The 132,977-nt window shown below is 47.8% G+C and overlaps 3 protein-coding genes across 10 annotated transcripts; 1 reads left to right on the top strand and 2 right to left on the bottom strand.

The window, feature by feature from the left end:
- Positions 1–38,856: 38,856 nt before the first annotated feature.
- Positions 38,857–46,489, bottom strand: ISLR2 (immunoglobulin superfamily containing leucine rich repeat 2; the record flags this gene model as incomplete). The annotated part of the gene is made up of 5 exons (XM_079767688.1): positions 38,857–41,325; positions 43,300–43,389; positions 44,763–44,836; positions 45,621–45,771; positions 46,381–46,489. The coding sequence occupies 5 exons, from the start codon at positions 46,487–46,489 to the stop codon at positions 39,068–39,070; spliced, it is 2,682 nt and encodes an 893-aa protein (XP_079623814.1). The 3' UTR covers positions 38,857–39,067.
- Positions 46,490–56,559: 10,070 nt separating this feature from the next.
- PML (PML nuclear body scaffold) lies at positions 56,560–114,496 on the bottom strand. 8 transcript variants are annotated; one of them, XM_079768853.1, is made up of 9 exons: positions 114,247–114,496; positions 112,137–112,606; positions 86,684–87,264; positions 85,165–85,235; positions 80,210–80,347; positions 79,592–79,853; positions 78,397–78,449; positions 68,148–68,298; positions 56,560–66,934 (listed from the first exon to the last, which is right to left on the bottom strand). In XM_079768853.1, the coding sequence occupies exons 1-9, from the start codon at positions 114,379–114,381 to the stop codon at positions 66,156–66,158; spliced, it is 2,640 nt and encodes an 879-aa protein (XP_079624979.1). In that variant the 5' UTR covers positions 114,382–114,496; the 3' UTR covers positions 56,560–66,155. The 8 variants fall into 8 exon arrangements, 7 of the variants coding, with proteins under 7 accessions (XP_079624979.1, XP_079624983.1, XP_079624982.1 ...); XM_079768856.1 differs by having other exon boundaries at positions 66,789–66,929; XR_013813418.1 differs by having other exon boundaries at positions 66,801–66,934; positions 67,143–68,298.
- A 3,636-nt stretch (positions 114,497–118,132) lies between these two features.
- On the top strand, positions 118,133–130,023 carry STOML1 (stomatin like 1; the record flags this gene model as incomplete). The annotated part of the gene is given in 6 exon segments (XM_079767687.1): positions 118,133–118,258; positions 128,773–128,864; positions 128,866–128,954; positions 129,391–129,519; positions 129,522–129,587; positions 130,010–130,023. Coding segments are annotated over 6 exon segments (507 nt in total). The 5' UTR covers positions 118,133–118,141.
- Positions 130,024–132,977: the final 2,954 nt, after the last annotated feature.

Raw genomic sequence — 132,977 nt, 5'->3', positions numbered from 1 at the left:
TGGGGAATGCAAGTCCTCCTTCACTTGCTGTGTTCCTATTTTGCACTTGGCCTTTCCGAGAGACCTCTCTCCCAAGGAGGAAGGCCAACCAGAGGGCAGTTGGGGGGGAACATCTTGACTGACCAGCTTCTCTTTAGGTGTGTGAGCCATTGGGTACCCCAAATGCCAGGGTGAGGGGACTTAGAGATAGCAGCACCCACACCTGAACCCTATCTCTCCCAGGCAGTTTCTTTGATGCTTTTAGGGAAGAATCCTCTAGGTTTTGGCTAGGAGGAGATCAGAAAAAGTTATTTAATTATACCCGTTTTTAACCTTTCTCTCTTACTCAAGCCAGGAATTACCAAAAATCATATCTACCATTATTTAAATACATACTATGTGCCAGATCCTTTATTCATACCATCTCCTTACAACTACACAAAAGGCAGTTGTTTGTATTGTCCATTCTAGAGAAGGGAACATTGAATGAGGTTCAGGTTAAAAATTTTGTCAATGTCCCCTTGGTTAAGAAATAAGGAGACTGGAGTTCAAAACCAGTCAGTCTGATTCTCAGGAGACCTTACTGGCTGGATAGATGTGGCTTCAATAAGAAAGGATAGGATAAAAGACATGAAGGTGGAATTTAACCCAAACCTCAAGTTCCACGTGGGCCAGAGGGAAGTGAGTTGTAGGAAGGGAGCCAGGGCTGGACTGCCTGTTGGCTTTTCTCTTGTGGGCACCTAGGAGCCAGAGCAGATGCTTGGGTGTGAGCGATGTAGGATAAGAGCTGCGGTCATGAATTCAGCATCCTCTAATCTAAAGATAGATTAGAAAGGGAGAACTGTTACTAGGCTGTGTCAGTCACCAGAGGAGGAGCAGTGGGGTAGAGGTCGTAAAGAGACATGACCACAGAGGGCCACCGATTGGACTGGGCTGAGCAAAGAGGACTGCCCCCCCACCCCCAGGCTGGCAGAGTGCAGTCACTGTTTCTAGGTGATGTTCATAAAGGGATGGGGAGAGGGAGCAACTTAGACTAGAGGCACTCATTCATTCATTCCACAGTAACCGCTGGGCTCCTTTATGAGACAGGCAGTGAGCCTGGTTCTGGGATAGAGCAGGGGACAAGATTGACAGCAGCTGCCACCCTCTGAGAGGGACCTTTCTGATCAAGAGTTCTTGCCACCACTTCTTTCCGCTGGAGAAATTTTAGGGCGCTGGGTGGGAACTTCTGGGGGAGGGGAGAGCCTGGTAGATGTCCCCTCCTACTCATCTGCCAAAAGCTGAATTTTTACTCAGAATATGCTCAAAGTCACACATTTCCTGGGAGCTTTCCACATCTGTCCCATCCTTCAGATTCACAAAAGGAGTTTTCTTTACTCATGTTTTCTTTTTGTCTCAGTTCCATCAAAATGGCTGCCATGAAAGCTATATATATAAAAGCCCAGCGACCCGAACAGTGGAATGACCAGAACAACCAGTGGCTATGATGCGCACGGTGGCAGCCAACCAGCCTGATCCGGGCCCTGATTACCCGTCCCCTCCCCACAGCAGCCTGACCCCCAATCGGCCCACACACCTCGATAGGGGGCAGGGCTGGCCGGCCAACCACCCGTGGCCCCTCTCCCACGCCAGCCTGGCCTGATGGGCCCCCATCGGGGTGAGCTGGCCGGACCCCACCTGTGAACGAATTCATGCACGAGGCCTTTAGTGTTACAATAATGAAATACCACCATACATCTATCAGAGTGACTGAAAAAGTAAGTCTTTTTAAAACTGAAATTATCGAAGATCCAGAGGAACTCATACATTGCTGGGGGGATGCAACATGGTACAGCTGCATTGGAAAACAAGTAGGGAGTTTCACAAAGTGAAACATTCATTTATCATGCAACCTATTAATTTCATTCTTGGGTAGTTACTGAAGAAAATAAAATGTGTTCATACAAAAACCTATATCTACACATTTATAATATCACTAGAGGCCCAGTGCACAAATTCGTGCACGGGTGGGGTCCCTCAGGGTGGCCTGCGGAGATCAGGACCCAGCCTCACAGCCACAGCTCATGCCCCCAGCCTTGCAGCCCTGGAGCCCCACCTGGCACCCCTCCTTGGCCTGGTGCCGCCCCCTCACCTGCTCCACTATCCCGTCTGCAGGGTGATTGATCAGGGCTGGGCCCCCCGCCACTGGTTGCTGTCTGTGGGGCAATCGGTGGGGCTGTGGGGCCCCCGCTCACACCCACCTTGGCCTGGTGCCACCCGCTCACCTGCTCCACCGTCCTGCTCTCCTTGGGTCCCATTGGGGCTGGCAGCGCCTCCACTGCTGCCTGCTGCCAGCACCGCGTTACTGACACCTGCCATGTTCTGTGTCGCCCCCTGGTGGTCAGTGCACATCATAGCGAGCAGTCGAACTCCCAGTCTCCTGGTCAAATGACAGCCCATGGGGACAATTTGCATATTAGGCTTTTATTATATAGGATATAGGATTATTCACAATCACCCAAAACTAGAAACAGCATAAATGTCAATCCAGCTAGTGAGTGAATGGATTTAAAAAAAACAAACAGTGTTACATTCATACTGTGGAATACTACTTGGCAAAAAAAAGAGCTGAACTACTGAGACACACAACATGGATGAATCTCAGAAGCATTATGCTTAGTGACAAGTAAGGTAACCTACTTTTTAGAAAGATAACCTAAAATAGTCATGCCATGCCAGGCCCCCTAAATCCACACTAATATAAAATAAGTAATTATACCCATACATGCTATTACTTTTAAATATATATATATATATATATATATATATATATATTTTACTGATTTCAGAGATGAAGGGAGAGGGAGAGAGAGATAGAAACATCAATGATGAGAAGGAATCATCAATTGGCTGCCTCCTGCATGCTCCCTACTGGGGATTGAACTAGAAACCTGGGTATATGCTCTGACTGGGAATCAAACCATAACCTCCTAGTTCATGGGTCGGCACTCAATCACTGAGCCACACCAGCAGGGCCACGCTATTACTTTTTAAATATTATTGCACAAATATGAAAAATAAGTGTTTATATGAAATTGTATATTATTCTGTAGTGTTTACTTTCTGTTACATAAATTCCATTATTTAAACTAAACATTTAACAGTGGAAATTAGTACTAATGGTAGGACTAATTAAATATATAATATGAATAAGAAAAATATAACAATTTTTAATACTCTTTCTATTTCTTCAATATGTCAATTTATTTTAATTTTTAAGCTCTATTGGATATTTAAATCCCATAGATTAATTATTGTATACTCTCAAGATACATATATGTAAGACTTCTAAAACATGAAAAATGTAAAGATAATAGTATTAATTGAACAGATATAACCTATATTTAACAAAAAAGATGGCATGTTTCCTTCTGTCCCTTGCTGCAGTAGAATATATATACTCTTCCAGCTTCCTTTCCCAAAAGTACTTCTCCTGATTGCCTGCAGCCTTTAGAACATCCTTCTTTTCTTTGCTGGTAAAACTGAGTAGAGACCAATGTAAAATTCAGTTTGACTTTCAGCTCTGCTCTTTTCAGCCCCCATTACACGGTTCCTAGAGTCAGATCAATGTGATGGCAGCACGCTAAATATCCTCTCAGAAAAAGTGTCTGAGCATGGAACACTTTGGATTTCACTTACTAACATCACAGATTTTTAGACTTATGGAAATTAATTTCCACCTCTCCAAAATGTCCATCCTCTGTGTCCAAAGGCTTGTTTGGTAGACCAGCTGTTTGTCAGCCAGGTTCTTTGCATCCGTAAATTCATCACAGAAGCTCTCCATGTCTAAATGTCCGTAAGTTAAAAACATTTCAAAGTGCATCAAAGGTCATCATACATTAAACTTCTTTTCTCAGGAAAAATGATTTTAAAGCACAGAGGTCATCTGAACTTGTGAAATTAAAGTTGGAGTTCAAATAAGTTTCCGTTTTAGTAATAAAATTCAGAAAGTCCTTTTAACTTGACTGTGTTTAACTGGGAATAACTTTTTGTTTCCAAAGAAGTCTTATTTCCAAGGAATTAGTCATTTTTCCACTGGATGAGTTTTTGCACAGCCCGTATACCTAAATGGAACTAGTCCAGTGCACAGAGTTTACCTTTTTCTATGGTCTCTTCAAAGATCATTAAAAAGTTTTGGGGAAACAGTATAAAATTTTCCATTTTATAGTAACCCCTGTTAGAGAGTGGGAATTTTTGAGCACTACTGAGGCCATGGACTATGCCCCAGATGGAGGTGTCAGTGCTGACACCAGGCCAGGCCTTGAGATACGGTCTCATGGCCCCTTCCCAGCACGTAGCCTTCTTTCACAGAACACTGTCAGCTTTCTGAAGAACAGGATGACCCTGTGAATAACATGGTTGTCATTGGCATGATCCTGACGTTGCTTGGGAAAAACTGTTTTGTCTTGGGTTACTTGTTCTGCAAAAATCGGATGTGGTTAATGTGCTTAAAAGCGGTCCTACACAAAGGGTCGCTGCTGCTCTCTGGTCTCCCTGCGTGGAGAATGGCAGAGCAGTCGCCGGGTCGTCCAGCCGCCCGGCCAATAAAGGCTCCCTAAATTTTAATTTGGTCTGGGCTCCAGTGGTCATTCACTCGCATCTGCTCCACAACACCCCTTTCTCCCTTCCATTCCCAATATACTTCCAAATTCAGAAAGTTTTCACACTTTGAAAATATCATTTTACAACAGGCCAATGCATTTACATGTTTTCTACAAGGCATGTGTAGACATGTGTCTAACAAGGCTATCTCCTTCCACACCTATAAATAAATAAAAAACTCATTAACTGCTTCTTCATGCTTTGAGAAAATGGAAAAGTGACCCAAAATGTCATTATGAACGTTTCAATAGCACTGGTAAATCTCACCTCTTTTTAATAGTGTTATGTAAAAGGTGTACAGGACAGTTAGCAGGTAAGACTTACAATTTTTTTTCTTTGATAAGAAGTTCATAGACTGAGTGGAATTTTCCAAAATTTACATTTTCACCATTTGCCAAATATGCAGATAGATGAGCAAAGTCTAGTTTGCATTTGGACAAGATATCAACAATCTTTTGCTTTATATGTTCTTCAATTTCATGGAGATCTTCATAGGAATGAGCACAGCAATTTGCAACTCCATCTTTCAAATCAAAATACTTGAGTTAGGGAGAACAGCTTTTCATTGCCGTGTTCAACACTGCTTGATGCATTGCAGAATTTATGCCTGGTGGAATAGCGTCCAGGTTCACTCTGCACTGTATAGGACCCCACATCTGCTAGCAAAATTTCCCCCATTTCTTTCTCAGCAGAACATTTTATGGCAGTTGCAACCTCTGAACCAGGACACATAACTTTACTTAGTTTCATAAAGCAATCAAAGAAACAATGTAATAACAAGTGTGCTTGTGTGATATGCCCAGGCTAATTCAGTGGCTGCTATTTTCAACTCATCATTAGTTTCTTTTTGGAGGATAAAAAACTCTGATCTGTGAGATTTAGCCTCCATATGTGATAACAGATCCCTTCTTCCCCAGCGAGATTGCTGCTCACAGCCCAGCATGCTCCCCCACACTGAGAACAACTGAAGCACATCTCTTAGAACAAAGTAAGAGTGTGTCACCTCCCCAAACTAGAGATGGTTTTCAGGGTGACTTTTCTGACTGATGCACAACTTATCGTCTGTGTAGATGCTATAATCATCATTGCTGCTTCTCAGCCTTACACACGACTGAGAGGAGTGGGGGCATGTTTGGCCATGTGAGTGATGGGAGGATTTCATTAATAAAATATCCTCAATTCTCTGTGTTGAAGGGGGCAGGAATATGAGCAGATTCGGCTCCTGGGGTGCAGCCTGCATTCCCGGATCAGGGAGCAAGTTGGGTGCTCAGATAGAATATGACTCTGCTCCATTCAGCCCCTGGGAGCAGAAGGTGCTCTGTTAGATTGGGATGTACTAAGGAGAGGTCAGCTGGTTGGAAAGATTCCTGAGAAACACAGAGGGCTAGGCCACCTGACCACAGGTTAGCTACAGACGCGGCCAGTGGGAGGAGAAAAGTGAGCCTCCCCACAGCTGAGCACCAGAAAACACCACCAACTGGGGGGAAATGTCTCTTACTGTTGGATGATTACATTTTTCTAGCTTGTGGCTATTCCAGATAGCCCAGAGAAGGAGTAACGATCTAAAAATAATTTTTAAAGTAAAAGGAATAAAGATGAAAACCTATCAATATTAAAATCAAACCATAAAAATGCTTAATGATGAATAAGTGTTTACAAAACTCTCCATGGGAAAACCAGTGATTGGGATGTTCAGTGACTAGGAACATTCATGTGTGCTCAAATTGCTTTTGACGAGTCAATTTTTTGCCACAGTGGGATGCTAATTCTGTTGGACAATGTCGTTTTCTATGCCTCCAGGAAGTCATAGACTCCAGGAAGCTGGCAGAAATGTGGGGACAGATATAGGATCCAGAAATAGTCCAGAACCAGTCAAGAGTGATGAAAAGGTAAATGAGCCCAGCCAAGCCTCAGGGGGTGGGATTTGCCTCAGCAGCAGCTTGGGGAAGGTGAACAGATTTTAATTGACCTGCTTTGTCAAGAGCAGCTGACTGACAGACCTACTTCCTCCCTCAGTCACAGGGAGGCCAGGCCGCCGTGGAGACACAGGTACACATCCAGCTGCAAGAAGTTGGAGAAGGTGAACATGAAGAAAGCAAGGCAAGGGCTGGCAGGGAACCAAAATAACCTGGCAATAATTTTTGCATTTCCAACCAGCTGTTTTAACTTCATGCGAGACTGTACTAACCATGTCAGGTCCATTATTGTTGCCCAGTCACTGACTCCACCGGGAGTGAGGACATTCAGAGATCTGCTTCCACGTGGTATAGCTCTCTCTCTCCGAAAAGTCACATTAAGCCCTGGCTGGATAGCTCAGTTGGTTAGAGCACCGTCCTGATACACCAAGCTGCACCAAGGCTGGGTGTTCAATCCCGTCAGGGCACATACAAGAAGCAACCAATGAATGCACACATAAGTGGAACAACACATTCTCTTTCACTCCGTAAATCAATAAACTAATATTTAAAAAAAGAAAAGTTACTTAAAGTTTCCCACTCTGTTACTACACATATTTATAAGGATGAAGGATGTATTTCTAGAATTCCTGGTAGCTACAGCTGTGAGCAGGGAAAACCTCACTTCTAAATCAGGTTTCCTTCTCTGTCTCCTGAGTTGAGCAACTGTTACTTCATTCATTCATCTACCCATCCATCCATCCATCCATCCATCCATCCATCCATTATCTAACCATCCAGAAAACACACATTCAGTAGCACCTGTGCTTCAATTGAAGTCTAAGCACTAGGAAAGAGCAGTGAGTCAAGTACTACTCCTCCTGCTGCAGGAGTACATTTTCAGGTTGCTGATGTTATCCAATTTTTTTTATTCCCAGCAAACAATGTTTGTAACTTATCAAACAAACACAAATCCAGACTCAGTGAGAGACTTTAATTAGGAAGAAAGACTATTGCAATAGGGAGAACACAACCACTTCAGAGATCTGTGAGTGTGTTAATGTCAAATAGAAAATGTTCTTCTGTCTGGCCAGTGTGGCTCAGTGATTGAGCCTCGACATATGAACCAGGAGGTCACAGTTGGATTCCAGCTCAGTGCACATGCCCAGGTTGCAGGCTCGATCCCCAGTGTGGGCATGCAGGAGGCAGCCGATCAATGATTCTCATCATTGATGTTTCTATCTCTCTCTCCTTCTCCCTTCCTCACTGATATCAATAAAATAAATTTTTTTTTTTTAAAGAAAAGGCTCTTTTTCATAAGGTAGAGGAAAGGAGAGCAGCAGACATAGGCAGTCTCTTTGGAGAGGAAGCTGAACAAGTAAGGCAAAATACCAGTGAAATATGATAGGAAGGTGTCATTATGGTCAGCTAGTTCCCAGGAGAGGCTGATAAGGGGGACATGTGCCACCTTTTTGTGCTTGCTCAAACTTGGGAGAAAGCTGAGCTCAGGGACCTGTAGGAGAGGGCTACTCCTGATTAAGTGTGGTCAAGGCAAAACAGAGGGTTAGCCATGGGCAACTGTGGACACTTGGCCTGTCTCCAGGGACTGGTGCTCATGATAAGTGTCAAATACAAGACCACTGTGATAAATTTCACTCCCCAGTCATTTGCCAATAACCATCCACTCACATACAAACAGACCCATGGGGCTCCTGTCCTGTGCTGATTTTGATTGCTTTACTTTATACAGTATTTTATATTTCTTTCTGGGCCACAAACAATATCTTCCCCTCTGCTGGGTAAAATTTAATCTAATTATACCTAGAGCACATCCTATAGCCAAAGAAAAGAAAGGAAATGTTTCATATATATTCCTTTGTTTACTGAATAGAAAAGCCAGAAAATGGACATGGAATTTGTAACTTTCAGACCTTGAGAGGAAAAAATACAGTAAATAAAACTTTAATTTTATAAGAAATTATGAACTACATTTATAATTTTTTTTCCAATTACAGTTGACATTTGTAACAACACTTGTATAAAGCTACCAATATTAATCTTTTTTCTTTTAATTTAAATGCTTTATTGTTTAACTAGGGGCCCAGTGCATGAATTCGTGCACCTTGAAAGGAACTGTGGGCCGCGAGGGTGCGAGAGGCACAGGGGCGGGTCTCGGCCCATCCTCCACGCCCCCGTCAGTCCCCTCCTGCCGCAGTCCCCTGTCTCACAGTGGCCCCGCTCCTGCCGCAGTGGTCCCACGCACTGACGGCACAGCACTGCTCACACCCACTGAAGGTGTGGAGTGATTGGAGCTGTGCCAGCAATGGGTGCGAGCGGGGCCAGCACAGTCTGTAGGAAGCGGTTATAGGGTTAAGCCTCTGACTGACCTGTGGCAGGGTCACAAACAAGTTCGTTTGGAGGACAGACCCCTCCCAGCATAATTAAGCCTAATCCTGTAACTGATCCCTAGATCCTTCCTGGGTAGCTAGTGGGCTGTGGGAGGGGCAGCAAGTGCTGCCAAAACAAGTGAAACTTACAAGAACATTGTTAATTGCCTTGTTTGTCCCTGATTATAAATAAAGCCTCAGCTTTGCAGTCTGGATCTGTTCTGTGGCCTCAGCCAGGCACAGAAAGATACACCCAGCTCCCAGCTTCATGAATCTACTTCTGCGTCTTGTTTTCTTTATTTCTAATATTTCTCAATCCCTGGCCGCCTCCACTTAGAACCGGTTCGTTCATCTCTCTTTCTGCGCGGGACGCAGAAAAGGGAGATCCCCGCCATGTCTGGCCCCCGCCGCATCAGGCCCCCACAGCAGTCAGCAGGTGTGAGTGGCGGCTGCTGCCCCAATCACCCCTCAGGAGCAGGGGGAGGTGGAGAAGCCTCAGGGGTGATCAGGGCCAGCAGCCGCCACTCACACCTGCTGATGGCACTGAGCGGTTGGGACCAGCGCCAGGCACCAGCAGCGGCTGCGAGCGGTGGCTCGGGCACTGGCAGCAGGTGTGAGCAGGGCTGTTGCTGGCAGTGGGTGCAAGTTGTGGTTGCCAGCCCCGATCTCCCCTCAGGAGGAGGGGGAGATGAAGAAGTCCTGAGGGGTGATCAGGGCCGGCAGATGCCACTCGCACCCGCTGATGGCACCGAGAGATCAGGGCTGGCATTGGGTGTGAACAGCTGCTCCAGCGCCAGCAGCGGGTGCGAGCGGGACCGGTGCCAGCAGCAGGTGCAAGTGCCAGGCAGGACCATGGTGCGCAGGAGCAAAGAATTTTCAGTAACCACCAGAGGCTTGCCCCAATGACAGTGACCGGCACCCTGCCTTGGTCTGGAGCTCCCGCTCACCTGCTCCACCATCCCACTGGGGCTGACGCCTGCCATGTTCTGCATGCGCCCCCTGGTGGTCAGCACATGTCATAGCGACTGGTTGTTTGGTTGTTCCATCGTTTGGTCTATTTATATATTAGCGTTTTATTATATAGGGCTAGTGGCCTGGTGCACAAAATTCATGCATGTGGTGGGGGAGGTTCCCTCAGCCCAGCCTGCACCCTCTCCAATCAGGGGCATCCCTCTTGCAATCTGGGACTGCTGGCTCCTAACTGCTCATCTGCCTGCCTGCCTGATCACCCCTAACTGTCTCTGCATGCCTGCCTGATCAGCCCTAACTGCCCTCCCCTGCCCGCCTGATCGCCCCTAATGTCCTCTACCTTGGACCCCACCACCATGGCTTTGTCTGGAAGGAAGTTGGACGTCCAGAAGATGGCCAGTCGGCCCGGTCTAATTAGCATATTACCCTTTTAGTAGTATAGATAGATTATATAGGATAGGATTGCTTAAATTGGGGCGGGGGGGAGCCTTTTTCATGAGGAGGAGATGCTCTTGGCAGACAAAAATACATAATCCCTATATCTGGACTGATAGCCAGCCATATGCACTACACTGCCAAACCGGTCATTAAAAAATTGAACTGCTTTCTTACACCTTACACCAAACAGCTGTTGCCCTTAAAACCCTTCCTCAGCCCCCACCTTAGGTTCTGCCTTCACAGTTCACCCTGATTAAGTTCTGATTGGTCGGTTTCTATGCCAGTCAGCGTCTCTGGGCATATCAATGGGCCTGATCAGAGAGGCGCAGCTGCTGGCCAGGCCTGGAGCAAAAGAGAGAGGCAAGTGCTGATCAACAGCTGCCATGGAGGCTACAGATCAGACCCTGCTTCTCTCTCCAGGCATCACTTTGGGCCTGATCTGCAGCCCCCTCAGCAGTCAGTGCTGGGTTGGTGCTCCTGCAGTGGTGGCAATCAGTGCTGGGTCATCACAGCAACCCAGCATTGACTTCTGGTCAGTCGAGCCTTCAGTCGTTTTGGATGTTACAGACCCTGGGTTTTCATATATTAGGATGTATTACATAAGTCTCCTTTCTCCTCCCCCCTGCCATTGACCTCTTCCTGGCTGCCCCCAACCCCCAGCACATGCCCTCACCCCATCCCCCCAAGTTGTGTCCATTGGTTATGCTCCTATGCATGCATACAAGTCCTTTGGTTGATCTCTTACCCCCTCCCCTGCCTTCCCTCTTAGGTTGGACAGTCTGTTCGATGCTTCTATGACTGGTTCTATTTTTGTTCATCAGTTTATGTTGTTCATTATATTCCACAAATGAGTGAGATCTTGGGATATTTATCTTTCTCTGACTGGCTTATTTCGCTTAGCATAATGCTCTCCAGTTCCATCTATGCTGTTGCAAATGGTAAGAGTTCCTTCTCTTTTTACAGCAGTGTAATATTTCATTGTGTAGATGTACCACAGTTTTCTAATACACTCATCTGCTGATGGGCACTTAGGCTGTTTCCAAATCTTAGCTACTGTTTGTGCTGCCATGAACATAGGGGTACCTATATCCTTTCTGATTGGTGTTTCTGATTTCTTGGGATATATTCCTAGGAGTGGGATTACCCACATTAACCTTAGTAAATGTTAAACTTAGCCTATTACTCTAACCTGATATTGTTCTCTTGAAGCTAGAGCTTGCATGTTAAAAGTTTTTTGGTTGATTTTTTTTGTATAATTTACAATTCAGGAGTTTCCGTTCCTTTGTGGACCTAAGGAGCAGCCTGTCCTTCCAGGCCGTGGCTAACACTGACCTCCCAGACATAGGATTTCAACCGGATGGCCGACTCAAGGATGCTGACCATGAGCATCCGTATCGGGGCGAGCAAGGGCACTGCCTGCACATCCACAGTGACTCCTGGTCTTCTCTCCTCTTCATCCTTACAAAAACCTCTGCCTGCATTGAGCTCTTAAGATGGGCTTTTCTGAGGATATGAGTCCCCCATCTTCTCAAATTGCAGGCAATTTTAATAAACATCTTTTTTTTTTTTTTACCAGCACCTGCCTCATGGATTTGGCTTTTGTTACAGCAGGTAGCCAAACTGGATTTGGTAACAGTTTCAAGTGTACAACATAGTGGTTAGACATTTATATAATTTGTGATATCTTCCCCCAATATAAGTACCCACCTAATACCATACATAGGTATTACAATATTATTGACCATATTTTCTATGCTATACTTTACATTTCTGTGACAATTTTGAAACTCCTGATTCTTTCTTTCTTTCTTTCTTTCTCTTTCTTTCTTTCTTTCTTTCTTTCTTTCTTTCTTTCTTTCTTTCTTTCTTTCTTTCTTTCTTCTTTCTTTCTTTCTTTCTTTCTTTCTTTCTTTCTTTCTTTCTTTCTTTCTCTCTCTCTCTCTCTCTCTCTCTCTCTTTCCCCTTCCTTCCTTCCTTCCTTCCTTCCTTCCTTCCTTCCTTCCTTCCTTCCTTCCTTCTTTCTTTCTTTCTTTCATTATTGTTTAAGTATTACAAATAGTAGTACATATGTCTCCTTTTTTCCCCCATTGACCTTCCCCCAGCCTCTCTTACCCCCCTGCACATGCCCTCACCTCCCCCCGCCCCTCCCGACACACACCAGTGTCTTGCAACCATTGGTTATGCTTATATGCATGCATACAAGTGCTTCGGTTGATCTCTTATCTCCTCCCACCCCAACCCTCCCCAGCCTTCCCACTATGATTTGACAATCTGTTTGATGCTTCTCTGCCTCTGTATCTATCTTTTAGTTCATCAGGTTATAATGTTCTTTATTATCCATAAATGAGTGAGATCATGTGGTATTTTTCTTTCACTGACTGGCTTATTTCACTTAGCATAATGATCTCCAGTTCCATCCATGCTGTTGCAAATGGTAAGAATTCCTTCTTTTTTATAGCAGCGTAGTATTCCATTGTGTAGATGTACCATAGTTTTCTAATCCACTCATCTGCTAATGGGCATTTAGGCTGTTTCCAAATCTTAGCTATGGTAAATTGTGCTGCTATGAACATAGGGGTGCATATATCCTTTATGATTGGTGTTCCCAGTTTCTTAGGATATATTCCTACAAGTGGTATTACTGGGTCAAATGGGAGTTCCATTTTTAGTTTTTTGAGGAAACTCCATACTGTTCTCCACAATGGCTGCACCAGTCTGCATTCCCACCAGCAGTGAAGGAGGGTTCATATTTCTCTGCATCCTCGCCAACACTTGTCATTTGTTGATTTGTTGATGATAGCCATTCTGACAGGTGGGAGGTGGTATCTCATTGTTGTTTTGATTTGCATCTCTGGGCTGATTAGTGACTTGGAGCATGTTTTCATATGTCTCTTGGATTTCTGAATGTCCTCTTTCGAAAAGTGTCTATTTAGGTCCTTTGCCCATTTTTTGATTGGATTGTTTGTCTTCCTTTTGTTAAGTTGTATAAGTTCTCTGTAAATGTTGGATATTAAACCCTTATCAGAGATAACATTGGCAAATATGTTCTCCCATGCAGTAGGCTTTCTTGTTGTTTTGTTGATGGTTTCTCTTGCTGTGCAGAAGCTTTTTATTTTGATATATCCCATTTGTTTATTTTCTCCTTAGTCTCTCTTGCCCTAGGATCTGTGTCTGTAAAGATACTGCTATGACATATGTCTGCAATTTTGCTGCCTATGGAGTCTTGTAGGATTTTTATGGTTTCCCATCTTACATTCAAGTCCTTTAGCCACTTTGAGTTTGTTTTTGTGTATGCTGTAAGTCGGTGATCTAGTTTCATTTCTTTGCATGTATCTGACCAAATTTTCCAGCACCATTTATTAAAGAGACCGTTTTGACTCCATTGTATGCTCTTGCCTCCTTTGTCAAATATTAATTGAGTATAATGGCTTGAGTCAATTTCTGGGTTCTCTATTCTGTTCGATTGGTCTATATGTCTGTTCTTGTGCCAGTACCAGGCAGTTTTGAGAACAGTGGCTTTGTAATATAGCTTGATGTCTGGTATTGTGATCCCTCCAACTTTGGTCTTCTTTCTCAGGATTGCTGTGGCTATTCAGGTTTTGTTTTTTTTTATTCCAGATGAATTTTTGGAGAGCTTGTTCTAGATCTTTGAAATATGCCATTGGTATTTTAATAGGTATTGCATTGAATCTATAGATTGCTTTAGGTAGTATTTTAATGATGTTGATTCTACCAATCCATGAACATAGTATGTTCTTCCATTTGTTTATGTTTTCCTCCATCTCTTTTTTTCAATGTCCTGCAGTTTTCCAAGTACAGGTCTTTTACATCCTTAGTTAAGTTTATTCCTAGATATCTTAAATTTTTTTTTTGTGCAATGGTAAATGGGATTGTTTTTTTCATTTCTCTTTCTGTGCATTCATTATTGGTGTATAAAAAAGCCATACATTTCTGGGTGTTAATTTTGTATCCTACTACATTGCCAAATTAATTTATCAGGTCTAGTAGTTTTTGAAGGAGTCTTTGGGGTTTTCTATGTATCATGTCATCTGTGAATAATGACAATTTTACTTCTTTTCCAATTTGGATGCCTTTTATTTCTTCTTCTTGTCTGATCGCTATGGCTAGTACTTCTAGTACTATGTCAAACAGGAGTGGTGAAAGTGGACATCCTTTTCTTGTTCCTGTTCTTAGGGGAAATAGGTTTAGTTTTTGCCCATTGAATATGATGTTGCCTATAGGTTTGTCATATAGGGCTTTTATTATGTTGAGGTATGATCCCTCTATCCCCATTTTGCTGAGGGTTTTTATCAAGAAAGGGTGTTGGATTTTGTGAAATGCTTTTTCTGCATCAATTGATATGATTATGTGATTTTTGTCTCTCAGTTTGTTTATGTGATGTATCATATTTATTGATTTGCAGTACCATCCTTGCATCCCCTGAATAAATCCCACTTGGTCATGGTGTATGATCTTTCTGATGTATTGCTGAATCAATTTGCTAGAATTTTGTTGAGGATTTTAGCATCTATGTTCGTCAAGGATATTGACCTGTCCTTCTCTTTTTTATGTGTGTGGTATCTTTATCTGGTTTTGAGATTAGGGATATGCTGGCTTCATAGAAAGAGCTCAGGAGTGTGCCTTCCTCTTGAATTTTTTGGAATAGTCTGAAGAGGATAGGTTTTAATTCTTCTTTGAATGTTTGGTAGAACTCCCCTGTAAAGCTGTCCTGACCAGGGCTTTTGTTTGTTGGAAGATTTTTGATCGCTGTTTCAATTTTTTCAGTATTTATCATTCTATTCAGGTTTTTTGATTGTTCTCGGTTGAGTTTTGGGAGCTTGTATTTTTCTACAAATATGTCCATTTCACCTAGGTTGTCCATTTTGTTGGAATAAAGTTGTTCATAGTATTTTTTTCATAATTGTTTGTATTTCTGTGGGATCGGTTGTTACTTCACTTCTGATTTCATTTCTGATTTTGTTTATTTGGGTCTTCTCTCTTTGTTTCTTGGTGAGCCAGGCTAGAGGTTCATCAATCTTGTTTATCCTTTCAAAGAACCAGCTCTTGGTTTTGTTGATCTTTTGTACTGTTGTTTTTTTGTTTTTTTTGTCTCTATGTCATTTATTTCCACTCTGATCTTTATTATTTCCTTCCTTCTGCTTACTGCTGGGATTTTGTTGTTGCTCTTTTTCTAACTCTTTGAGTTGTAGGGTTAGATAATTTATTACCATTGTTTCTTGTTTTTTGAGGTAGGTCTATAGAGCTATGAACTTCCCTCTCAAGACTACTTTCACTGTATCCCAAAGATTTTGGATTGTTGTGTTTTCATTGGTGTTGGTTGCCATGATGCCTTTATTTCTTCTTTGATCTCTTTGGTAACCCAGTCATTGTTTAATAGCACACTATTTAGCCTCCAGGTGTTTGATTTTTTAAAATTGTTTTTATTGTAGTTAATTTTTAATTTTATGCCATTGTGATCTGAGAAGATGCTTGATATGATTTCTATCTTCTTGAATTTGAAGAGACTTTTCCTGTGTCCCAGTATATGGTCTTATCTTTGAAAATGACCCATGTGCACTTGAGATGAATGTATATTCCATAGTTTTGGGGTGAAATGTTCTGAAGATGTCAATTAATTTCATCTGATCTAGTGTGTCATTTAGGATTGATGTTTCTTTGCTGATTTTTGTTTAGAGGAGTTGTCCAGTGGTGTTATTGGGGTATTAAAGTTCCCCTGTATTGCTGTCAGTCTCTCCCTTGATATCCTCCAGAAGGTTATTAATGTATTTGGGTGCTCCTGTATTGGGTGCATATATGTTTACCAGAGTTATATCTTCTTTTTTTTAATTTAATAAATCTTTATTGTTCAGATTATTACAGTTGTTCCTCTTCCCCCCCCCCCCCATAGCTCCCCTCCACCTGGTTCCCATCCCACCCTCTTCCCTTTATCGCCCCCCCACTGTCCTCATCCATAGGTGTATGATTTTTGTCCAGTCTCTTCCCGCATCCCCACACCCCTTTCCCCCCAAGAATTGTCAGTCCACTCCCTTTCTATGCCCCTGATTCTATTATATTATATTCACCAGTTTATTCTGTACATCAGATTTTTTATTCACTTGATTTTTAGATTCACTTGATAGATATGTATTTGTTGTTCATAATTTTTATCTTTACCTTTTTCTTCTTCTTCCTCTTCTTAGAGAATACCTTTCAGCATTTCATATAATACTGGTTTGGTGTTGATGAACTCCTTTAGCTTTTTCTTATCTGTGAAGCTCTTTACCTGACCTTCAATTCTAAATGTCAGCTTGGCTGGGTAGAGTACCCTTGGTTGTAGGTTCTTGCTATTCATCACTTTGACTATTTCTTGCCACTCCCGTCTGGCCTGCATAGTTTCTGTTGATAAATCAGCTGACAATTGTATGGGTACTCCCTTGTAGGTAACTAACTGTTTTTCTCTTGCTGCATTTAATATTCTCTCTTTGTCTTTTGCTCTTGGCATTTTTATTATGATGTGTCTTGGTGTGGTCTTCTTTGGATTCCTTTTGTTTAGGGTTCTGTGCGCTTCCTGGACTTGTAAGTCTATTTCTTTCACCAGGTGGGGGAAGTTTTCTGTCATTATTTCTTCAAATAGGTTTTCAGTATCTTGCTCTCTCTCTTCTTCTGACACACCCATAATTTGGATGTTGGTACGCTTGAAATTGTCCCAGAGGCTTCTTACACTATCTTCAAATTTTTGGATTCTTTTTTCTGTTAGCTTTTCCAGTTGAGTGATTTTTGCTTCTTTGTATTTCAAATCTTTGACTTGATTCTTGCGTTCCTCTAGTTTGCTGTTGGGTGTCTGTATAATATTTTTTATTTCAGTCAGTGTATGTTCAATTTCTAGTTGGTCCTTTTCCATATCCTTGAGGGTCTCTCTCATATCCTCGAGGGTCTCACTAAATTTATCGGCCTTTTCTAGGAAATTCTTCAAAAACCTTATAACGGTGGTTTTGAACTCTATCTCCAGTCATTTGTTTTCCTCCATTTCTTTGTTTTTTTTCCTCCAGGTCAATTGGCTGTGAGGATCAGCTGTGTCTACAATGGGAGAACTTCTGTGCTGGAGACACCCTTATGGGGCAAGATTTGCTTCAGTGGGGCTTTGGTGCTCACTGAGTCTGCCCCCTGAGTGTGTCCATTATGGATCTGAGGAGTTGTAACCTGGGTGGTCCCACTCTGAACACTGGGTACACTGGCTCTTGGATCTCTAAGTAGGTGCTAATTTAGCCTCTGCCCGAGGCCACCCAGCAGAGAAATCTGTAGATTCCTCTTCTTTGTTTGGGGTTTGGAGGTGCCCAGATAAGACCTAGCTGTGAAGCAATGCAAGCTGCTGTGGGGCCTTGGGCCTTCTTTTGGATGTTCTGGGGCTCTCTGACCCAGCTGAAGTTTGTTAGGTAATTTTAGAATGCAAAGGGCCAGGCCATTCATATGCAAAGGTCTCTGTGCTCAGCTTGTGTGGGGTGGTGTCTCAGGAAATTAACAGGGTGGAGCAAATAACAATGGCTGACCTTCAGTCCTGTCCTAAGAGGCCTGAGTCTCACTGTCCCTCGGTAATCGCAGCAAGTACCTCTGAGAGAAAGCCACCCTCAAGTTCCAGCGAATGCCAGACAGTCCAGTTCTCTCCGTATGAGTCTGGGTCCCCAGAGTCTTGCCTGGAACTGGAGTTCAGAGCAGTAGGGAGCTTGTGTCTCCCTCCTGATTGAAAAAGACAGCTGCATTCTCAGTGGCCAGGCCTTTGCGTGCACCTCCATACCTCTGCACTTTACTTCTGCACCTCCTCTGAGTCTCAGTGTGCTTTTCTCTTCCCTTCTAGTTGTAGAATTTCCACTCAGCCAGCCTTCCTGTAGTTCTGGATGATGTCCATTTTGTCTTTTAGTTGTAGTTTTGATGTGGTTGTGCGAGGCAGCAATTTCAGGTGTTTACCTATGCCGCCATCTTGTGAGAGGGATGTCCGACTGCCAGTTTAGTCCTGATCTACCCTATGTCTTTTGATTGGGGCATTTAATCCATTTACATTTAATTTATTATTTATAGGTACTTGTTTGTCACCATTTTATTCTTTATGCTTGCATTTCTTCTTCCCTTCCTATTTCTTATTTTTACAGCAGACCCTTTAGCATTTCTTGCATTGCTGGTTTGGTGGTAATAAACTCCCTTAGTCCTTTTTTTCTGTGAAGCTCCTGATTTCACCCTCAATTTTGATTGATAGCCTTGCTGGGTACAGTATTCTTGGATTCAGACCCTTCCTTTGCATGACTTTGTATATTTCATTCCATTTACTTCTGGCCTGATATGTTTCTGTTAAGAAATCAGTCGCTAGTCTGTGGGGGATCCTTTGTAAGTAACTTGCTGTCTCTCTCTGGCCACTTTTAAGATTCTTACTTTGTTGTTGGTGTTTGCCAATCCTATATAATAAAGAGGTGATATGCAAATTGACAGTCATGCACTCACAAGATGGCTGCCTATGACCAGGCCGCCAGGGGGGGTTAGTGAGGGATGACCAAATGACTGAACAAGCAGGCTGTGAGGGGCGACCAGGCCAGCAGGGGAGGGCAGTTGGGGGCGACCAGGCCAGCTGGGGGGAGTGCAGTTGGGGGTGATTAGGCTGGCAGGGGGGAAGTGAGGGATGACTAGGCTGGTGGGGGGGCGGTTGGGGGTGACTAGGCCAGTGGGGGGGGCAGTAAGGGGTGACCAGGTTAGCAGGGTGACAGTTAGGAGCAACCAGGCTGGCAGGGAGAGGGCATTGGGGCGACCTGACTGGCAATGAGGGGAAGTTAGGGGTGACCAGGCCAGCAGGAGGAGCAGTTAGGGGCAATCAGGCAGGCAGTCAGGTGAGCGATTAAGAGCCAGCAGTCCAGGATTGTGAGAGGGATGTCCGACTGCCAGTTTAGTCCTGATCCCGAGGGGTCCCGGATTGGAGAGGGTGCAGGCTGGGCTGAGGGTAACCCCCCCATGCACGAATTTTGTGCACCAGGCCTCTAGTTTAATTATAATGTGCCTTGGTGTCAGTCTTTTGGGGTTCATTTTGTTTGGGACTCTATGAGCTTCTTGGACTTGTGTGAGTTTTTTCTTGCCTATACCAGGGAAGTTTTCTGTCATTATTTCTTCAAACAAGTTTTCTATTTCTTGCTCAGTTTCCTCTCCTTCTGGCACTCCTATTATGCAGATGTTGTTTCATTTCATGTTGTCCCAAAGTTCCCTTAGGCTCTCCTCTTGTTTTTTAAGTTTTTGTTTCTAGATGCTGCATTTGCTTGGGTATTTCTTCCTGTCTTGTCTTCTAGCTCACTGATGTGGTCCTCCGCTTCTTCTAGTCTACTGTTGATGCTTTCTATTGAGTTCTTTATTGCAGTGATGTCATTTTTCATTTCTTCTTGGTTCTTACACATATTGTTGAATTTGTCTTCCAACCTTTTCAGCAACCTTATGACCATTTATCTGAATTCTTTCTCTGACATATTGCTTGCCTCCATTTAATTTACTTCCTTTTCTGGTGATGCCTCCTTTTCTTTTGTATGCAGGCTATTTCTTTGTCTCCTTTTCTTTTGTATACAGGCTATTTCTTTGTCTCCCCATGTTTGCTCCTCTCAGGGTGTCTGGTTAACTAGCTCTCTCTCTCCTGCATTGACTTTCTCTGGGAAAAATCTGACTTTTCCATGAGAAGGTGCAGAGTTCATCCAAGTCCATGTATTCACGCTCCTTCAGACCCGGTGTTTGTGGGTTCACAGCTGGTCCCTGGGTGTTGTGGTTGTAGGGTCCTGGTAGGTAACCAATTCTTCCCGATTGAAGGTAAGGCTAGGCTTCTGATCACAGCTACTCTCCCCTTCAAGATGGCGTGGTCTCTGTCACAGAGCCGGTCGCTCCGGGAGAGATTTCAGCAGCAGTGGAGGCTGCCCGCTCAGGGGAGCCGGTCCGGCAGTCCCCAACAGTCCCTTGGAAAATAGCTGTCCCTCACTCACAAATAGACACTCCCCGCACGTCCACACACTCTCCTTTCACTCTCACTCACACACTATCTTGCAGCCTGCCTTCCTATTGGCAGCTATCTTTGATTCCCTCCCAATTTTTATTTCTTAATACCTTCATCTTTTTACCCAGTTCCCCTATCCCCTTACCATCTGGCAACCATCAATTTGTTCTCTGTATGTATAAGTAGGTTTCTGTTTTGTTTATTCATTTATTTTGTTCCTTAGGTTCCACAGGTAAGTGAAATCGTATGGAATTTGTCTTTCTTTGTCTGACTCAGTTCACTTAGCATAATATCCTCTAGGTCCATCCATGTTGTGGCAAATGATAAGATTTTATTCCTTTTATGGCCGAGTAATATTCCATAGTATATCTGTACCACATGTTCTTTTTTATTTATTTTTTAATTCTCACCTGAGAATATGTTTTTCATTGATTCTAGAGAGAGAGTAAGGGTAAAGGAGAGAGGGGGGGGGGGAACATCAATGTGACATAGAAACATTGAATGGTTAACTCCCCTATGCGCCCTGACCAGGGATCAAACCCTCAACCTGAGTATATGCCCTGACCAGGAATCGAACTCACGATTCTTTGGTGCCTGGGACAATACTCAAACCAACAGAGCCACGTTGGCCAGGGCAATACCATGTGTTCTTTATCCAATCATTTATCTATAAACACTTGAGTTGCTCCCGTATTTTGGCTATTGTAAATAACACTGCAATGAACATAGGGATTCATATATCTTTTTTAATTAGCGTTTTAGATTTCTTCAGATAAATACCCAGAAGTAGGATTGCTGGCTCATAATGTAGTTCTCATTTACAATTTTTGAGGACCCTCTATACTGTTTTCCATAGTGGCTGCACCAATTTGCAATCCCAACAATAGTGCACAAGGGTTCCCTTTCTTCCACATTCTTGCCAACATTTGTTGTTTGTAAATTTATTGATGTTAGGCATTCTGACAGGTATGAGGCAATATCTCATTGTGATTTTAATTTGCATCTCTCTGATGATTAGGGACATTAAATATCTTTTCATATGTCTGTTGGTCATCTGTATGTCCTTTGGAGAAATATCTATTTAAGTCATCTGCCCATTTTTTAATCAAATTGACTTGTTTTTGGTGTGTGTGAGTTGGCGGATATCTTGTCTTATTCAGTAGGCTGTCTTTAAGTTTTGTTGATGGTTTCCTTTGCAGTACAAAAAGTATTTAGTTTGACATGATCCCATTTGTTTATTTTTTCTTTTGTTTCCCTTGTCTGAGGAGACAACCCCCAAAAAATAACACTAAAAGCTATGTCAAAGAATTTACTGCCCATATTTTTTTTCTGGAAGTTTTATGGTTTCAGGTCTTACATTTAAGTCTTTAATCCATTTTGAATTTATTCTTATATATGGTGTAAGAAGGTGGTCCAATTTTAATATTTGAACATATCTGTCCAGTTCCCAATACCATTTAAAAATATTTTTATTTATTTCAGACAAGAAGGGAGAGGGAGAAAGAGTTACAAACATCAATGATGAGAGAGAACCATGCCCCCTACTGGGGATCAAGCCCAAACCTTCTGCTTTATAGGTCAATGCACAATCATTGAGCCACACCAGATGGGCCCAACACCATTTATTGAACAGACTGTCTTTATCTCATTGCATATTTTTGCCTCCTTTGTTATAGATTAAAGTTGACCATATAGGTGGGCTAATTTGGGGGCTCTCTGTTCTGTTCCATTGATCTATGTCTATTTTTATGCCAATACCATGCTGTTTTGATTACTTATGATAGCCTTGTAGTATAGTTTGATATCAGGTAGGATGATACCTCTAACGTTCTTCTTTCCCAAGATTGCTGTGGCTATTCAGGGTCTTTTGTGATTCCATATAAATTTTAGGATTATTTGTTTTAGTTCTGTGAAAAATGCAATTGGTATTTTGAGCAGTATTTTATTAATTCTCTAGGTCAGTGGTCAGCAAACTCATTAGTCAACAGAGCCAAATATCAACAGTACAATGATTGAAATTTCTTTTGAGAGCCAAATTTTTTAAACTTAAACTATATAGGTAGGTACATTGTTATTAACTTAATTAGGGTCCTCCTAAGCTGGCTTAAGAGCCACACTCAAGGGGACAAAGAGCCGCAGTTTGCCAAACATGGCTCTAGGTTGCTTGTACATTTTATTTATTTATTTATTTATTTATTTATTTATTTATTTGTTTGTTTTCACACCTGAGGATCTGTTTATTTTAAAAAAATTTTATTTGTTAATCCTCACCCGAGGATATTTTTCCATTGATTTTTAGGGAGAGTGGAAGAGAGAGGGAAAGACAGAGAGAAATATCGATGTGAGAGAAACATCGATTGGTTGCCTCCTGCACGAGCCCTGACCATCGCCCGGGCTGGGGAGGAGCCTGCAACCAAAGTATGTGCCCTTGACTGGAATTGAACCCGGGACCCTTTGGCCCACAGGCCAATGCTCTATCCACTGAACCAAACCACCTAGGGCCCGAGGAATTGTTTATTGATTTGAGAGAGAGAGAAACATTGATGTGAGAAACATCAATTGGTTCCCTCCTGTACATGCCCTGACCAAGGATCGAGCCTGCAACCTAGGTATGTGCCCTGACTGGGAATCAAACCTACAACCTATTGATGAATGGGATGATATTCCTATCAACTGAGCCACCTGGCCAGGGTGGATAGTATGGACATTTTAACAATGTTAATTCCTTCTATTCATGAGCATAGCATATCCTTTCATATTTTTTGCATCTTCTTCAATGTTTTATAATTTTCCAAATAGGACTTCACCTCCTCAGTTACATTTATTCCTAGGAATTTTTTTTTATGCAGTTGCAAATGGGATTGTTTCCTTAATCTCTCTTTCTGATACTTCATTAATGGTGTATAAAAATGCAACCAATTTCTGAATATTAATTTTGTATCTGGCTACTTTACTGAATTCATTTATTAGTTCTAATATTTTTTTGTAGAATCTTTAGGATTCTTTTTATATAATATCATGTCATGTACAAATAATGACAATTTTACTTCTTCCTTTCCATTATGAATGCCTTTTATTTCTTTTTCTTATCTATTTTCTGTGGCTAGGACTTCCAATACTATTTTGAATAAAAGTGGTGAAAGTGGATATCTTTGTCTTGTTCCTGATCTTAAAGAAAAGGATTTTAACTTTTCACTGTGGGATCAAGCCTAAACCAGCAGTCAGACATCCCTCTCACAATCCAGGACCGCTGGCTCCTAACTGCTCACCTGCCTGCCGGCCTGATCACCCCTAACCTCCTCTGCCTGCCAGTCTGATCACCCCTAACTGCCCCCTGCCATCCTTGTCACCCCTCACTGCCCCCTTGCCAGCCTGGTAACCCCCAACTGCCCCCCCTGCTGGCCTGGTTGCCCTCACTTGCCCCCCTGCCGGCCTAGCCACCCTAACTGCCCCCCTGCCAGCCTGGTTGCTCCCAACTGCCCCCCTGCTGGCCTTGTCACCCCCAACTGCTTCCACCTGCTGGCCTGATTGCCCCCAACTACCCCCCTTGCCAGCCTGATCACCCCACGCATCCTGCTGTTCAGTTGTTTGGTCTCCCTCACTAAACCCCCTGCCAGCCTGGTCGCCCCATGCAGCCTGCTGTTGAGTCATTTGGTTGTCCTTCAAAAGGTAAACTTTGAAGAGCGTATTAGTCTGAGTCAGAGGGAACCTGTACCATGCATTCTGCAGTGCTACTCAAGAGAAAAAATTATTATGTTGGTACCAATAGGATTCTGGGTAGCCTCACAAAAGAGTTCCTTTCTCCAATGTGGCATTAAAGCAGCAAAAAACCTTTGTGGGAGGCACCAGTAGGAGCTGAGTCATATCTGCAGACCTTCCAGAATTCACCCGAGGCTGGCCCTAGGCCACAGGCTAGCTCTCCACATAGTCAGTATGGGATAAATATTCCACTTGACTTACAGTCAACACCTGCTCTGGGAACACCTGATAAGAGTAGCACTTGTCAGTTCCGCACTGTGAGTCTGTGCTTTGTCTGCTCATCTGACTTGTCTCCTGTGACCTTTTGTTCTTACAATATCCCAGGACCATAGTAGCTTGAGATGAGGCGGAGCAGAGCCCGAGACTCATGGTGGGATGTGGATGGTGAGATGATACCCTCCACATGCCCTTGAGGGGAGTGAACCGGACCAGATGGAAGCTCCTTGAACTGGGTTGGTGTTAATAGCATCACTTTATATTTCCATACAGATACATGCATGTTTATAAGTGCATGCAAAAATAATCTGAAAAGATATATGATGTCCTGGTAAGAGTGATCACCACGGGGGAGAGCTCTGGTATTGCAGAGGGGAGTTTCAGTTTATCAATATTTAATTCCTTTAGGGTAAGAATGCATTCATATGTTACTCATGATTTAATTTAAAAAATTATTTAAAAGAGACTGCAAGAATATAAAATGTTTACTATAGCCCTGGCCAGGTGGTTTAGTTGGGTGGAGTGTCATCCCATACACCAAAAGGTTACAGGTGTGATTCCTGGTCTGGGCGCATATGGGAGGCAACTGGTCAATGTTTCTCTCTTACATTGATGTTTCTCTCTCTTTCTCTCCCCTCCTTTCTCTATAAAATCAATAAAAAATTCTTTGTTAAGGATTGTTTAAAAAATGTTAACTATGGTTTTCATTGGGTGGGCGTATTATAAGTAAGAGGTTACTTTTATACACTGCTGTATTTTTCAATGTTCTATAACAGCACTACATTTGAGCTTTCTGTGATGATAGAAATGCTCTATTCTTCTGCTGTCCAATATATAGTAGCCACTCACAGAGTGTGGCTATTCAGCACTTGAAATGTGGCTGGTGTGGTTGAGAAACTGAATTTTTAAAAAAGTCTTCATTGTTGAAAGTATTGGATATGTCGCCTGACAAAATGAATTTTTATTTTGACTTAATTTTAATTAATTAAAATTTAAACATAAATATTCACATGTGGTTAGGGACTACTGTAAAGAATAGTGCATTTCTATAATAAGTACATATTTGCTTTTTTCCTTATTTACAAGGGTTACTTTTGAAGTTTTAAAAATTGAGGTATAGATTTTCCATCAAGTTGTTGGCATAGATAAACACAATACTCAGAACCTCCCATAACCACATCAAAATTACAACTAAACTACAAATAATCATTATTCAGAACCACCTGAAATCTAGTTGAACAAAAGTCTAATAACTAAGGATATAAAGAAGAAGCCACATTGAGCTGGGTAGTATGGTAGGCAGTTAGACAAACACGAGCAGAGCCAGGATGACAGGTCAGGTACGGAAGATCACCAGGGTGGAAAGCCCTGGGTCCCTAGCAACAGGCAAAACTGGGAAAACAAGAATCTCGCCCCAAGGTAACTTTTCCTCCCCTAGCCTATAGCTAGTCATGCAGGTTAGACCCACTTAGAGAAGGAACAGGAACACTGTAGAATAACCCTTAAGCATTAAGTCCCAGGACAAGGAGATTCTGACCCCCATCAAATACATCTAGGCCTCAGTTGTGTTTCAGCCCCAGGCCAGAAAAGCAACAAAACCAGAAAAATGACACCATGGCTGACTTCAAGGCCAGCTGCATTAACTAATGACCCCCTGCCCTGGTGTTGACCAATCAGTGCAGACCATGACCCTGAAAGGCCATATCTGGAAAGCTGATGAATATTCTATTAGGATCCTCCCCTGGGACCTTCCCTAAAATCCTGGCCCTTAAAGGCTCTTAGGAGGGAAGACCCAGCCCCCTTCCTCCTGAGGGCACATTCATGCCTTTCCCCTTCCCCTCTCCCTTTTCTTTCTGCCAGGCACAGTTTCCTTACGTCTTGTTTTCTCCTAAGCTCCAAGGGCCCTTCTTTTTCCTCTGTAACTTGTTTCCTGAGCCCATTTCTTTAACCACTCACTTCTCCTACCTCTGTGACTTTCTAAATAAATGTTCTCTTATAATTTGCATCTTGGCTCTGAATTATTTCCTAACCAGAACTCAAGTACCCAGGATGCTGAGCCAAGGTACAGTCTGACCCACCAGTCTAATACCTGGTGCTGTTTCAACCACCATGAACATTAAGAGGGGCATAGACAGGAACGGGCTGATCTCATACCCACCTGTGGCTGTTAAAAATCAGGATGGATATCTTACCTGTGGAGGTCTGCCCTGAGAAGCCAGGGGACTCAGCCTCATATCAAATGCCTCAGTCCTGGGTTCTAGTGCCAGGATGAGAAGTCCCCATAACGTCTGGCTTTAAAAATCAATTAACATGCTGAGCCCTCCCCCACAGAGCCAGCAGAGCACCATATAGAGTCTCCATCAACCTAACACTATTCTCTCAGCCCTGGTGATTCTCTGAGACCCTACCCCACCCAACTTTCAGGCCCACCCAAGCCCTTTCCAGTGGCGTTTCCATATATATAGCCTATCTTGGCTCACACTGCTGACTTTCCTAAAATTCCTCAAACAAGTAGGATCTGGCCTCTGCATACCCTATACCTCTTGCTAAGTGGCCCTAGGCTCAGCACTATCTGCAGCTGGCCTTGGTTCACAGTGTGGCCTCTACCAGGCACCTCCAAGCCCAGCATGAGTAGCAGCCATCTGCAGATTGCTTTGTAGCTCAAGCTTGGTGGCCCTGGGCAAGGCACAGATGGAAACTGATCTTGGCCTGCAACTCACAGGAAGCCTCAGAGCCAATGCACCCAGTGGACAGCTTCAGACCACACTGAACAACCACCTAACCACCTCCACAAGTGACACACTCAAGGGGTGAATTTGGCAGGTACCTGAGCCCCACTGAATGAGTCCTGCTCCATAGGTCAGTACCTGCACAACAGATCCTCCACATTTGTTGTGGCCAGTCCTTGCAGCTGATTGGCCTGGGGGTAAATCCCTCCCATTGATATGCCAATAGCAATCAAGGCTCAACTAACGCCCCATGTTGGGCGCCATTTAACATCAGTGGTCTTGATCCGACATCTAGAAGGGTTCAGGAAACCTGGAGAAGGGGCTGTGCGTAAATCAATAAGAGTCCAGAGATGAAACATAATTTTGAAAGGCATGGGGTGGGGGGAGAGGAGCCTGGCTAAAGAAACCAAGTTCTCCTTTTCTCAGGACCCCTTGCTTTTTATTAACACAAATTGTCCTAAGGCAAGGTGGAGATATACACTTCAAAGGGTAGGGTTTCGTACAGAATTCATTGTCAGATTGGGGAATTGCCTTCAGCTGTTCGGGTGTTTGGCCAACAGGAGGCAATAACATGTAGATTAAGATGCCCTGAGATGTCTGGCAGCAAGTAATCAATTTATGCATCCCTTTCAGGTTTGGGGAAACGCCTTTAGCCATTCCAGCAGGCAATAACATATGTGACTCAGCCCTTGTTGAGTCCCCAAGTTCCATCAACTTTTTGATGAAACTCTTGCAATTATGACATGCTGGAATTGGCTTCCGGCACTCAACTACAATAGTAGGGTGCACACAGCCCACACCAGTGGTGCACCTGAAGCACTTAGCTTGGGTGACTGGGGAGGCTGTGCCACTGAGCCTTAAAGGACACTTACTACATAAAGCCTCTCTACCAACATCAGGAGACATAGCTCTACTTAATACAATAGAAACAAACACAGAGAGTCAGCCAAAATGAGGAGAAAAATAACATGTTCTAAATGAAAGAACAGAATAAAAATCAATCTACCAGATGCAGAGTTCAAATAACTGGTTATAATGAACAACCCCCCCCCCCCCAAAAAAAAAAAAAAAGACTCATAGATACAGAGAACAGACTGATGGTTGCCAGAGGTGAGGGGAATTGGGAGATTGGGTGAAAAAAATGAAGTGATTGAGAAGTACAAATTAGTAGTTACAAAATAGTAAAGGAGATGTAAAGTATAGCAATATACTTTACATAGCCAATAATATTGTATTAACTATGTATGGTGCCAGTTGGGTACTGGAAATATCAGGGGAACACTTTGTGAAGTATATGATTGTCTAACCACTATACTGTACGTCTAAAATAATATAAAATAATATTGCATGTAACCTGTAACTGGAAAAAAATAATAAAAAAATAAAACCACCAAAAATAAAACAAACAAACAACAGCAACAACATCAAAAAACAACAACAGTGGTCATAAGGATGCTCAATGAACTTAGGGAAAGAGTAGAGGAACTTAGTGAGAACTTCAACAAAGAGACAGGAAACAAAAATGGAAATAGAAAACATAAAAAAAGAACTAGTTAGAAATGAAGAATACACTAACTGATATGAAGAATACATTATAGGGAATCAACAGTAGGGTAGATGAAGCAGAAGATCAAATAAACAATTTGAAAAATAAGGAAGTAGAAAAGCCCCAATCAGAATAGCAAAAAGAAAAAACTTCCCAAAAAATGAGGATAGCATAAGGAGTTACTGAGACTACTTTAAGTGTAACAACATTCATATCATATGGGTGCCAGAAGGAAAAGAGAGAGGGCAAGAAATTGAAAATCTATTTGAAAAAATAATTATGGAAAACTTCCCTAACCTGGTGAAGGAAATAGACACATAAGTCCAGAAAGTGAAGAGTCTCAAAGAAGATGAACCCAAGGAGATACACACCAAGACACATCATAATTATAATGGTAAAGGTTAAAGACAAAGAGAGAATCTTAAAAGCAGCAAGAGAAAAGCAGTTAGTTACCTGCAAGGAAACTCCCAGAGGACTATCAGCTGATTTTTCAACAGAAACTTTGAAGGCCAGAAGAGATTGGCATGAAATATTCAAAGTGGTGAAAAGCAAGGACCTACAACTAAAATTATTCTACCCAGCAAAGCTATCATTTAGAATCAAAGGACAGATAAAGAGTTCCCCAGACAAGAAAAATCTAAATGATTAATAAAATGCTTATAAATTCCATATGCCTGGAATATGTTGAGTTCAATAAATATTAGCTACTGTCAATATTGTCAATATTTATACTAATATATGGTGACCATTAGCAATTTTAGCCAGTCTAAATTTTTATTTTATTATATTTTAAAAATAATAATGTAATTTTATTAAATAAAAGCCATTTTTATTAAAGAGCATTGATAATTAATTCCCAATTCCCCATTCTTTCCCCATTTCAACACTGATCAATTATTTCTTTTTTGTTAATCCTCATCTAAGGGTTTTTTTTTTTTCCCATTGCTTCTTCAGAGAAAGCTGAAGGGTGGGAGGGAGAGAGAGAGAGAAACATCAATGTGAGAGAGCCATTTCGACTGGTTGCCTCTCATACGCACCCTGACTAGGGGCAGGGAGCTGTACGTGCCATTGGAGGAGAATTGAACCCACAACCCTTCAGTGTGCAGGACCCAGGCTTGTCAGGGCCAGCCTGACAGTTGAACCGGGCTGAGGTAGGGAGGTGGGATTTGAGAAAAGAAAGAATAAGAGAAACAAAAGCAAGAGAAACAACAGCGGGATCAGGAGGTCCAAGAACTCTCAAGAAGTTCTGGTGACTTTTATTAGTAATATAGTGCTTTTTATACATAAGACACTAAGTAGGGAATCAATCAAAAGGAAAACATTCTTTGTTCCTCTAAAATCACTACTGGAGGGATAAGTTGAAGGACAGGTTTCTTGTTACAATAAATCTCACTAGTTGGATACATATTTCTTGGTAAGCCATGAAAGTAGCTCTTATCCTACTGATAGCAGTCATATAAACAAACCCTGGGAAAGCTCTGTAGGCAGGGGCTGCTCTCGTTATACTGATTAGTTGCCACCCAAACAGGCCTGGGAAATCTGTGTGGGTAGGGTGCCAGCCTTGCTAGCCCCTACAGGTGCAAGGACCGTGTCATCTTACATCCCGCTCCCCACACAGGCTCTAACCACTGAGCACACAGACCAAGGTAACACTGATCAATTCTTATGAAGTTCCTCTGATCTCCAAGATTGTGCAATTTTCCTCTCAAATGAAATGGCTTTTAGACTCAATTTAAGGACCAGTTTGCTAGAGTATTGCTAAAAGAAAATGCATCTAATTTGCCAAAACCAAATTAACTCCTAATACACAAGGGGACATATTGCAAAACGTTGGGGGAAAAAAAAAAAAAAATATATATATATATATATACACACACACACACACACACACACACACACACACACACACACTAGGGGCCTGGTGCATGAAATTCGTGCACTGTGTGTGGGGGGGTCCCTCAGCCCAGCCTGCCCCCTCTCACAGACTGGGAGCCCTCAGGGGATGTCCTATTGACAGCTTAAGCCTGCTCCTATGCTGCAGTCTGGCCTCCCTCTGCGGGAGGCGACTGGGCTGATCAGGGGAAGGCACCAGCCCCATCACCCCGCTGCTGCAGCCACTGCCAGCTACCGCAGCTGCCAAGGTGTTTTCATCAACATGGACTCCAGTCCCTTCACCATGAAAAAAATGACAACTTTCTTTAGGCATTTTCAAGATGTGTCTCTCATAGGATATGACATTTCTTTCTTTCTTTTTTTTAATCCTCACTTGAGGATATGTTTCCATTGATTTTTAGAGAGTGTGGAAGAAAGAGGGAAAGACAGAGAGAAACATCAATGTGAGAGGGACACATTGATTGGTTGCCTCCTGCATGAGCCCTGACCTGGGCCCCGGCCAGGGAGGAGCCTGCAACCGAGGTACATGCCCTTGATCAGAATTGAACCTGGACCCTGTGGTCGGCAGGCCGAGGCATTATCCACTGAGTCAAACCGCCTAGGGCAGGATATGACATTTCTTAGCCCTCCAGCAGCGGACCTTCGTTTTTTTCTCCAGAAGTGTGGTGGAAAAACCCTAGATCACCTTCTTGGATTCTTATACCCAAGTTACCAAGAACATTACCAGTGGCATACAGGAAGCTTATCCAATGAGCGGTCAGAAAAGGTATTTCCTCTGCAGCCCTCAGCTCTGCTCCGGCTCCGATCAAGCCTCCGCCGCGGCTTGGGCAGGGCCTCCCCAGCTCCACTCTGGCCTTGCTCAAGCCTCTGCCGCCCCACCCCCGGCCGCTCAGCGCCAAGGCCCGTAGGCCAGGAGTGGCCAGGGTGTTCTGGGACATCGGCAGCTCAGGGCTATGTGTGGGTCTATAGGCTCGGAGAAGCCTGGATCCCAAGCATGTTCCTGGGACCCAGGCCACTGGCGCCTGCGTATGCAAATTAACCCACCATCTTTGCCAGGTTAATTTGCATACTCACTCCTAATTGGCTGGTGGGTGTCGTGGAGGTATGGTCAATTTGCATCTTTCTCTTTTATTCTCCTTAATCCATGTGGACTTAAACTTAATTATTACGCTTACATTCACATGTCCAAAGCACACACAATTAGCACAATTCAACCAAAGGGTGACACAAAGCCTTTCCAACTAATTTAACCCAACAAAGTTGGTTTTATTTTCTACCTATCATGGGTGTTTGGATGACTTAAAAAAAAAAATCCATATCAAGTCTCATTAGTATTACTGCCATATTTTGAACTAAACACAAGACATTCAATCTTTTTTATATGCCAATCACAGAAGATCTTTCATTTTCAATATAATGTTATTTCTATTAAGTCCTATTGCAAAATCTTGTCATTGAACATGTGTGTGGATGGGTGTGTTGCAAATGCAATCAATTAATTGGCATAAAACTACTGAAATGGCTCTGCTTGCTCCATCCTTAATTTTCCCTCAGAATTGCTCTTATCAATATCTTTATGCTGGAGATTTACAAGGTAAAGATACTATTTGTTAGGTCAGACTTGGCAACTTATGGCCTCTACATGAGGCCTAGATCCCTGTACCTGGGCTTGGCTTTTTCAGTGAAGAACACACCTCATTTCTGAAAGGATAAGGCCCTCCAGTTTCGCTTGCTCAGTGTTCATGCAGTTGTGGTTCCTTCTCTGCTGATGGTGCCTCTGGTTGTGCAGACTGCAGGTCCCCCTTCCCCTGTGGAATGCCTCATAACTGAGGCTCTGATGTTAAGTCTGAGGTGAGGCAATCATAGCAACATGCCACCTCCTTTCCTTTACCTGCCAAAATGCATGGCCCTCAGACTGAGGTTACCATCACCATGAGGGAGTAACAATCCAAACACTTACTCATTCAAGTAATATTAGAGAGGCTAGCTTTAGCTGTGCTTGTTATTTGGAGGTCATGGGGGGGAGAGTTGCATTCCAGGCACCAGATTAGGAAGCAGAGACCCCACACAGCTGCTTCTTCTCAGGGAAGCAATACCTTCCTTTGCCCTTTTATCTTAATGGGCGTGCTCAAGTGATCTTCGATGGTCTTCATTCCTGCTGATCTTCTAGGAGACACTGGAGTCGGGGGCACTCCTTTCAAGTCACCTTTCTGCCAACAGGTTTCCGATATGGTTCAAGGCCACTTCCTGGACAGGGCATCTGGTTTCTGCAGCTCAGAGAGTGATTGCCCCTGATAAATTGCTCTGAGTACCAAGGCTACTGCTGTCTTATTGCATTCTCTATTTTCCGATTACCCCCTCCCCCCTACATACACACACACACTCTTCAACCCATTAGATTCCATTCCCATGTTGCATCGAAATCAGTTTTCTAACAAAACACACTGGAGAGAGCTAAGCCAGCACAGCACCTGATGCACTAGATGCTCAAAAAATGGCTGTGAATGAAAAGCTTTGGAGCTCTGGAATGAGCTGCAGGTTCTCACAGGGCACATGGCCAGTGACAGAGTCAGGCTTAGGGGTTACATGAGGGAGAGACACATGTTACACTGCTCAACAATTGGTTCCTTGAGGGGAGGGCGTGAATGGTGAGCTCCCAACTCTGTGAGTACAACCGCCTAATGGGGATAATGTAGAAAAAGAATGAACCTTAAGTGGGTAAATAGATTAGCAAGTCTTCAGGGTCCCTTTCTGTTACAGAATTTACCACACGACTGGAAAATACACACGCAGGAGTACTTGGGGATACAGGAAAAACCCATTTATTTCCAGATGTACTAGACTCAGGTTGAAGCATCCATCTTGTATGAAAACTGCTGTTTGAAATTTTAACCCTGCTATTTGGCTTCTGTAAATTCTTGCTTGCTAAGACTACTCCCACCTCAGAGAGGCCATTAAACCTTCCCCAGACAAGATTATCAGTGCTGGCACCAGGCTAGGCCTTTGGCTGAGGTCTCAAGGCCCCAGCACATAGGGCAGTGATGGGCAACCTTATGGGCTTGGTGTGTCAAACTTTGCCAAAAAACTGAGCATAACTCGGGTAGTGTGTCACTTTGAGGAAAAAACATTATTTCGCAAATGTTTCATCCTCAGGAGCAGCAAATGTTTCATCCTCGGCATGTGGCCGCCTCAGCAGCCGCGTGTCATCAGAAATGGCCACGCGTGTCAGTGCTGACACACGTGTCATAGGTTCGCCATCACTGACATAGGGGCTTTTTAAGAACTTGGAAAAGGGGTCGGAAACACCCCATATTTGGGAGACAAAGAAGGTAAAAACATATAAATAGGGAAAATTCCTGCATGTTGGGGCCCAGAATTTGAGAGACATTTTCTTCTGGACCTGCGCGTAATAAATGTAACTCAATCTAAGTATTGCTTTGTTCTTCTTCGGTTTTCTGTAACAAGGGGAGCCTGTTTCCAAATCCTGAGCAAACCAATATGGAGGAAGCCTTCTCTTTATACCCTTTGACCTCTTTGTCCCCCAAATAAGGATCAGACTTCTGGACCTTTCGCGGGCTTTGCAAAAAGCCCAGTGTGTTGGGATGGGGGCTGTGAGACCACACCTAAAGGCCTGGCCTGGTGCCAGCGCTGATAACCCCCTCCGGGGGTTGTGTATGGTTCATGATTTGTGGCCTCTGTAAAATGTGAGTATTTCGGTAAACAGGTCTTGCAAGATCAGATAACTAAGGAAGGGGCATTGACTGGACCATAGGCTGACCAGATGTGCACTAGGGACACTGATGAACTAGGTATAGAGTCAGGCTGCTAGCCCCCCCTAAAAAAATGTCTTATTTTCCTCAGCATTTCAACCCTTGGATTTTATGAAATTCTTGAGGGAGGAAAAAAAAGGCGAGGCAGAAAGAAAAAGAGACCAAAGAGAAGAGAGGGGAAGGAAATGAAAGAATACAGTTTAAAAGGAGACAAGAAGGAGGCCAGAGGCTGGGGACTGTTTAGTGCATGTGCCAAACATTCAGACAGAAACGGGAGACTTCTGAGAGGACTGGTATCTCATGGGCAGTCAGTGGAGTGTCATGGCACGCTGTCTTTCACCTCCAGCACCCACCCATTCCTGTCTTGTGGGCAAAGCCTTGGGCCTGACCTTGCTCAGGGAGCATGAAGCCTAGATGAGCAGTGTGTGCTCATCCTTAGGAAGCTTGGCCCAAAACAAAGAAGTGACAGAAGGCTCGGCATCTCTGCACATTTCCTGGGGGGTCCTCAGAATCCTAGGGGGGCAGGAAGGATCCCTTCTTCCCTTCCCCCCATTCCCTTGGACAGAGAATTGGGTGGAACCAAAATAATAAGCACCTGGGGGCACAGCCACGCTTGTGCCCAAATAAAATCGTGTGGGTGTATTCCTAAACCAATCATATGAACTGGGCCAGTCCCTGCCCCTGCTCAAAGGCACCATTTTCAGATGGAATAAAGCAGTCCTTTCCTAAAAGATTATATTCCTGAGTTGTGTCCCTGATGGGGCGGGGTGCGGGGGAGGGGGGTACGGGGGGGGGGGGGGGGGTAGGCTCCAGTGGCAGGGTTTGGGCTGTGGCTCTCAGAAGGGAATTTTCCCCGAAGAAAGCTTTGCTGGTCTGCGCAGGGGACCTGGGCCCAGTCCTGGGGAGTGTCAGTCACCACCTCTGCCTGGACACAGGCGTGGATAGCTGCTGGGTGTCTGGACCCGGGCCTGGTCCCCAGCCTGGACTGGTCCAATTAGGAAGAACTAGCACCCACAGAGGGAGTAGAATGGAACCTTCATTTGCTCCTCTCATTTCTATTCTTTTCCTCTTCCACCTCTGTTCCTGGCCACTCCCTGTCCTACAGGGAGATTCAGAGAAACACACAGCCAGTCAAACCACAGCACTTTAGGCTGATCCTGACCCAGAGCACAGCACCCGCTGTGGGCCCCTCTGTCGCGCCTGGTCCCCACCCAAGAAGCCCCATTTCTGAGTCTATTAAACAGTGTGCTTTCAACCTGATTCCACCTTAGCCCATCTGGCAGCCTCACACGCCCTTACAGTTGTCCATGAACCGTTCACTGAGCAATCCCCCACCCCCGCAACCCTCCTGCACAGGCACTAGGCTCCTGGCTAAAGGTCCCAACTTGTTCCTGGATCAACTTGCCAGGTTGCGCCTTCTCTGCTCTCTATCACGCGCCTGCCCTGTAGTTAGTTATTTGTGAGCTCTTTTGTGTAAGCCACAGGACTCTTCCCTGTGAATCTTCCTTCCACTGGCTTCTCAGGGGCTTTTAAGAGGCTAGTGTTGAGACAGAAACTAGGCAGTCCTCTCTCTCTCTGTCTCTGTCTCTCTCTCTCTCTGTCTCTCTCTCTCTCTCTCTCTCTCTCTCACACACACACACACACACACACACACAGCCACACCCCATGACAGCGACAGGGTCAACCCAAGGAGAATTGTGCAGACACACAACACATCTACGCACACACTCCAGAGTTTCTTAGGTTCAATCTGCAGAGACACCCCCTCCCCTCCTCCTTGCGAGCCCCTCGCACTCACTACCCGCCTTCCCCCAGTTCCTCCGCCCCCACACACGTGTGGCTTCGCCCCTCACCCTGAGCTGGAGGCGCCGGGAGCAGGCGCCGGCTGTGAACACCTGACAAGATCCCGGGGCAGCCAAACAAACCGATCCCACAGAGGACCCCACGGCAGGGGCCTCCGGGCGCCTCCCCCGGCTTCCCCTGCAGCCCGCTGACAAAGAGCCGCCGAGCCCAGGTCCATCGATTGCTTTATTGGCTGTGGACACACAGACACCGTCAGGACAGGCCGCACTTGTGCTGCAGTTCGGGACCCGCCTGGTCCGGACGCCCGAACCGCCCCCCACCCCCACCCCGACGCTTCTCTTCAAGAACTAAAAACGGAGTCCGGCCAGAGTCCCGCAGCGCTTCTGCCCTCTTCCCTCCTCCCCCTCCCCCCTCCCTCCTCCTCCCCCTCCCCCCCCGCCCCCCGCACTCCCCGTCACACGTCACAGACACAGACTTCTCCTACGGAGCGCGCCCTGCGGGGACCGCGCCGGCTACGCTACAGTCCTGGGAGGAGGGGCGGGGGACCGGGGGCCCGCTGCCGGCCACCCGCGGGCTTGTGGGCCAGGCCCGGGGCCGCGGTTACTTCCCGGGACCGGCGCTGCTGGAGCTGAGTGTGGGCCCCGGTGTCCAGCGCGCCCATCTCTGGAAAGGCCACTCCCACGGGGAACCCGGCCCGGACCCAGCGCGACCCTCGGGGAGAGGGAGGGCGCGGGGCGGGAGAAACGGTGCCCGCCGCACCGCACACTCACACAGACACACAGACACACACACACTCACACACATACACACACAGAGACACACACACTCACTCACACACACAGACACACACACACACACTCACACACACTCACACACACACACACACAGACACACACACTCACACACACACAGACACACACACACAGACACACTCACACACACACAGACACACACACACACACACTCACACAGACACACAGAGACACACACACACTCACACAGACACACAGAGACACACACACACTCACACACACACACACAGACACACAGACACAGACACACACACACACAGACACACACACACACACTCACACACACTCACACACACACACACACAGACACACACACTCACACACACACAGACACACACACACAGACACACTCACACACACACAGACACACACACACACACACTCACACAGACACACAGAGACACACACACACACTCACACAGACACACAGAGACACACACACACTCACACACACACACACAGACACACAGACACAGACACACACACACACAGACACACACACATACAGACACATACAGACACACACACATACAGACACATACAGACACACACATACAGACACACACACACAGACACACACACTCACACACACACACACACAGACACACACACACAGACACACACACACAGACACACACAGACACACACACAGACACACACACACTCACACACACACACAGAGACACACACAGACACACACACGCACACTCACACACACACTCACACACAGAGACACACACAGACACACACACACACTCACACACACACAGACACACACACATACAGACACATACAGACACACACATACAGACACACACAGAGAGACACACAGACACACACACTCACACAGACACACACACAGACACACACACACAGACACACACATACACACACACACAGACACACACACAGACACAGAGACACACACACACTCACATACACACACACAGACACACACACACAGAGACACATACACAGACACACACACACTCACACACACTCACACACACTCACATACACACACACAGACACACACACGCAGACACACAGACACACACACACACGCATGCACAGACACACAGAGACACACAGACACACACACGCACAGACACACACACACACATGCACAGACACACAGAGACACACACAGACACAGACACACACAGAGACACACACATACACACACACAGACACACACACACTCACACACACATACACACACACTCACACACACAGACACACACACTCACACACACTCACACACACACACAGACACACACACTCACACACACACACTCACACACACATACACACACACTCACACACAGACACACACACTCACACACACACACAGACACACACACAGACACACACACTCACACACACACACACTCACACACACACATACACACACTCACACACACAGACACACACACTCACACACACACAGAGACACACACACACTCACACACACACACTCACACTCACACACTCACACTCACACACACACACTCACACACACACACACACACACACACACACACACACACCGTTTCCCCAGAGGCTGGGAAAGTGTTAGCACCGGACCGCGGGTCGCCGTCTTTGAAAACAACGAGAACGTGAAAATCCGAACGCGAAGCCGACAGGCGCCCCAGGCGCCAGGCTCGGCCAGGGGTCAGACGCAGCGGTGAGGGGGGGGGGGCGGGAGGCAGAGGGTTCGGCTCCCAGTCGCCAGGGGCTTTGAAACTAAACCCTGGGAGCGGTCCCCGAGCCCGGGCTTTGGGGTGTGCGCCCCGGAAAGGGCGGGGCGGGGTTGAGGGGACCGGGCGCTCCGCACTGGGGACGTCGGGGTACCAGGCCGGCCCGCGCTCCGGTGTTCCCCGGCAGCGGTGACAGCGTCCCACCCTTCACTCCGGCTGCGCCCCCACGGTGCGGGGCTGCGGGCCGTGTCCAGGACAGCTGCGCAGGGAGGGAGAGGCCAACGATGGTGCCTCACACGAGGGGAGAGAGCTGTGCTCGCCAGAGGGAATCCAGCCGCAAGGTCAATGCCGGTGGTGGGCGCGGCGGGGACTAGCGACGCGGTTCCGCTGCCCACGAGAAGTCGCCAGGGTAAGGTTGGGGGGTGGTGAAAGGGCGGGGGGGGGGGGGGGAGACAAATCCTGCCCGCCCTAGGCTTCCGCTCCCAGGCGCCCAGGGGGGAGACTGGGGGACAGGCGGCCGCCGTTCAGCCCGCCGCCTGCCTGTAGTTGCCGTTAATCTCCGGGGCAATGTTGACCGCCTCGGCGCCCAGGGGCAGCCGGTCGCTGTACTCGGAGCCCACCTCGAACTCCTCTTGGTTGGCCTTGGACTGGGACTCGGCCAGCGAGCAGGCGGCCAGGCTCTCCTCCCTCTGCAAGTCCCCACCCGAGTCCCCCTCCCCCGCCTCTTCACCCGGGCCCTCCCGGGGAGCCGCCCCGGGCTCCTCGCAGCCGGCTGCGCCGCCGGGCGGGTAGCTTTTCTCCGACTCCAGGTAGGAGGCGCGCGGGTCGAAGTCGGCGGCGATGCGCTTCTCCATGGGGTCGGGCACCTGGGGCCGCAGGATCAGCCGATAGGGCTTCCCCGGGTGTTTGGCCAGCAGGTGGCAGCAGGCGGCGCCCAGCAGGGGCACCGTGGCCAGCGCCAGCAGGAACACACTCACCACCACGATCACCAGCAGCGAGGGCAACTCCTTTTTGGTAGCGAATACCACCTGCACGTGGCAGGCCTCGCCCGCCTGCGCCAGGCACACGGAGTAGTTGGTGCCGGGCCGCAGGCCGCGGAACCAGTAGGCGTTGACCCCCTCCTCCACGCGGGACCACTGAACGGCGGCACCGCCGCCCGCGGGGCACAGGTAGAGCCGGCGCAGGGGTGGCTGCCCGCGCCGCCCCGCTCCCGCCGCGCCCCCGCCCCCGGGCACAGGGCCCCAGCGCGCCGCCAGCGGCGTCAGCTGCACCCGCGCCTCGCGCTCCGCCACGTCCAGCGCGATGACGCCCAGCTCGAAGACGTGCGGCTTAAGGGCGGCGCTCTGGTTGAAGGCGTGATTGGACACGTACCGTGAGGGGTCCCCGTGGCCACAGCGCTGCTCCACCACGGGGTCCGCAGAGACCCGGCCTTCCACCTCCTCTCCCTCCCTGGCCTCCTCCTCCGGCCCCGCCTCGGTCTCCCCAAGGATGCTACCCCGGCCTGGGCCTTGGCCTTTGATTTTGCCCTCGGGCTTGGAGGGTAGGACGCTGTTGCCCCGGCCTTTAGCTGTGGACTTGCGCTCAGAGGTTGGGGCCTGCACATCCGGGTCCCCACCGGCGCTAGGCGTGTGCTTTGGGGGCCCAGCGGCCGACACCACCACGCGTACCGACGTGGAGTTGGCGCCCAGCTCGTTGTGGGCCCGGCACGTGTAGATGCCCGCCTCCTTGGCACTCAGGAGGGGCACCAACAGGGAGCCGTTTGTGAGTGCCAGGAAGCGCGGGGTTGCCGGAGGCGCGGGCCACGCGGGTGCCGGAGCCGGAGTTGGAGCCTCCGTCTGCGTGGGCCCCGCCCCATCTCCTCCCGCCTCCCCGTCTTCTACCGCGTCCCCGACCCCGTAGTCCTCCCAGCTCGAGACCGGCGGCTCTAAGACTACGGTGCCGCCCGGGATCTGAAGTTGCCATTGCAGGCGGGGCGTGGGGTGTCCTTCGGCGATGCAGTGTAGCGTGAGCGCCATGCCGGCGCGCAGGGGGCTGCCGGACACCTCGCTGGGCTGCTCGGCACTCAGACGCACACTGGGCGGGGCGCAGGACAGGGCAGGCAATCGGTGCACCGGAACGCCCTGCAGCGCGGTCGGCGTGGCGCACGCAATGGAATCCCTCTCGGGTAGCGAGACTCGAGTGCTCTCGGCCCAGGCCTGCAGCCACACAAGGCTGCAGCCGCAGTGGAAAGGGTTGTGATAGAGCTGCAGATGTGACAGCGCACTCAGCGCGTCGAAGGTGCCGGGAGCCAGAGTGCGCAGCCGGTTGTTGTTGATGCGCAGGGAGCGCAAGTCGGGCAGCGCACCGAGCGCGTCCCGAGGGAGCGAGCCCAGGCGGTTGTGGTTCATTTTGAGCAGCTGCAGGGCGCTCAGGTTACGCAGGTCGTTCCAGGGGAAGCTGGACATCAGGTTGTGGCTCAGGTCGAGGTTCTTGAGCTGGCTCAGCACGGCCAGCGCGCCCGGCTCCACGGTGCGCACCTCATTGTGCGCCAGCCACAGCGACGTGACCTGCGTGACGTTGGCAAAGGCCCCGCGCCGAAGCACGGAGATCTTGTTGGCCGACAGGCTAAGCGTGGTCACGTTGGCCGGCAATCCTTCCGGCACCTCGTGAAGCTCCTTGTAGGCGCAGTCAGCGAACTGGTGCGAGTATTTGTCCACGCAAGCGCACGGCTCGGGGCACGCTCCCGCCGCGCCCAGCAGCGCCCACACTAGCCATACCGCTCCACAGGGCACCGCTGCGGGTCCTGCAGGTGGAAGCGGGGGAAGAGGGGAGAAGGTGACTCACTGAGCCCCAGCTTCCTTCTCCTATTAAGCTCTGCCTCCCAGAAGCAGCCCAGAGTAGGCCTCCGGTAACCTCCTTCATGCCCGCGGGCGTTTCTTGGGCACGGGCGGAGCTCGGTAAAAGCCTCTGGATGAAATGGTTGCTCCCTCTCGGAGCCCCGACTTCCTTTTCCAGCGGCCTTCTACCTGGCTCTGTTTTCTCTGTCCACCCCTCACCCTAGTTAGTCCCTCTGCACAGGCTGGGCTGGTGGCCTTGGGCTCCGCACTGAATTTCGAAGCCTTTGTTTAATCCCCTGAAAGGGCTACACAGAAAGGGTTTTTTTCTCCGTGACCGGTGTCCTCCCTCGTACTCTTTGTCCCAGGTACAGACTTGCACACACGCCCATACAAGCGAACCACAATGCAAACACGCTGGGGCACTGCCATCAAACCAGCAACTTCTGCAGGGAGTCATAGGTACACACCACGTTTGTAGACACACAAAGAGGCACCCAGACGTTAACACAATGTACATGGAGACCGCATTGTTCTTTCAGCCCACCCTAGCGTTTGAATGGCGTTCTCCACATCGGTGCAAATGCTTTCCTATTCATCGCAGGAAGGGAATAGGACACAAGGACACAAGCCCTCGTGCAGACCCACCCCCACCCCCACACGGGACACAAGGGCGCACTGGCTGGCACACGCCCTCCGCTGAGACCGGAACCCCAGCGGGTCAGCGATGCAGAGAACTGGCAAGATCCCTGGGAGGCAAGGACGCCTGCTGGCAGGCCCCTCGGCTGCTGCGACCTGAGCTGCCTGCTCTGGGTTGCGGCTCCGTCGGGGGAGAAGTGGGGGTGCTCAGTCAGCCTCCCATCTGAGGAAGGAGGTCCTGTATGCCTGGACCAGGAACATTGTGGGGACACTGCTAACCCTCCTGCGCCCCTACGGCAGAGCCCAGGCAGCTCCCAAGGGAGCAGAGGGGTCCCCAGCCCATGGGTGCTGGGGACTGCCACTAGCTAAGTCGGAGAGGGTTCATTTCTGCTCCTTTTCTGAAGGTCTAGGATGCCCCAAAGCCCCCTCTCCGATAAAGCCTTCTGATCCTCGGCCACACAAATGCACGTACACACCCACTGCCCTTCCCGCCTAGGGCTCAGGCAGCTGCTGCGGGGACACCCTGTCTTTGGGAGCCCTTGCCCCTCGCTCCACCTTTGCTCCCGGGGGAAAGCTCCTCCCCCTCCCTCCCTTGTCTCACTGGGTACAGCGAGTTAGGCCGGGTCTACCCCACCTGGATGGAGGTTATGGGCAGTCCGAAGCTTACCCGCCATTTGTTGTCTCCCCAAGCACTGCCTGGGGCTTCAACCCCTTCTCCAGACTTGACTTCTCAGAGACGATGGCAGCCCAAGGGCGCTTCCCACATCTGTTGCTGCGACTGTGGGGAAGACGGGAAAGGGACGGGTAAGTTTGGGGTCTCCCTGGCCCTGCAGCCCCACTTCAGTTTTTCCTTTCGTGTCCGTTCCTCCACCTCTCCCAGGCTGCAGATTGAAGAGTCCTTCCGCGCGCTCCCGGCTTGGCAGGGACGCGCACAGCCTCTCCCACCTCCAGCATTCTCCACGTTTGTTAACGCCATGGAGGCTCTGCCCTGGGGAGACACTTTTGGCCCCCATACCCACCGCCCCCGGCTGGGCTCACTGCAGTCCACCGCACCCCATAACCCATGTCCCCCCGTATTTACACATCTGCAGACATTATCGCTAGTTCTTATCACATCGCCCCCCCCCCCACACACACACATTAGCACAGACCCTCATTCCCTCGTGTTACAATTATCTATCATGTAATAATCGCGTCGATGTGTTGAGCTCTCACTACGGTCACACACATTTTCACAGGCACACACCTGCACCCAGGACACACCATTTCCCCATCTCGCACGCACACACATTCATGGTACTCACCCGAACCTCGGGTCCGCCGGGGCCCCTGAGCTTCGCTGCTAATTGAATCCGAGCCGCTGACAAACCCCACAATACGTGAGACGAACCATCCTGAAAGAATTGGGGGGAAGGCAAGGAGCACAACTAAAGGGGTCGTGTTTTGCATTTAAACTCTTTTTGCAAATGTAGGTAAGGAGGCAGACAGACCTCGAGTGGGATGGGCCGGTCTTGCGTGTACCCTTCCTTCCCATACCCCCTCCTCCACCCCCACCCGGCTAGCCGCCTCCTCCCCGAAGCCACATTCAACACGATGCATAATTGATGGTGTTAGCAGAGCATCTCACCCTCCCTACCATTTTTGCCAGGATCTCGGCGATACAAGCCTGGGTCTCTCTCTCCCCCCTCCCCTGCCCCGCCCCACCCCGGCCCCGCCCGTCCAACCTGGCAACTCGAACGTCTGGCCCTGCAGTGCGTACTGGGGAAGCAAAGCCTCCAGCTCTCCCCTCCCCAACCCGCCCCCCCCCCCCCCCCGCCCACCACACACATACACACACACACAGCCCACCGCCTACCCTGCCCAGTCTTTTAAGCGACTCTGCGTTTGGTCTTTTGTGGCTTCACTAGCGCTGAAGCCCACCGCCCAGCTCTCAGGCTTGTGCGCGCCGCTGAGAGGGGCCAGACGGGGCGCGAGGGTGTCCGACTCCGCTCCCAGGAAGCTGCCTGAGCGCACCGAACGCCTCGGGTCTTGGCAGATAGAGGCGAAGGAAGCGCGGGGCAAACGCGCCGAGGACGGCTACAGAACGCCTCTCTTCTCGAGCACATGGGCCGGGAGCACCGGGATCGGTATCTGCTTCACAGCCTCACCAGCAAACACACCGCCAGCCCCACAGGCTCTCCACGTCTACCCCCTCCACGTCCCGGTGTCCACACAACAGCCACCCTCGACATACAATACTCGCTGTTTCCGACTCTCACGCGTCTCTGGCTAAACCCCGACATTCATTTTAGCGACCAGGAAGCAGCGGCGCGGAGATATGAGGAATTTGGCCAAAAGTTGATTCCTGCCCCCCGGCACTACCCACTGCAACCCCGGAGACAGCGTTGCTGGTCCGAATTAGAAAATGGGTACAGGTCCCGGCCACACACAAAGCTCTCGAGTTCCCCAGTCCCTTCGTGGGCACTGAGCTTTCGGGTCGTCCTAGGCCCCCAGCCCTCACCCCGGGCGGGGGGGCGGGCGGTCTCTGGCGGCGGGTCGTGGGACGCGGGTTAGGGCGCTCTGAGAAGCTCAGTCTCCAGATTTAAACGTGGGGCGTGTTAATGAGCTAGAGGGGTGGGGGGTGGGGTGGGGGAGAGCCGAGCGGCGAGTGCAGCATCTGAAGAGGTCGCCGGATCCGGGAACCCAGGGTCCTTTGTAAATTAAATGCGGACCGACCGGCGCACCCACACCCGCGTTCCCCCCTTTCTCCGCCTCCTACAGCCGCTACCGGAGGCCGAGCGGGCTGGGACCAGCGCGTCCGCCCGGCCCAGAATCCGAGCCAGAACTTCATCCCTCCTCCTCCTGTAGCCCCCACAGCTGGCCCCCGGGGGGAGGGGGTGAGAGCGCCGCGACCCCGTGGTGGGTGGGGAAGGGTCACAGTTGGGAAGTGAGTCCCTGCGGTTTGGGCTGGCTGGGTGGGGGCGTGGCGCCGCCGGGGACCCGGGCAAAGTCTCTTTGTCTGCGGAGCTAGGGGGTCTTCCCAGGAGTGTTGCCTGCGTCCTGGGAGCCCGGGGAGGCGATTCAAAAAGCCCTGACCCGAGAAGAGGGGTCTGGGGGAGGCAGAGCCCAGCTCCGAAAATGGGGAGTCAGGTCCGGAGGGCGGGCTCTGGGGCCTCTCCTGGGTGGGGCGGAGGTGGGGTCCAGGCTCCCGGGTGTAGGCGCACGGTTTGTGGACCCCCCCCCCCCCGTTTCCTCCTCTCTCCGGGTTCTCTTTGCAGGAGGTGAGCGCAGGGGCGCGAGAGCCGGGGCACCTCGGAGGGTGGGGGGCGTACGGCAGCTGGGAGGGGAAGGGAGGTGGCTGCGCCTGCTCTCCGCGGAGTGTTTCCGGGACCGCAGGGACTCGTCCCGCCAGCGACCCGGGACCCTTCGGGACCCGCGGGCCAAGAGGGAACCTTTTTCTTGCTTTCTGGCCGGGGCTGCAGAAGCCGAGCGAATTCAGCGGGAGGCCGGGCTCCAGGCGCCGGGGCGGCGGCTAAGGGCGCGGTGGCCACCCGGCGAGGGCGCGGCCCACGGGCTCCGGCGGTCCCGCCTGCTCCCCGGGGAGCGCTTTTGTTCCCGGGCGCGCCCTCGGGAGAGGCACCCTTACCCAGCCGGCGGCGGAGAGCCCGGCGCCTGCCCGCAGCTGAAGCCGAGTTGCTGCAGGCCAGGTCCGCCAGTGACGGACTCCGGCTCGGCCTCGGAGCGCGGCGGGAAGACCGAGCGCCAGTCCGGCGCCGCCCGGCGCGCAGCGGCGTCCGCTGGTTGTAACGGTGCCGGCACCGTTCCCGGGGCTGGGGGAGCGGGACCGAGATACCACCCGCCGCCGCCCCCGGCCCCGATCGTTAAAGGAGCAGGCCCCTTAGCAGGTGGTGGGCGCAGGTGTGAGGAGAGGAAAGAGGGAAGGTTTCAAGGACTCGGCGCGGGGTCCCCACATTCAGTCTGTAGAATTTTGGCGAAGTTGGGGTATGGGCCCCAGACAGACCCAGAGGCCGAGAGCTGGAGCTCCGGGCAGCTCTTTGCAGAACTCTCTCTAACTTCGACGTTGCGGACCCTGACGGTCCTAAGGGTGGGGTGGGTCGAAATCCAGTAGATCCCGGCATTGTCTTCCCTGGCTCGGTTCGCTTAGGGTGTCTGGCCCAGGCCTAGTTCGCGCCCGCCCCCTGCTGGACACTGACTGCGGGTGCCGAGGCCGGGGACCGGCCAGAGGGCTTCTGCTGAAACTCCCGCGCCAAGGCCTACGGGACGCTCCCCCACCCCCACCCCGAGGGGCAATGCTCCGAAGTGGGGACTCTTAACTAAGGCACCAAAGCTTTCTTTCTCACGTCCACCCAGCAAAAGTTAGTTCCAGGAATCTGCAACCTCCTTACCTAACAGTACAATGTAGGCACCGTCTGAATACTCCCTGAACGGATAGTCCCTGGCACAAACCAGCGAGCTTAGTCCTCCTGGGACAGAACCTTCCTGTGCCTTCCCCATCCTCCCCCTTGCGTGAGCTCGTTCTCTTTGAGCCCTGTTTGAAGCCCTAGAAGACTGTCCTTACGTCTCATGACTTAGTCGGGGCCCTATAAAATGTCTGAGATCTGAAAAATAAAGTCTTTAGGCTCTAAGAGAGGAAAAGAAAACTGCAGTTGGAAGTAATGGATATTTGATTAAGGTTCAGTTGCAACCCTTGCACGCCGAGTTGTACATGCCTTGCGGCATATGGGTGATTTAATGGATGTGAGAGGGCCTCTAAAAGTAAAAGCCAGGAGGGCATCAAATATATGCCCAGCATGGCAGCCTGCTCAGGAGACCCTCCCCACAGCTGCCCTACAACCAGAATCTCCTAAACACTCAGTGCTTCCCACCTTTCAGCTTCTGTAGTCCTGTCTCCCCCCCCTCACCCCCCGCCCGCCCCTGCCTCTCCCCCCCACACACATTCACAGTGTTCCCTTTCAAAAGCTGCTTTCTTTTTCTAACTTCCAGCAGGAAGCCCACCCCTTTGGGAAGCCAGCCTCTGTTTATAACCTCCCTCCTACCTTCCATTTCATCTTTCCTTATATACACTTTACATACTGGTTAGGAGGAAAAGTTCTACTATCAGACTCCACCATGTACTAGCTGTGTGACCTTGACCAAGTTACTTAACCTCTCTGTGCCTTAGGAAAAAAAGGGTGTACATAAGAATAACAATGTTATTGGGTTGCTATGGAGAATACATGAGTCAATGCATGCAAAGCTCCTAGTACCTAGCACTCAGATAGTGCTCAGAAATGAGCTATTATTTTTTTCCTTTTTCATTTTTTAAATATATTTTTATTGATTTCAGAGAGGAAGGGAGGGGGAGAGAGAGATAGAAACATTAATGATGAGAGAGAATCATTTATCAGCTGCCTTCTGCACACTCCACACTGGAGATTGAGCCCCCAACCCAGGCATGTGCCCTGACCAGGAATAGAACCATGACCTCCTGGTTCATAAGTCGATGCTCAACCACTGAGCCACACCGGCTGGGCTGAGCTATTATTTTTTCAACGATAGCTATCATTAGCCATCATCATTGCCTTGCAGAGTTGGGTCCAGCTAGGATGAGATGTTCTGTGCACATGCCTTCACATGCTTCTGTCCTGACTCCCCCCCCCCCCCCCCCCCCCCGCCCAGGGGAAGGACCTTGGCCCTGCCCTCAAAGGTCTCTCTTCACTCGCCATCCCCTCCCCCCCACCGCGGTATAGATAGCAATCAGAAATTACTGTTAGGACTTAGGAAGGCTTCTGGTCTGAGGTACTTCAGCCTAGATCCTGATGCTGTGGCTGTCTCCAGTGCCCCAAGTGACGAGAGGCTTGTAGCTACAGCCTTGGTGGAAGGTTTTTAATTAAAACCACAATCTGTTTAAGTATTTATTGGGTTCTGTGATTTTAATTATTTTCTAGGGGGGCGGGGAACCCACATCTGCATACGGGAAGACTGTTGATTCTGAGGAAAGTAACAACCTGTGGCAGTTTGCTGGAGGCAACTGGGAGGATTTCCTGAATTGTTCAAATGAAGCCTGACGTTATTAATAATCTGGGATCCGGTCTGTGACCTTCCTCCTGGAGCTTCCACGAAATTAGCTTAACACGCTGGCAAGGCCCATTATTGCCATCACAATCAATGGCAGCCCTTCCAGTGGCATCTCCTGTAAGTGTAATTATCTCACTAGAGACAGGAACCCCTGCCTGGGAAAGGCAGCACTCCCGCCTGTGAGGGGCAACAGGCTTAGCTGTCTACCCCGTGCAGGCACCCACTGGCTCTCTCTCCAGAGGGGAGTCCTGTGCAGCCAGCCCCCTCCAAAAAAGGGTGAAGGGAAGGGAGGACAGGGAATCATTTCAAGATGCTTTATCTGCAGCAAACAAAATTCCCACCTTAAAGGGTTTTAAATGATTAAGTGAGCGGGAAGCAGGGCTGGTAGACTGGATGATGTTGGCGGGCCCAGGTTCTCTCTCTGTCTCTCCTCTGCCACCCTTAACAGACTGTGTTCTTTGGTGCCATTGAAGGGCTCAGCGGCAACTGATGCTTATTGGTAACAGACTGGTGGATAGAGACTGGATTCGTTCCAGAAGCCACAGCCTCTTCTTAGGTCTCATCAACACATTGACTTAGGGCTCCCCATCTCTGAGCCAGTCACTGGCAGAAGGGGTGAATTTATTGATTTAGAGTAATGATCATCTAGTCCTGAAATGGATGTTGAGTAGTCAATCTTAATAGTCACTATAAGCAAGAAATCCCCTTTAAAAAGAAGTGTTGGGAAATTGCATGATCAAAGTAATCTAATATTGTGTCAAAATGAATTTAAATGAGACAGGCCATAATTATAATGAACCATTTTAGACACCTTCTTATCTGGAGATAGACCAGTCTATATCCACAGTGTGTGAACAGGATCAGTACTCAGAGTGTGAGCAGAAGTAGGGCTCAGTGTATAACCAGGGTTGGGGTTCAGTGTGTGAGCAGGATCAGAGGGCTCTCTTGGATAGACACACATACAAACTAGAGGATTCTCTGCTTTCACAGAATTCTTGAAAGGATAAAAATGTGTTCTTGGAAATGCCCATGCTGGGATCCAAAGCTATATTCAGAGCAATAAAAGCTTCAGTCTTTAGTTGAGTATTTATGAACAGGAGACATTTATGAACTCAAAGATGTCCGTTCCTACCCGACTTCACATCCTGAAGATGTCACCTGGTCCCATGGCCGAGAAGAGAAGCACTTTCCTGTCCAGACGGAAAACAGAAGGGAGAACTCTGCCCTGGTCTTTCACAAGTGTAGGCAGCACAAGGCTCCAGCTCCACATACTCGCTGTGTGACCTGCGGCAACCCCTAAGAACGGGTTGGATGTGCTCTGAGGCCCGTTCAGGGCTGCTGTTCCCTGACACCCTGGTCCTTGGGTGCTGCGGCTTCAGGAGAAGCAATCTGAGGGTGAGTTGGGGCTTCTAGAGGCCTCCACCTGGGCTTCCTGCAGGAGGATGTCTTTATGCCCCTGGGCAGTTTCCTTGTTTTCCATCCCATCACACCTCATCTGCCTCATCTAGTGAGCTCATCAGCACACCTGGGCCCAGGAGCTAACCCTCCCCCTAAAACTATGGGGGGGGGGGGGTCCTCCTGCTACAAATCACTTCCTGAAGGCCCTTCACATAGCAGGACTTTGGGAGGGGGGAGGTAGAAAGGGGACATCATTAGAGATAAAATCTGATTACTGAATAGGTGTGTGGGCCCAGGAAGAAAGGTCCAGTCTGCCAGGAGCTCCCAATGCAGAAGGAAGACAGGACTCTTGCAATTCTGGCCACTGCTTTCTGCTCTGTGACCCTCAGTTCTCTGTTGCCTGGTGCCATCGGGGGACACAATAAACACAGATTCCGAGACTCATCCGAGGCAACGTACAAGTTCAGGAACTCGCTGCCTGTCCTGTCCCAGGATGCTCTGTGGGGAAATCACACCTCCAAGTTTGTCCTGATGTAGGCAGGGTAGTGGCTTCAATGAACTCACAGCAACCAGACACTGGCCAGGGAGTGCCCTGGGGACGGAAACTTCCAGGCATTTCCCTCTCTGTGCCTGTAAGCAATCAGCTCCAGTAGCCCAAGGGCAGGCCTGGAAAGAAAGTTGCAGGTGGGAGCTGTCAGAAGCAAAGCACACAGAAGCCAAGCGATGGGCATGCAGAAATGGGTCAGCCACGTCATTCGTTTCACAAGTAGTGATTGAGTCTCCCCATGTTGCCAGGCATGGGTACAACTGTGAACCAGGCAGACGGCCTCTCTGCTCTAAGAGACATTCCAGGCTCCTGCACCTCTCAGCATGTTCAGGCCTCCTTTGTGTGAACCTTGGGGCTTCTGGAAGGCTAGCATCCCCAGGACAGGCTCCATCTGCTTCAATAGGTGACCTACCTGGAAAGACAGCCTGCACCCACTGTAACGAACAGGGAGCTGTCCAGAGTCACAGAGCATCAGAGCTTGGAGCCTGGAGGTTCTCTATCCCTACTCCTTCACTTTATTGGAGAAACTGAAGCCAAGATGGAGGTCACAGAGTAGGTAGGACTGTGAAATGTCCCCAGTGTGCAGCTTCTCTGGTCCAAGACAGGCCAATCTTGGTGGCCATCACTGACCTTGGTTTGAAGGCCCTTGAGACTCTCCGATGAGGCCTCTCTGATGAGACAGGTGGTCCAGTTCAGGTCTGTATTAGCCCCTGTACTCCCCAAGAGACTGAGGCTGTGCCTCAATTGCAGCAGCTCTAGTAATAGCATGCTGGCCACCAGCCGGGCCCCACAGAGAGTACCTCCAGCCAGGCAGCTGGTTGGGGCAGAGATCTGGAGGAAGGAGAATGCTTCCTGAGGTGGCATGCTGCAGAGGTGCCTCTGATGCTACACTCAGGCAAGGCCAGTTCTAATGGTCACATCTTGGGGACAACCAGGTACAATTCAGTGTAAGGGAGTCTGGAGCAGGAGATCAGGGTCAGGAGGTTGTACCTGCTTTTCCACTGACTTTTTGTGAGACTCTGGAAAGGTCTCTCTTTTCCTGTCCTGTCTCTCCTCCTGTGCTGTGGGGCTAAATGTCCCTCCCCACCCACCTAGGACAGTAGCTTGGATTTCTCATATTTTCACCCCTCAGACCTGTCCTTACCCATTCCAAAATGCAGAAGGTTCTCTCCAAGCAGTGACCTCCCAGGAGGTACAGCCCCCAGGCTTAGCTCTCCGCGACCTATCGGAAGGCCCCGAATAGGTTTTCCTGGGAAAGCCAGTGGAGGGGCCAGGAGGGTGAGTGCCTCAGCCTCCTCGCTCTGAGCCCTTATCTCCAGACCCAGCTGGAAACTTGATGTATTTATTTGCTTCTGCCAGGACCGCCTCTGTCCAGCCCCGTCTCTGCCTCTTTGCCGGCACTGAAAGAAAGTGACCTTCCTGCAGATGCTGTGTCTGGTGAGCCAGGTGGGGGCTGCGGGAGGGCATGCTGTAAATCCTTCCAGCCTGCAGGGTGACCTCATCAGGGTAGAGGAGACAGTCCAGGAGGCTTAGAAAGCTGGGAACAGAGGTACCAGGAGAAGTAGTTGGGAACAGAGTCACCTGGATCCTAAATGAACCAGAACCAAGAGAAAGAGGAGAGGCAGAGAAGGGAAGAAGGAAGAGGGAGAGGCGGGGAGTGGAGGGGAGGGCGGGGGAGCAGAGGGGACAGGGAGGGGGTGGGAGAGAAGGAGAAGGGGAGAATCAACACAATGCATTCTCCTCTAGGGTGTTGGATGTATAGTTATGTTTCACTGAGCATTGCCAATTCACAAAGTTTAGTGCTTTATGTATGTTTTCTCATTTAATCCTCACAATTTCCTTCTTTAAATTAAATCTTTATTGTTGAAAGTATTACATATGTCCCCTCCCCCCCCCCCCATTGACCCCTTCTAGCCCGCTGCCACTGCCTGCCTCACCCTTCATCACCTTATTGACTGTGTCCATGTGTTATGCATATATGCACTTAAGTTCTTTGATCTCTTCCCACCCACTTACCCTCCCCTGTCCCCCGCCTTCTCACGGAGGTTCCGAAGCCTGTTCTATGCTTCTATGTCTCTGAACCTATTTTGTTCATCAGTTTATTTTGTTGATTAGATTCCACATATGAGTGAGATCATGTGATACTTGTCTTTCTCTGACTGGCTTATTTCACTTAGCATGATACTCTCCAGGTCCATCCATGATGTCTCCAAGGGTAAGAGAGCCTTCTTTTTTACTGCTGCCTAGTATTCCATGGTGTACATGCACCACAGCTTTTTCATCCACTCGTCTTCTGATGGGCACATAGGCTGTTTCCAGACCTTAGAGCCTCACAGTTCCTGAAGTGTGTGTCATCAGCCCCAGTTTGCATATGAGGCCACGGAGGCTAAGCAGTCTATCCCAGGCCACACGGCAGGGCTGGCGCTGGAACTGCCACATGGCACCCTTTCCCGCTCCCAGGCAGACGTGAAAAAGGGCACCACCTTGGACACCTCCTCCTGGGTTGGTCAGGTATACTTAGGGTTGTGGTCCCCCCTGGTGTCAGCCAAAGCTTATGGCTGTAGAACTCCAGGAGAGTCAGCCCTTGGGTAAATTCTGCCCCCGGACACCCTGCACTCAGTCTGGGCAACAAACACAGTTTTAGACAATCAGACGAGTGACACTGAACTTCACAATAACTCCTATCACACTTGTTTAGCTGGCTAGCTCTGAGGAAAATATCTGTGGTTAGCTTTTGCAATCCGCTTGGCTATCAAATTTGGGATATTTATATTTATAAACTGACTTTAGCATAGTTCAGTCTTCAAAGAATTCCTCTGGGCTGAGTTTAAGGAAGTTCCTTGAGCCAAGAATGAAGGAATTTCCCCCTCACTTGTTAGCAAATGCATTTTGTAAGGGAGGGTAGAGACTTCCAAATTTTCCGGTTTGTTTTTTTTAGGCAGGGAGTCAGTTAAAATTCTAAGCCCTTCTCTCAATAGAGTCACCACAGGCATCTCTTTACTCAAGCCCAAAGAGTCTGGAGCTCACACCTGGATTCGGACACAAAAGTAAATGATGGTGCTATCCCCCTCCCTCCCTCTCTCCCTTCCCCAGCCTCATGTTCCACCACCTGCCACCCACCTCAGTCTAGGGCAGTGATGGGCAACCTTTTGAGCTTGGTGTGTCAAACTTTGCCAAAAAACTGAGCATAACTCTGGTAGTGTGTCACTTTGATGAAAAAACATTATTTCGCAAATGTTTCATCCTCGGCATGTGGCCGCCTCAGCGGCCGCGTGTCATCAGAAATGGCTACGCGTGTCAGTGCTGACACGCGTGTCATAGGTTCGCCATCACTGGTCTAGGGAGAACTTTGCCCATGTTCCCTCCCACCTCCCTGCAGCCTGCCTCCCCGCTTCTATGAGCTGAGCCAAATGGAGGGGTTGGTACCAGCAGACACTCCTGACTTGCATGGTGACTGGGGATATGGCCTTCCCTGAAATCATGCATTCTCAACAGGAGCAAGGTTATGCCACAGAGAATAAAAACTGATTCAAGGGGGCCACTAACGATCTTAGATATTCCGGTGGTTTCTGACCCTCCAAAGGACCAGAGTACATGAACAGATATACAGTACATCTGTGTAAGGGAGAAGTCAAATGTTCTTTATTTGCAGGTGACGTGATCTTGCATATAGAAAATCCTAAAAGAATCTATAGTATGTAGTATATTTATGGTATTAAATTAAAATTTTTTTCTATACTTTATTTTTTAAAACCTTGATCTTGATTGCTGAGAGTCCCCCCCCCCCCCCCCCCCCGCCCCATTGCCTCCCTCCTCTCGGTTCCTGTCCTGCCCCAGGCCTTCACCACCCTATTGTCTGTGTCCATAGGTGCATATAAGATCTTTGGTTAATTTCTTCCCACACCCACCTCCCCCCTTCCCTCGGAGATTCATCAGTTTGTTCCATGTTTCCATGCTTCTGATTCTATTTTATTCATCAGTTTATTTTGTTCATTTGGTATTAAAATTTCATTGCAAGGAGTCATGACTAGAAAAAAAAGGTTAAAAAAGTCAACTTATGGGAGCAAAAATGGAGAAAAAAGATTTGAGAAGCACTAGTCTAAAAGAAAAAATAGATTTAAGGTAAGTTTAAGTGCTGGTACTGGCAGGATGGGGGGTGAGCTTTCTGGGGCCTGGATTTTGCATCTGATGAGACCAGCAGACCAGGAGGGCACAGGAAGGAGAGAGCAGAAAACTGACCCCCAACACACAGCGATGCACCCGGCAGCGTGGGCCCCAGATGGCTCGTCTAGACACAGGCTCCCTGGGGGGCAAATCCCAACTCTGGCACATACAAGCTTAATGACCTTGAACAAGGTGCACAACCTTCCACCCTGTGTTCATCTGTAATGTGAGGATGAGAATGTGAGCGCATAGGGATTGGGGGAAACTAAATGAGGTCACCTGTGCTAAATGAGAAAACACCTCGTGTCTGGCGCATAATTATCTTTCAGTCATGTTATCTGGGAGCATTAGTCACCTGGTTTTTCCAGAGGCTCTCACTGGACGTTTGCACCCCATCCTCACCCTCGGCAGTGAGTCAGGCAGAATCCCTGCTGGGTGCTTCTAGAAGAGGCTGCTGGGCCAGGGCACTGCCCTTGGGGTGGCTATTAGGGGTCTTCCCCAGAAGCTCCCGCCCTTGTAGGCCTACAGCTGCTAAAGTGACAAGTACCTGTGGCCCCAAAAGTGACTCTCACTCCATTCCTAATTAAATTCCTAACTTCATTTCTAGCCTTAATCACCAAATATGACCCTAAATTTATTATAACCCCAAATCCTAACTTTAGGCCTCACTCTAACGCCTAACCCACCCCATCCTTACCCCAATTCTAACCTGGGCCTTCACCTTTGCCATAATCCTCATTCTTTTTTGGGGGGAGGGATAATCTTTGGAACAACCCCCTACCTACTCCCCCCCCCACACACACACAATCTTTCCAGGCCCAGGCCTCATTTCTGCCTGGCCCCTAGCCCTCTTCTGAGCCCGCAGACTCCCCGCCTCTTTACTCCCCACCCCTCCAAACCATAATCCTCATTCTAATTCCAATGGTAACCCAGGATTTCCAAAATTAAGTCACTCACTCCCACAGTCACAAGTTTTACTATACCTTTGTTCCTTCTGATCTTATAGCTACTTAATGTGTGTCCTTAAATTAGACCTTCAGAGAATCTCACTGTAGAATCATTCTGAGCAAGTATATTCCAGGAATGATTAACATTTTAAAAATGTTCCTCCAAGCACCATTTACCTAACGACATCTTCTGTGCCACCAGAAGCCCATGCACCACTAGTTCCCACCCAGGAGAGCGGGGCCTCCACACCAGGCCCGGTGGGGCTGCTGCTCCCTCTGCTGGTGGAGTTTGGGAGAAGCTCTAGCTCAGTTCCACTTCCCTCTGGGTGGGGTCCACAGTGTACTCTTTGATTTGGTGTTACTAGTTGTGGGGTTCCCTTAATTGTGAGTTAAGAAAGGTGAGAGAGCCGAAACCGGTTTGGCTCAGTGGATAGAGCGTCGGCCTGCGGACTGAAGGGTCCCAGGTTCGATTCCGGTCAAGGGCATGTACAATGGTTGCGGGCACATCCCCGGTGGGGGGTGTGCAGGAGGCAGCTAGTCGATGTTTCTCTCTCATCGATATTTCTAGCTCTCTATCCCTCTCCCTTCCTCTCTGTAAAAAATCAATAAAATATATTAAAAAAAAGAAAAAAGAAAAAAGAAAGGTGAGAGAGCCGAAACCGGTTTGGCTCAATGGATAGAGCATCGGCCTGTGGACTGAAGGGTCCCGGATTCGATTCTGGTCAAGGGCATGTACCTTGGTTGTGGGCACATCCCCAGTAGGGAGTGTGCAGGAGGCAGCTGATCGATGTTTCTCTCTCATTGATGTTTCTAACTCTCTATCCCTCTCCCTTCCTCTCTGTAAAAAATCAATAAAATATATTTAAATAAAAAAATAAAAAAAGAAAGGTGAGAGAGAGGAGAGCATGGCGGCCAAATAGGCAGACCTTTCTTTCACCTGGCCCAGACTGGTGTGGACGAAAGGGGCCACATGCTAACCTGACAAGCTCAGGGGAGGCCTGCATGGCAGCCTTGCAGACTCAGAGACCTAAAGTAACCACAAAGGATGGTCTGAAATTAAACTTTAACTAAAAGCAGTTATGGTGGGTAGTCACCTCCTAGGCCGGTATCTTCACTGACAAGGTCAACCTTTACCTTAACTGAGTCTATCTGTCTTTTTGCATCTATGATAACATACCCTTTGAAATCTCTGGGTAACTTGTAACTTCCCTTTTTCTGGACCCCTTGGGGTGCAACCTAATGTGCTGGGCGCCAGGACAAATACCACAAATTCCTTCATTATTATGTTAATTGTTCCTGCACCCACCTAAGTACGTGTCCATCATTTTACTTTTTATCCAATCCCAGGGGCCCCTCCCCCCCACCGCCACTTTGCTTTATCCCACCTCCTTAATCTACCACCAATGGATTTCATGTAACCCACCTGCGTCCCTTTCCTTTGATTGCAATGTATAAATACAGATGTAACCCGCCAATCTCTGGAGCATTATCTCAGTTCGTTGAGGTCCTGCTTCCTGGCACATGTCGATAGTTTGGCTCAAATAAACTTATAAAAATTCTTTACAGGTTTCAATGGTTTTTATGTTAACACTGAAAATAAAACTAAAGCGAGGAACATATACCCGGAATTACCAGCTGAGGTTCAACTGAGGAGGAGACTTATACCAAGGAAGGACAGAAAACACCTGGAGACTGGAAGGAAGGATGAGGTTGCCAGAGGAGCTGAGCCACCTCCAGGGGCGGCAGACTGAGAGTGAGGAGGGAGCTCTCGGCTATAGGAGGGTCTGTTCCTTCAGAAGACAGAGGCCCAGAGCCCAGGCTCAGAACCACAGCCTGGAGCACCAGAGCTGAGACCGGCAGCCAGTGAAACATCCAGCGTGAAAGGCAGCAGCGCTGCTGGCCGCCAGTCTGGAGCTGGCAGACTGGAGCTGGCGGGAGAGAAAGCCTGTTTCGTTTTCTTTCTTTTTTTTAAACCCAGAGCACAGGAGTTTTCATTTGCAGCTACTCACCTGAGGCTTTGGATAATAGTAATTCGACCTTAAATGCCATCTAAGGTTATGGTCTTGCCCCATGCCCAGTGGTCCACCCTGTTCAGCAAGACATGCTGACACTGAGACATCCTAGGAATGAGCCATCCCAGGGAGGGCAGTGTGGACTTGAAGTGCCTACGGAGAGGCTGGGGTGGGAAGTATTGCAGGGAGATGTGGAAAAGCAGCAGCCAGAAATCCTGCATGTGGTCATACACCCCCAAACCTAAACGGTCATTTTTCCTGAGAGGAACTAGCTGCTCCCAGTAGCCAGCAGGGCAGGAAAAGAAAAACCCTCCCTACCTGCTACCGCCTGCCCCACCTTCAGGAGCCCTGCCTGCCACACCCTGTACTTTTTACCTTTTCGGAGGAAACAGAAGCAGAGGCCACGCCTGAGGGTTGAGCAGTCTCAGGGAGCACCTGTGATCGGACTGAGGGAGGGGCTGTACACCCCACTATTCCAGAATCCTGGAGAGCTGATAGAAACTCCAGGTTTCCAGCTGATCCCACCGGACGGCATACGAGGATCTCCACCCAGCCCAGGGCAAACTAATATTTTGGGCCACTTGCAGAGGAGTAGCTCTGGGACAGGGACACACACACACCACATTCCCTGAAATCTGACCAGTGCCTCCCTCTCACAGGAGACCCAGACGTCTAGACTCCCAATTCCACCCAAAGCCCTTTCAGAAACAGACTTTTGAGTGATTAAGATTGACAGCTGGCTAGCAGGCAAAGGTGGGCAGAGGTGGATCCCGGAGAACCTGGGGAAGTTCGCTGATCCAGCCCTGGGCCCCATGCTGCTAACAAACCTGCTTTAGAGGGCAGGTTGGCCTCTCCTGTGTGCAGCCAAGTCCTATGGAGACAGACACGAACTGAAGATCGCTGGAAGCTTCAAGCAGGTTGCTGAAAGCCAAATGATGACAGTTTCTCATAGTGGTTAACACCCACGCACCTCACGGGAAGCCCAGAATTGGCAGACGGAGCAGTCAGCCAGTCATCAGAAGAGCAGGATGCAAAGGGAGCTTCCATGGGGCACTAAACTCTGCTGAAAGGAACGCCACTTCACTTTCTTTTTCTCCCCCTCTTCTCTTTTCTTTCTCTTTTTTACTTTTTAAAAAATTTATCTTCTTTACCGATCTTCTATATTGACTTGTTATTATTCTAGACTCTATTGTTCTGTTCATATATGTAACTTCCCTCTTCCCTTTTCCTACTCAAAATGTTTTATTTCTTTTCTTTTTCACCTGGTTTCTCATCTTTTTTCCTTTTCTTATGTTGGGTTTATTTGCTTTCTCCTCTATTTTCCTTTTCTTTTCTTTCTCCTTTGCTTTAAACTATTTTCCTCCCCCTATTCCCCTAACCCAGTAGTCTTATGTTATTTCAGCTCTGCAACTACTTATTCCTTTTTTCTTCCCTCCCCCCCTTTTTGTGTTTTTTTGTTTGTTTTGTTTTCTCATATTTTTTCTTCCTTTCTTCTGTCATTCCTGCTCTCCTTTTTCTTTTCTAATTCTCTCTTCTCTGGTGGTTGCTTTTGTTGGTGCTGTAGGGATCTTGTGCATATTTTTGTTTTGTTTCTTTTGTTTTGTGTTTTGCTATTGTATTTTGTTCTGTTTAGTCAGCACCTCCACAACAGCTTGCATGATGTGGTCAGTTCCAGGGTGAGCCACATGGTCCACCAGCCTGAGAGGAGATTCCATACGTGAACAGGACAATAACATTCAAGACCCAACTACAACAGGAGGACACAAATAACTCAAGCAAGGGGCTCTCCTAGAGCACCCAGCTCAGACCTAAGAGACTGCACCACTGGGTCCCACAAAACACCTACTACATAAGACCAACCCACAAAGTCTGGGAGGCAGAGCAGTTTGATCTAATACATAGAAACAAATACAAAGGGACAGCAAAAATGGGGAGACTAAAAAACAACCCCCAAATGAAAAAGGATGAATTGCTAGAAAAGGAAATAAATGAAATGGAGGCAAGCAATTTGTCAGATAAAGAATTCAAAAATAATGGTAATAAAGGTGCTCAAAAAAAACTCAGTGAAAACTACAAGCAATTTAATGAGCAATCTAAGGGACTAATATAATGAGAGCTACACCAACATGAAAAGAGAGCTGAAAAAACAAATAAGAATCAATTGGAAATGAGAACTGACATAGCTGAAACAAAGAACACCCTGGAAGGATTCAACAGTAGACTAGAAGAAGATGAGGACTGAATCAGCAAATTAGAAGAGAAGATAGAAAAGACACCCATTCAGAGCAGCAAATGTAAAAAAAAAAATAAATAAATAAATAGCAGGAGGAGAGTCTAAGGGAGCTTTGGGACAACATGAAATATAATAACATTCACATCATACAGGCAGCAGAAGGAGAATATGAGAAAGAAATAGAGAACTTGTTTGAAGAAATAATGGCAGAAAATTTTCCTCACCTGGTGAAGGAAAAGGCACTCAAGTTCGGAAACACAGAGAGTCCCAATTAAGATGAACCCAAGACCCACACCTAGGCACATAATAATTAAATTGTCAAGCATTAAAGATAAAGAAAGAATCTGAAAGGCTGCAAGAGAGAGACAGAAAGTTACCTACAAGGGAGTTCCCATTAGACTGTCAGCTGATTTCTCAGTAGAAACACTTCAGGCCAGAAGAGAGTGGCATGAAGTATACAAAGTAATGAAAACCAAGGAACTGGACCCAAGAATACTCTATCCAGCAAGGCTATCATTCAAAATGGAAGGTGAAATAAAGAGCTTCACAGACAAAAAAAAACAAAAACAAAAAAAACCCAAAAAACCAAAAAACCCACACGCAACAAAAAACCCAGCACTGCAAGAAATGCTAAAAGGACTACTGTAAGAAGAAGAAATAGAAAGAAAGAGAAGAACACAGGCATAAAGAAAAAGAATGGCAACAAGTAAGTACCTATCAATAATAACCTTAAATGTAAATGGCTTAAATGCGCCAATCTAAAGATATAGGGTAGCTGAATTAATAAGAAAACATGATCCATATATATGCTGTCTACAAGATACACACCTCAGAACTTTCACTATCACTCACACAGAATGATAGTGAAAGTACCGCAAAAAAATTTCTAGGCAAATGGAAATGAAAAAAAAAAAAAAAAGTTGGGGTGGCAGTACTCATATCTGACAAAATAGACTTAAAAGTGAAGGCCATAACAGGAGACAATGGAGGTCACTTCATAATACTAAAGGGATTGATACGACCAAAGGATATAACTCTGGTAAGCATATATGTACCCAATACAGGAGCATCCAAATATATAATAATAATAATAATAATAATAATAATAATAATAAAACTTCTGGAGGATTTTAAGGGAGAGATCCACAGCAATACAATCACATTAAGGGACTTGCATACCCCACTGACATCACTGGAGAGATTTTCTAGACAAAAACTCAGCAAGGAAACAGTGACCTTAAACAACAAAATGGATTAGATGTAATTAGTTGACAGCTACAGATATACATTCTCCTCAATTCCACATGGGACATTTTCAAAGTTAGATCACATGTTAGGATACAAACTAACTCTCTACAAGTTCAAGAAGATTGAAATCATATCAAGCATCTTCTCAGATCACAGTGGAATGAAATTAGAAATCAACTACAGTAAAAATACTCAAAAACATTTAAACACATGGAGGTTAAATAGCATGCTATTAAACAATGAATGGGTTACCAAAGAGATCAAGGAATAAATAAAAAACTTCCTGTAAACAAAGGAAAATGAACACACAACAATCCCTTTTACCACTGCAACAAAAATTTTAAGATGCTTAGGTATAAACTTAACCAAGGAGGTAAAAGACCTGTACTTGGAAAACTATAGGACGTTGATAAAAGAGATAAAGGAAGATATAAACAAGTGGAAGACTATACCATGTTCATGCATTAGAAGAATAAACATCATTAAAACGTCCATACTATTCAAAGCAATCTACAGATTCAATGCTATTCCTACAAAAATACCAAAGGCATATTTCATGGATCTAGAATAAACACTCCAAAAATTTATATGGAACCAAAAAAGATCCAAAATAGCTTCAGCAATCTTGATAAAAAAGAGACAAAGTTGGAGGAATCACAATACCAGATATCAAGTTATACTACAAAACCACTGTACTCAAAACAACCTAGTACTGGCACAAGAACAGGCATATAGATCAATGGAATTGTAAAGATAACCAAGAAATTGACCCAAGCCATTACACTCAATTAATATTTGAAAAATGGGGCAAGAGCATACAATGGAGTAAAGACAGTCTCTTCAATAAGTGGTGCTGGGAAAATTGGACAGGTACATAAAAAAAAAGAAAAGAAACTAGACCACTAACTTACACCATACAAAAGAATAAAGTAAAAATGGATAAAAGACTTAAATCTAAGTTGTGAAACCATAAAAACCTTAGAAGAAACCATAGGGTACAATATCACAGACATCTAATATGCATTTAAAAAAAAAAAAATCACAGACATCTGCCCAGCTGGTGTGGCTCAGTGCTTGAGCATTAACCTATGAACCAGGAGTTCAATTCCTGGTCAGGGCACATGCCCGGGTTGCAGGCTTAACCCCCAGGAGGTGTGCAGGAGGCAGCCAATCAATGATTATCTCTCATCATTGATGTTCTATCTCTCTTTCTCTCCCTTCCTTTCTGAAATAATTGAAAATATATTAAAAAAAAAGAAATCTCAGACACCTCTCATAGCAATGTTTACTGGTACATCTCCTAAGGCAAAGAAAACTAGAGCGGAAATAAATGGACTGCATCAAAATAAAAAGGTTTTGTGCAGCAAAAGAAACCATCAACAAAATAAAAAGAGCCCACTGCATGAGAACATATTTGCCAATGATACATCTGATAAGGGGTTAATTTTCAAAATATATAAGGACCTCATGTAACGTAACAAAAGGAAGACAAAAAATCCAATTTAAGAATGGGCAAAGGACCTAAATAGACACTTCTCCAAAGTGGACATATAGAAGGACAAGAGACATATGAAAAATGCTCAGAGTCACTGATCATCTGAGGGATGCAAATTAAAAGGACAATGAGGTATCATTTCACACCTGTCAGAATGGTTATCATCAACAATCAACAAACAAGTGTTGGCGAGGATGTGGAGAAAAGGGAACCCTTGTGCACTGCTGGTGGGAATGCAGACTGGTGCAGCCATTGTGAAAATAGTATGGAGTTTCCTCAAAAAATTAAAAATGGAACTCCCATTTCACCCAGTGATCCCACTTCTAGGACTAAATCCCAAGAAACTAGAAACACCAATCAGAAAGGAGATATCCACCTCTATGTTCATAGCAGCACAATTTACAATAGCTAAGATCTGATAATAGCCCAAGTGCCCATTAGAAGATGAGTGGATAAAAAAGCTATGGTACGTTTACACTATGGAATATTATGCAGCTGTAAAAAAGGATCTTTTACCCTTTGAGACAGCATGGAGGGACCGGGAGAGTATCATGCTAAGTGAAATAAGCCAATCAGAGAAACAGGTATCACATGATTTCACTCATATGTGTATTCTAATGAACAAAATAAACTGATGAACAAAATAGATCCAGAGACATAGAACAATGGAACAGACTGATGAATCTCAGAGATGAGGAGGCGGGTGGGGAGATATTAACCAGGGAAGTTATGATACACAGACAATAGTGTGGTAAAGGCCTGGGAGAGGTATGTGTGGGGTGAAGGGGGTCAATGGGGAAAAAGGTGGGGACATCTATAATACTTTCAACAATAATGGTAAATTAAAAAAAAAAAGGATCCTCTTAATCTAGGTGTAGGGGCTGGGGCACTTGGGGTGGGGTAGAAATAAGTCTGAAGTCAGAGAAGGAGGCAGGAGCAGGGCAGGGGCTGGGCCTGCTGGGAGGTTTAGAGTGCAGGATACCTCTGAGGTATGGAGTATTGTCAGGGTTGGGACTAGGGGTCAGAGTGAGTCTAGGGTAGGAGTAAGAATGGGAGTGAGGCAGGCCAGTGCTGGATGAGGGGAGGGGTAGGGCAGGAGCACCACAGGGCCCGGAATCAGGTAGCAGCTAGGTGTTAAGCAGGTAGGAGAGCAAGGCTGGAGTTAAAGCAAATTTTTAAGCGAACTTTCTTGGATGTGAGCGAGCCCTCGGGCCTCAGGAGGAGGCACTGGAGCAGTGCTGAGCTGTCACAGGAAGTCTGCTTTCAGCTCCAGGTCTGTGTGGCTGAGTTCTCCCATCTGGGTGTACTGGGGACACAGAGACAGCTACTGCTTAGCGACTTCAAGGTGGACTTCCCTGCTCTCCTTCACAGCTCCCTCAGACCCAGGGTCTGACAGATAACTGTCCCAGATCTTATTCTTCATCCCTCTGAAGACACGCCCATGTACTTTTTCTTGCTGAGCTCTAATATCTGTTTATTTTTCTAACTTATAAAGTAGTAACACTGTCATCTAAGTTGTCTGTAAAATAAGATCTTACATTTGGTGATTCTCCACATATTAAAGAGCTTTTTTCACTAACATTTTCTCATTGATTCACATAACATCCTATTAGGTAAAAATGACCTCTACCCCATTTTACAGAGTCAGCGCCTGACGTACCAGACCAGTCATAGGCTACTAGGATTGAAACTCGGTGTTCTAACCTCAAGCCCCGCAGTCTCATGGCTAGCTGACATAGATAAACCAGACATAGAATTCAAACCTGAGGCACAGGTGACATGTTTGTGCTTGCTCTTAGAGACTACTAACGTCAGGGCTGGAATCTGGGTACCCGGGACAGGGAGATGGGGTTAAGGGCGGTGACAGGGACCAAAGCTCATTACTTGGCTGCTCACCCAGGCCAGGGGAGGGCTCCCACTTAGCTGCCTGTGCCGCGGGAATCCCTGCAGGCACTGATCGGACACCCAAGACAGCAGCGCATTAGTCACACATCGCTAACATCCTAGGTCTCCCCTACCTGCCAAGCGTTTTACACCTGTGGCTCCGGCACAGACAGGGGACAAGATTACCCAGCAGGGGATAGAGGTGAAGTGCCAACAGACCTTGGTGTCTGGCTCCTGACTCCCTCTAGGGGTAATCCTTGAAGCTGGCGCTTCATTCCCCCCACATGGCTCTCCCTTTGGAGATAATCCTGGGCAGGTCCATGCTCATTTCCCCACTTGGAATAGGGGGTTCACATCTGTGAGGCCCTTAGCAGTGAGCCACGTGGGGCTTTCTGCTCTGCTAAGTCCTGACAGGTCCCTACGAAGAACAGTTCCCTGAGGCCTGGAAGCACCCCCTTCACCAGACAGGATGCTGCACAGTGACTTTAGGGTGGGCAGCACGAGGCTTTGAAGATTCAAGTCTTTATTAAAGGCTATGGAAGTGGAGAGGGCAGACCAGACTTTATGATAAAAGCTGTGACAAAACGCATCTGAAGGTAGCAGGCATTGTGGGGCTGGGCTTGTGCTAGTTGAGCACTGCCCAGTCCAGGCCCAGGCTGCCTTGTGGCTGCCAAGATGATGGCATCACAGCCCGCCCAGGGCCCCAGGCCCCTCCTCCCTCTTCCCCTCAGTCTGTTCCTGCCAAGCTTCAGAGGCAGCACCTACTGTAAATGCATCAGAGTTCACTGTTAGATCCAGTGCTCTCGCTGCTGCAGCAAGATTCTGTGTAATCCCTTAATGGGTGTTCAGAGCACCCACAAGATGGGGGCTGAGGTGTGTGCACACAGACTTCACCTTTGTGAAAGCTGAGCCTGTAGAAGCTGGGGGTCTGGGCTGCATCCCAGTAGCAAAAATCGAGGAACAGGGATGGGAAGGGGAGGGGACACTGGTTCTGCCCGTCAGAAGGGATGGATGGCTGACCTGCTAGTGTGCTGCTACTGAGCCCTGCTGTGCCCTCAGGCTGGGAACCTTAGCTTAGGGTCGGGGGCTAGGGTTCAAGAGTGAAACCATCTGTCCACTGCCTAGTGGCATGCTGCCCGTTCTTAAAATCCCAGGATGGCAGGGTTGAATGGGACTCAGACCATCCAGGCCAAGCAGCCGTTTTACAGGTGGGGACAAGGGGACTCAGGAAGGGGCCTTATCCTGGGTCAGGCCTTGCTCTGCTGCTCCACACTGCTTCTCCTTCGGGTGCAGTCTACACAGCAATGGTGCTGGACTCAGTCGGCATCAGCAACACCTGGACAGCCTGCTAAACTATACAGCTTGCTGGGTGCCACCTCAGAGTCCAGTCCAATTCCAGAGGTCTGGGGCAGAGGCTATCAGGGGAAACCAGGTGTGGGCCTCTGGACTACACAGAGAGCAGCACCGGGTCAGAGGACATTCCTTGGCCAGGCTGAGGCAGGCAGTGCAGACATGGCCAAGGGCCATGCTGAGAGGGGTCAGTAGCCTGAGGACCAAGTGGGCAAAGCCTGGCCTAAGGAGAGTGTTTGTGTGGCCAAGAGGAAGGAAGCAAGTGTGGAGGGGAGTGGGGACAGGCATGGCACAGCAGCTTCTGTCTGCAGATATGAGGGAAGAGGACAGAGGGCCGGCCTGCAGGCAGGCAGAGGCTGGGAGAACCCAAGCTCATGAGGGGCAGTTTAGTTTGAAAGGCACTTTGAGTACCTGTGTGGCCACTGGTGTTGCAGGTGGTGTCCATGGGGGCTGTTGGCAGGTCCTCTGGGCAGTGGCTGGGAGTCAGGGTGGAGCTACAGGGACAGAAAGTGGCAAGGCCATGTTTCTTCACCCAGGACCTCCCTGGTTCTGGCTCCTGCAAGGGAGGGGCCAACGGCCTGGTGAGTTAACTCACTGGTGCATCAGGGATCTGGTAGCTCCAGGGGGTGGCTGCTTGGCCTTGAAACCTTCTCTGTGGGATTTTTAGAGAAGGGAAATTTGGTCCCAGAGAACAAGACCTAATTCTGGACCAAATGTCAGCTGAGTATTAGGGACCAGGTTCTGGGAATGCTGTGATGGGCAGGGCCTGGCTGAAGGACAACATCCCTCTGTCCCCAGAGATTCCAAGTCAGTCATCCCCTCATCTCAGCTGTTCTGGGACGCCCTTTGGGCCAACCTGTGGCTGGCAAGCGGGGTAGAGATGCCTTCTCCCTCGGCCAAGGCTGGCCCTTCCACCAGGCTTCTGAAGTAGGCACTCATAGCTTGCAAGTTGAGAGCAGGCTGTGCAGGGGGCGATGCGGTGGCCTGTAGATACCGACTGTACTTCTTCAAGCCCCCCTGTGGGTCTTGGCAGTGTGCAGTCAGCAGCTCCGTGAAGCTCACGTTGTGGAGGGCCAGGAGGCGGGCCTCGGCCCGGGGCAGGACGGCTGCCTGCACCAGGGGCTGCAGGGATCCGAAGCACTGCAGGCTGCTGAAGGAGTAGAAATGCGGGGCCAGCTGGGGGCCCGGGGAGACCTCAAGGAGGCGGCACAGGTCACGCATGGTCAGCACAGCGGCCAGCGCACTGTGTTCACTCATGTTTCTTGCCAGGTAGGTCTTGGCCAAACTCTTGAGTTTGAAGCTGCTGGCCTGGGGCACCCGCTCCTGGATGAGGGGCAGAGTGGCCAGGAAGCCGGAGATGGCCTCCTGGAACTCCCACAGCTTGTTCATGTCTTCCAGGGCCCGGAAGAAGTCGGGGAGGCCGGGCCCCCACAGCCTGTAGCAGGCCAGGACGGGCCGGCACATGGAGCGCAGGAAGCGGAGGAAGTGCTGCAGCCCCACCTCCAGGGAGACGGCCTTGGAGCAGACGCTGAAGGCCGCTGGCTGGATGAGCACCCGGAATCTGCTCTCCTGGTTCACGGCTGCCAGCTGCCTAATCTTCTGGGCTGGGCAGGAGAGAAGGGCAGGATGAGGTCCTAGGGACATGGGAGGCACTGGGAGGGATTGGGGGACCTCCAGGGCTGCTGACCCACTATCCAGACACCCCACCTTGGGGTCTGCTGTCAGGAACCAAACATCAGCCTCCAAACATTTGCAATTCTGCCCCCGGCTCTGAAGATTCAAGTCTTCTCTAATGGTCACTAGAGAACCCACTTTCATTGTCAATCTTGAGGTCAGATTGAGGCAGGCAGAGGCTGGGAGAACCCAAGGGGAAGCTGCTGACTACACATTGCAGATCTGAGGGAAGTGGACAGAGAGCGGCCTGCAGGCAGGCAGAGGCTGGGAGGTCTGCTGCCCTCAAATGCCTTGCTCACTGGCTGCGAGTCCAGCTTCCCCCTCCCCTGCCACCTGCCTCGGAGTTCACCAAACCCTTTAGATCCAGGTCCCTCCTGTCTCTCTTCTGTCAGCCTCACCCCACTACCCTTGAGACCCCTCACAGTTTATACCTAGCCCTCTACTTCCTACCTTTGGCCTCCAGTCCCATCAATCCCTTAGCTAAGGCTCCCAGCCAGTTGGAACCCTGAGACATACAACACACCTGCCCAATCTACCGCACTCAGAGTGTGGCCAGAGCCATTGGTGACGCCTCTGAGTGCCTTCCCTGTCCTGTGGGCACACCTGCTGCTTCTGGCTGGCTGGGCCAGCCCCAGGCCGAGACTGTGCCATAAGGCAGGGCCTCAGCAAATTCTACAGGAGTTGAGGGGCTTCTGGGAGAGAGGTCATATCTCTCTATGACCTCAGCTCTGTTGGCCTCCCCATGCAGCCCCCTGTGGAATGGGTCTTATACCTAGAAATGTGCAATCACACAGCCCAAGGCCTGGCTTGAATTGCTGGTCTCTAGCAGTGATTATTTTACAAACACTGGGTTTCTGTTTACAGGTGCCGTCCCAAGGCCCTCTATGGAAGAGAAGCACTCCTCAGAGTTGTGAACTCCTGGCGGCGCTTGCCTCACACTGTCAGGCGCTGGTCAAACCACGGAACGGGACGCCCGGGAGTCCCAGGGGAGATGCAGTGCGCACTTGCTCCCCACTCTCTGGCTGTGGCCATTGGCCAGAGCTCAGGGCTCTCCTGGCCCCTGCAGATGGTTCTGCCTGTACTTATCTTGGGGACCTAGAGACTAAGTTAGAAAGGGGTGGGAATGGTCATTAGAGAACCCACTTTCATTGTCAATCTTGAGGTCAAAGAAAACCAGGGGCCTGACTTCTGATTGGAGGTCTGTGAGGCTCTCATCCAGGACCCTGAGGGAGTTGGGGCCCTCCAGCTGAAGGTCACTGGACTCGCTGCTGCTGTCATCCAGCTCTCGGAAAGACTGCAACACAGAAAAACCAACAGGTCAGGGGTCCGGAGGGTGAGAGGAAGCATATTGGTCGTGGGAGCATGTGCTGGTAAGCAGGTGTGTGTAGTCACATGTGTGTGAACATGAGCAAGTTGGCACGGCCTGGACATCTGCATGCACATGACCAAGGGCATGTTATTGGGGAAGGGAAGGTGTATGTCTAGGTGAGTACACATGCATGGGAATGTGTGTGCATGATAGGACACAGATACACATGTGCACTTGTGCAGGCTGTGTTTTAGCCAGTGCACATGCATTAATGAGGAGGGGTCAGAGGATGAGATCATGTGGGCAAGTGTGTGTATGTATACCTGGGTATGCATGGGGCGGTGTGAATTTGTGAACCTGTATTAACACAAGTGTGTGTGGGGTGTGGAGGCTTGGGAGCGGGGCCAGTGCTCTGTGGGTACAGCGCGAGGTGCCTGTTCCTCACTTGATCTCTGAGCAGACTCAGAAGAAACACAAACTGGGGACAGGAGGAGAGTCTCATCTTGAACCTTAGATGTTTCTCTGGAAGGGGCCGGGAGCCTGGCTTTTCTTGTTCCAAAAGCCCGCTGAGGTATCAGTGTCCTATGCAAAGGGGAGGGGGAGGGCTGCTTAGCTTCTAGGACACACACCTCGGTGGACACACAGAGCCCAGCACTGAGAGCAGTGGAGGGATAAAGCTCAGAGCCTAGAGGCTGCCAGACAGCAACCAGGGAAGCCTGAGGCTCCCCCGGGGTGAGCACCGATTGGAAGGTCTCTGGTGTAGGGGAAGGGCTCCAGCTTCCAAGGGGCTGGAGCTACAGAGGGAATTCTCTCATAATGTAGAGTTAATTGCTCGTTATCTGCACAACTGCCAAACCCAGATGTTGTCTTTGGTGAATGCCACCTATGGGCATCAGCCAGAGACCAGGCGGGAAGGGCATGGCAAGCGCCCGGGGCTGGCTGCGGGAACTGCGGGGCCCCAGGTCAGAGCAGGCCTTGGTCTTTCCTTACATGGACTGCCTCTGGCTGGCTGACAGAGTTGGCTTCACTTGGGACTGTATGAGGCCTCCATGAACCCTGGCTCTGACTAACGGCCCTGGGAGATAATTAGCACATTCTCATAGGCCCTTCTACTTTCCAGGTGAAACATTTAATGAATAAAAATTGAACCAAAAGCTAAGTCATTATTAACCACAGCTAACATGTGCTGGATATTCCTAGGAGTGGCTGAGTTTTACTTCTGTTTGTGTTTCATAGCCCTACCCCAGGCTCATCACCAACTTCTTCCCAGTCAGTGATAGAAGTATTCAATAGAAGTCCATCCAGAGCTGGTTTTACTTAGAGAAGCCTGAGTTCCTGGACTTTAGACAGAAGGCCCTAATAAGAGACTCTGTCAAATGCCTTGCATATCAGTATCCTTGAATCTGCCACATGTCCAAGGCTAATTTTACATAACTGGCTCTGACTCTGTCTCACTGTCCTGGCCTCCTCCCTCCCTTGTAAGGAGTCTTCTACAGAATCTTCCTTGAAGTTTCTAGCTGGTGGAGGGCTGAACTCCCCTTGCTATGTCCTTGCCTTGGCCTCAGCTCTCTTACGAACAGCTGAAGATCCATTCCCTTCGCTGAATCCTCTCTGCCACCCACTGACATAATACACTAGGCTTTCTCTTCTGCCTTCTTTTGGCTCCAAACACGCAGTGGCCCTGAGGGCTTCCACCTGCCTCCTTCCTTCTGCGGTGTCTCGGTGTCTCTTCAGACCTTAGAGCCAGAATATTTCTTTAGGATGTTCTCTTCCAAGTGAAGCTCCCCGGAGAGCAGCCCAACTGCATCTTTGGGCCTGCTCCCCCATCTTTATAGGGGGTCATTTAGATGGCCATCAGAACCTCATTTTTAGAGCCTGCCATTGTCCTGGGTCATTTTCTTTTACAGCCATGGCGCAGTCCTGTCTGCATTTACAGAAGACCCTGCAGGCTTCCCTAATGAGAGGGCACCACCTCCTTTTCGCTGAGCTTGTCAATGGAGGAAAGCTGGACCAGCCCCAGCTCCTCTCGCTCCCAGAGTCCTCTTGCCCTTGGGGACTGCCATACGTATGACTTCTCTGTGGGGCTGGTCTCCTGGGAACACCTTCCACTGCACTCCGGCCATCTGTAAACCCAATCCCCCCACCCTGGGAAGTACCGGCACATTTAAAAAAGACTTTTCTAAAGGGCAATCGGCATATAGAGGCCCAGACACAAAACACCTTTCTACCCCTGCTCACTAAGGAAAACCCTCATGTTCCACCCCACACACCTCAACCTATTCCACAATCAGTGTAACTGAGTGGGTGGGGGAGCAGAAAGGGACAGTGTGTGAAAACAGAACCCAAGAAGCCAGGAAAGGGCCTTTCCTTGGTAGAAGCGGAGGTTCCTTGGCTGGGAAAGGAATGGGGGCAGAAGTGAAGTGGGGACAGGTGGAAGTCCCTGTGTGAGGACTAGAAAGTGAGCAGTGGGGGAAACACTTTGAGGACCTCGGGAGTGGGAGATGATGACAGCTGAAAGAGGGAGCGGAATTTAAAAGTGCTGCTATGTGTTATGAGTTGGATCCCTTTGAAAGATGCCAAGAAATACAGGAATTTATTCTTTATGATACTTGGCTAATGGACTGTGTTTCCTTGATCCAGTTATCTTCTCCCCTTCTGGGTAGTATCGCAGGAGGTATGTGTCACCTCCACTCACAACTGATACATACACATCTTAGCAGCACTTCTCTGACAGGACTGTGCAACTGAATCCCCCAACTCCTTCAGGGTTCTCTCCTTCGGCTCTGCATTAGCAGCTTAACAGACTCTTGATGGCCAGCCTCCATCCCAGACCAATTCAATTAGGGTCTCTGTGGATGGGACCTTGGAATCTGTCACTGGTAAAACCCCAAGTGATCAGCATCAGGCAGGGTTGTGAAGGATTGTACTAATTACTGATTTAGTCCATGTTTGGTCATCAGCCAGACAGGAGCCAAACCCCTTGATATTCAGCATCTAGTAACCAGAAGACATCTGCCTAGTACCTGACATTATTGCTTACCAAGAGTCGCCAGTTCCTAAGGGACTTTCTCACAGCCAAGCTTAAGCAACAGCAGGGATCAGTTTGGCAAGACATGCACTGCTAGTTTTTGCAGATACAAAACCCCAGCTCTCTCTTGAAAAGTCTGGAAGGCAGAGAAACCAAGATGGCAGCATAGGTAAACACCTGAACTTGCTGCCTCGCACAACCACATCAAAACTACAACTAAAAGACAAAACGGACATCATCCAGAAACACAGGAAGGCTGACTGAGTGGAAATTCTACAACTAGAAGGGAAGAGAAAAGCTCACTGAGACTCACAGGAGCTGCGGAAGTAAAGGCAGAGGTATGGAGGCGCGCGCGGAGAGGGCTGGCAACTGAGGACGTGGCTGGCAACTGAGGACGTGGCTGTCTTTTTCAAGCAGGAGGAAGACACAAGCTCCCGACTGCTCTGAACTCCAGTTCCGGGCAAGACTCTGGGGACCCAGACTCATACGGGGAGAAACTGGACTGTCTGGCATCAGGTGGAACTTGAGGGGGGCTCTCTCTCAGAGGTGCTTGCAGCGATTACCGTGGGACACTGAGACCCGGGGGCCTCTTAGGGCAGGGCGGAAGGGAAGCTTGCTGTTTGTTCCGCCCTGAGACCCCACCCCACCCAAGCTGTGCGCAGAGGCTTTTGCATATGAATGGCCTGGCCCTTTGCAATCTAAAATTACCTAACAAACTGCAGCTGAGTCAGAGAGCCCCAGAACTTCCAAAAGAAGGCCCAAGGCCCCACAGCAGCTTGCATTGCTTCACAGCTGGGCCTCATCTGGGCACCTCCAAATCCCAAACAAAGAAGAGGAATCTGCAGATCTCTCTGTAGCTGCTGTTGGGTGGCCTCAGGCAGAGGCTAAATTAGCACCTCCTTAGAGATCCAAGAGCCAGTGTACCCAGTGGTCAGAGAGAGACCATCCAGATTACAACTCCTCAGATCCATAAGAGACACACTCAGGGGGCAGACTCAGTGAGCACCAAAGCCCCACTGAAGCAAGTCCTGCCTCATAAGGGTGTCTCCAGCACAGTTCTCCCATTGTAGACACAGCTGATCCTCACAGCCAATTGGCCTGGAGGTCAATTCCTCCCAGTGATACCAACAACAATCAAGGCTTAACTACAACAAGACTGTGCACACAGCCCACAAAGGGGTGCACCAAGAGTGTCCACCTCAGGTAACTGGGGAGGCTGAGCCTCTGGGCCCTATAGGACACCTAGCACACAAAGCCACTCTATCAACTCAGGGAAGAAGCCCAAATGCAGAGACAAAGAAACAGATCACAAATGAAAGAAATGGAGAAAGCAAACTACTGGATAAAGAGTTCAAAACCACGGTTATAAGGTTACTCAAGAATCTTCTAGAAACCACCAAGAAACTTAGTGAGACCCTCAAGGATATGAAAAAAGACCAACTAGAAATTAAGCTTACACTGACTGAAATAAAGAATAATATACAGAGACCCAACAGCAGACTAGAGGATCGCAAGAATCAAGTCAAAGATTTGAAATACAAAGAAGCAAAAAAACACCCAACTGGAAAAACAAAAAGAAAAAAGAATCCAAAAATATGAAGATAGTGTAAGGAGCCTCTGGGACAACATCAAGCATACCAACATCCAAATTGTGGGGGTGCCAGAAAAAGAGAGAGGGCAAGATATTGAAAACCTATTTGAAGAAATAATGACAGAAAACTTCCCCTACCTGGTGAAAGAAATAGACTTACAAGTCCTGGAAGCGCAGAGAGTCCCAAACAAAAGGAATCCAAAGAGGACCACACCAAGACAAATCATAATTAAAATGCCAAGAGCAAAAGACAAAGGGAGAATATTAAAAGCAGCAAGAGAAAAACAGTTAGTTACCTACAAGGGAGTACCCATACGATTGTCAGCTGATTTCTCAACAGAAACTATGCAGGCCAGAAGGGAGTGGCAAGAAATATTCAAAGTGATGAATAGCAAGAACCTACAACCAAGATTACTTTACCCAGCAAAGCTATCATTCAGAATTGAAGGTCAGATAAAGAGCTTCACAGATAAGAAAAAGCTAAAGGAGTTCATCACTGCCAAACCAGTATTATATGAAATGCTGAAAGGTATTCTTTAAGAAGAGGAAGAAGAAGAAAAAGGTAAAGATAAAAATTATGAACAACAAATACATATCTATCAACAAGTGAATCTAAAAATCAAGTGAATAAAAAATCTGAGGAACAGAATAAACTGGTGAATAGAATAGAATCAGGGGCATAGAAAGGGAGTGGACTGACAATTCGTGGGGGGAAAGGGGTGTGGGGGTGCGGGAAGAGACTGGACAAAAATCATACACCTATGAATGAGGACAGTGGGGGGGCGGGTAAGGGCATGGGGTGGGGTGGGAACCGGGTGGAGGGGAGCTATTGGGGGGGGGGGGAGAGGAACAACTGTAATAATCTGAACAATAAAGTTTTATTTAAAAAATTAATTAATTAATTATTTTTAAAAAGAAAGAAAAGTCTGGAAGGCCCCAGAGATGCTTCACCTGTATCTGTGAATGGGCCAACCTTGTTAGCTCACCGGTGGCCCCAATGCCCGCTATTCCAGCCCCTCTGCAGGCTGCTCCTGCCCCTCGGGGACACGGCTCACGTCTCCCCAGAGGAGCACCTATTTTTCTGATACACACTCACCAGCATCACTGTCCCTTCCCCGGATCAGCTGCTCCCCACAGGCCTCCCTTCCACTGCCACTTCTGACACCGCCCCTCCTCCCCTCCTCCATAGGCCCCCTCCTGCTCCCACTTGGTCTTCCTGGTGCCAGGCCCTGGGGCCAATCAACTGTCAGAAGAGTGGTGAGAACACCTGTTGGTTTGTTTTTTCTGCTTTGGGTCCTAACACGGGGCTCATGGCAGAGGCACTGCTGACCCCAGGTGTCCACCACCAAGCCTGCACCCAACTACTGCCTCATCTGGAAGGGGCGAGGCCTCTTTCAGAGTAGTCTCCCATTCACTCAGTCTCTCCCTGACCCAGCAGGCCTGCACCAGAGCCTCCAGACATGTCTACATTGCAGCAACTGACACACCTACAGCCCGAGCAAAGGGGGGGAGGGGTGCGGGGGGGTTGTTTACACGCCCTGTTACGCTTGGAAGATGTGGCATGTTAGCAGGTTGGTATTCTACAACTGTCACTGGAAGGTGAGAGAAAGGCCATGGAGAGGAAAGGGCATGGGAATGCAGGAGCCTAGAGCACCCAGGGAATGTCACCCTGCCCCCTCCCTCCAAGCTGCTTCGAAAACTCTAGGAGCACCAGGGGTCTGGAAGGGGCATGGAGGGTGGGTAAGAAATGCACCAGGAGGACCTCATTTGTTTTCTTTTAAAATTTCTTCAAAAGGTTTGGGACTTCTGTACTGGTTAACTGAAAACTGTCAGATGAACACCTACACAAAAGCCATTGTTCCTCTGGCTCTCTCCTTGCCTCCAGAGCTAGTTTCCACGGTGAGCAGCTAATTCTTCATCACCTGCAATGCCCTCAGGCACCACCTGGCTCCTTGCCCACAGCTGAAGATCAGCCTGATACCCCACCACCCAAACACAGCTGGAGTCAGTTCCTCCGTTTGACTCTCAGGAAGTCTGGGGAGACCAGTGGCATCTAGTCCTTTTTTCTATCATCTCTTCCCATGCTTCTACCTCCACCCAGACTCAATTTTGTTTTAATCTTATCAAGATTATGGGATGGAAAAATAGTGCCCAGATTTCAGAACATGAAAAGACAAGTCTCAAAAATGGATTGGCTGCGAGGAATAGAAAGTGTGTGTGTGTGTGTGGTGGTGGGGGGGGGGGGGGGGGGTGGAGAGCGGTTCTGGGCAGCTCCGAGGTCTCAGCTTGTATAACTGGGCAGATGGCGCAATTCACCAAGCAGAGCAAGAGATGAGTTTGAGGTCTCTCTGGGACATCCGAGTACAGCTGTAGGAGAAGCTCTGGCTGTACTGGTTTGTATCAACAGCCTCTGGCTGTAAGTGAAGACAAAGGCCTGGCTCAGATTATAGGAGGTATACAGACCAAAAGGGAAGAGGGCCCAAAACCAAAGCCGGAACATTTAAAGGACCTTGAAGGAGAGGAGCAGCAGCCAGGATGTAGGAGGGAGAGGAGGGAGCCCTCCGGAACCAAGGGGAAGCAGTCTCTCAGGAGGCTCCAATGCTGGTCAAGAGTAACGACTGAAGGTGACCACTGGACCTGGAGGCAGGGAGGTTACCTGGTGCTGGTGGGCAGGGTCCACTGGCACAATGAGGGAGATCAGGGAAATGGGTGAGCAAGGAACACCCAGGGAGGTAAGGAAAGAGAAGTTCTGGGATGGAAAGACTTCCTTCAGCATGTTGAGTTATGGCTCGTAAGGAAGTGGAAGTACCTGAAGATGGAGATGAGGACCGGCAGATGGGGTAGGCTCTCCAGGAGGCAGGGGTGCTGGGGCCAGGGCAGAGGAGTCCCAGACAGGTGGATGTCCCTCTACCCTAACAGGACAGGGGGAGGAATGTGATGGGGTCAGGTCAATCTGTCATTGGATATTGGATAGCAAGATGTCAACGGCTCCCTTGCCATCTGAAGGTTCCTGTTGTCTTCCCAGGGCAGAGGGTGTGGTCACCTGCTGAGAGTGAGGGTGGGGATGAGGGCCCAGATCTCAGGCTGTGGAGGTTCAGTGAGCTGAGGTGGAGGGTGGGAGAGGGCCTTCGACTATCCTTTGTGGTTTTCCTCCCGTTGATTTTCTCCAACAGAATTCGGCTCTCCAGGGCTGTTTGTGAAGGGCAGGCCTAAGTGGAGGCCAGGAGGAGCTGGGTGGGAGAGAGTGGAGGTACTGGAAGTTACTGATGGAAAGCTCAAGGGACAGAAGGCGACGGTCAGACTTGAGTGGGCCAGTTTAGAGATGGACAGTTCAGTGATGGTGAGTTCCAGGGGTGGCCTGGCGGTGAAGACCCCTGAGAGGTCAAGGAGCAGAGAGGCTGGGGTAGAGGATGCTGTAGTCCCCCAAGAAGAAGGGAGAGGAACCTTAGGAGGCAGGTGCCAGATCTTCCCTATGTGGGGCAAGTAGGAAGACATCTGATACGAGCTAGGGAAGTGGGGTTCACCTCAAGACCTGGAACCTCAAAGGCACAGGCAATCTTATCAGATGGTGGGACTGAAACAGCCCAGGAGACACAGAGGGCCTTGGCCCCACCTCCTACCTCTGACGTGGCAGAAAGAGGGACAGAGTAGCCCTACAGGAAACCAAGTTTCAGGGCAGGGAAGTGACAAAAGCCAAGTCCAGCAAGGAATCTGTTGGTCACGGTCTTTCAACAAACATTTATTGAGCAGCCACATCTGCCAGGTCCTAGGATTGACACAGTCCCTCCCCTCATGGTCTTAGATCCTGACAGAAGCCCAGTGGAAAGGCCTGGGGTAGGGGGATGGGACAGTGGGAGGTACAAAGGTTGAAAGAAGCTTTCATTGAGCAGAGGTCCAGACATGTGAGGAGTGGTGGCCTGAATCTGTCATGCCCTCTCAACTAACAAGGACTAAAGTCTCCTTGCCCAGAGTCTATGCAACCATTCCATCCTCAGTTCACTCTTTGACTAAGATGTACGACTGCCTACAGCTTATAGGGCCTTTAGGTGTGTAGGCTAGGCTGGGCAGAGGGATGGAGGAGGGTGCAGAGCAGGGCGTGGGTGTTGGCCCAAGGTTATAAGAGAATGGTGGCCAACGGTTGTAGAGGGAGGCACTCGGGGCTCTCAGAGGCTTGTCTGAGGGGGACCTGGGCTGGTGGGGGGCCTCTCTGAGGACGGGAGTGATGGGGATGCATTTGGAGGGATTTCCTGGATTTGGGGATTCTCTACAGGGGTCCTGTCAGAATCCTGGGGGGAGATTCCTGCCCCAAGAATCTGGGGTGATTGGCCTCCTGCCCTGACTCCTGTGAAAGAGGCATCAATCTGGGGAGCAACAGAAGAGGGAGGAAAAGCAAAGAAGTTGTTGAGCCACTGAGCTACGTGGGAGGACCCCCGGAGGGAGTGGCCCAGAGACTGCCCTGCCTGTCGCACCAGTCGGGGTTGGCTGATGGCTGGCTTTTGGAGGCAAGCAAGACACTCCTGGGGGCTGGCAGAATGGATGGGAGGCTCAGTAATGGTAAGGGTCGTGGCTTGGGCCATCGGGGAAGGACAAGTCCACAGGGGGGCACGATGCGGTTTGAGTGGCAAGTGGATGTGACGAAGGCGGATGGCTCTTTGTGTCCTGCGAGACAGGTGGCTGATCCCACGGTGGATGGCAGCATGCTCCTGGTGCCCGGCAGGCTGGCTGGGCGATGTGGCATCGGGGATGGCTTGCTTGGTGGGACTGTGGGAAGGCCAAGCCAGGAAGTGGCATGTACCTCGGGGCAGACGGGAGTCCCGGCAGCTGTGGGATGCTCTTAGTGCTCTCAGCAGGGGGTGGGCTGGCCGGGAGTATGTTGCAGCGGTCTCCATGGGCTCCAAGCACTTTCCAATACAGAACCTCAGATTGAGGGCTGGAAGGGGCTCAGGGACCACCCAGTCCAACCTTTCACTCTCTTCAGGTCCTCCTTTCCCCTACACAGGGGACTGCCCATTAACAAACCTCAGGGACAGAAGGGACACAACCCACAAGCCACTGTCCCGTTACAGGATGGCTTTAAAGAAGTTCTTTCTTATCTGGAGTGAAATTTGCTTGTGTGAGCCCTACGTGGTGCTGCCCTGTGCCCTTACAATCCCTCACATTGGCCCTCACTTGTGTCCACCCTCCTTGTTGAGAAGGGGACAGAAATATATAAGGAAGCTCCCAACAAAGGCCATGTCTAGCCCAGAAGAGACAGCTCTGGAAGGAAGCTCTCTATCAGCAGTTTAGAAGAGAATATATGGTTACTGAAGGCCCCCAATCTGGAGGGAGGGCTGGGGTGGTCCAGGCCCACAGGCCTTTGAAGATTATCCTTAGGACAGCTCAGGACTGAGAGTCACCTGCTGTGATTGTGTCCCCTGGAATGGGGGGAGGCAGGAATCCCGGGCGAAACTTCTGGGCCACTCACCGAGTTTTCAGCATCTGAGTCCTCTGAGCTGCTGATCACCACAACGCGCTCCTCTGAAACAAGGCAGGGGAGGCAGCATCAGGCCCTGCTAGGAACGCCCGCTCCTTCCCATCCCAGCCCCAGTTCTCCCTTTCACTCCGTCTCCCTGACCCAGCAGGCCCGCACTAGCCTACAGCTCCAGGGACAAAATGCTCACTGCTGCAGGAGCCAGTTTCTCTGGGGACCTTTGCTGGCCAGTGGACTGGGTGGGTGATGTGTGGCCTGCAAGAGGGGATGTCAACATGCACTGTGTGTGCCTGTGCAATCTGGTTTTTCACAGTGGCTTTCCATAAATGCCTGCTGGCCCTGTCTGTGAGTACCTAACGCGGCTGCTGGCCCTGTCTGTGAGTACCTAACGCAGCTGCTGGCCCTGGAAGCGGAATTTGCTCCTGTGGAGGCCTGGCAAACACCGCCTGGTTTGGAACCTTTTGTAACCCTCAAGAAGCTCATCGGTGTGTTCCAGTTCTCAGACCTGTGGGAACGTTCAGTTAAACAATAGCCTACATCTAGTTAAAACCTTTTGATTTGCCAATAGCATTTGTGAGCAAGGAATATCAGTTAGGGCTGGGTGTGTGAGCAGGGTCAGGGCCCAGGCTGGGACCTAGGATGAGAACAAGGCTGGACTGTCTTGAACATTCCAGAATTCTATGGGTTGACCGCTAGTCTTGCCAAAGGACTTCCTATTTGGCAGAGTCCCTGAAAGATATCTAGGACAAATGAGAGCCCTCAGGCGGTAGCCTTTGCAGAAATTTTTGGGAACAGATGGGTCCATGGTCTTTACTCAAGTCCTCTCTGGGAATGTGCTGGACACCCACCAAACAAACATTTCATGGGGAGACCCACGCCGTGCAGAGGCATGGTGCTAGGTTCTGCAAGAGTGTGTTGGGGGAAGGAGCTAAGGAACTGTGAACTTCAGCTCCTGGTGCTCCCCACACTGGAATCCCATCAAGCACCTGGTGAAATAAGCCACATGCACTCTCAACCCCCAGGCAAACTGTGGGCTCTCCTTGCCCCGTCTGGTAGCAGCTGAGGGCAGGACACAGGGAATGCTGTTGGCTTTGGGCTCCCTGGGTGGTCAGGATGCAGAACAGGGGCCCCACCCAGCCCCTGGAAAACAGCATGCAGGCCTCGGCCTCTGCTGCCCTGCCCTCCCTACCTGCCTCCCCAGAGTCGCCAGTCTCAGGGTTGCTGTTGAGCAGTAATTCCTCATTTCCTGCGGTGTGGCTCTCAGGGCTCTGGGACCCCTCCAGGGGCAGAGGTGACACTGCCTTGGAGGTGCTGGGCCTGGGCTGCTCGGGGGAGCTCAGGGACAACCTGGCCTCCTTCTCCTCCTCGGACTCCATCTTGATAACCTTGCTGCGGCACTCGGTCTGGCAGGACTTCCTCCGCTTCTGTGGCGTGGCTGTGTTGGAGACCTCCTGTGCAGTGGGAAGTCACAGTGCCAGGTCAGGAGCCTCCAGGGGCCCTAAGGTGGTGGGCAGAGACCGAGACCTGGGTGGCAGGGGCCTGTGCCTTCCTCTCTGCCTCTCTCCACTCAGAAAGTCCTCCCAGGTAGCCATGCACACTGGCCCTGCCTACTGACCACGGGCCTCTGCCTGCCCGGGGAGTGGCTCACATGCTTAGTGTAGAGGGGAACTTCCTGACAGGGCACCCGAGGGAAAGGAAGGGCACAGAGCAGGTGCTGCCTGAGGTCTGGGTTCTCACTCGGCTCCACCTCTTACTGTTGCTGGGATCTGGGCTCTCGGGAGGGGAGGCAGGACTGCAGAAAACTTACCTCTCCACAGGAGGGGGCTTTGATGGAGTAGGCATACATTGGCACAGGGTGTGTCCCAGGCACCGACTGTACCACGGCCACAGGTTGAGCCTCAGCCAGCCCCAGGGCCTGCACCTGAGCTATCTGTGCCCCTGCTGGCTGCAAAGTCAGAAAAGGAGAATCAGAAATGACTGTGCAGCAGGATAAGGGCTGGAAACCTAGGCCTGGGGTCAGCCCAATTCCCAAGGCCTCACCCAGCCTCAGGTACAGGCTGCTCAGTCCAAAGCCTAGAGACCCTAGGAGTCTTCCCCACACCCTCCATGGCTTCACCTCATGACCCTGAGGTGCTGGCATCCAGGAATCACTGCCCAACAACTCCTCAAGGCTTGCTCGACATCTAGCCTACACAGCTCCAGGGACAAAATGCTCACCACTGCAGGAGCCAGTTTCTCTACAGCGGCCACGCTGTAATAGGAAGGACACCCTTCCATTGAGCTGAAACTGGCCTCCCTGTGGCCTTCACTCTGCCCGAGGGGCTTTAACTCTGCCTGGGTCAGAATAGCATTACCGCATCTTGGACAAATCCCTTAAAACTCCTGACAGTGTTTTATTACCGCTCTGTGCCAGGCTCAGTGCAGGTGCTTCATGTACCCATCCCCCATCCCCAAATGAAGTAGAGGCGGCTCCTTAAAAAGTCTGACAGAATTTTCATGATTCAACAAATCTACTCCTAAGTATGTATCCAAAGGAACAGAAAGCAGATGTTTAAACAAAAACTTGCATATGAATGTTCACAGCAACACTATTCACAATAGCCAAAAATGTCTGTCAATAAAATGTGGCACACCCATATAGTGGAGTATTATTCAGCCATAAAAAGGAATAACATTCTGATACACACACATGAATGAACCTTGAACACATGATACTGAGTGAAAAGAAGCCAGCACAAAAGGATACCTATTGTATATTTCCATTTATGTGAAACATCCAGAATAGCTAAATGTACACATGTAGAAAGCAGCATGGTGGTTGCCAAGGGGTGGGGTGGGCACAATGGGGAGTGACTGCTTCATGGCCACACCCAGCTGGGGGAGACGGGAAGGCCCAGTACGACGGGGCCACGTGCTGGGTACCGGGCCGGGGCCAGGCAGGGCTCTTTTTGGCATCATCTGTGCTCTGATGTGGGCTGTGGACAGTCTGCTATAATGGATTGGCTGCCTTCTTTCTCCCCTCATTCCTCCGTTCCTTGTGCACAACATATTTACAAAAAGGGATCAGAGAATGAAGCCTGTGGGGGAAGGGCAGAGACTGGACTATCTCTGACTCCAGGAAAGCGCGCACTCTACAGTGACTGCTCTACGCCAGTGCTTTTCAAACTGTTTTTACTGTGACTCATTAGTAGATCGTGAAAGCAATCAAGTGGGTCATGACCCGCATTTTTATATTACATAGAACAGGAAATATAGTAATCCCATGTAATAAGTGTCATTTGTTTTGCAAAACTTCTGTTTTAACTGTGTATGTCTACAGAGTGTAGGCTAGATGTAAAATATATTTTTTACAATGGATGATGGTCAAAAAGTTTAAACCATTTATTATATACTAGAGGCCCAATGCACAAAAATTTGTGCAAGAGTAGGACTTCCTTCCCCTGGCTCCCGGCACGGGCTTTTCTCCGGCACCTGGGACCTGGGCCTCTCTCTTCCGGCTGCCGGCAGGCACCCAGGACCTGGGCTGCTTCCCTCGGGTTGCCCACAGGTACCTGGGACCCGGGCTGGCTCCCCTCCGGCCCCAGCTTAGTCAGGAAGGACGTCTGGAATGACGTCGGAAGACATCCAGTCTAATTAGCATATTACCCTTTTATTAGTATAGATTAAAAAAAAAAAAAAAAGGTAGCCCTGGCCAGGGTGACTCAGCTGGTTGAGCATCATCCCATGCACTGAAAGGGGGTTCAGTTCCCAGTCAGGGCACATGGGTTGCAGGTTCAATCCCTGGGCACATGCTTGGGTGGTGGGGTGCGTGCGGGCGGCAACTGATAGATGTTTCTCTTTCCCATAGATGTTTTCCTCTCTCCCTCTCCCTTCCTCTTTCTCTAAAATATCAATGGGGACATTAAAAATAAGTATGGGTGAGAAAGTGGAATAATTGGAACACCTGTGTACTGTTGGTAGAAATGTAGAGTGAATGGTACAGCCACTATGGAAAATTTCAGGGCAGTTCCTCAACAAATTAAAAATAGAATTACCAGCCCTAACCGGTTTGGCTCAGTGGATAGAGCGTCCGCCTGTGGATTCAAGGGTCCCAGGTTCGATTCTGGTCAAGGGCATGTACCTTGGTTGCGGGCACATCCCCGGTGGGGGGTGTGCAGGAGGCAACTGATTGATGTTTCTCTCTCATTGATGTTTCTAACTCTCTAGCCCTCTCCCTTCCTCTCTGTAAAAAAAAAAAAAATCAATAAAATATATTTAAAAAAAAATAGAATTACCATATAATCCAGCAATTCCACTTATAGGTAAATTTTATGTTACGTGTATTTTGTCACCATTAAAAAACTCGTTTTAAGTTGAAAAGATCCTGTTCTACCTTTCTTGTCTGGCTCCACAGGCTGCTGGTCAGTAAAAGACCTTTCCCTATGGGCCGTGAACTCCCCAAAGGCAGGGTTTGTTCCTCTTTGCCTCCCTTCTACCCTCCCTGACACCCACCCCCAAAGTTAATGAAGCAGGGGACACATGAGGCTCAGTAAGGAAAAAAAATATCATGATGACTGATTTATAATTGTTTTATAGCTTTAAAATTTTTTATTTTTTTCATTGAAGTATTGTAACATCATTGCAAAAAGCATCTATGGTAAACAAAAGGGGGGGATGCCGAGCTACCCCACTCCCCCAGAAGTTCTAGTTAAGCCTGGAGGCATGTTTTGTCATTTCTGCCTAGGCACACAGTTGTAATAAAAGTTAACCACCAGTGTCAGCAGGGATGAGTGTTGGCACCAGAGGCCCAGACAGGGATGTGGGTCCGGGAGTTGCCTTCCTCCTGATTGATGGACCTAACTCTACTGGGACAAACTAGGCCTGCCTGCCTCATTCGAGCTGCCTCACTCTTTGTTTGCACTCACAGCATTACTCCCTTCCTTTTTCCCAGCTCCACCTGCCGCCTACGCCCTCCTCCAGCCTATTACTTAAAGACCACAAGAGGCTCTGCAAAAAGAGCATTCTTCTCATGCTCCAAGTTCAAACTACTTAGTAGTGGGTAGTGAGAAGTCACCTCAAGATGAAGACATGCAAAATGCCTAGACCTCACATGGACAGTATGCGCTTTCTTGCTGTTCATCAACCAGCAACTGGCACCTGGAAGACAGCTGAGATCTGTGGACCCAGAGCACTTTCCACTATCATTCATATGCTTTCTTTGGGGACATTATCCTAGCACTGTATGTAATACAAAACATCTTAAATATACATCAACAGAGAACTGGCTAAATAAAGCATGCTATAGTCAATGGTCCACCATGCAAGTGTAAAAAGGCACCAGGAAGGAATACGTGATTGGGTGGAAAAGCCTGGGGCACAATGCTATGTATACATGGTACTATGCTATCTATGTGCAAAAAGAGAATGGAAAAAGCAAATATCTATAATTGTATTTACTTATAATTACATAAAGAAATTCTGGAAGGAAATGTAATGTTAAAAAAAGATAGGTATGTGAGCATAAGAACTGACAGATGGGGGCAAAGATGGGAGTGAGACATTTCTCTCTCTGTTTTTATTTCTGACCGTATGATTATATTTCCTATCCAACAATTAAAATGTCTTTTTTTGGGTCACTTTTGGAGCTATGTATATGGGGATGTGATACCCAAGGCAGGAGTTGCTTCTAGTCCCACCCCAGCTCAGCATGTGGCCTCCGGTTAAGCCACACTCTCTTTCTGGATATTACCTTCATCTTCTGTAAAAGGGGCGGGGGGGGGGGGGGGGGGGAGGAGAGGTTTAGACTCTATGCTCTCTCCTAGCTGTAAAATACTCTTATCTAAAAGTCCTTCCTCCTCCAGGAAGCCTATCCTGATTGCCTTAGCCTTCGGTATTCTCCCTCTCCTATGGGCCATGCCATAGTAAAGCGAATACATCCTGACCACCCACACCGGAAGACCTGCTTTTCATGGATGTCTGATCAGTTCTGGACAGGCAGGCACATGCAAACCTGGATAAGCAGGATGGGGAGGAGACCAGATTCCTGGTTCTGGAAGGAACCGAGGAAACTGATCCTGGTGGAGAGTGCCATGCATGTAAGCACCCAAGAGGGCAAGTCAAAGGGTACCCAGGGAAACACTCTAAGTCAGAGCAGTCCAGAGATGGAGTGACAACCTTCAAGAATGAGTGAGCTTCCTGTCCTTAGGGGGGTGTGCATGAAAGCTGAACGGTGGCAGGTCAGGGGACTGCACAGTGAACGCAAACATTAGAGGAGGAACGGGTAGCTTCCAACTCTTGAGAAACTATGGCTCTTGGATATATGCTAACCCCGAAATCCTACCAATCGACCCCAGGCTGCTGGGTGGAGGTCTGACTCCTGCCTCGTTCTCCTTCTTCCAAGAGTCACGTGGGGGAAGAAGAGGGAAAGGTCCACACAGGGACCCCCGGGAAAGACTCAGATACCTGGGGTGGGGTGCGGGGAGGGGAGAGGTCATCAGGGGTGCCCATCAGTGGTCATTCCTCCGCCTTCTGTCCACTCCTAAGGCCTAACTGCTCCTGAACCCATCAGGAGCTCCTGTCCCCTCAGAGCTACGGGGCATTTAGGAGCCCAGAGAAAGCCATGGACCCTCTCCCCCACGGAAAGCTCCCGTCCAGCCCTTGCTGTTCATTTGCAGGCACTCTCCTTACTCTATTACCTGCAGACACAGGGACAAAACTCAGTTTACTCTCTGCCTGACCCTCTGCACTGTACTGCCTCCCTGCCAGACCGCAGACCCATCTCACCAGGTCAACGTCGGAAGGCTCCCTGGGAGTGCTGGTAGCCTCTGGGCTGGCTCTCCTGGGTAGAGCGGCATCTGCAGAACACAGAGAGGGTCATAAGCAGCTGGGACACTCCTGGGGAGCGGGCTCCTGGCCTGGGACAGTGAAAGAGGGAGAGAGGGGTGTGCCTATTGCCTTTCTTGGACGCCCGTCCTCCAGGGCCTCTACAACACTGGAGCGCTCCACGGAGGGGCCCTGACTGCAGGGGCATGAGCCCAGCCAGAGGGAGGGAGGGGTGGATTAGCATAGTGAGCACTGCCTCTCGCCCCGAACACGTACACCTCTCTCCATCTCGGCCAACACCAGAGCCAAACGTGAACGATGCTAAGGGTGTTACTGCTCGCGGACTTCTCTGCGGACAGTGAGAGCGCCATGGCACGCTTCTGACCGCAGCCTGGGCGCCATTAAATTTAATCTACATCACTCAGGCTTTAGAATAAAATATGTAACTCCTCTCTGTCTCTGCCCGGTTACCACCCCCAAGGCAAGCTGTCTAACAGTCTGTGGGGCCATGGCCTGTAGGCAGGGTGACACTCACTGCCTTAACGGCGAAGGCACAAGTCCGTGCCACTCTAGGACCTCACTTTGATGAGCCCATACCTGTCAGTTCCCAGCACAGGAAGGAGCGAGCCTTTCTCGCTGACACCTGCCCAGGGCCTTCAGAGTCTTAGCTCCCCTCCCCTTTTCATACCAGCTGTCCAGAGCTCAGATTCCACTCCAAAGATTTTCTCAAAAAACCATTAAAGCCTCCTCACCCTGGAGGCCCTCTTGCACATCCCCACCCCTTTCAAGTTTCTTGAGAGTCCCCTGCCGTATCCAGCTCTTTGGAGCTGCTAAAGGTCTGAATCTCTGTCTCTTTCTCCAGCTGTGTGATATGCCCCCATTTTGTCTCCCAGTTGGAATGGACAACTTGAGGTGAGGAACTGGTCTGCTCTCTTCCGCCTCCCAAGTGCCCAACACCAGGCAGGGCCCACAAAGTGGCAGTTGGTCCAGATGGCAGGCCATTCTGGTGGCAAATAATCTCCACTGAGCCATAGTGTTCTTTGGGGTAAGCACCCAGCCACCCCCGGGGGTTTTCCCAGTCCCCATCTGCGTGACCTCGTATTCTAGTTGACGTCTCTGTTGCGGAACACTTAAGAGAATCTCCTGGAGTGGTCGGTCCCTCTGGGGCTAAAATGATATTGGGTCTAGTTCTCAGCACGGTAGTTTCTTAACTTCCCCAGGGGTCACAAGATCACGGCTAATTCACAGGGTCTTGTACATTAGTAAAACATGACCCCTCTGAGTGGCTGCAGCCCCAAGTCAGGGGCTCCATTCTACCTTATCCTGCGTCCTGGAACCTACGATGTGATCAAATCCACGAGACAATAAAAAAGCCCGTTCCCCTTTCTGTCACAGGAGGTGATCTTTCCTGCCCGCCTTCCTCAGGGAGCAGCAAGGCACAAGCCCTCAGTGGTAAGAAGCCAGCCGCCTCGGTGCTTACCCGTTCCCTGGGTGATGCACGAGACGAGGTCCTGCAGGCGCTCCTTGAGTTCTTCGAAGCTGTCAGTGCGCACAGCGGCCTGCAGGCTCCGGGGCTGCTCTTGGCGCAGGCGGCGCAGCGCCTCCCGCAGGAAGCCGTGCATGTCCAGCACCTCCTGGTCCGAGGCGTAGCGCTTCATCCGCTGCACCAGCACGCTGCCCGTGCGGATGCGCTGCAGCACAGCGTCCAGCTGGCCCAGCTGGCCCGCGATCTTCTTGTACTCGCTCTGATACCGCGTGTTCACTGCCTCCAGCAGCTCCTTTTCCTGCGCCAGCACGTGGGCTACGAGCTGGCGCACACGGGAGCGGATCAGCTCCTCCGTGTTGGTGCGCACGCGCCCCAGCTGGCTGACAGCTGACCGCATCTGCGCCTGCGCCATGCCGAAGGCGCTGTCCTGCTCCTGCAGTGCCTGCGTCATGGTGTCCAGCTCCTCCTGCCGCTGCTGGATCTCTGAGGTGATGTCGCACTTGAGGTCACTGTGGCCGCTGTCCAGGAGCGCACAAGAGCAGCACAGCGGCTTGGAGCAGCCTCGGCAGAAGATGCTGCGGACGGAAAGGGCAGGCCTGATTGAGGGCTCTCCTACTTCCCTCCCCTTTTATGCATCCCTCTTAAAAAATTACAAAATTTGGAATCATGGTATGTTTCCAGGTTTGTGCTTTCCCCAATTCAGTGTCTGTGGTTGTGGTGGTGGTATCCAAACTACCGATCAAACATTAGACGATGAAAGTTACCAAAGTAACAGTGGCTAGTAGTCTCCATCCATGAAACAATGCAAAGACATTTTTAAAACATCAATCCTCTCTTCCCACCACTTCTGAATTTCCTTTTCTCATGTCCGAGGTAACCAGGTGACCATCCTGGGTACATCCTTTCACACCGCTCTCCATTCACACCACTTCACACAAATATCCAGACTCTGCAGCTGCTTGCAGGATTCTAAGGACTTGGTACATTTCATCCCACTTCATCCTTGCTAGATCTAGCCAGTTAGGGGAGAATGATTGTTATCCTCATTTCACAGATGAAGAAAATTAGACATTCAGAGGTTTAAAGGTTGACTCAAATAAATACAGCAATTTTGGGGGGTTGATACTTGGTAACTTCCTCCTCTAATTTAACTTTCATTCAGGATATTGTTCTGGGTTTTTTAAGTATAAAGCTAATGTATTTTCTTTAATAGCTCATTATATTCCAGATGGACCACAACTGATTCAATCATTCTTCCGTTAACAGACATAACAATGACTTCCTGTTTATGCACTTTTTCTTTTATTTTTTTCCTCTTTCTTTTTCTTTTTGGCCAATATGGACAATACTTTATGTAACCTAATGCATGGATGTTTTTGCTTCTATGAAACAGATGACCAAAAAATGTATTGCTAGATCAAAGAATGTGTATATTTTTATTTTCTTAATAGATTTCAGCTAGCAGATAATTATATAGCATTTACTATATGTCAGATACAATCATTAATGATAAATATTAACTCATTTAATCCTCCCAAAATCCTATGGGGCAGAAACTATTATGCCCATTTGTCCAAGGCCACACAATTAGTAAGTGGTAAGATGCAAACTGTGGTAGGCAGAATAATGGCCCCGATCCGTGTATCAATTCCCTGTGAATATGGTAGCTTATATGGCATAAAGGGCTTTGCAAGTGTGATTACATTTAGAATCTTAAGATGGGGAGATCATCCTGGATTATCAGGATGGTCCCAGTGTGATCACAGAGGCCTTATAAAGGAAAGGGGAAGAGGCAAGAGAGTGAAAGAAGGAAGAAGTGATCATAGAAGCAGAGGTCAAAGTGATACTATCATGCTGGCTTTGAAGATGTAACGGGCTGGGCCATGAACCAAGGAATGCAGGCAGCCTCTAGAACAAGGGTGGGGAGCCTTTTTCCTGCCAAGGGCCATTTGGATATTTATAGCATCATTCTTGGGCCACACAAAATTATCAGCTTAAAAATTAGCCTGCTACAGTTGGTCAAACATTTAATTAACTCACCCCTGGTGCCTTGGCAGGGCCAGACCAAACGATTGCGAGGGCCTCATACAGCCCACAGCCAGACGTTCCCCACCCCTGCTTTAGAAGGAAGACAACTCTGTTGACATCTTGATTTCATCTCAATGAGACCCAATTCAAGACTTCCAATCTCCAGAGCTACACAATAATAAACTTGTGTTGTTTTAAGTCCATAAGTCTGTGGTAATTTGTTACAGCAGCAATAGCAAACTAATATAAAAACACAAGCAGTCTGGCTCAGAGTCCATTCTCTTAACCATTGCAACACTGCTTCATATATTACCAGGAAAGTATTGTTATTTACTTTCCCAGATATATTGTTACTCTAACCGGCAATGATAATACATTAGCCCACCTAAGGCCAGGAGAAAGGCTCTTAGCTGGGGCCATTTTGGCCTCAATTACTGAGATTAACTTGTCCTAGAACTGAAAACAGAAAGCCTGGTAGTCTGCCTGACTCCAAAATCAGGGCACTAGGCAGTGCTCCTCAGCTTTGCTGGCTCTCAACCTTCCCAAGTCACCCAAGAAGGTAAAGTCTCAGGGCTTAATCCTCTTGATCAAACACAAGAGGCTTATTCCAGGCTAGCAGAGATTTCCTGGAGAGCCCAGAGAGTGGGAAAAGGGAATGGGGGGTGCCACTGGGTCAGGAGCATTCAGCTACTCCAGCCTTGGGACATCTGATCTAAGTAACAGATCCATCACCTAGAAACAGGGCCGGTGACTGAGGTAAGTGGCAGCTGGAACAGAGAAAGGAGCCTGGTAAATGGGATCTGATCTCAACCTGTGCTCTTAGCAGGTCACTTAACCTCTATATACCTCAGTTTTCTTATCATTAACTTAACCTCTATATACCTCAGTTTTCCTATCTGTAAAACTGAGATAATTCCCATCACACATGGGAGTGCTATAGAGGGTCACATCAAATAAGTCCTATATAAATGTTCTTAAAGACAATGATTATTATAATCAAATGACCTATTAGTGTTCACCAATGTGATGAGAAATGCTAGGCAATTAGGAATAGAACTAATAACTCTACAAGAGAGGGCAATTAGGCAAAATCCATCAAAATCACGAATGTATTTACCCTTTGACCCAGTAATTCCCCTTCTAGGTATCTATTGTGCACCTCTATCTCCACATGTAGGAAATGACATCTGTACAATCCAACACAGCCCATAATGGCAAAAAATAGGAACAACTTAAGTGTCCATCACGAGGTAATCAGTTACATCAATTATGATGTACCCATACAATGGAATACTAGGAAGCTGTAAAAAATTAAGGAAGCTCTTTATATGAAAAAAATCTCCATGACAAAATGAGGATGATAATAGGATTAAATGAGATAATATATATAAAAGGTTAGAACAGTGACTAGCATATAATGAGTGTTCAATATTTGTATTATGATGTATATTTCAAGCAAAAAAATCAAGGTGTAGACGTGTATGTATAGGATGTTACCTTTTGTGTTAGGAGTGGAGAAAAATAAGAACATATTCATACTTGATTATATTTGAACTAGAGGCCCGGTGCACGAGGGGTGTGTGTGTCCCTCAGCCCAGCCTTCACCCTCTCCAATCTGGGACCCCTCAAGGGATGTCCGACTGCCCGTTTAGGCCTAAACGGGCAGTCAGACATCCCTCTCACAATCCAGGACTGCTGGCTCCCAACTGCTTGCCTGCTTGCCTTCCTGATGGCCCCTAACTGCTTCTGCCTGCCAGCCTGATCACCCCCTAACCACTCCCCTGCCAGCCTGATTGCCCCTAACTGCCCTCCCCTGCAGGCCTGGACACCCCTAACTGCCCTCCCCTGAAGGCCTGGTCACCCCTAACTGCCCTCTCCTGCAGGCCTGGGTCCCCCCCAACTGCCCTTCCCTGCAGGTCTGGTCGCCCCCAACTTCCCTCCTCTGCCAGCCTGGTCACCCCTAACTGCCCTCCCCTGCAGGCTTGATCACCCCCAACTGCCCTCCCTTGCAAGCCTGGTCCCTCCCAACTGCCCTCCCCTGCTGGCCTCATCACCCACAACTGCCCTCCCTTGCAGACCTGGTCCCTCCCAGCTACCCACCCCTGCTGGCCATCTTGTCGCGGCCATACTTGTGTCCACATGGGGAAGCCATCTTTGACCACATGGGGGCAGCCATCTTGGGTGTTGGAATGATGGTCAATTTGCATATTATTCTTTTATTAGATAGGATAGAGGCCTGTGCATGGGTGGGGGCTGGCTGGTTTGCCCTGAAGGGTGTCCCAGATCAGGGTGGGGGTTCCCTTGGTGCATAGGATGGCCTGGGCGAGGGGCCTGTGGTGGTTTGCAGGCCGGCCGCACCCACCGGCGACCCAAGCGGAGGCTCTGGTATCTGGGGTTTATTTATCTTCTATAATTGAAACTTTGTAGCGGAGGCCAAGGCAGGCCAGGGCTGCGGGAGCTTGGCTTCCTCCATCGGCAACTCAAGCCTCCTGCTCTCTCCAGCTCCGTGGCTGCCGCCATTTTTGTTGGGATTTATTTATCTTCTATAATTGAAACTTTGTAGCGGAGGCCAAGGCAGGCCAGGGCTGCGGGAGCTTGGCTTCCTCCATTGCCGGGGAAACCCAAGCCTCCTGCTTGCTGCAGCTCTGTGGCTGCAGCCATTTTGGTTGGGTTAATTTGCATACTCGCTCCTGATTGGCTGGTGGGCGTGGCTTGTGGGTCTAGCAGAGTTATGGTCAATTTGCATATTACTCTTTTATTAGATAGGATGAAGAAACCTTTGAAGGACACATAAATTAATAAAAGTAATTATGGATGGGGCAAGATAGACATGAAGGAAGATATTTCATTGTGTGCCCTTTAGATTGCTTTCATGTTTGAACTTTGTGAATGTATTACCTATTTTTTAAATTAAAGAAGAGAATACTAATAAATTGGGCAACTTTACAAGATATAGAAATAAAGGAAGGAGAACTAGAGCCAGCTGTCATTTTCCTTACTTTGGATCCATTAAAAAAAGGGGCTGAGTCTGAAGTTGGCCTCCCTTCCTTAGAAAGAGTGTTCAAAGCTGGGAGGGGCACACCTCAGGTAGCCTGGCTGGAAGGAGAACAAGACTTTCTGGGTCAACCAGTCTCTTTTGGGTTCTATTTCTAGGCCCCCACTGCCCTGAGTGGGGCCTCCCTAGGGAAAGTGGTCACCACTGCCCCTCTGATGGAAGTAGACAATTGGTATTAAGTGAGTTGGTGGGCCTGAATCAAACTTCCTAGGTCCAAAAGCCCCCAGCCTTCTGATAAGGCTGAGTTGTAGACCCTGCATTGGAATGACCCATTAAGGGGCTGTCCAGAACCAGGAATGTCCTCCTTGGCCTAGGATTCCTTTACCCTCATTCAAGAAACACTTAATGAGCACCTATTGTGTTCTTAACATTTCGGGGGAGCAAGAGGTGAGGTAGACTCCAGCCCACAAGGAGCTCCATGATGAGAACCCAGACTTATCCAGACAAAGAGTAGCTCTGGAAAGCAAAATGAAAGTTATTTCTTCCTGGAATACTAAAAAGAATGAACTAAAACACCACATAATTAATAAGTTGCTCAGCAAAGTGGCTAGATTATCTCAGAATTAAGAAAATAGCTTAATTCTATCCCAGCAAAGCAAATGAAAATATGGGAAAAAATTTCTATGTTCTCAGTCACAACAGCAATTTTTAAACTGTTAAAAAAAAAAAGACAAGCAAAAAAAGACCCTAGACATAATCCTAATAAGAAATATGAAAAAAAAATTAAATTACAAAAAATAAAAATAATTTTAAAAAAGAAAGAAATATAAAGGACTATATGGAGTAAAGGACAAAAACACCCACTGAGAAAGAAAGTCTAAAAAAACAGAAAAGTGTATCAAGGTCCCAATTGGAGAGACTAAATATTTTAATATTAATTCTCCTCAAGTTCATATAAAGGTTTAAAGCAATTAGTCAAATTACAAATGAGATTTTGTTTTTTATTTTTATTATTTTACAATCCTTATTGTTGAGTATTACAGATCTCCCCCTCTCTCCCCCCCAATGTCCCCCTCCACCCAGTTCCTGCCCCATCCTAGGCTTTCACCACCCTACTGTATGTGTCCATAGGTTAAGATCTTTGGTTAATCTCTTACTGTCCCCCCATCCCTTTCCCTCTGAGATTCGTGAGTCTATTCCATGCTTCCATGCCTCTGATTCTATTTTATTCAACAGTTTATTTTGTTCATTAGATTTCTTGTTCATTTATTTTGATTTTTAGATTTAATTGTTGATAGATATGTATTTGTTGCCATTTTATTGTTCATTTTTTTAAAATCTCTTCTTCTCCTCTCCTTCTTCTTCTTTTTACTCTTCTTAAAGAATACTCTTCAACATTTCATGTTATACTGGTTTGGTGGTGATGAACTTCTTTAGCTCTATCTTGTTTGTGAAGCTCTTTATCTAACCCTCAATTCTAAATGAGAGCTTTGCTGGGTAGAGTAATCTTGGTTATAGTTCCTTGCTATTTATCACTTTGAATATTTCTTGCCATTCTCTTCTGGCCTGCATAGTTTCTGTTGAGAACTCAGCTGACAGTTATATGGGCGCTCCCCTGTAGACAACTAACTGCTTTGCTCTTGCTGCTTTTAATATTCTCTCTTTGTCTTTTGCTCTTGGCATTTTAATTATGATGTGTCTTGGTGTGGTCCTCTTTGGGTTTCTTTTGTTTGGGGTTCTCTGCACTTCCTGGACTTGTAGGTCTATTTCTTTCACCAGGTAGGGGAAGTTTTCTGTCATTATTTCTTCAAATACGTTTTCAATATCTTGCTCTCTCTCTTTTTCTGGCACCCTCATAATTCGGATGTTGGTACGCTTGAAGTTGTCCCAGAGGCTCCTTACACTATCTTCATATTTTTGGATTCTTTTTGCTTTTATGGTTGGGTGTTTTTTGCTTCTTTATATTTCAAATCTTTGACTTGATTCTTGGGATCCTCTAGTCTGCTGTTGGATCTCTGTATATTATTCTTTACTTCAGTCAGTGTATGCTTAATTTCTAGTTAGTCCTTTTTCATATCCTTGAGGGTCTCACTAAATTTATTGGCGGTTTCTAGAAGATTCTTGAGTAGCCTTATAACCGTGGTTTTGAACTCTATATCCAGTAGTTTGCTTTCTCCATTTCTTTCATTTATGACCTGTTTCTTTGTCTCTGCATTTTGGCTGCTTCCCTGTGTTGATAATGTGGCTTTGTGTCCTAGGTTTCCTATAGGGCCCAGAGGCTCAGCCTCCCTAATTACTTGAGTTGGACACTCTTGGTGCACCCCTTTGTGGGCTGTGTGCACAGTCTTGTTGTAGTTAAGCCTTGATTGTTGTTGATATCACTGGGAGGAATTGACCTCCAGGCCATTTGGCTGTGAGGATCAGTTGTGTCTATGATGGGAGAACTTCTGTGCTGGAGACACCCTTATGGGGCAAGACTTGCTTCAGTGGGGCTTTGGTGCTCACTGAGTCTGCCCCCTGAGTGTGTCTCTTATGGATCTGAGGAGTTGTAATCTGGATGGTCTCTCTCTGACCACTGGGTACACTGGCTCTTGGACCTCCAAGGAGGTGCTAAGGCCACCCAGCAGGAGCTACAAAGAGATCTGCAGATTCCTTCTCTTTGTTTGGGGTTTGGAGGTGCCCAGATGAAGCCCAGCTGTGAAGCAATGCAAGCTGCTGTCGAGCCTTGGATCTTCTTTTGGAGTCTTTTGGAGGCTCTGGGGCTCTTTGACCCAGCTGCAGTACGTTAGGTTTCAGATTGCAAAGGGCCAGGCCATTCATATGCAAAAGCCTCTGTGCAAAGCTTGGGTGGGGTTGTAAATTGGGTGGGGCAGGGTCTCAGGGAATCACCAGGGTGGAGCAAACAGCAATGGCTGATCGTCAGCCCTGCCTGGAAGAGATCCCATGTCTCTGTGTCCCGTGGCACCATGCAGGAACAATGATTGCTGCAAGCACCTCTGAGAGAAAGCTGCCCTCGAGTTCCACCTGATGCCAGACAGTCCAGTTTCTCCCGGTATGAGTCTGGGTCCCCAGAGTCTCGCCTGAAACTGGAGTTCAGAGCAGTCAGGAGCTTGTATCTCCCTCCTGATTGAAAAAGACAACAGAGTACTCAGTTGCCAACCCTTTCTGTGCACGCGCCTCCATACCTCTGCACTTCACTTCTGCACCTCCGCACCTCCTCTGAGTCTCAGTGTGCATTTCTCTTTCCTTCTAGTTGTGTAATTTCCACTCAGCCAGACTTCCCATGGTTCTAGATGATACCTGTTTTGTCTTTTAGTTGTAGTTTTGAAGTGGTTGTGAGAGGCAGCAAGTTCAGGTGTTTACCTATGCCGCCATCTTGGTTTCTCCCATTTCTTTCATTTTTGACATGTTTCTTTGTCTCTGCCTTTTGGCTGTTTCCCTGTGTTTGTTTCTATGTATTAGGTAGAGCTGCTATGTCTCCTGGAATTGGTAGAGTGTAGTATGTGTCCTGTAGGGCCCAGTGGCTCAGCCTCCTCAATCACCTGAGCTGGGCACTCTACGTGTGCCCCTGTGTGGGCTGTGTGCACAGTCTTGTAGTTGAGCCTTGAGTGCTGTTGGCGTCACTAGGAGGAATTGACCTCCAGGCCAATTGGCTGTGAGGACCAGCTGTGACTACAGTGGGAGAGCTGCTATGCAGGAACCACCACTATGGAGCAGGACTTGCTTCAGTAGGGCTTTGGTGCTCATTGAGTCTGTGTCTTGAGTGTGTCACTTATGGATGTGTAGAGCTGTAATCTGCTATGGTCTGAAGCTGTCCACCAGGTGCACTGACTCTAGGGCCTCCAGGGAGGTGCAAAGTCAGCCACAGCTTGGGCCACCAGGCAGGAGCTATAGAAGGATCTGCAGACGGTTGTTATTTGCTGTTTGTATTGGGCTTGGAGGCTCAGCTGTGAAGCAAGGCAGGCTGATGCTAGTGTCAGGTCTTGGGCCTTTTATTGACAGGTTTGGGGCATGCTGTCACCAGCTGCAGCTTGTTTGAGCGATTTTAGCAAAAGTCCACAAATGAGATTTTGAAACTTAACCAACTGATTCTAAATTTCACATGATGGAATAAATGGATCAAACAGGTAAGAAATTTCTGAAAAATCAGTGTAAGGAAGAGGAATTTTCTCTGCTAGATAACACATTATAGAACTTACATTATTAAAAGTGTAGAACTAGTCTAAAATTCAATAGAAAGATCAGCAGAACAGACCAGATAGTCCTGAAATAGGCCCTGACATCTACAAGAATGGTATTTTATACAATGAAGAAAGCATGCCAAACTAATGGCTATTAAAGGGATTTTCAACAATTGGAATCAGGGGAAGATGGCTGGTATGCGGGGGGGGGGGGGGGGGGGTTAAGTTAGAGCTTTGCTTTATTCACACTCCAAGATACATTTCTGATGACTCACAGAGTTAAATGTGAAGATGCTTCCATAGATATACTATAGTTGACTAACTATTCTCATAATAGTAAAGATCTTAATGTTACAGAAGACCAGAGAAAAACAAAGCAATGCTTAGAGAAAGGGGAGTTACATTTTATTATAATTATACACAGGCCCAGAGAAAAATGTGTCTTTCAAATTCTGAGCCCCCATATGGAGGAGACTTTTTCTATTTATATCTTTTCTAGCTCTTTGTCTCCCAAATTTGGAATGAGACTTCCGGGCCTTCTGGGAAAGAAGGCCTGCGTGCTGGGAAGGGGCCATGAGACCATATCTCAAGGCCTGGCCTGGTGCCAGCACTGACAACTCTGTCTGGGGCATAGTCTATGGCCTCTCTGGAATGGGAGTAGTCTTATTTTTCCCTATTATTTAAGCAAGCAAGGGTTTACAGAAGCCAAGAAAGCAGGGTTAAAATTTCAAACAGCAGTTTTTATATAAGATGGATGCTTCATTATAACCACAAAAGAAATGGAAGAAATCATATAATCAACAGATGCAACATTCTAAGAACCCAAAACTGTATATTTTTTGGAAAGATATTCACAGTATCCTATAATAAGAAAAGCAAGTTACGGGACATAAGAGTTACTTATTTTGTTTTATTTATTTATTTATTTATTTTAATATATTTTATTGATTTTTCACAGAGAGGAAGGGAGAGGGATAGAGAGCTAGAAACATCGATGAGAGAGAGACATCGACCAGCTGCCTCCTGCACACCCCCCACCGGGGGATGTGCCCGTAACCAATGTACATGCCCTTGACCGGAATCGAACCTGGGACCCTCCAGTCCACAGACCGACGCTCTATCCACTGAGCCAAACCGGTTTCGGCTACTTATTTTGTTTTAGATGATTACAGAGATAGCAGTAAGGAAAGGAAAAGGTGTATATTGATAAGAGTTACCTCTTTATCTTTTCACCTATTTAGATTTTCCAAAAGTTCCCAAAATTAATTTTAGGTGAAGGAATTTGGATTTTAAATAGGAATCAATGGGAAACCCTTGAAGAATATCCACTCTAGGAATTACTACAAAGCTTTCTCCTCTTCCCTGAGATGTACTGTTTCACTTACCCCTTTATGGCTGTACAGTGAATTCACTACATTGTTAATATTTTACATGAAACCCCAACATGTTTCCTGGGTTTTCAGTCTTCCCATCCTAACGCTGCCTCTGTCTAAACTGTCATGCCAGAAGCCACCTGAAAGCAGAAAGGGTATGAGTTCTGGCGGAGGATAGACTCCTGAATCTGAGCTCTTTCAATTCCTAGCTAAGAGGCCTTGAATAAATTACTGTCTCTGGGTCTTAATTTGCCCACCCACAAAATGGGGATAAGGATGCCTCTCTCATAGACTGTTGCAAGGACGAAGATAGGCTGGTGTATGTGAGGTGACCAGCATGGTGCCAGGTACACATGGGACATTCTGGAGCCATTGATAAAGAGGGGGCATTAACTGCACATATACACATGGGTAACCCCACTGTTGGTGGGGGAATCTTTCCACCTCAGACAGTAAGGAAACGTCACCACTAAGTGGGGTCCCTGGGCTATCCCTTCCCAGTATGGACAAGCCACCCCAGTCCAGCCACACCTCCTGCTGGGGCCAGAGCAGGAGGCCACTTCTGTTGTTCTAGGAAACAGGGTATCTCAGAAACGCAGGAAGCAAAAGCCCTATAAAAACAGGATTAATGGAGGACAGCCAGCCCCAGAGCAGGACTTCAGGGCAAGGCCTGGCTTGCCTGAACAGCAACTGAAAAACTCCCCACTTCACCACCTCTATGACCCCCCCCCCCCCCCCACCACCACCACAGGAGTGGACGGGGAGCTTTCACTTCGGAGAAGTAGCAAAAGGAGCAGCCTCTTTGGAAACTCAAATAATTAGCTAGAGGGCAGTTAAAGGGACGGACTCATCAGTCTTTTACACAGTAGTATGAAATGCATTTAATCAGACTGGTTTCCTGCTATGCCCTGGAGGAAACAAGACTTCTGAAGCCAGGAGAGGAGATAGGTAATTATAGAGCCTGGGATACCTGTGGAGAGTGAAAGCATTATTCCTATGGCCCTCCCTCTTCCAACTATTCATTGGTTGAGAAGAAGATGACTGAGATGGGAGAACCTGGGGGCTCTGAGAGGAAGATACTAAAGATACTAATTAAGATACTAGTTAAGAGAAGCAGCAAGGAAAGGTGAATGGAAGAAACCTTCCCTGTTTCACACTGTTGTCTTATGCTGGCTCCACATCTATGAATGAGGACAAGAAAATTTGTGCTTTTTCTTCCCCACTCTTCTGTGTGGGTCCCTGCTCCCAAGACATAGGGCTAGTATATCCATGGTATACAATGTTCTGTTAGGCCACATAACTCATTCAGTGAGTAGCAGATGCACTGCTGTACGGTACCCCTGCCCCTCCTCCCTCTTTATGGCAGTGAGTGGCACTATCTACAACTCAAAGGTCACTCAAGCCAGAGACCAGGGGGAATTCCAGATTCCTCCCTGTCCTCTATTGCTTCAGCAAGAACTCATCATTGCCTTGTTGATTCTATCTTCATTTACTTAAATAAAATTTACTGAGTACCAACTACAAGTATGTGCAGGCATGCGGATAGGATATAAAGGTCACTAAGGCAGAATCCTGGTTCCTAAATGAGTTCCCATTGCTACTGCCTTTGTTCTTGCCCCACTAGGGCTTATCTCCTTTGGCACTGTTCCCTAATAGGCCTCCCTGCCTCTGGTCTCTCTAATCAACCCTTCCCAGTGCCACCAAGATGATATTTCTAAAATGTGATGATTGTCATATGCTGAGGAGACTGCAATGATGCACCTCAGAAGTACAGTTGGAAGAGTATCAAGTGCAAGACGTTTTTAAAGCATCATATAAGTTACATGTTCATAAAGGAGATTCACTTTTGAGAACAGTTAGGTCACTTGGGGAAAATTATTGAGTTTTATAATAATGCACTACAATTATATTAGTGAGCATTAATGCAACATGAATTTACATGCCAGTAAATGTTACAAGACAGTAAGACAAAGTTTATCACATAGATAAGTACAGTGATTATCAAGCTATTTAAACCTAATCTAATTTCAGGAAATGAAATGGCAAGAAATAGAAATAGCTAAAACAATCAATTAATTAAAACCATGAATAAGAAAAATGGTACTTGATAGTTAAGGTAACAATAATTTCATACAATATGAGTTAAGGAACATGGTATAAACAGGCACTTCTTCTCTTTAGTCATACCAACCTCGAAATACCCCACCAACTCTAACAGCTTTGGCAGGATAAATCCAATTATAAAATATGCCAAAGCAGGAAGTTGTTAGAAAATTAAATGACTAAAGTTAATAATTAAATGTTAATAGAATCTGGTGACATAGAAACAGGCAGTGAAATTTATGTGACACAAACAATTTTTATATTCTCAAGTACCTTTATAAAAATGTGTGTACAATGATTTTATGTAGCTTTGAATGTATACTGTGGTTTTGCTCTTCATTAGTTCCCCCAAATTATAGCAATATTGTTCAGATTAGTAATCTGAAAAAAAAACTTAAAATAATAAGTTAAAAATTGTAATACTAATGGTAATAGAGCAAAAAGAGGAAAATAAGGAGGGAGAGGAGATGTAAGAAAACTTCACTGAAATAAACAAAATTATTAGATTGAAGGAGCATGCCAGGTTCCAGAATAATTTGATATAAAATGCTCAACACCAAGACAGCTTAATTAAATTAATAAACTTCAAGAATGAAAAAGATCTCTAGGCATTAAGACTGAAAAAGCAAATTTATTGGGCCTCAGACCTCTCCTCATGAACAGTTGATGTTGGAAGACAATGCAGCCAAGTCTACAAAGTTCTAAAAGAAAAAGTGTGATGCAGGGATAGTATTAGACTCAGGCAAGATGTCATTCAAATATAAGAGCAACCAACAGACATCCTCAACACCAAGAGATAGGAATTCAGAACACAGCCGTCCTTCTGGGAAGAAAAACTGCTGATTGACAACATGCATCCAACCAAGAGCTGAATAAAAAAAAAAAAAAATCCATGAAAGGTGATGTCAAAGTAAAAGGACCAGTGCTGTCTATTGGAGCAATTGTGACATGGAACCAAGACTAGATACATGGCAGGGGACCATCCGGACCTTTCACAGCAGGGGCTCAGTCACTACTGTCTGAAATGGAAGCATTTCATTAAAAGCACTTAATGTCTTAATAATTGTTTTACTTAATCTTAAAGAGATCTTTTAGGAAAATATTTTAGGATGAAGAAATATTTCTTTGAAGCTTAGCAGATCCAATTTTACTTCAGTTCCTTTTCCTTCCATTAATGTAAAGGGAAATTAAATTTTAATACTGCCTGAATAGCATGCTTCCTCTTAGTAATCTAATTCTAAGGGAAATACACTCTAAGTTCTTTTTTTAAAAATATATATTTTATTGATTTTTACAGAGAGGAAGAGAGAGGGATAGAGAGTTAGAAACATCGATGAGAGAGCAACATCGATCAGCTGCCTCTTGCACACCCCCTACCGGGGATGTGCCCGCAACTAAGGTACATGCCCTTGACCGGAATCGAACCTGGGACCTTTCAGTCTGCAGGCCGACGCTCTATCCACTGAGCCAAACCGGTTTTGGCAAAATACACTCTAAGTTCTAAACAAGTGACTTATAGAATCCCTTTTGCAACTCCACCCAGTTATCAGTGGATGAGTGCCTGAATGCAGAGGCCAACAACAGCAGGAAAGGAGCACCATCGGCAGACAGGTGAGCCGGCCTCCTGTGTGGCCCCGACCTGGGCAAGCCCTCCTGTTGGGTTAGCTCCCAGGAATGCTCTCACCTCTTGCCTCATTTATACGAGGATAACAGTTCTCTCTTCCTCAAAAATCTTATGTGATACAAACAATTTACATACCAGTAAATTACTGGCAGAAGAATGTGGGACTTAAGGTAACAGCACAGGAAAAATATCTCAAAAGATAGGACAGTGCTCTATTGTGTTAACAAGAGGTTGAATCCAGCCAGACAGTGCATTCTCTGGCCATGTTGGCAAAGGGAAGCTTCCTATTGGAAAGGGCTGCCCAGGCACCAAGGAGTCAGCGAGCTTCACTTGAGGCCGGCAGCGACCTATTCTGCACTTTAGTTTCTGCTCCCCTGCATTCCACACACCTGGAATCTTCCTCTTCTTTGCTTTCACTTGCAGTGGCTGCTGGACATTTTTCCATGACACATGAAGGACACACTCCTCTTTCTTTCTGTACCATGCAGACCTGGGCTTCACCTTTAGAGAGCCCCCACGCCCCGTTCTCAGCCCGTGAGGGAAAAGGTTCTTATTCTCTGACAGTGGGTTTGAGGATGAGGTTGTGTAACCTTTGGAGCTGCTGCAATCACTTGGCAGCCAAGAAGGATGGAGCTGAGGTGGAGGAAATCCATGTCACGAGAAAAAAAAAACAAAGAAAACAGGTCCTGGTGACACAATTTCAATATCTAATAAGGTTAGGCCAGAGGCCAGCTCCACACCTATTCACTTAAGTCATTCACTCATTTTTTGCTTAAGCCACTAACTGAAAATGTGCCACTAATTTATACATTTGTCTTAGTTAAAACTAATACACACAAACGTTTAAGGTCAAGGTACAGCTCAAATGTCAACTCTTTCATCCTCCCAATTAAACATAACTTTCCCCTCCTTAAAACCGCCTGCCACAGAGCACAGGGCTGTGTGTACCCACAACTTACTGTAGACAGAAACCCTCCGTAGATCTAGACTTCCAGACAGGGATTCTTATTCCCCAGCAACAGTTATCACAATGCTGGGCATGAAATAAAAGTTCAATAAAAGATTGTTCAATGGCTGGCTGGACAGATGGATGGATGTGGTTCCAGGTAGTTTAATCTTATGAGTTAGAAATCAATGACAAAAGCCTGTTACTTTCCAGTCTTATTGTTAAAAATTCTTATAAAATGTCTATGGCCTCCATCCCTGAGCAGCAAAGCCTACTCTTTACAGATGGAGAAAGCAGAGATCTTGGCTTGGGTTACTTTAAATTCTTGCTTCTTTCTCCAAAACATAAAAGGGCACATTGCGGGTCGGGAGGGAGAATCCCTTTTACTCACATATTATTCAACCAAATCTACCTTTGATCTCCCCTACCCCCACTCCATGAAAGCAAAAGCAGCTGTTCCTGGCTCTGAAACCAAGCCTCCTGGGTGAATTCACAGAAAAACTTGAAAGTGGGTCATTTGACTGTGTCCTAACTCCTGGCAGCAGCCTTTTTTCTGCCCATGTGATGCTCTTTTTAGGCCTGCATTCAATCCCAGGGAGATCACCAATCACCAATAAGATGCAAATTTACTGAAAACTTCACAGAGGGTACCAGGAGGACACCAGACAGGGAAGGGATAAGAAGCCAGCCAGACACCTAGAATGCAGAGGGCAAGGGAGCTCCTTAGAGTTTGCACCCTTGGCTCCTGGCGCCCCCCCCCCCCCTCGCCCCCCAGCCCTGACCCTAAGCAGGCCCAGAAGGATCTGTCTTTTCCATTTCCTCTTTAGCCAGCAGACCTCCCGTTCGTTGCCACAAGCTTTGCCACTGCATGATATCCACCTCTGCCCCGGAACCCTTCCCTGGCCTGCCCAGCATGCCTCTCCCCAACCTGCTGCCCATGATTCCAACTTCTGGTCTTGGGGACTTTTTTCTCAGTTTATGATCTCATCATACCTCCCAAACTTTATTAATCAGTCTTTTGTTTTCTCCACTCAACTATAATTAAAGCTCTTTCTGGCTACAACCTTGAAGGCCCTGGATTAATTACCCCACCCAATCTGGTCAAGCTTCGAGATATGACGCCCAGACATGGGTCTCAGCTCCACCTGCATCCTAGACCCATATTACTCTTGGGTGGGAAGAGTACTCAGCGTCCCTATCACACATGATGGAAAGGGTGGAAGTCACCTTGACCTCTAGGTCAGACAGGCCCTGGCCTTCTCCCCACCCCTTCATCTCTGCACTCTTGCAGATCTCACTCCCACCTGCACCATGACCTCAGTCTCCTAATGCGGCTCACTCTTCCTTGGTTCAGATTCTTTGCTTCAGTTTCTTTTGGACACACAAATCCAACAGCTTGGTGGTAAATCTCCTCAAATTATTTATGGAATTAAGTGAAATATAAATAAGCATGCAGCTAAAGAAGCAAATACTGGTCGCCCTGTTCCCAAACTCACCCATTTCAATCACAGTAGCACAGTACAGAGAGGACCTGATCTTTCTACTCTCTGCATTCACACCCATCCGCGGATTTCCAACAGAGTCCCATAAGGTGACATGCACACTATGTTTTATAAGTCATTCACTGGTAAAACAAGAGTAATTGCATGAGAAATGAGCAAGCTGAGAACATTCTACGTCCTGGAAATTACAGGATAGAGCCCGGATTCCTCCAAGCTCATCTTATCTGACCTCAAACCCTGCTTTCATGCACACTTTTTCCCCCCCTTATCTAAAGAATTCTTTTTATTTGTATATCTGTATTATAAGCACTGTGTGTTTTACTAATACTCTGCATCCTCCTCCTATTAAATTTGAGTCTCAAACAAATCTCATGGAAGACTTTTCTTTTCCTGCATCAACTCATAACATGGTTTATCCTTGGATAAAGAGCACTGTACATAAAGGAGGTAACAATAAAGGTTAATTAGATTCTTATGAAGGTCTAAATTCAGCAACCTCTTATTTGCTGTTTTTTTTTTTTAATTGAATGTATTGGGGTGACATTGGTTCACAAAACCATACAGGTTTCAAGTGTACAACTCAACAAAACATCATCTGCACATTGCTTTGTGCACACCTTTACCTGCAGTTTCTGAAAGGCAGCCGCTCCATGCTACCTCAGCCTGCTCTCCCACCTCCATGCGCTTTCTCCTTCCTTATACGTCAGGCTATGTGGACACCCTCTCGGAGCCGCCTTCCCAGCAGATTTAGGCTGGGCAAGTGGCCTTTTCTGAGATCACTTGCCTTTGTGCCTACCTTCCTTCTTCCTTCTGCCCTTAAACTGACTGAGCACACACCAGACAGGGACAGTGGCAAGGGAGAATGTAAACTCGAGGGCAGTATAATAAAGGGAATTATCAAAGCACAGAGTGACTGATGATGGTGAGCGGTTTCCTCATAGCACCCTGCAGCCCAGAATGTTAAGAGCAGACCTGGTTCCTTCACCAGACTGTGATCTCATGGAGGGCCAGGGCTGTATCTGTTCATATTTATGCCCTACTAGAGGCCCAGTGCGTGAAATTCGTGCACTCAGGTGGAGGCGGGGCGGGGGGGGGGGCCAGGGGGGAGAGTCTCCCTCAGCCTGGCCTGTGCCCTCTCACAGCCTGGAACCCTCAGGGGATGTCCGACTGGGGAGCGGGCCTAAGCCATCAGTCAGACATCCTTAGTGCTGCAGCGGAGCCACTGCCGCTGCGCTCGCCAGCCATGAGCCCGGCTTCTGGCTGAGCGGCGCTCCCCCTGTGGAAGCGCACTGACCACCAAAGGGCAGCTCCCGCGTTGAGCGTCGGCTCCCTGGTGGTCAGTGCACGTCACAGCGACCAGTCGTTCCGCCATTCAGCCGATTTGCATGTTAGCCTTTTATTACATAGGATTACATAGCAGAGGCCTGCCACACAGTAGGAAGGTGGGTTGAAAGAATGGATTCCACAGACATGGTGACCAAATGCCAACGGCCCCACTTTAAGACCAACTCTGGTGCTGCTCTTTAACGTGTATCCTAATCAGCTCAATGTCCATGGGTAGAGTGATTTATTCCTGAAGAAAGTTGTGGGTTATTTCTAGGACCGAGGTTTTGTGCAGAAAAAGCAATTTGAGTTTTTTTCAGTAACCACTGGTAAATTGTGAAACAGTGTGAACTGTGTATGATTTTTAGCAATAGGCTCAAATTTTTTAGCCATCTGCCATGCTCACAGGTCCAGAATCCTGCCCTCTCGCTGGCTGAACCAGCCTTGTCTATTGTACCTGGGGAGAAATCCACCCCTGACCCCCCACCCTAGAGGTGGGGCTACTTGTATGCTACCACCATCTGGAGGAGAGGCCCATCCTCACTGTAGGAGTGGGAGGTGGAAGCTGCGGTTTATAGAACTGCTGCCAGCATCAGTTATTAAAACGACACAAACTAGATATCAACATTTACATGTGAGCAGATGACAAGGAACCACAGGACCTATAAAAAGAATCAGCAGCCAAAATGAGCAAACTAATTCTCAGCTCACACTTAAAAAAGGGTAATACAGGAAAACACAAAACATCTAAAAATTGTTTCCCTTTTTTTTTAATCCTCCCCTGAGGATATTTTTCCATTGATTTTTAGAGAGCGTGAAAGGTAGGGAGGGAGGGAGGAAGAGAGAGAAACGTCAATGTGAGAGAAACACATCAATTGGTTGCCTCTCGTCCACGCCCAACTGGGACAGGGATCAAATCTGCAACCCAGGTACGAGCCCTTGACCAGGAATCAAACCCGAGTTTGGTCTGCAGGACGACGGTCTAACGACTGACCCACACTGGCCAGAGCCTAAGTTTATTTTTCAGGGAGATTAAACAACATACTGCATAGAAGAACAGGGTGATAAGAAAAGCATACTGAGAACATGACCCATTTTTTAGCAATTAAAAAACTCACATGATTCCTAAGAAAAACAAAACTCATCATAGGTAGTAAATAGTAGAAAGGGGTCTCCTAAAAAAAGTTGGTAAATTATAAAATTGATTCAAGGAACTCTGAGAATCTGGAAGAAAAAAAGCAAAGTAAAAGAACTAATTAAAAAAAGGATAAAAGATGTAAGAAATGGATTTGGAGTTCCAATATCCATATAGCAATAGTTGAAAAAGAAAAAAAACAAGCAAATGAAGGGAAATCAATATATAAAAAAGCAGAAGACAACATCTTTGAAATGAAGAAAGACTTGACTTTTCAGATGAACACTATAATAGAGGAGCATTGGGGGGGAAAAAAGACCTATATCTAATACAGCCTGATCAATCATTGCAAGAAAAAAGAAAATAATTATATGAAATCCTTAGCAAACTAAAACTGATTGACCACAAAGAAAAAATATTAGACAATAACTGAATTTCTCATCTGCAACACTGGGAGTCTGAAATTTATAAAGCGATGTTTATATATTCTAAGATGAAGGAATTGTGATGGTGACCCCAGAGTTTTACACCTAACAAAACTTTCCTTTATGTGACAGCAAAAGAACATGCAAGTTAAGACACTTAAGGCCTCAGAAAGTAAATTTTTTTTTAAAATATATTTTATTGATTTTTTACAGAGAGGAAGAGAGAGGGATAGAGAGTTAGAAACATCGACGAGAGAGAAACATCGATCAGCTGCCTCTTGCACACCCCCTACTGGGGATGTGCCCGCAACCAAGGTACATGCCCTTGACCGGAATCGAACCTGGGACCTTGAGTCCACAGGCCGATGCTCTATCCACTGAGCCAAACCGGTTTCGGCAGAAAGTAAATTTTTTGAAAAACAAACAAAAATTATTCAAAATAGTTCGCCAATGGGAAATCAATCACATTAAATATTTCAAGAAAGGGGAAGATATGCTCTAAAAAATTGTGAGCAATGAGAGAAATTAAACTCTAAGATATATATAACAAGTAAGTTATAATGTGATTAATAAACTGTTAAGAAAAGTTGCTTAGGTTTGACGTTCTGATTGACGTTTCTCATCAAACCTCAGGGAAGGTGGGGGTCAGTGAGAGTAAGGAGGAGAGATCAACCAAGGGACTTGTGTGCATGCATATGAGCCTAATCAATGGACACAGACAACAGGGGGGTGGGGCATTAATGGGGAGTGGGGTATAATGGGGGAATAAGGACACATATGTAAAAAAAAATTTAAAAAAATTTTTTAAAAATAAAAATAAATAAAAATGTATGTTTGATGAAGAAAAAAAAGAAAGAAAAGTTGCTTAGAAAAGAAGAGGCATAAAAATTTGGTAATACTCTAGAAATAAAATTTCATGTTATTTTAATAAATCTGGGTGTAGGAAAATAAAAGAAGGGAGAAGAAAAAGTATGCTAAAGTTTATCTTATCTGGAAGAATAGTGGCAATCTACTCTTGATAAATGTATATACATACACACAAATATGATGTAATATGCTTGCTAAAAATTTAAACAAGAGTAACAAGAATATATATAACATACAATATATGCATATTTTATATACTAGTAGCCTGGTGCATGAAATTCATGCACGGGGGTGGGAGGGTGTCCCTCAGCCTGGCCTGCACCCTCTCCAATCTGGGACATCCCTCTCGCAATCCAGGATGAATGGCTCCTAACCGAATACCGGCCTGCCTGCCTGATCGCCCCTAACCACTCTGCCTGCCGGCCTGCTTGCCCCCAACTGCCCCCCCCCCCCTGCCAGCCTGATCACTCCCAACTGCCCTCCCCTCCTGGCCTGATCGCCCTTAACCGCCTCTGCCTCGGCCCCGCCACCATGGCTTTGTCTGGAAGGCCTCCTGGTCTAATTAGCATATTACCCTTTTATTAGTATAGATAGAGGCCTGGTGCATGGGTGGGGGCTGGATGGTCTGCCCTGAAGGGAGTCCTGGATCAGGGTGGGGGTCCCCTTGGGGGGTGGGGCCAGTCTGGGCAAGGGGCTGAGGGCCATTTTCAGGCTGGCCACACATCCTTCGGGGTGGGGGGGGTCCCTGCTAGGGGGTGTGGCCAGCCTGAGTGAGGGGCTGAGGGCTGTTTGGGGGTGGTTTACAGGCCGGCCAAGCCTCCGGCTTTGTCAGGAAGGACGTCTGGAAGGTCTCCGGAAGTCTCCCAGTCTAATTAGCATATTACTCTTTATTAGTATAGATGGAGATGATGATAGATAGATAGATAGATGATAGATAGATAGATAGATAGATAGATAGATAGATAGATGATAGATAGATAGATGATAGATAGATAGATAGATAGATAGATAGATAGATAGATGGATAGATAGATGGATAGATATGTGTGTACTCTAAAGAATACACATTTTTAAAAAATTCTAGGAATATACTAGTTCAAGGAATATGCTAGGCCCCCCAAAAAACCTCAATATAGTCTAAGATATAGAACTCTCACATATTAAGTGATCAGACTATAGAAATTAACATCAAATATAGAAAGAAAACATTACAAGCCACTTGAAAAGAAAACATATTAATAAGGAATATATGACCAAAAGCTAGTACTTTAAAAAGATCACTAAAATAACCACAAATATATATTAAAAATAAGAAAGAAGATATAGTTACAGGTATAGTTACAGTAAAAGGAGATTTTTAAATTATGAAAGACAACTCAGGATGAACTGGAAAATGTTCCAGAAAATCTGTCAAGACCCAAAGTAGATCAATACAATGGAAAAATAATCTACTCTTCAAAAAAGGCACCAGTCTCAGAGAGTTTTTCAAGAAACTTCTATAAGCCTCAATTGCTTATATCCTTTAAATTGTAGAGCAAAGAAAGGATATAAATAGTAAGATTTTAATATTTATTGTAAATATGTGCAAGGCGCTATGCTAAGTAATTTATATATATTACTAGAGGCCCAATGCACGAAATTCGTGCAAGGGGCTTGGCCCTTGCAGCCCCGGCATCATCCGGTCTGGACAGTCATTCTGCTGTTTGGTCTAATTGCATATTAGCTCTTTATTATATAGGATTATGTTCATGAGAGGAAAGCTTACAAATTCATTGAAAAAGATTAGTATAAAATGGATTAAGAAAACTTGAAAAAGAAATCACACATATTCATAAAAATTGATCACATCTATAAATACAGATAATAGCCTAAATAAAATATAAATGGAAACTAGTTATGAATTAAAACAATAACAGTATATTATGACCAAATAGAGATTTCCTCCTGGGAATTAAAAAATGGCTCAACATAAAGAAACCTATTAATATAATTCATAATACTAACAGGTGAAGGGACACCTTAATAGAGTCCAAAGGAACACTCATTCCCGAGTGTTTAACAAATACTTTTATTTGTTAAAAATAAAACAAAATTCTTAGTAAACAAGAAATGGAAAAGCAACTTTCTCAATGTGATTTTTATTTTTTAATATACTTTTATTGATTTCAGAGAGGAAGGGAGAGAGACATAGAAACATCAATGATGAGAGAATATCATTGATTGGCTGTGTCCTGCATGTCCCCTACTGGGGATCGAGCCTGCAACCCAAGCATGTGCCCTTGACCAGAATCGAAGCCGGGACCTTCCAGTCCACAGTCCAATGCTCTATCTATCCTTTGAGCCAAACCAGTTAGGGCTCTCAATGTGATTTTTAAAAGCTACCCAAGGAAGTCAATAATAAGCATCATGCTAAACAAGAAAGCATAAGAAAACTTTTCATGAACAATAGGAACAAGATAAAGTTGCTTTTTCTAAATACTATTATTCAATACTGTTCTGGCCAATGAAACAAAGCCACAAAGTAATGTGTGTAAATACTGAAAGAAAAAAGTTTTTATTATTTGCAGATGATTGTTACCTAGAAAAACTAAAAGAATAAATGGAAAAACTTACAGAATAAAAGAGTTCGAACCCTAGCCAGTTTGGCTCAGTGGATAGAGCATTGGCCTGCAGACTGAAGTGTCCTGGGTTTGATTGTGGCCAAGGGGACATGCCCAGGGTTGCAGGCTCAATCCCCAGTACGGGGCGTGCAGGAGGCAGCCAATCAATGATTCTCTCTCATCATTGATGTTTCTATCTCTCTCACCTTCCTTCTTCTCTGAAATCAATAAAAATATATTTAAAAAAAAAGAGTTCGATATAATTGGCTAGCTATAATTAATACACATATGTTGAGAGGATTAGTGAATGCTAATGATAACCAATTAGAAATTATAATTAACATTCTATTCTCAATATTATTAAATATTCAAAATTTAACTATAATTTTAAAACCCAAAAGATATAACTAGAGATGAGGGCAATTCACCCCATTTTTACTGCAATTTCAATCAAAATCCCAATGAATATGTAAGTTCTGAAACTACATAAGAAAAGCAAGTTATTTTTGAGAAATGGGAACTTGCTCTATCAGGTACAAAGCCACAGCATACGGGTTAGCATAGGAATAGTGCGATCACTGGCAAAGAACAGACTTACAAACACACTCACGATTACATGGGCATTTAGTGCATGATTAAAAGGGCATTTCAAACGGGGCAAGAGTGGACTATTAAAATCTCTCAATGAAAGTTGAGAAAACTGGCTTTTCATTTGGAGAGAAAAAAGTGAAGGTTTCTACCTTATATATACCACACACAAAAATAAATACTATTTGAATTAAAGATTTGATTATAAAAATAAAGACATACAATTATTAAAATAGAATATAAGAAAATATTTTTAACATTGGTATGGGGAAAATAAATCTTTCCTAAGATGGCCAAAGCTAGAAAATATAAAGCAGGGGTGGGGACCGTCCAGCCAGTGGGCCGTATGAGGCCCGTGAAACCATTTGGTCTGGCCCTGCCAAGGCACTAGGGGTGAGTTAATTAAATGTCTGACCAACTATAGCAGGCTCATTTTTAAGTTGATAATTTTGTAAGGCCCTCGAATGATGTTATAAACATCCAAATCGCCCTTGGCAGAAAAAAAGGTTCCCCGTCCTTTCTATAAAGGGAGATTGATGGATTGGACTACATAAAACTAAAAACTTAAACGCCAATACCTTATGCTGTGTGAAGTATTGTGTGTGCACTGTAACAGCCTCCTACAATTAAAGAGATTAATTCCTCCAAGGGGAAAAAAGGCAAAGGATCCAAACAGGAAACTCACAAATGAAGAAAAAATGGTAAGTAAACATATGAAAAGCCAATGAACCTCAACCTTAAAACTAAGCAAAGAAATCCAAATTCAAATGATAACATCACTGTTGAGGAATTGGGAGGGGGGGGAAGGGGGGGGGGAGAGGCAATGGGAAGTGCGGGTGGTAAGCCTCCCGGCAGAAAGTGAGCCACAGTCAGCTCAGCAGGAATGCAGTTCTCAGGGGGTCTCCTATTCTCCACTTTAGAGTTACATCCCCAAGAACAAGCACACAATACACAAGAAACTTATTGGGGGAGGGTGTCCCAAAGTTCACACAGGTATGTTACTCTTTTGGCCAAAAGGGATATAAATAAGACCTCAAAAGACTATATAACTTCTATCTTTGTTTATATTCACAAAGAAACTTTGGAAACATTCAAAACTAGTGACAATGATTACCTGGATGGAAGGAGGAAGAAGTGGTGGGAATTAGGCAGATTATAAAGAGAAACAGAGACTTAGCTCTCCCTACATAAGTTTTGTTTGTAATTTTTTAACTATATAAATAGTATATTTATTTTAAAAAATAATTGAAATCTTATGCTGTTTAATAAAAATAATGATAACTGGAATTGATTTTTTCCATACATACATTCCCAGACAGCGCGGTGGTTAGGTTTTGACTTTTCAGACAGAAACCGCCTGCGTCTCTCCCACCTTAGAATCCAGCTATAGAGATTCCATTACAGCGCTTATGTAAAATTTCACTTTCTAAAAGGCAGTTTGGTAGCACGTATCAAAATGTAAAATTTTCATGCCCCTTAACCCAGCAATGGCATTTCTAAACATTTATCCTGGAGGAATTACGGAGTAGGGTGCGAAGATGCTGCTGCAGTATTGTTTACTGTGGGAGGAAGCGATGACCGTCCTCTGGCGCGGCCGGCGTGCTGGTGAGCGTGACCATCGCTCCTGATGCCGCCTGTTCGCGGACCCCGCCTGGGTGACAAGCAGCCCCCGGTCCCACATTCTCCGCTTCGTGACTCCAGACCCTCCTCCCCCACCCGCTCCCTGGCCCCCGGAGGAGCCAGCCACCCCGGCTCACCTGGTCAGGGTAGGGCTGCGGTGGTTGGCGTTGGAGCAGAAGATGTTGTTGGACTTGCGCGTGGCGTCCAGGAACTGGCCCACGGCCTGGCCGCGCAGCTCGGCCAGGGGCCGGGCCTCGTGCTTCAGGAACCACTGGTGCGCCTCGAAGCACGCGGCGCACAGGAGCTGCTCGCACTCGAAGCACCAGAAGTCCGCCGGCTCCTTGCAGCGGGCGCACGCGGCCTGCGCGCCCACAATCTGCCGGTGCACGGCCAGGCGCCGCTGCAGGCTCTCGAAGAAGACGTTATCCAGGACCGGGCCCTCGGCGTCGGGGGGAAGGGCCGCCTGGCAGACAGGGCACTGCAGGTCCGGGGGCTCCAGGCAGCCCGAGCACAGCGTGTGCAGGCAAAGCAGCAGCTTCGGGCACTTGGCTTCTGCCTGGCAGCCCTGGCAGCGCAGGAACTGGAACTCCTCCTCCTCCGTGGTTTGCTGGGGGCCAGAGGAGAGGGCTGAGACCTCCGTCCGGGAGTCACCTCCCCCCACCCTCACAGGTCACCTGGCCCCACGGCTGGAGGCCGGAATGGGACTCCATAGTTCATTCCAGGCAGTCACTGCATGATGAAAATCCAGGCTTGCCAGTATTTCGATTTCCCATTTACTCAGGCCTCCCCACTCTAACTCCACAATATATTGAGTATCTACTTCCCATCAGACACAATACCAGGCCCCGAGATACAAGGATAAATAGGAGACCTCTCCCCCTACTATCACTGAACTCAGTTTAGAAAAAAAGATACATTAAGTATCAACCTTCTATCAAGTTTGGTGGTTCCTCATAAAGGTAAACTACCTTTTGGAGGAACTACCATAGGATTTGGCAATTCCACTCCTAGACATATATCCACTGAAACCACTGACCCACAGATACATATATTCCACATTCTCAGGACACACTATTCACAACAGCCCAAGGTGGAAACAGCCCACGTGTCCATTAAAGGATAAACAAATGGGGTACACAACGAAATATTACTCAACCTTCCCATTAAGGAAGGACATTATGCTAAATGAACTGAGCCAGACATAGGACAAATATATGATTCCACTTATATGAAATACCTAGAGCAGGCAAATTCACGGAGACAAGTAGATGAGAGATTCCCAGGGGCTGGAGGAAGGGGAGAATAAAGAGCTATTGGCTAAAGGGTACAGAGCTTGTTTGGCGTGATGAAAAAGTTCTGGAAATAGGTGGTGAGGGTTACACAACATTGTGAATGTACTTAATGCTACTAAATATATACTTAGAAGTGGTTAAAATGGCAAATCTTGTGTATATTTTACCACAATTTTTAAAATGCAAAAAAAAGTACTTAATACCGTGCATGGCACATGATAAGTGCTCATAGAGTTAACTAGTGACATTAAGCAATATTATTCCTAGCTGTGCTATGCAAATAATACAAATTACTACAACTGTGTTATTTGTGCTTTTAAAAGGGCCTGGAAGAACATAGAGCAAGTGATCTAAGAAGCTCCTTTTTGGGGTGAGAGGCTGGGGGTTTGTTCAGGGAAAGATTCCAGGTAGAAAACCTGCCTTGGGAAAGGGGGTTGGGCGGGCTAGGTGCTCCAGGAGAAGGATCTGGAAGGCGTCCTGGAGAAGGAACCGCGGGAGCTGCGAGGCCTTCACTGAGTCACCACTCCCATTCGGGTCTGGTACTTGGGTTTCGTTTTCCCCAACGTGAGCACTCTCCGCCATCTCCCCCACTCCACCCCCCCCGCCTCCCCCCTCCATCACCCCCCGCCTCCCCCCTCCATCACCCCCAAGAGCCATGCCAGGGGTGGGCAATGACTCTGGGGCCCCTCGGAGCGGGGGCGAAGAGGCTCATTGGCAGCGCGGGTAGGAGAGTCCGGTCCGGGGCGCCCCGTGGGTTCGGTTCGGTGGAGAACAGCCCAGAGGCTCCCTCACTCACCTGGTGGTCTTCCTCATCCCTCCTCTCCTACTCCCACTCCAGCCTAGCGGGTCCGGTCTTTGCCTCCGTGCACCTGACCAGGTTCCCGCTCCCTTCTCACCTTTCCTCCCGCCGCAGCCAGTGGGCAAAGCCCAAGCCCACCTCCCAAACCCGGAGTACCTCCGCGGGGCTGTGGTCCGGGCTGGGCTGCCGGGCCTCGGAGGGAGACTCCGGGGGAGGCATGGTGGACGTGCGGGGCAGGGGGGGGTCCTGCTGGGTCCCCGAGGAGCGGGCGGGTGCAGGCTCCGGCTGCATGGACCCGGCGCAGTTTCGATTCTGTTTTGATCTCGGGGGCGGGAGAAGCTTGCGGAGGCTCACGCGCCCGAGGACTGAGTTTCCGGAGCTGTCCGAAGGGGAGGTGCCGGTTCGGGGCCGCTCACCGGAGAGGAAGTGAAACAGTAACCGGGGGCGGTTCTGGGGGCGGGAGGCCGACCTGGGGGTTGGAAGACACGCCCACGCGGGTGGGAGGGAGAGAGAGAGAGAGAGCAGTAGACGCACAGGGGCTGGGGGACTGGAAAGGGTCCGAGCTGACCCGAGAGGCAGCCCGCCCCGGGCTTTGGGCCAGGCAGCGGCTCACAGCGGCACAGCGTTGTGCCAGCCCCCGCTGGGAGCCTGGGCCACAGAGATGAGTGACATGGCCCTTGCTTTGGAAGAATCCCACCCAGATCTAGTGGAAGGACAGGCCCCAAAAGGAGATTTTCACACAGCACTGAGACTGGCTGGACAGGAGGTTCCTCCGCTGGGACTTCACCAGGGACTCACATATTGGGAAGACACTTTAAACAGAGAGAAGAGTGGTGAAAGGCATGAAGGTTTGGAACAGGATTTAAGAGGGGACCCATGAACAAGGTGAGCCCAGACAGGACTGGGCAAGACCACAGAGAAGGAGGTGGCCAGTTTTGTGGACTGCAGAGTCACCTTGGTGCCTAGGAACAAGGTGATCCTCTGTGCATGTTAGCAAAGGCACTCTGACAACCTAGGGGCAGGGGCCTGATCCAGGATAGTGGCCGTGGGGTGCAAGGGGGACCCAAGGAGGACACTGAGAGCAGATGAGGGGAACAGGATGATGCCTTGGGTGACAGTTGGAAAGGCTGGTGAATTTTAGGCCGTGGGGGATGGGGGAAGAAAGGGAAAGCTGGTGACAGGGTATGAAGAGTGAGGAGAGAGCAAGTTAGCTTTTGGCCAGCAGAAAAGTATGCCAGACGCCCAGGTGGTGAGGGAGAAAGTACAGCTCCAGGTAGCCTCCCTGAGCCAGTGCCCTGGGCTTCAAATTTCAAACCATCCCAACCACTGCGTACCCATTCTGTGAGGTTCCAGCTTGGAACAGACCAGGAGGGGTGGTGACAGGGCTTTGCTCTTGTAAAGGCTCATAGTCTGCAGGCCTGTAAGGGAGCGGGAGAAGCTTCAGGAGCCTGCCCTAACTTCCGTCCCAGCAGTACCCCTAGGCCCTAGGGCTGTAGAATCAGGCCACCACACTAGGAAAAACCAAAGATGGTGAGCAGCCATCTGCAGAAGGGACCTGCAACCGGGCTATTGCTGAGGGGCTGAGGGGCAGGAGGAGGCAACTAGCATGTGGCTGTGACAAGGAAAGTTTTATTAATCTCTGCTCATTTGGAAGACAGCTTGCCTCAATGCCCTATTAGAAGTGAATGCTTCTCAGAGTAAACTCCCCATTGGCATGTGGGTTTTCTCAAACCGTGGAGAGACAAGCTCCCTCTAGGTAACTGCATCAAGAGATGTGCTGTTTCTGGACCTAAGGACTGAGACTCTCACCTCTAGATGCTCTGGACGGTCTGCCCGTCATTAACTCTGTGCTAACTCCTCGTTCCTTACTTTGCTGTGCTCCCTGAGGTCTCACATGAAATTTTTCTCTTTTTGTGCCAAAGTCCAGGTCCTCCCGCCCCACCTTGACCACAGTGACCTATCAACAAATAAGTACTGAGATCCACTCTGTGCCAGACTCTGCTTGCTGGGCTGTGGGTACACAAAGTGGAATAATTTGCTGACTAGGCCCCGGAGCAGGCGTCCTCAAACGACGGCCCTCGGGCCACATGCAGGTGTTTTTGCCGTTTTGTTTTTTTACTTCAAAATAAGATCTGTGCAGTGTGCACAGGAATTTGTTCATAGTTTTTTTAAAATTATAGTCCGGCCCTCCAACGGTCTGAGGGACAGTGAACTGGCCCCTGTTTAAAAAGTGTGAGGACCCCTGCCCTGGAGAAACGTTCCTTCTAGATAAGCCTCCACTCCCTTCCCGGCATGCCCACCTCCCCTCCCCAGTATTTGAGTTTGGAGAGGGAATGGTACAGCTTCCTTGGTTCTGGGTGAGATTCGGCTCCTGAAAAATCCCTTTCAAAGCCAGCTTCCCCCTGATCCCTTTCCAAAGCCGAGGGGAAGCGGCAGGAGGAGGCAGGACCACCTTCCCAGCCCCGCGGCCGCAGCTCGGTCCTCCCAGCGCAGGTGGCGCTGCGCGGCCGCGGGAGGCGGCGGATCTCCCGAGAAGCGGAAGCCGAGGCCGGGAGGGGCGGGGCGGAGGCGGGCGGGTCACTTCCGGCTCTGGCTACACTTGAGCTTAGAGCCCCGCTCCTCCGGGCTGGGTGCCGGGCGCTGCCCTTGGGGGACGTTGGCTCTTTCCCGCAGTCGCACTTGAAATGGGCTGGGCCAGGACACATCTTTCAGTTGAGGAAACAAGCTCATATTTGTCCAAAGTCATTCAGGAACCAAACTCCCGAGTCCTGGGTTCTGGACAATAGTGTTAAGGTGCATACAGATATCTTTGCCAAACCTTCCTGCCTTTGGATTAGGCTAAATTGAAAATGGAAAACACTAAAATTGGCCCCGACGATAATGAGTGAAAGGAATTCAGGCCCTGTTTTTATAGGGGGTGTCTGCAGACGGGAAAAGGATGAACTATAGTTGAGGATCACACCTGAAAGCTGCAGTGAAGTGGAAGCCAGGCAGGCCCTGCTCTTTGTGCGGCCCTAGGCCATGGTCAGTTTTTCTAGAAAGACTTCGTGTTTGGTGTAGTCTGGAAGAAAGTCCTTACAAAGTCCTAAATCCTAGTCCTAACACTGCCCCTGAAACCAATACTGTGACCTTGGGCAAGTCACTTCGCTTCTCTGGGCCTTCATTCCTCAATGTAGTTGTATTTACTTCTTTGCGGACTCCAGCACCTGAAGTTGGCAAAGCCCTTTGCTTGGGGTTGCTGGTAGAGCAGCCCAGGATTTGATCCTAACTAATTCAAGGACAGACAGTTTTCTGGTTTGAGTCACATCTAGCTTCAGACCACAGAAAAGATCTCTGAGGATCAAGTCAATACAGTGATAGTGGAGAGCATGGCCTCTGGAGTCATTCAGATCTTGCCTGTTTCAGTTAGGGACTGTGATTTTTGAGCAAGTCACTTCACCCCTCAGAGCCTTGTTTTCTCAAGTATACCTGGCATTGCCCAGGGCAAGGGGGAGAGAGGTGAGGGAGGACCCTGGGCAGACATCAATGCCAATCTGGGCTCATCACACTCAACCCTTCCTTTGCCATTGTGAGCAGATTGTGCCCACCTATGATCAGATGATCGTGTTTCTATTGGGCTGGATCCGTACCCCTCAAGAGCCTGGCATGGTTCTGCTCCTGCCTTCATTGACTCCTTTCACAGGGTGGATCTGAGGACACGAGCTTTCAGTGTCCCCCCCTGCAAGGTGAGGGGCTTCTTGGCTCTCCTGGACAGAGAGAATGGGGGCTGTACAGAGTATATCCTGGGTGCCAGTACCTTGGCCTCTGAGTAGCCATCAGAGGCAAGAGAAGGGGAGTAGGGAGGAGAGCAGACAATACCTAACCCCATGTACTTGGGGACACCATTTTGTCCATGAGGCTCTAGTGACCAGGTAGTGGATCAAGCTGGGTGGTCTCAGTGGGTCTGATCTCCCTGCAGCTTCAGCCCCTTGAAAGTCTTCTCTTTCATGCCCCCTGCCCCCAATCTAAGAATGGGGGCCAATGCCAGTTTAGGGCTCCAGTATTGTCAGTGATGACTGTGAAGGACCTGAACACAGCCATGGCCCAGAATGCCATGACCAAGGCCCTGCTCAAGAGGCCTCTGTGGACAATCCAGATGGAGAAGCTCAAGATCAGCAACCAGCTCCTGGTGGGCAGCACTTCACAGGGCAGAATTTGGTGGCTGGCACCTGGGCCTCCCTTTGCCTGCGGGACACTTTGAGCAAAGCAGCAGATTATTCTAGGCATCAGACTCCCCATGCCTGAAGAGTGTGACAACCTTTGAAGAGCCAGTGGTATGGGTGGGACTATGAGTATGTATGTAGCACTTCATTATCTATTTGCCTATTAATGGACACTTAAGTTGCTTCCATACTGTAGCTATTGTAAATGATGCTGCAATGAACATAGATATGTATATAACAGTTGGAATTAGTGTTTTGGATTTCTTCAGACATATACCCAGAACTGGGATTGCTGGGTTATAGAGTAGTTCTATTTTTAGTTTTTGTGAGGAATCTCCATACTGTTTTCCATAGTGGCTATGTTAGATAGAACAAGGGTCTCAACGTCTGGGTGTTTTTACTAAATGCCATTCTTGCTAAGTGTTAAAATGTAGCACAATATTTTGCAGAAGCAGCTGTACACAGGATGAGCTTGATAGGAACCCTACCATATTAAGTGTAGCCAACTGCAAAGAAGAAATCAACATTTAATTAACCAAATCTATCTATATGAAAGGCTAAGTGACTGACCGTCCGACTGACTGACCTGCAGGTACATATGACTCACACTGGCAATTTAAAAATAAATGTTGACTTGCACATGTGCAATACATATAAAGCTCTCGCTGGTGCCAATTGCATGCATGTGTTTCCATGTCATTGTCGATCGTGAATTTGGTTGTTTTTGTTGAAATGATTTGTAATGGATCTATTATTGAAGCTACCTTTGGAAATAGTAAATCTATAGATAATATTAAAACTATATCTAAACACACGATTCTTTGTCCAAAAAATGATCACATTCATAAATTAAATGAAGAAATTTTGGATATACTTAATGGAGATTTTCACACCTATTTGAGTGATGATTCCATTGATTCAACGGATGATGCTGAAAAGGAAAATTTTCCCATTGAATTTCTTATAGTATTACTCCTTCTGGAATGCCATGTCATAAATTAAAATTGAAAGTGGGTGCAATCATCATGCTACTGAGAAATCTTAATAGTAAATGGGGTCTTTGTAATGGTACTAGATTTATTATCAAAAGATTGCGACCTAACATTATCAAAGCTGAAGTATTAACAGGATCTGCGGAAGGAGAGTTTGTTCTGATTCCAAGGATTTGTCCCCGTCTGACACTGGCCTCCCATTTAAATTAATTCAAAGACAGTTTCCCGTGATGCCAGCATTTGCAATGACTATTAATAAATCACAAGGACAAACTCTAGACAGAGTAGGAATATTCCTACCTGAACCCGTTTTCAGACATGGTCAGCTATATGTTGCTTTCTCTCGAGTTCGAAGAGCATATGACGTTAAAGTTAAAGCTGTACTAGTAAATACTTCATCACAAGGGAAATTAATCAAGCACTCTGAAAGTGTTTGTGGTATACAGGGAGATATTAGAATAAGTTTAATCAATTTATCAGTCATTGTTTTTATCACTGTTATTTTTATATCATGTCTTTGTTGTTATATCATGTTGTTATTGTTTATTGATCAGTTTATATATTATTTTCATATACTAGTACATTTTACTAATTTTCTTTCATCTCTGGCACTTCTATTATAGACAAAGGGTGAACAGTGATATTACAATATTTCTTCTAATTAATGTCCTTTCAATGTGCACGAATCTGTGCACCAGGCCACTAGTATGTATATAAGCAATAGCTAAGCCTACCATCAGGGAGCTAGAGCTTTGGATGTGAATCTCCTATCTCCTTTATGTGCTGCAAGTAAATAAAACTAAAGATAATCAATGCACCCCAAGCGGTGAACTCCTTGAGTTAGGTAACAGGTGCACCAATCTGCATTCCCAGCAACAGTGCACAGGGTTCCCTTTTCTGACATCCTCACCAACTTGTTTGTTGATTTATTGATAACTAGAGGCCCAGTGCATGATTGAATCATGCACGTGTAGGGTCCCCTACACGCTTTCGCTTTTGGCGGTGGAGCTGGGTGCGGAGGCTTCTGAAAGGCTTGGTGCCGGAGCAGACAGGCACCCAGGCACCCAACTCCCACGCTTTTGATGGTCCGCGGCCGCTGAGGGGGGCTACCCTGCTGTTGAGAAGTGCAGGGGGCGGAACTCAACGGCCGCTGAGGGGGGCTGCCGTGGACACCTGGCTACCCTGCCGTTGAGAGGTGCAGCTGGGTGTCCGCGGCAGGCCCCCTCAGCGGCCGCGGATCTGGCCGTTGAGAGGCACAGGGTGCGGATCTGTGCCTCTCAATGGCCAGATAGGCCACCCCAAGTCCCGCCCCCCAGCCTCCCGCCGCCCAATCGTGGGCATAGCGGAGTGATGGTAATTTACATGTTACTCTATTATTAGATAGGATAGCCATTTAGACAGGTGATATCTTATTGTGGTTTTAATTTGCATTTCTTTGATTATTAGTGACTTTGAACATTGTTTCATATATTTGTGTCTTCTTTGGAGAAATTGTCTATTCAGGTCCTCTGCCCATTTTTTAATTGGATTGTTTGTGGGGGTTTTTTGTGTGTCAAGTTGTATATATGAGTTTCTTATGTATTTTGGGTAGTAACCCTTTCTTGGATGTATCACTGGCAAATATCTTCTCCCATTCAATAGGTTATCTTTTTGTTTTGTTCTAATTATGTGAAAAATGCCTTTGGTATTTTGATAAGAATTGCATTGAATCTCTAGATTATTTGGGGTAGTATAGACATTTTAACCATGTTAATTCTTCTTATCCATGAGCACAGTATATGCTTTCATTTGTTTATATCTTATTCAATTTCTTTTTTCAATGTCATAGTACTCCAAGTACAGGTCTTTTACCTTCCTTGGTTAAATTTATTCCTAGGTATTTTATTCTTTCTGGTGCAATTGTAAATGGGATTTTCTTTTTTCTTTTTAAAATATATTTTTATTGATTTTCAGAGAGGAAGAGAGAGACAGGAACATCAATGGTGAGAGAGAATCATTTATAGGCTGCCTCCTACATGCCCCCCACTGGGGATCGAGCCCACAACCCAGGCATGTGTCCTTGGCCGGAATCGAACCTGGGACCCTTCATTCCACAGGCCAATGTTCTATCCACTAAGCTAAACCAGTTAGGGCTTGGATTTTCTTAATTTCTCTTTCTGATAGTTTGTTATTTGTGTATTAAAATGTAACCAATGCCTTGAATATCAGTTTTGTATCCTGCGACTTTACTTAATTCACTTATTCTAGTAGGTGTTGTTTTTTTTTTAAATCTTATACAGGTTCCCTATATAGTATCATTGTTATATGGTAGGCAGCCATCAATTGGAGCCTGGCTGGCCACTTCAGAGAGGCAGGTTAGGCCAGGGCTGTGTAAAGGACACTGGCGTGGAAATCCAGGGGGGCCCTGCAGACTCCAACCGACTCCCGCCTATGTGCGGTGCCGTGTCCAACATAGGGAGGTGGGCTGAGAGCTATAGCATCTCTAGGCTTTCTGGTGGTGGATCCTGCTGCACTCTCCCCACTACATAGATAGTCAGGGAGCACCTCCGTGCACTGGCCACCAGGAGGCAGATGCTCAGCACCAAGAATCTCCCCCATTGGCATGATGGCTCTGGCGGAGGTTCTTACACCAAGCTGCCAAAAAGCTAGAAAGATGAATGAACAGGGCCCCAGTGCTGAAAGCTAGCAAGATAATTGGATAGAAAAAAGCCCTTCCCTCCCTATCCCTGTAAGAACTCTGGGCTTGAGCAGGAAGAGGAGATGGTCTTTGAGACTGGAGTCCACCATTCTCCCAGGTCCCGGCCCCTGAATAAAACTTCTTTCCTTTTGCACCAGTGCCTGTCTCACAAGTTTGACTTTTGGGTGGAACCTGTGTTTTTCGTTACTTCATATCATCTGCAAATAATGACAGTTTTACTTCTTCCTTTCCAATTTGGATGCCTTTCCTTCTTTCCTTTTTTCCTCCCTTCCTTTCTCCCTCCCTCCCTCCCTCCCTCCCTCCCTCCCTCCCTCCCTCCCTCCCTCCCTCCCTCCCTCCCTCCCTCCCTCCCTTCCTTCCTTCCTTCCTTCCTTCCTTCCTTCCTTCCTTCCTTCCTTCCAATTGTTGTGTTGACTTTCAATACCATCTATCTATATATAAAACCCTAATATGCAAATAGACCAAACAGCAGAACAACCAAACAACTGCACAACCAGTCGCTAATGATGTGTGCTGACCACCAGGGGGGCACACACATGGTGGGTGTAGGCAGTAGGCAGCAGAGTGCAGAAAGTGGTGGGCGTCAGCCGCGGCAGAATGGTGGATCAGGTGAGTGGGGGTGCCAGACCAAGGCGGGGTGCTGATCACTGTCATTGGGGTGAACTTCTGATGGTTACTGAAAATTCTTTGCTCCCGCGTGTCGCGGTCCCGCCTGGCACTCACACATGCAGCTGGCACTGTCCCCACTCGCACCCACTGCTGGCACCAGAGCCGCTGCTTGCACCTGCTGCCAGTGCCCGGTGCCAGCTCTGATTTCTAGGCACTGTCAGCGGGTGCAAGTGGTGGCTGCCAGCCCTGATCACCCCTGAGGGCTTCTCCACCTCCCTCTGCTCCTGAGGGGCGATGGGGTCAGCAGCCACCTCTCGCACCCGCTGCCAGTGCCAGCCCTGCTCACACCCGCAGCTGGTGCAGGAGCTGCCTCTTGCAGCCACTGCTGGCACCAGCCCCAATTACTCTCTGCCATCAGCAGGTGCAAGCAGGGCTGGCACCGTCAGTGCATGGGAGCGGCAGTGGCAGGAACAGGGCTGCCAGCAGACGGGACCAGGGGGTCGTGGTGGGAGGGGCCGGGCGGGGGCACAGAGGATGGGCTGAGACCCACCCCTGTGCCCACCACAGCCTTGCGGCCACAGTTCCTTTCAAGGTGCATGAATTCATGCACTGGGCCCCTACTCCTATATAATAAAAGGCTAATATGCAAATCGACCAAACAGTGGAATGACCAGTCGCTATGACGTGCACTGGCCACCAGGAGGCAGATGCTCAACACAGGAGCTGCCCCCAGGTGGTTAGTGCGCTCCCACAGGGGGAGTGCCACTCATCCAAAAGCTGGGCTCACAGCTGGCGAGCACAGCAGCGGTGGTGGGAGCCTCGCCTGCCACTGTGGCAGCACTAAGGACCTCTTGGGGGATGTCTGACTGCCAGCTTAGGCTCCCTGGGCAGGCCTAAGCTGGCAGTCAGACATCCCCCAAGAGGTCTCAGACTGCTAGAGGGTGCAGGCCAGGCTGAGGGAAACCTCCCTTCCCTCCAGTGCCTGAAGGTCGTGTACCGGGCCTCTAGTATTGAATAAAAGTGGTGACAGTCTTGTTAGAGAATGCTTTTAGCTTTTCCCTAAAGACTATGATGTTAGCTGTGAGTTTGTTAGATATGGCCTTTATTATACTGAGATGTTTCCTCTATTCCCATTTTACTGAGGGTTTTTATCATAAATGGATGCTGTCATATGCTTTTTCTACATCTATTGATATGATCATATGATTTTTATCCTTCATTTTATTTTTGTGGTGTATCATGATAATTGATTTGCAGATATTGAACCAGTTTTGGTTCCCAGGAATAAATCCCACTTGATCATGGTATATGATCTTTTTAATATATTGCTGAATTTGATTTGCTAATATTTTAGTAAGGATTTTCTATTTCTATTTTCATCAGGGTATTGGTCTATAACTTTTTTGTTGTTCTGTCTTTGGCTTTGGTATTGCTGGCCTCATAAAATGTGTTCGGGAACCTTCTTTTGGCATAGTTTGAGAAGGAGAGGTGTTAATTCTTCTTTGAATGTTTGGTAAAATTCACCTCTGAAGCCATCCAGTCCTCAACTTTTGTTTGTTAGGAGTTTTTTTATTACTAATTTGATTTCATTAGTAGTTATTGATATGTTCACAATTTCTGTTTCTTGTTGATTCAGCCTTGGAAGATTGTATGTTTCTAGGAATTTATACATTTCTTCTAAGTTGTCCAATTTGTTGGCATGTAGTGTTCATAATATTTTCTTATAATCATTTGTATTTCTCTGGTGTCAGTTGTTATTTCTCTTTTATTTCTGATTTTACTTATTTGGTTCTCTTGCCTTTTTTTTTTTTTTCTTGATGAGCCTGGTTAATGTTTTATCAACTTTATTTAACTTTTTCTACTTTTTTTAGGTGGAAGTTTAGATTGTTTATTTGAGATTTTTCTTGTTTCTCAAGGTAGGCCTGCATTGCTATGAATTTTCCTCTTAGAACTGCATTGGCTGTGTCCCATAGATTTTTGGGGTGTTGTGTTTTTAATTTTATTTGTCTCAAGATATTTTTTTATTTCTTCCTTGATCCATTGTTAACCCATTTATTGTGTAATAACATGTTATTTAGCCTCCATGTGTTTGTGTATATTTCAGTTTTCTTCTTCTAATTGATTTCTAGTTTCATACCATTGTGTTTAGAGAAGATGCTTGCTACGACTCTTAAATCTTATTAAATTTATTGAGAGTTGTTTTGTGTCCCAGCATATGGTCTATCCTTGAAAATGTTCCATGTACACTTGAAAATTATATTCTGCTTCTTTGGGGTGAACTATTCTTAAAATACCTATTAAGTCCATTTGGTCTAATGTATCATATAAGGCTATTGTTTTCTTGTTGGTTTTCTGTCTGGAAGATCTATCCATTGATGTCAATGGGGTATTAAAGTCCCTTATGATGACTGTACTACTGTAGATCTCTCTCTTTATGTCTGCCAATATTTGTTTTATATATTTAGGGGTTCCTACATTGGGTGTGTAAATGTTTGAAGGGTTATATCTTCTTATTGGATTGACCCCTTTATCATTATGAAATGTCTCTTTTTGTCTTTGTTGTTTTAAAGTCTATCTAGTCTATATATCTCTAATATATCAATCCCAGCTTTTTGTTGTTGTTATGTTTGGTATGAAATACCTTTTTCCATCCCTTTCAGTCTGTGTGTGTCTTTGTATCTGAAGTGGGTCTCTTGTAGGCAGTATATGCATTGGTCTTGTTTTCTTATCCATTCAGCCACCCTCTATCTTTTGATTGTATCATTTAATCAATTACATTTAAAGTGATAGGTATGTAGTTATTGCCATTTTATTATTCATATATTTTATCTCTTTTTCTTCTTCTTAAATGCAGGAAGCCACCACTTGCCAATACTGTCAGTGCACCAAGGAACACGGAAAGCTGATGGACCTTGGGCATTAGTAGGGCTGATGCTAAGCACCGAGTGTTGAGATAATGGTGGCTCAAAGCAATTCCCTAACCTGATAATCCCTTTACTGTTTACCACACTTTACCTTTGATATGCCTGTATGCATTGCTAAAGGGAAAATATGTATTCAAGTAAAGAAATAGCGGACCAGGCCAGGTTTCGGTGTGCCTCTTCAAGAAAGAGGTCTCCATGTGGTCCCCAATGCCTTCTAAATCCATATTTCTTGTATAGTATTTTCATTTGTGCGTCGGCCCCTCCTTCAGATCCTGAACCCTGCCACAAAGGTCGTGGCACTTAAAGAATTCTCTTTAACCTTTCTTCAAATAATACTGGTTTGGTGGTGATGAATTCCTTTGGCTTTTTCTTGTCTTAGAAACACTTTCTCTTTCCTTTGATTCTAAATTATAGTCCTGCTGGGTAGAATAATCTTGGTTGTAGGTACTTGCTTTTAATCACTTGGAATATTTTGTGCTAATCTCTCCTGGCCTGCAAAGTTTTTGTTGAAAAATAAGCTGATTATCTTCTGGGAGCTCCCTTTTAGGAGCTTTTCTTTTGGTGCTTTTAAGATTCTCTCATGTCCTTTACCGTTGGCATTTTACTTTGATGTGTCTTGTGTGGGTCTCTTTGGGTTCATCTTGTTTGGGACTGTGCCCTCCCTGGATTTGTATGTCTATTTCCTCTGCCAGGTCAGGAAACTTCAATCATTATTGCTTCAAATAGGTTTTCAATCCTTACTCTTTCTCTTTTCCTTCGGGAACCCCTACAATGCAAATATTTTATGCTTGTTGTTGTCCCAGAGGTTTCTTAAACTATCCTCTTTAATTTTTTTTTTCTTTTTGCTGTGCAGAAAACTGAGAGAAGCAGTTTGGGGGGAGTCGGTCTCACACCAAGATGTTAGAATCATTTAGGGGCCATTTCCCAGACACAGTTGGCTGCTGGTAAAGTGGGATCAGTGTCTCTGGTTAAAATGAAATCTCAGGAAAGCCTGCACAACTCCCTAAGCCCTGGTTCAGGTATACATTTCTCATTCTCACTCTCCTTTTTGCCTACATTTCATCTGGAAGGATTGAAAACTCCCCACCTCTTACTTGCTAGACTCTCCTTAGCTGCTCCAGGCCAGCTGCTTTACCACTCACTGCCTTCGTCCAGCCTCCCACCCTCACCTATCACTTTCTGCAGCAGGCTTTGCTTCCTAAGCCTCAGGAGAAAAAAGTCTAGGACAAGAACTCTTTCATCTTCCTCCAGCATCACCCTTCAAAATCATCGACATATGTGCTTTTTTGTTTTTTAATCCTCACCCAAGGATGTTTCCATTGATTTTAGAAAGGAGAGAGAAACATCAATTGGTTGCTTCCCACCTGGGTATGTACCCTGACCGGGAATTGAACCCATGACCTTTCATTGTACGGGATGATTCTCCAACCAACTGAGCCACACCAGCCAGGGCTGTGCTATTTTTCCTGCCATGTTGGAAGCATCTACTTCCTCTGTCTGAGGTTCATCCTTGTACCAACAATGCTCTGGCCCAGAACCTGGCTCACTTCATCCATCCATCCATCCTCTCTTCTTCTTGCCTTTCTGCCTCTCTCTCCTTTCCCCCTGTTCTTAGTCTGGGCTTCCCATAGGCTCCTAAGACAGTCACACAGTGAACTCCCTCTTGCTAATGCAGAGGGCACTTTTCAGTCCTTCCTCTATTTCACCCGGTGGCAGACTTTGACACTGTGCACCCATCCTTCTTTTACTCTAGATCAATCATCTGCTTCCCTGGGCTTCCATTACTCTGCACCCCAGCTTCCTCTTTCCTTTCTGGTCACTCTTGTTACTCCTGCCCTTTAGTTTCCAGATTTCTGTCAATAGCCTCTTTTTGTCTATGACCTCCTGGGGCCCTTACTACCTCTGGACACTAGTGATTTTCACCACTCTGCACTAGTCCTACTCTCTCTTGCACCCTGGACCCATTTATCCAACTGCCTATTGGGCAGTTGGCTGTGCCATACACACCTCAAGCTTAATGTATTAAACAAAAATTATCATCCCTCCCCTACCTACTCCCAATTCTGCGTCACCTGCTGTGTTCCCTTCTGGACGAATACACACACTCACAATCCACACCAGAAACCTTGCCGCGACTTTTGCGGCAAGATTCAGGATCTGAAGGAGGGGCTGACACACAAATGAAAATGCTATACAAGAAATATAAATTTAGAAGGCATTGGGGGCCAGGTGGAGCCTCTTTCTTGAAGAGACGCACCAAGATGGGGCCCTGTCTGCTTTTTATTCAACTTTAGATACACATCTTGCCCTCAGTAAAGCATGGCAAACAAGTAGCAGACAGACAGTCTCAAAGGTCAGTAAAGACCAGTAAGGTCCAGTAAACATTTACTTGGAGGTCGTCAGGTCAGGAGATTGCTTCAAGCTACCACTATCTCAACAGGAACAATCGGTGCCCAGTGTCAGCCCTGCTAACGCTCAAGGTCCATCAGCCTCCTGTGTTCCGTGGTGCACGCTCATGACAGTATTGGCAAGCTGTGGCTTCCCACAAACCTGACTTCTCTGACTCCTCCTCACTGCTTTCTCTGTCATCACACATCTGGGCAGCTGACGAGCCCAGTGGTTCTCTTTCTCTAGTATCTTGCTGCAGCTTCGTTTAGTTTACAGAATTGTTCTCCTTGGATATATCTTAGCTCCATGGCCACCTGTCTGCCTGATACCAGATCCACATCATTTCTGTTGGCAATTTGAAACAACATCCTACTTTGGTCTCTGTGCCTCCACCCTCAGCCCCCTCCAGCCCAGTGTCCACATGGCAGCCAAGAGAATCTTTCCAACAAGCAAGTCTTCTCTGTTAACTCCCTGCTAAACACCTCTCTGGGGCTCCTTGTGCCTCAGAATAAATCCAGATGAGCAGGAACAGCTACCTCTGATCCCCTCAGCTGTCTCCAGCCTCCCAGCCCACACTTGAGGGTTTAACTAAAGGGAACTCGCAGTCCCAGAATGCTCTAGCCTCTCATGTCCGAGCTTGTGCACATTCTGCCCTTCTCCTGTATAATTCACTGCCCCATGTCCTCACTGGTCCTCTCCTGGCTGCTTACTGCCAGTAGCACACAGCTGGATTGTATTGTTCGGTGCCCATGTTGCCAAGCAGAAACTTGTCAAGGGGGTGCCTCGTGAGCCTGCCCAAAGAAGGTGCTCCGGACAGTGTGCTGACTGATTTCCATTGATCCCCACACTGTCCTCCCACTGGAGAGCAGCAACAGGACCGGGCCTGGGGGCTTGAGGTGGACCAAGTGGGGCTGGCGGTGGAGGCTGTGCGACAGCCACCCCAGGACAGTTGGGCTGGGCCAGCTGGACAGTCCCCTCCAGCAGCTGGCTCTCCACTTCCTGGGGAGGGGCATTTACTCGCTGGCAGGAAGTACCCTGCCCCCAGGGCCAGGTGAGGAGCCTCCTGCAAAGGGTGGGGGCTCAGCAGGGCACTCAGCTTGGTGTCCAGCACAGGCTGAGCTTTGCTACTTGCTCCCTTAAGCAAGCACCTTTATGCAGTCCATCCTCTGCCTGTCTCTTCAGGCCACTCCGATTCTGGAGCTGACTAAACTAAGGCAGTGGGAAGAGCCTAGGTGTCTCTAAGTGCGTGGAGGCCATGGTAGAAAAGAGATTTACATTCAGACTGGAATAGCTTAGAAATGGGGTTTGGGAATTAAGGATGAAAACTTAAGAGTGGCTTCTTAGCAGAGTAGGGAGTTGAACACAGGCCTGAAGGGGGTGTAAGGGAACTACTGGGAAGGTATGGAGGCCACAGTGATCCTGACCTTGGCAGCAAATTGACCTCCCCTCTCTGCCACTTCCCCAACCCTGTGGACTACCCCCACCAGATACCTTGGAGATGGTGAGCAAAGTTGAGTTGCCTGCCCCTCACATTGGTGCTAGGCCCAGCTTGAAGCAGCCTGTGGCCGAGGGACTGCTGACTACTCTGCAGCCCCACCTGGTCAGCCAAGTTCGGGCCTCCACCAGTTCAATGCTGTCCTTCCCAGTGACACCCAGAGCATCTACTCCCTGGACCTAACTATAGGTGCAACTGCCCTCCCTTCCCACTCCTTCCCACCAAGGATGCTTGTAGCCCCTGCCCTCCACCCTGGATCCATTTTTATCTTTTTTTTTAAGTATATTTGTATTGATTTCAGAGAGGAAGAGAGAGGGAGAAAGAGATAGAAACATCAATGATGAGAGAGAATCATTGATCCACTGCCTCCTGTACACCCCACACTGGGGGTTGAGCCCACAAGCCAGGCATGTGCCCTGACCAGGAATCGAATGTGAACTCCTGGTAGACACTCAACAACTGAGCCATGCTGGCTGGGCCAGGTCCTTTTTTAGATTACCCCTGATCCTGCCAACAGTTTAGAGTGAACCCATAGCAGTCAGGGGCTCAGACACCATTTGCAGACAATGATTATCCAGACCTCTGTCTCCCTACCCTGTCCTCTTCGGCAGGACAACTCAGATAGCCAGGCTTCCTGTACCAAGAGCCCTGCACATGCTGTAGGCCTACTGTGTGCCAGGCTTTGTGCTGAGCACTTTTTGCTCATTAGCTCACCTACTTCTCACTGTGTGCCTATGATTTAGGTTGTATCCTCATTCCCATTCCCCAGTTTGGAAACTGAGGCTTGGATCAATTACATAGCCAATAGCATCTGAACCCAGGGTACTAGAACCTGAATGCTTAATCACTACTTTCTACTCCTCCAGTGGGACATGCTAACCCCCTTTTCCCCATGGCATGCCTATCCCCCTACTCAAGGTGAAGGGCAACCTAGGAATGGCCATGAAGCTGGAGCTGCCCTTAGGGCCCGGGAGTAGCAGCCGTGGCTGACCATCCACAGCCCAGCCTAAGCCTGGCACCAAGCCAGAGGGGCATCTTGGAGGAAGAGGCATTGGCGCTACACCTCAGATTACTGAGGCCCTGAGAAGGATCAGGCCCAGTCAGTAGTCCATGAATGGAGGCTGGGAGACACTGGCGGCAGGGCGAGGCTGAGTCAGGCTGCCCTGCCCTTCTGACCTACAGTGGTTCTCTGGACAAGCCTTTGCTCATCCCAATCCCCTGCTGAGTAACCACCCTAAGATCGGTACACAGCACCATGACAGGAGAGCCAGGTCTTCTCTGCGGTGCTGGCTAGCTGACTGGAGAGGCAGGGCCCCCAGAAACAGCCTGGCAGCAGCTGATTTGGTCCCAGTATGAGGGAGCAAAGCATGTGGCTCAGGCTCCCAGCTCCAGAGTGTGTGTGTATGTGTGTCTGGGGCAGGGTGCGGGGGGATCAGAGAGGTTGGGGGATGGAAGAAGAGGTGGCCACCAAGGAGAGGTCACTGCTGGAGGGGTCTGGGGACCAGGCAGGTCCCACCTTCCAGATTGCAATTCAGATCTAGGCCAGTGGGGGTGGGGTGAGAAAGAGTGGGTCCTGCCTCTCCTGCCAGGGCGTGAGACCTCTTGACTCTGACGCGTCCAACAGCCTGTCTTGTGGGGCCTAGGGCAGCATGAAGGGGAGCCCTCCCCTTCCTATGGTTCTTAGCAGAGGTTTGAAAACTCAAACAAACGTGTGGACAACGTACTGGAGAGCAGTGGGGTGTGGGGATGGATGGTTCCCAATGTCCCTAGTGTCTGCAGCCAGGGACCAGGGCCCTGGAGGCTGACAAACCCTCATGATGCTGTAAATTACCCACAGGTCCCATTTCTGCCTAGGGATTTCAAAGCCCCTGGGGCAGGAGCAGGCACTCTTTCCTCTTGAGAGTCAGGAGGTGTGCCAGGAAGAGGGGGTATGCGTGTGTCAGAGCCGGTCCCCAAACAACATCCTGTGAGGCAGGGTGGAGTCGCCGCATTCAGGAGAGGTTTCAGGGCTGCTCTCAGCGTCCTGTCCTTTTACACTTGGGTGTCCCTGGTGCCCGGCCTGGCTCTCTGCTTCAGTGTTCCAGCCCAAACCCCAGGGACCCTTTGACTTCTCCATTCCTCAGAAATGAATCTCAAAAAAAAGCAAGAAAGAAAGAAAGAAAGAAAGAAAGAAAGAAAGAAAGAAAGAAAGAAAGAAAGAAAGAAAGAAAGAAAGAAAGAAAGAAAGAAGGAAGGAAGGAAGGAAGGAAGGAAGGAAGGAAGAAAGAAAGAAAGAAAGAAAGAAAGAAAGAAAGAAAGAAAGAAAGAAAGAAAGAAAGAAAGAAAGGGAGGAAGGACGAAAGAAAATGACTCTCACTTCCTGAAGAGGCTCGTGAGGAAACCCCACAGAAATCTGAGCCCGCCCCTTGAGGAACAGCCTCTGGCATCAGGCCATCCCCAGGACCCTCTCCAGCTTCCTTGGCATCAGGCTTTGTCCCTCTTGTCTGTCCTCCCGGCACAGACGGCACACCCACTGGGGTCAGGTCCAGGTCACAGCTCCAGAGCCCCTCCCCAGAGGGCCAAAGCCTCAGCCTGCTGTTCCTGCCCTGCCCCTCTCCATTCACCTAGAGGGCCAGGCTGTCTATCAAAAGCCTTCCCACTCAAACCAGCCAGCCATACTCCCACCTCTCTGAGGCCTAATGGGGCATTGTCCCCCTCCCTCTCACTTGGGCTTCCCCTTCACTTTGGGGTGCTCTTTATGTCCCTTCCCCACGGTCTGAGTCAGTTCCTTGCAAAAGTGCCTGCCCTCCTGGTGGAACCATGAGCTTCATGTGTGAGAGATCTGCCTCTGTTCCCTCCATGGCTACGCATGGCTCACCAAGTGTTACAAGGGCAGGCACTTTCCTGTAAACGCTTAAAGAAAACGGAAACTCCTCAGTCTCTGGGCGTGGGAGGACCAACATAACGTTTAGGGGAAACTGAAAGTTGCAGGTGTCTGTATGGTGGAGAGCGAGTCCTCTGCCAGCCAGTGTACCCCATCTTGGAACTGTTTGCTACTCTGGTGAGGCCAGCAGTCCGGGAAAGGGAGCCCACAGGTTCAGAGTCCCTGACTTCCAGAGGACTGAGCAGACCTTGCAGTCCCCACGGGAGAATGAGGGGTTCCTAACAGGGTTAGGGTGTGGGGAGGGAGGGGGCGTCAATCAGAGAAGGGTTCTTGAAGAGGTGTTGCCTGAGACTTGCTGCTGTGTGGGTGAGGAGAGGAGAAGTGGGTGGGGGGGGGGGGGGACACTGGGCAGAAGGGAAAGCCCCTGTGAGGGCATGGACAGGAGAAGCAACTGTGCACCTCCGATTTGGGGGACTAGAACCTGAAGTCTGAGTGGGGATACAAATAGTAATTGTTACTGTGTGCCAAGAATGTCCCTCTGATGGACTAGACACTGCCTATATATTACAATAGTCATGCTGTGTTTACATATTAATATATAATACTAGAGTCCCGGTGCACGACATTCGTGCACAGGTAGGGTCCCTAGGCCTGGCTGGCGATCAGGGCCAATCTGTGGGGTGACTGGCAGGGCAATGAGGAGGCCCTGCTGGCAC

This window comes from Cnephaeus nilssonii (genome assembly GCF_951640355.1).
Source record: "Cnephaeus nilssonii genome assembly, chromosome: 4".
NCBI classification, from domain to species: Eukaryota; Metazoa; Chordata; class Mammalia; order Chiroptera; family Vespertilionidae; genus Cnephaeus; species Cnephaeus nilssonii.
This window is presented reverse-complemented; position numbering and strand designations above follow the sequence as displayed.

Bases quoted from the DNA above. Each gene is read 5' to 3' on its own strand.
- PML (XM_079768853.1), bottom strand. From the start codon at position 114,381: ATGCAGCCGGAGCCTGCACCCGCCCGCTCCTCGGGGACCCAGCAGGAC. The intron at 79,854-80,209 runs GTAAGTTTTCTG...CCCACTGCACAG, and splicing joins AAGCCCCCTCCTGTGGAGAG to GAGGTCTCCAACACAGCCAC. The intron at 78,450-79,591 runs GTAGGGAGGGCA...GCCTTGTTTCAG, and splicing joins TGGCGACTCTGGGGAGGCAG to AGGAGCGCGTTGTGGTGATC.